This window comes from Ochotona princeps, chromosome 13 (assembly GCF_030435755.1).
Source record: "Ochotona princeps isolate mOchPri1 chromosome 13, mOchPri1.hap1, whole genome shotgun sequence".
In the NCBI taxonomy this organism is placed as follows: Eukaryota; Metazoa; Chordata; class Mammalia; order Lagomorpha; family Ochotonidae; genus Ochotona; species Ochotona princeps.
This window is the reverse complement of record NC_080844.1, coordinates 26,601,596-26,737,909: the sequence shown is the minus strand read 5'-3', so window position 1 is coordinate 26,737,909 and position 136,314 is coordinate 26,601,596. Positions and strand designations below refer to the sequence as shown.

The window sequence follows — 136,314 nt, the reverse complement described above, 5'->3', positions numbered from 1 at the left end:
TAGAAGGTTCTGGCATTTCTGGTAGGAACTCCTCCTTATCCTAGGTAAGGGGGCGAGAATTGCCCCCCAAATAACTACCTGGAGAGTGGGCTCCAGCTGTCCAGGCCAGCTGTCCTGGAGAGAAGTCAATCAGCAGCGCTAAGTCTGTTAACGTTAAAACACGGACTCCACCTGCACCTGGTTTCTGGCAGGACACCTTTTTCATCAGAGAAGGCTGTTCTGAGAAACTTTTACTTCTGACTGACCATGAAGCCTCAGCGACTCAGGCTTTTGCTTGTAGGTTTTCCATCTGCTTTGGGACACCCTTAGTCTACCTCCTATCTCCTAGACAAGCAACCAGGAGAAAAGTTACCCTTGTGAATTCTTGTCATCTGCGTAAACAGCCTTTTTTTTTTTTCTAGCTGTAAATACCTCAAGAATGTTCTTATTTGGGATTCTAATATTTTGACAAACGAATTCTCACATCAGAGCATTTAAAAGCCCAGCAGCTGGAATCGTATTTGATTTAAACCCTGGCTGTAGGGCCTGGGTAAAGCAAATAGATGTTTCTATTTGCCTGGCTGCCTCTCCCCTGAGATGAAGGTGTCCAGGACGCTGATGGGTTTGGCCTGAGGTGAAGACAGTGGGGTTGTTCCTGGCCTAGGCAGGCCCTGGTCAGATCAGCCACTATGGCTGCTATTTCATTTACTGTCATTATTTACTCAGTAAGAGAGGTGCCTTCATACCTGTGAAAATCGGAAAAGAGTGTTCATGTGGATCAGGGTAGACAGTTGTGCTGGGCTGTGGTTCTCTTGGAAAATAATATATTTCATTGAAGTTACCCTTCACTTACCTCAGAACCTATATTTAGCCCAGCAATCAATATGCTGATCATTATCTTTATAAAGTCCGAAAGGTAATATCATGAAGAGCTGGATCAACTTGGTCCTGCTGAGGAGCACAGGCAGGATAAGAGTTCTTCCTGGCTGGCTAAAGGAGGAACTGTCACCAGTGTGTGTTCCACTGAGGAAACCACTGGGATCAGGGTCCTGCCATTTCTGAGGCAGCGGCTTGTACTTTGGCCCTCAAGTTCCTTCTCCTGTTATGTGAGGGGATGAAGACTTTCCAGGGCCTTTTCTCCCATGAATAGTGCCATAAACATGATCAAGTGATTACAGAGAGATTGTTGTGTGCAGGGTTGAGCTGAGCTGTGAGAAATTCAACTCTGACCAGCATTTAGGATCTCAGGACTCTTGGGTCCGCAAGGGTCACTTGTGTACCGCTCAGAGCAGCCTTGCAAGTCAGCTGACAACTGAATAGAAATCCATGATGCAAACATCAGGCACTCTGAATCAGAAACCATAGCATCCGGACACCTGCAACCTATGCTTTCAGAAGCCTTCCACCATGACTGTGATGGATGCTAAAGTTTGAGAACCTCTGGTATACACAGTAGTTAACAGATTCTTTGCATGGTCATTATGTTCAGTGCTGAGCACTAACCTAAACAGTTGGCTATCGCATTTAATCTTTTTCCAAAAAAGATTTATTTTATTTTCATTGCAAAGTCACATATACGGAGAGGAGGAGAGACAGAGAGGAAGATCTCCCATCTGATGATTCACTCCCCAAGTGACCGCAATGGTCGGTGCTGCGCTGATCCGAAGTCAGGAGCCAGGAACTTCTTCCAGGTCTCCCACATGGGTGCAGGGTCCCAAGGCTTTGGGCCATCCTCGACTGCTTTCCCAGGCTACAAGCAGGAAGCTGGATGGGAAGTGGGGCCCCCAGGATTAGAACTGGCACCCATAAGGGATCCCAGTGCGTTCAAGGCACAGACTTTAACTATTAGGCCACTGCACTGAGCCCTATCTCATTTAATCTTTCAGCCAGATGTGACTGACTTGGTTTCAGCCATTGTGGCTTCCTTCTACCTAGGAGCCCAGGTTCTCCCATCAGTAGAGCTCCTCTACAGGGCAATTACCTACTAATCCTTCAGAGCTCAGCTCTGATTTCCCTTCCCCAGGGAAGGCATTCCTGACATGCCTGCCCTGGCTTAGCTCCCACTAGTCAAGTTGATCTCAACAGTGCCCAACCAGTACACATAGGAACCAGTGAGGGAATGGGTGAAACTGGTAGGGGAATGTGGAGGGCCCCCCTGTTGGAACACCTCACCCACTGGAGAACGTGAGTTGGGATGAGGGCAGACCAGACTAGGTAGCGCTACAACACCTGTGGGTCTCATGTGAGCCAGATCAGGGAAGATCCAGGCTTGGCTGACTGTCTCTACTGGTGCAAAAAAAAAAAAAAAAAAAATCAGAAGGGGTGAAGGTTGGTTGGGCTTTACTGCAGCATCAGCTGGCAGATGCTGGCACTGGGGCTAATTCTGTCAAGCTAAACTGCAGCACCACCTGGAATGTGCGTGATCCAGGAGTGGCCCCAGGAGGGAAATAGTGGGCATCTCCCTCTTGAGTTATCACTCCCACTGGACAGCATAAAAATCAGGACTGGGGCAGAACAACATCCGCCAGCATGTACGCGGGCTGGATAGTTGGCCCAGTTGGGTTGAACCAGGCTTCAATGCCCACTGACATGTAGAAGAGCTGAATGGGATGTGGGACCGACTGGATAAGTCTGCGGTACATACGGGCAAGCACGGGAACCAGGGCAGGGGGCAGGCCTGGCACAGATTATGGGGGTCGCTCCAACTAGTCTGCAGCTCCTGCTGGTTTATGTGAGGGCCAAGTGTGTGCTGGGCAGAATCAGACTGGACTGCAACACCCATTGGTTCCAGTGGAAGACAGGGCTGGAAACAGAACTGACCCAGCAATTGCAACCACCAGCTGACTGGGGGCGATGGACTATGCCGGATCCTGTACTGGCAAGTACACACAAGAATCTGGTCTGAGATCACTTCAGACAAAGTTTGTTTGGGGATCTCCCTAATCAAACTGCTGGACTCAGAATCCCAACCATGAAAAGAAGTGTAGGTTCCATGGTCTGTCATGGAGTGCAAGTGTCAAAGCTGAGCCTCCTCAGAGGCTCAGATAGAGACAGAGGAGAGCATAATCAGGTGCACATGGAGGATATGGTAGTCCATCAGAACCTGCAGAGGATACCTGGTACCACAACAGAGGACAGAGGACAGAACAAATCAATCAACTACCCCAGCCATGTACCCCAGCTCCCCCTGGTGTGCTGAAACATGAGCCAAAAAAGTGCATGGATAAATTTTCTACTTTGTGCTCTTCATTCCAGTACCTGGGCAAAAAAAAAAAAAAAAAAAAGTGCAAATCCAAGATCCCATACGTGCTAGCTTCACCTCCAATTAGCCATGTGTGTTGCAGTTTCAGCTGGACTACACTTCTGGTGATTCAGTGTCTTCTTCTGTAAAAGGCTAAAGCTAGAGGAGTCTGAGGACCCCTTTCCAGGGCTACATCCCAGCAGCCAGTGCAATTAGTGAACTGGTAATTCGCTTGGTGATGTGGATTGGGTTAGAGAGAGGAGAAACATCATGGGTAGCTCTGAAGAAGTTAAATTGTATCAGTGGGCAATTTGGCAAAAAACATTTAGATGTCATCTCTACTTACTTGCAATCAGCTGACCTGCAGTGAGCCTTTATTGTGTACAAGAGGTGTTCCAAGAGCTTTTCATACAGCATGCCACTGAATCCTCCAACAAAGATCAGATTCACTGGCATTCCTAGTCCTTCATGAGTAAACTGAGTCTTAGTGAAATAAACACATCATTTTTGTAGAGACAGTAAATAAAATAGCTAGAATTTGAGCCCAGTATACCTAAATTAAGAATCTTCCTGCTTCATCATTATTTCACTTACAATTCAGTGCTTAGGGAGGCCTCAAAAACTAATTTTGAACAGGCAATAAACCTGCTATGATGGAAAGCTCTCCATAACTCTTATTCACAAATTTTCGAGACCTTTCCTTTGTGGGTGATTTATAACATGGATAGAAATCTTTGAGACATAGTCCCTAAACAAATGGTTGTGAGAGAGCTATAAAGCATGTTGTTATGCAATACATATTCAGAAAAAAATATATGGTTAAAATATGAGAATTGTTAAATAGTGAAATTGAATTATGTAATTATGTGAAGAATGGATTATGAAACTGATGTTCTGTCAAAATAGAGCCTGTTTTCTAGAGCTCAAAATACATAGGCAATTTTATTCTGCTATTTTAGGTGAAATTTACATTTGTTTTTAGGAGCAAAGATGAAAAAGCAGAGAGAGAACTAAACTTGAAAATAATACACACACAGACTTTTCTCTTGTATATGAAGGAAACGTTATACTGATTAAACTCGGACCAACAACATAATGTGACCATTTTTTAGTGTTATACCCAAATGCCAACCATTGACTGATTAATCATCCTTTACTACCTATAGAGATATTTCATCTGAGTAAGAAGCTCCTCCCCCACACCCATCAGTACAGGACTGGTTTCCTAGGTTATGCTAAGAGATATATTTTACAGAATACATCAGAATACAACAGAATCACACTGCATCCTTCTGTGTCTGACTTTTGCTTACCACTATGCTAGTAAGATCTGTCTATATTTTTGTGCGGAGTTGTAGTTTGATCATGACATTATTATGGTATAGCATTTTATTATATATGCATATTCATTTTTTATGTACGTCCTACCGATGATGAGCAATTTGAAGTTTCAGATTACTGTGAAAAACTGAAATGAACATGTTAATGAAACAATAAATATATAGACAATGACCAGACCATACGCAAGATCAGAACTCTGACCAACAATATCTGTAGCATCAGTACAGGAACTTAAACAATGACCACTGTGGCAACTGGCCTCTGAGCGTCCAGAACTTGGTCATAACTATTACTTTCCCTAATTTTTTGCCCTAATTCCAATTCAGAACCAACCAGAGAAAACCAAATATGGTCCTTTGACCAATCATACAGGATGCTACTTCACCCATCTCCTGCTTTGCCAATTTTTTTTCATTGTGACATTTTTTTCACCTCTCCACCTGTAGTTCAGTCAATGTCAAATGCAAGTAAAGTGACTGCTCCCTGGCTACCAGAAGCTTTGATTAAACAGGCTTAGCTTGTCTCATTTGCACATTCTTCACTTATTTTGATACTATTATATGTCTACTGAGGAGAAGACATACAGATTTCAATGTTTACACTGAGGAATAAAGTAGCTGGGCCATAGACTTATGAGTATTTTTACTCTTAGTAGATACTGACTAATAGAATAGAAAAAAATATTATGCCAATCTATAAACTTACTAGAAATGTATAAGAATTCCAACTTCTGCACAACCTTTCTAGCTGTTGGAATTTCCTTTCTTTAATGTAGTACTCTGGTAGGTGAGCAGCAGTACCTCACTGGCATTTAGTTTGCATGTTCCTATTGACTAACGAGGCTGAAACACCTCTTCATATGTGTTTTAAATGTTTGGACATCCCCTTGTAAAGTATCTGCTTAAATTTTCTTCATTGTTCATTGTTCTTAGGTTATCTTATTGCATGTATTCTGTATTAAGTCTGTTGTTATTTACACAGGAGAGAATTTTTCCTCTATGTCTTAAGAATTCTTTAGATGGTCTAATGTCATGAAACTGTTGTCTTTCTAAATTCTCTTCTAAAAATTTCCTTGTTTTATTTTCCAGTTAGAGCTGCCATTCATTTGGAAATAATTTTTGAGCAGTTGTACAGGAGTAGGTCTAGATGTATTTTTTCCCAATAAATCCAACAAACTTAGTTTTATTAAATGAACATACCATTCCTTCACCTACTATTTTCCTCTGAAGATTTATTCATTCATGTATTTTTTTCTTTTTAAAAAATTTTTGATGTTTTACTATTATTATTACCATCATTTAATGATACAGTTAAAGAGGCTCCTAGGATTTCCCTTATTCCCTCCCCAATTCCTACCCCTCATACCAAGTTTCCCTATATCATTACTAAAGCATAGTTCTTCAAACACAGTCATATTTCCACAATTGTGGGCATAGACAATGGCAGAGAGTCCAGCATCCTATAGTCATATAGTAAACAGTTTCATTGGAGTCCATCTTTAGCCTGGAGATGCATACTGCATTGTATCCTCACATCTGGATATGTTAGTCTCCATTTCACAGTTACTGTACATCCCCTTAAGTGAAAGGCCACAATATAAAATCAACAATAGGAAGAAAAATAGAAATTTACAATGCCATAAAGTTAAATAACATGTTACTAGATATGCAGTCTCCTTACACAGTTACTATACATCCCCTTAAATGAAAAGCCACAAAACAAAATCAACATCACAAAGAAAAAAGAAATTAACAACACCATGAAGTTAAATAACATGCTCCTGAATGACTAATGTGTCACTGAAGAAATGTAAAAGAAAATCAAGAACCTTTTTGAAGAAAATGATGCTACTGTATGATCTATGAATCACTGAAGAATTTAATCAGAAAAAAGTGTTAGGAAGAGATGAAACTAACAACAAAAAAATCAAAATATATGAGATATAATTTCTGCTGATTTTTGTTGGTCATCTGCAGGCAACAAATAGATGGTTTTTTTTTAATCCAGTCTACTAATCTATGACATTTGATTGGGCTTAAGCCATTTACAATCAGGGTTAATACGTATGGGTGGTAATTTGGTCCTGTAATTTTAGCAATGGGTTGTTCATTGATTTAGTTTTCTGTTGTCATTTTCTGGGATGTTCTTCACATTTGCCTTTGGTTTTGTTGGGTGCTATTTCTCTTCTCTGACAAGAGAACATCTTGAAGTATCCTTTGTACAGCAGGTTTGGAAGAGGCAAATTCTTTTAACTTTTCTTTACTATGGAAGAATTTTATTTCATTTTCAAAGACTAAAGAAAGCTTTACTGGAAAAGTTATCCTGGGCCAACAATTTTTTTTCTGTTAGAATCTGGAACATGTCGCTCCATTCTCTTTTGCCTGTAGAGTTTCTTTTGAGAGGTCTCCTGTGAGTTTAACTGGTATTCTTTCATATGTCAATTGATTTTTTCCACACTTAAGGATCTTTTCCTTATGTTCGATTGAAGAGATCTTGATTATGTGTCATGATGAAGATCACTTTTGATCAACCCTGTTGAGAGTTCTGTGCCCCTCCTGGATGTTGCTTCCCAATTCTTTCTCTAGATTAGAGAAATTTTCCCTTAATATTTCACTGACACCTTTAATCCCAGTTTCTCTTTCTGCACCTGCCGGGACTTCCATAACTCTTATGGAAGGCCTCTTAACAGTGTCTTTCAATTCTTGAATACTTTTTTTGGCCTGATCCAGCTCTGCTTTCAGCTTTTTGTTTGTTTCCCCGTGGTGACAGGAAATATCTTCCAATTCTGAAATTCCTTCTTCTGCCTCATTCATTCTATTTTGCAGATCCTCCACTACACTTTTAATTTGCTCCACTGTATTCTTTATTTCTGTATGTATCAGGTTTCATTTGATTCATTTGCAATGTGATATATTCCTTAAATTCCTTGAATGCCTGCTTTGTGTGCTTCTTGTTGTTGATAAGAAGCTTTATAACAAGTGTTTTGAATTCTGTATCTCCCATTTTCTCAATGTCTTCCTCAGTTAACTCTGAGGTTGGCATAGAGTTTTGTTCCTTTGCTGGGGAGTCTTCAGTAATATTCATTTTGCCTTTGTCTCTTCTTTTGCTCTTGGTCACTGTACTTCCTGTTAGCAGAGTCTTCTCCTTGGGGCACGTTTCTAAGCTGTGTCACTCACAGGTCTACAGTTTGATTTTACTTATTATAGTTGGTACACAGCTCTTTGTTTGCAGCCAATTGTGCTACTCCCTCCAGCAAGTTCCAGGGCTGGGTTCTTATGTTAGATTTCCACCATGGTCTCCACAGCCCCAGCTCCTGTCTCACCACTCTCCACCTCCCGTGATTCCATGCTGAGGCTGCATTGTTGTCTCTACAATCTTTTTCCCACTTCTTGTTTGAGTGAGTTCTCAGTGAGTTCTTGCGAGCTCAACACATGCGCAGCTCACTATTGTCCTCTGCAGTCTTAAATCCTTTGCCACACTATACAAAATGGCACCTAATGTGACACTACTAGAGTTCTTGATCTGCTGGCCATCAGGTCTGAGGGTTACTCAGACCTGTCTTGGGTTGAACCTGTAGGAAGCCACGTTGTTGCAGTTCACTGAGTCAGAAATGAGTTCACTCCTAGTTCAGCGTATGCTCAGTCCTTTCCTTTGCCTTTTCCTCCTTAAACAAAATGGCGCCCAATTCGAGTCTAGGGGGGCAGACTGGGCTGTGAAATCCACCCTGTTCCTGCACTGCCTTTCTGGGATCTGCTGCTCTGTCTCTGCTCCTGGTCAAATCAAACAGACCAGCAGGACAGGCAGTTCTTTGTCTGGGTTCACCTCCTGAGCTACCAGTGAAAGTCTTGGTGGAGTTCTAGTTGCCAGTGGAGTTCAGACTGTCGTTTGCTGAATGCCGCTGGAGTATCAGTCACTGCAACACCACACAGTTGTTTTCACTGCTTTCCTTTGGTTGTCAGTCTCCAGGTACCCCTCAGGTGTTGTTCTCTCCTATTTCCTGAAATGTGCTCTCTCTGCTTCATACTGTTTAATGTTTCTCCGTCTGTTTAAATGTGTCCTTACCCTATTCCACCATCTTGATTCTCCCCATTTATGTATTTTTAAAGATTTATTTTTTTATTGAAAAATCAGATTTACAGAGAGGACAGATAGAGAGAAATATCTTCAGTCTGCTGGTTCACTCCCCTAGTAACCACAATGGGCAGAGCTGAGCTGAGTTGAGATGATCTGAAGCTAGAAGCCAGGAACTTCCTCAAGGTCTCCCATGCAGGTTCAGGGTCCCAAGACTTTGGTCCATCCTCCCACAAGCAGTGAGCTGCATGGGAAATAGAGCATCCAGGACACAATGGTGCTCATATGGGATCTTGGTTCATGCAATGTGAGGATTTAGTCACTAGGCTACCATGTTGGGCCCTATTCATTTATTTTGAAAATCAGAGTTACAGAGAAAGAGTTTTATTTTCTTGAGTCTTATTTTCTCTCCATCCTCTATCTTGCCCCAGCCCACCATGGCCACATCATCCAACACTAGGCCAGGACAAAACCATGAACTAGGAACTTCATCTGCATCTCTTCTCACATGGTGACAGGGGCCCAAACCCTGGGGCCATATTCCACTGATTTCACAGACCAGTGGCAGGGAGATGAACTGGAAGCTTGGCAGCGACTGCAACATGGAAAGATACCCATTTGTGATGTAGGCAAAATAGAAGTAGCTTTGCCCCTGTGCCACAATTCCAGCCCCTCACCTATTATTTAATTGCCTTTGTCATGAATCAATTGGCTATTTTCACATGGGCTTGCTAATTGATCAGTTTATCTATCCTTGTGCCAATACTAGGGTGTCTTTATTGTTACAGCTATATGATGGATTTTATTCTCAGAGCAAATAAGTCTTCTAAATTGGTCTTCAATTGCCTTGGATATATTTGATCCTTTGCATTTTCTTATGAATTTAGAATCCATCTATCGACTTCTGAAAAGATTCTGATAGGATTTTGATTGGAGTGGTATTGTATTTATAAACTAATTTGTCAATAATGGACACCTTTACAGCTTTGGATTTTATTAACTTTAAAAAATCTACATCTATGGTTTTAAAAGATGTTTATAACTATCAATATTGGAATGTGGCCAATCTTTTGTTAGATTTACTTCTATTTAGTTTATATTTTTATATAATAAATGGTGTGTTTTAAAATGTAAATTTCTATCTATGGGTGATATATAGAAATAGAACTCATTTTTAAATAATGTCTTGTATCAAGCAATGTGAAAGATTCAGTTATTTACACAATTATTTTATAGAGTCTTTTAGAATCCCTTGGAATAAAATCATGATATCTACAAACAATGGCAGCTTTATTACTTTCTTTCCAATCTTAGTGTCTCCTTAAAAATATTTCAGAGGCATAGAAAGTGATAGACTCCAGCAACCTATTGTCAAGATATACTTAATGGTTTCATTGGGAGTCCTTCTTTTATTCAGTAGTAGAGACGCATACTCAACATATCTTCATTTCTTGGTATGCTAATATCCATTATAGAGTTCCTCTGGGTGAATATATGTATATACAAGTTTTGCCTATTTATCTATTGATCTTATTTTGCATGAAGGCCGCCTTGCATCCAAAAGAACATAGGATGTTTGTCCTTTTGGGGTTGGCTTATTTCACTGAACATAATGGTCTCTACTTAGGATCATTTGTCATGATGTATTCGAATAGCAGAAGGACTATACTATTATATCAGTGTGGTGGGGGGAAGTGGGGAGAAGGGGAAATAAGGAAGATGAAAGGGAAAAATCCCTGAGCCTATGAAACTGTATCATGAAAAAAATAATAAGTAAATGAATAAATAAATAAATATACATACACATGTATATATATATGTATATATATATGTATGTATGTATTTCAGACTTTGAGTAAAATACTGAATATAGATAGTAATACCTAGTAGCCTCATCTCAGACAGTCTTGGATAGTTTTCAGCAAGGCACAACTGAGTAAGATGGTTACTGCTTTTTTTTGTAATATTCCTTGTTTTTTCTTAAAGTTTCCCTTTATTACTAGTTTGCCAAGAGTTTGTTTTTAAAAGAATACATAATAAACAGAGGCAGGGAGCAGGAAGACAACTTTTATTATTATTTCCCTGGATCTATCAAAATGTTCATATAAACTTTTTATGTTAATGGGCTTGTGTTAATTTTTGTTACTCATCTTGAATTCTTAGAATAAACTGACTTTATATGTAGTTAGATTCAATGGTCTAGAATTTATTAAAGATCTTCATATCTAGATGCTCATGAAAGATTGGTCTTTAAATCTTTCTTATAATATCCCTGTTAGGTTTAGCAACCATGGTTATACTAGGCACATAAAATGAGCATGAGAAAGACAATTGTTTATTTTCTGAAAGTTTATGCAAATCAGTGTTTTTACTTCCCTGAATTTTGGAAAGATTTTGTAGTAAAGTCATATGAATCAAGAATCTTCTTTGGGATAGATATGTATTAAATATGTTTAATCTGTCATTTAAACATCTATTTTATTTATCAAAGAAAATAGAGTAGCTGTATATATATATTTAAAGATTTATTTTATTTTTTAATATTAAAGGCAGATATATATATGTAGAGAAGGAGGGGCAGAAGAATATCCCATGCACTGGTTCACTCCCCAAGTGGCTGCAACAGCTGAAGCTGAGCTCATCTGAAGCCAGGAGCCAGGAGCTTCTTCTGCATCTCCCTCATGGGTACAAGATCCCAAGACTTTGGATTCCACAAAAAGTGTTTAAATTTACATTTTAGTTTCTTTCTTTATGATTTAGTTAAAAGTTTATCATTTAATCACTAAGTAGTTGACATTGTTTTCACTATAATATCATTTTTTGTTTGTGTTGTGGAAGGACAGCACACTGAATCATTCCAATGTTTTCAGATTTATTGAGCATGGTCTATGACTTTGGTGAGAGATCTACTCGTACATTAAAAGATGGCAAATTCTGTTATTTTGGGATGTAGCACTCTGTGTGGATCAGATAAAGTTATTCAACTGAGTTATAATTTTAGGGAGATTTTACCAGACTATCTTATGAACTATTAAATGAAATATGCTGAAGTTTTCCACCATAGGTATGAATTTGTCATTTTTTCTTTCAATTCTGTTAAGTTTTACTTCTGTATCTATCTTAGTCAGTTTGGACTGCTGTTATAAAATATTACAATTGCAGAAGCTTATGTATAACAGAAACTTATTTCTCACAGTTGTGAAGTGTAACAAGTCCAAGGTCAAGATGTCAGGGAATCTGGTGTCTGGTTGGAGCTAACTTCCCCAAAAACTTCACCTTGCTACATTTTCACATGATAGATAAGGCAATGGCAGCTCTCTGGGGCCTGTCTACGAAGGACATTAACCTCATGACCCAGTCAACTCCCAAAGATCCTACCACCTATCTTCAGACCATTTATGATTATGTCTCAACATATACATATTGGCTGGGAGGAAAAGACACAAACATTCAGATTCTAGCAAAATTTTAATTTTTTAAATCAGTCCATACAAATTCAGGATATAGTGACTTCTGTTGGGGTGGCCCTTTTATGATTGTGAAATTTCAGGCTTTATGGTACTTCTGTTTGTATTACATTTACTTTGTCTGATTTTAGTATAGAAAGTACGGATTTTCCCTTAGATAGTGCTTGCCTGGCATATTTTTCTTCTTTCATGGTCAACTTTCTGTAATTTTACAGTTGAATGCAATTCTTACGAACAAAATGTAGTTGTTCTTGTTGTTGGATATAGTCTATCATAACCCTTTTATTGTTATTTTATTGATTGTATAATTAATATAATTACCAATGTAGTTGGGTATATATATATATAATATTGCTCTTCAAGCTCTCTTAGGACCCTCTTTTTTTACGTTACTTTATTATACTTTTAAGAGTTTTCTATGAGAGAGAGAAAGGGATCTTAGATCTGTTGGTTCATTCCCCAAATGACCACAATGGCTGGGGCTGAGCCAGGCTGACAGAACTCCATCAGGATCTTCCACTTGAGTGTGGGAGCCCAAGGCCTTGGACTGTTTTCTACTGCTGTCCCAGACACATTAGCAGGTAATTGGGTCAAAAGTGGAGCAATCAAGACAGATCAGCACTCACATGGGATGGCTGTGTCACAAGCACCAACTTAACCTTCTGTGCTACAATGCTGGCCCCAGACCTTCTGTTTTATACTCCATTTGCTAGTTCTCTCTCTTTTTTACTAAGATTATTATTTCATTTGTCTCCTTAATGCCTTATAATTAGGTATCATTAACTATTCAAACAGCAGTTTTCCTAAAGATGCAGCACAAATATCTTGGCTTGTAATACACTAATACAAATTATTGCTTTTACTCTATTTTACTCTTTTGCATTATTGTTCTACATTTAATTTAAACCTCAGAAGACATATGACATGTTTTGTATCATTAATATAAAAATATTTATCAATCTAGTTTCTTTTTCTGGTTCCCTATTCTTTCCTGCATTTTTTAAAATGTGTGTTTCTATTTGGGTTCTTTTCCCCTATGTTGGAAGATACATATTCTCTCCCATTTTATTTGTTTGAAAGGCAAAGAGATATGGTGACCTCCTTTTTATTGGTTCAAACTACGTATCTGTAGAAGGCAAGACTGGGCCCAGCCAGTTCCATCCAGGTTACTATGTGGGTGTGAAGCCAACCTATGTTGGCTCTTTCAGTATGTGGTAACAGGAAGCTAGGATTGAAGCACAGGCGGAAACTGGAAGCAGGCACTCCAATATGAGATGTGGGAATACTGAGGTGTGTCTGTACCACCACTCTAGACACCTGGCCCAGCTAGTAAAAACCCTTTATAGGAAAAAGAAAAAAACCTCTTAATTTTATTTATCTGTAAATGTGCTTATTTCACTGTCTTTTGTTATAAGATATTCTCAAGTGGAAACTAAGATATTCTCAAGTGGAAACTACTTCATGCTCGCTTTCTGAAGAGTTCATCAATTATCTTCCAGCTGTCATACTGTAAGGGCTGGTGTGGTCTACCACCAAGACTCCCCTTTGGACCCAGTGACCTCAGCACTAACTCTCCTTTTGCCAAGAAGAGTGGGTATGGAAAGCTCAAGACTTGAATCTGCTCTCAGAATCATATTGGATGAAACAGTGCCTTGCTGAAAATTATGGTACCTCTCTAAGGAGCATCCACAACCAGTGACTGCTTGGTGAATGTATGAATTCTGTCCCCAATTCAAACACTCCTACAAGACTTCTGCAGCTGAGGCCTCTACCGACCTGTGTCACACTTCAACTTTCCCTCTACCCATGTTGCTTTCTTTTTTCCCTCCCAGGTGTTATGTCTCCTGAAAAGTCAAAAGCAATGTCTTCTGTACAAATGTCTGTGCTCAACATCTCCAGGATTGCCCCCATGGGTGCCCATTCCTTAGCATGTGTGATTTTGCACAGTGCCTTCCACATGGAATAAGAAAGGATCTGTGTAGGAATAGACTGCTATAGACATAGTGGTGTAGAGCTTATGAAACTAGATTCTAACAATGTTGTCACTTTTCTTTTTCTCTTGAGTTTCTCACCATGAGAGCAGACTACTCAGATACTGAGGACACTCAGATTGTTCAACTTTGAGAGTTTGTAAGGGAACCTTTCAAAGTAGATCTCCAACCCCGAACAACCTGACCAACAGCTGAGTACTGTCCTAGCCAGTTGACTACAACCTAGGAGACAGACAGGATCAGAATGTATCAATCAAGCTGTCAGTAATTCCTGAGCAAAGTATTTTTGTTGTTTTAATCCAGCAGGCATCTGCTGATTATTTATTTGTTTGTTTGTTTGTTTATTTATTTATTTCACAGTGGTAAACAAACACAGATTGTATTAACTCATACTAAGGTGCCACCATTAAAAAAAAAAAAACTAAAACTAAAAGTTAGAAATAAAGTATAAGTTTTTGTGCAAACGAATAAAAAAATTGAAAATAACTTCAGGAGGTTTTTCATGAGACCTACATGCCATTTGAGACAGTAGTAAATAGAAGTTGGATAGTGCTCATTAAGGATATGAGGTGAGCAAGTAAAATGAAGAGAAGGCTATAGAAAACTGTAAAAAAAGTATACATCATAGGGTGATGAGAACCTTATCAATATTGTTGCCTGAGACAGTGTGGAAAATTTTAAATATGCCTAATAAGCTGGAAGAAATCTGAAATTTTAAAAGTGTTAAATTATTGCCTGGCTGCTACTTGCTGCTCACAGTAAAATACAAGAGCGTTGAACTAAGTTAAAGGAAGAACTGTGAAGGATTAAAAATTCAAGATGTGCTAGGTTTGGAATTAAAATCATTTCTCATTTCAACACTTCACAGATGGCCAACAATGCTAAAATTAAGAAAAAGCTCCCAGGCATGTATCAATCTAGGGCATTCTTGGGGGGAAAAACATAATTTAAAGATGTAGCAGATGGTGTAACTAAAATTCTTTGTTAAGAGTTCATAAAAATCTTAAGCAAAGCCACTGACTTTTCAGTGAGAGGAAAAAGCTCTGTAAGAATTCAAACAATGTGGGCCCGGCGGCTAAAGTCCTCACCTTGAAAGCCCCGGGATCCCATATGGGCACCGGTTCTAATCCCAGCAGCTCCACTTCCCATCCAGCTCCCTGCTTGTGGCCTGGGAAGGCAGTCGAGGACCGCCCAAAGCTTTGGGACCCTGCACCAGTGTGGGAGACCCGGAAGAGGTTCCTGGTTCCCGGCTTTGGATTGGCGCGCATTGGCCTGTTGCGGCCACTTGGGGAGTGAAACATTGGATGGAAGATCTTCCTCTCTGTCTCTCCTCCTCTCTGTATATCCGGCTTTCCAATAACAATAAAATCTTAAAAAAAAAAAAAAAGAATTCAAACAACGTGCTTCATAGACCCTCTCTGTTCATTGATGATGTTTTTATGTACAATGGAGTTGGCAGATCTCAATAGTCTTAGAACAATCCTGTGGTTTCCACAGAAACTATATAAATGATTGTTGTCAACTTTAGCCATTAAATTTTGGAGTGGTTTATTATGAAGCAATGATAACAAATACAGTGTCTCAGATACACCATTTGCAATCACAATTATTTTCCTTCTTTCTTCTTGGCTTGCTTCAGTTTAAATAATGCCCATTGGTCTGTCTTCAGATCACCATCCTCAAGTTTTACATGTTCAACCTGCTACTAAGTTTATCCATTTACTTATATCTAATGCATTTTTTTAAATCTAGTGTAGGCAATTTCTTTTGCAAGTTTCAATTATGTTTCAGGTTTCTATATTTTTCTCTATATTTTCTTTCATTGTTTTTCTTTTGACATGATTATTACAGCTTGTACTTTTAAAGCTCCTGCCTACTAACTGCAAGCTAGGAAACATTTGTGACTTCGCATTTATAATTCTTTGACCTGATTATTAGACACATTCCTTTCTACTTCTTTTAATAACTAGTGGTATTTCTTGTTTGTCAGGCATGTATGCAAAAGAACTAGAGAGAAGAAAAAGGGATCCAGTGCGGTAGCCTAAAAAAAGATATTTTCTCAAAAAACAAAGTCTCCTCTGTGAGGCAGAGTTTGCAGCAGTGTCAAGTTTGAGCAACGTCAATCCCTCTGATTTAAGCATGATTCTTGGTTGTGAGTCTATTTGACAAGCGTCAGGCCCTGTGGCCTTTAACAACTGTGGCAAGGGAACTTCTGCTTCTGGCCACGACAAAGAAACTGGACAAAATACAGGAAATCATTGTTTCCAGATTTTGCAAACAAGCTGTTCAGGGCCGTGACCTGTGAGAGAAAATTAAGTAATCTCTAAAATTTTCCAGATTTCTGCCTGGAGTACTTTTCAAACAGCAAATAAAAGAAGAGGAACCCAAATAAAATGTGTCATTTTCACTGAGTTGAGGATACAAGAAATTAGATTTCAGGGAAACTGAGCTTGATAGAATGTGCAGAACAGAGTTTCAGAGAGGAAATAACAAAACCCCCCAAAAGTATAAAATTATCTGCCGTTTCCTAAAAGACTTAAGGTCAATATTAACCTAAATATATATTGAGTTGAACTCCCTCAAATTAGGTAAACTTATTTGTTGGAAACAGAATGATCCTCAGAGCTCAAATAAGATTTGAAGATATTTCATGCCAATGGTGCAAATTGCAAAAGCCAATCGAACATCCAAGGAAATCATTGGAGACTTCAGGATGTTCATAAATGTGTGACAGGCTTAAACTAGCCCCAGAACAAAGCCTACTTTATGTACCAAAATGACCAAACTGATCTACAAATAATTCAACCAACTGCCCACAAGAAACACAATGCTTTTTAAGAAGAGAAGAAAATCCAGACACTTGATAATTTAGTATCACACTGTCCAACACTCATTGAATAATTACTACATATAACAAAGGAACAGAAAAAACGTGTATAACCAAGAGAATATTTAACCAGTAAAAACATACTTGGAAATACGGAGATGGTGAAAGATCTTTTAAAAAGCTTGAAAATATATACTCAAGAACCTAAAGCATGAGCAAAATGGTGAGGGAAATCCCTGGACCCGGTGCCATACATTCTTCCTCACAGCTCATGAAGTTCGCGCCGGTCCAGCCGTCCACCAATCAGATGTAAACCTGGCATTCCACCTGAATCCCACCCCAATCTTCCAGCCCCCTCCCCAACCCCGCCCACTCGCCAATCATCCCTAGGCATTCACCTGAAGGTGCCAATCCCCTGGGGGCCTGGCCTCAATCCCTCCCAATCCCTGCCCTCTACACCTGGCAGACAAAAGCTCCCCCCCACCAGGTGCGGCTCGCCCTCTGGTCTCTCTTATCCCTCCCTCTCTGGTCTCTCTCTCTCTGGTCTCTCTCTCTCTGGTCTCTCTCTCTCTCTCTCTCTGGTCTCTCCTCCTCTCTCTCTCTTCTCTCTCTTTCTTCTCTCTTGCCCTTCTTTCCTGATCTTCATCACCTCTACCCTGTTCCTGCCCCGTTGGAATAAACCTCCTAAGATTAAAAAAAAAAAAAAAAATGGTGAGGGAAAGAAAAGTTACAAAAATGAACAAAATTTAACTTTTATACATGAAAAATATTTTATGTGAAATTAAAACTCACTAAATAAACTCATTTGCTGTTAGATACTGAAGTGAGAGAGATGAATGAACTTGAAAACATATCAATAGAAAACATGCAAGCATAGAGAGAGGGGAAATGGGAAAAAGAATCAACAGACTCTCAAAGACCTGTATGAAAATATCAACCAAGCAGACATGTATATAATTGTAGAGTCTCAGAAAGAAAAAAACAAACAAAAAACTTGAAAAAGTAATGGTCAGGATTTTTCCAAATTTGATCAAAGCTATAAATTGCAGATCTGTTTCCTGGGTGACCTCTGAGTCTGATCAGATAAAAACAATTAGTCCAGATAGGAAAAACACAAAGAAAATAAAATTGCAGCATATTATAATTATACAAGTTATCAATTTAGTGCTTCTCAAAAACAAATGTGCCTTCAGCATGTACTCTGTAACAATGGGCAGAACTCTTTATAAGATTTTACCTAGACTACCAGCAAAATGTTAAACTTCAGCAGTAGCCAGAGCAGGAAGAGATCTCAGGTTAAAAAAGAAATTGGCGAGGAGTAACTTCTCTTCTTGGTCTAGGTTACAGTTGTTGTTGTTGTTGCTGTTTTAGTGGCTATTGGGTTCTTTCTGATGCTGCACAGCTCATCTACCGAATACATGTCACATGTGTGGGAACATCTGAGTGGAGCTCTGGCCCAGCTGTGGATGAGAGTGAATGGTCCCTCAGTGGTCTTGCAGCTCTGACAGGGCTCTAGTGATCATTACAGTGGGGGTCCTTCAGTGTACACAATACATTTATGATTCAGATTGGAAGTAGTACCCTGACTCCCTCTGCATGTCCAGCCATAAGCACATTTTCATTTGAATCCCAGAGAGCTGACTGAGATTGCCCAGGGACTGTGGATCAACTCTGGTCCAGACAGCTCAACCAATTCAAACAGCCAAATGACAGAATTCCCCACCCAAATACATTCTTCATTGGGTATTCCTCCTCATTTCTATGTTATCCTTTGGTTTTGTTGCATGATGAGTCATGTTTTTCTTGTTGCTTTTAAGATACATTCTCTTCTGAAGGATTGACTATGATATGTCTAAGTGGAGAATCAGTGAATTAATCCTACTTGGAATACACTGAGCTTCTGGTATGTGTTGACAAATTTTCATCATTATCTTGGAGAGTTTTTCTCCTATCAGTTCTTCAAATATTCTTTCTTCCATTCCCCTTGCCTGAGCTTCTTACTATGTGAGTGCGGGTTGGTGTGTTTGATGGTGCCCCCTCTTTTCTGAGGCTCGGTTCATTTCCTTAGATCGTTTTATTTTGCTAGCTTCCCAGCCTGTAATTTTAATTGACCTATCTTCAAGTTTGCCAGTTCTTCTGACAGCTCAAACTTCTTGAGTCTGCTTGGAAAATTTCTCAAATTTTAGTTACGGCTATTTTCAATTTCAGAATTTCTATTTAGTTTTTTTTTTTTTAAATGTAATGTTCACCTCTTCTTTAATATTAAGTTTGGAGAGACATCATCTTCCTATTTCTCTTCATTCTATAGTTGCTATTTTGCTTATTTCTTTGGTCATATTTATAACAGAAAATTTAAGCCTTTGTTTAGTAAATCACTCTCCGAGTTCTGCAGGGATAGTTTCTCAACTGCTTTTTAATCTGCAAACTTTCTTTTTTCTCTGCATTTGTTACAATTTTTGTATGAAAACTAGATTCTCTTTAACCCCACGTGACCATTGCTGCTATGTCTGTGGTTGGTATCATTGCTGTTTCCTTGCTTAATGAGTTTCCTGTACTGATTCTGTAGTCTGTATGTTTTTTTTTTTTTAGCAACCTCTGATTTTTTGACGAGTTATCAGAGATTTCTTTAAATGCCTAAGCCAATAAGGCTGCCTGCCTTTGCTGATATACTCTGCTTGTTGGCTTATGCTTTCCACGCTCTGGCAGGCAGTTTACAACTCTGTCTTAACTTTCACTTCCGACTAATTCAGAATGACAAGATCAGTCAGAGGTAAACACTTAGAGCCTTCTAAGGTAGTCACTGGCTTGAATATGCTGCAAGCCTATGCATATGAATACTAGATTTCAAACTGATTTTCAAGTACTCTCATAGACATCTCATTTCTTACTTTAATCTAAGTTTTTGTTCAGTCTGTTAGCCTCAACTGTCAAGTCTATCTCAAGTAATCTTGATGTTTTTTAAAAAAGCCACTGTTTACAAGAAATGGTCTGTGATAGGGGTGTTTACAGAGCTCTGAACTGGATCAAATAAAGACAGGTACGGAAATGTTTTTAAAAATTTAGCAAAGTTTTGTACAGTTCAAATAGAAAATAAACTGGAGATGGTGTCTGAAGGGGTCCCAAACTTTGTACTGTTCTTGTAGTGGCTGACACCGTAGCTGTGAAACTGTTGGCCTTTATTTTCCTTAACTTTATTTATTTATAGTTGCTGAGATCAGAGAAAGAAGGAGAGACAGAGATATCTCTCATCTGCTGGTTTATTTTATTTTTTTTAAAAGAGTGGTATAAGTTGTCTTTGAACAGAGAAAACTTTTAATATTTTTTTTTATATGAAAGGAGAGCGAGAGATCCTCCATGTATTGGTACACTCCCCACATTGCTGCAAAACCTGAGCTGAGCCAATCCAACACCAAGAGCCAGAAACTTTATCCAGGTCTCAATGTGGATTCAGAGGCTCAAGAACTCAAATCATCCTTCCCAGGCCACAAGCAGAGAGCTGGATGAGAAATGGAGCAGCTGGGACACAAAATGGTACAAACACGGGAGGCTGGTACTACAGGTGGAGGTCTAGCCCATTATGCAGTAGTGCTGGCCACCCTTATGTGCTGGCGTTTTTTACTCCCTCAAACACACACAGTGGCCAGAGCTTGGTGAGACTGAAACTGGGAGCAGAGGTCAGTTTGCATCTCCCATGTGTGTGGCAGGGTCCAGCATCTGCTGCCTCCCAGGGTACACATCAGCAGGAAGCTGCAATCAGGAGTAGAGCAAGGATTTGAGCTAGGCACTCCGATGGTTGCCAAATATTCATCCTAAGCTGTTGATTTTTAAAACAATCACAGAGCTCTGGGGAAAATGATGGGATTACGGCAAGTTACAATGCCAGATCCTTGGTGAAATTCCCCTGCTTTCTTCACAGACTCCTCAGAGCTGCAAGCTTTCCTAGAATCCTTAGAAGTTAATTTTGACAATTTTGGCCTGTGTGTTCTTAATGCTCCTTTGGAGCAACAAATTTTAAGAGTTCTTTACCCTGTCCCTTTAAAACACAGATTATGAACATAGATTATCTTTAAAAAGATGATTTATTTACTTGAAAGAGTTAGAGAGACAGAGTGATACACAGGAAATAGAGAGATGGAGAGCTAGGGAGAGAGAATCTCCTATATGCCAGTTCACCAGAGCCCACTGCAACACAACTTCAAACTTGACTCTAGTTTTGAGTCCTAAGTGGCCACAATGGCCAGAGCTAAACCAGAGAAAAGCCAGGGCCAGGAGCTTCATCTGGATCTCACATGGGGGTGCAGAGGACAAAGGGCTTGGGCCATTGCAGATGGCAGTTTTATCTACTATGCCACAATGCCAGGCAATTGTGATCTTTTTTTTTTTTTAATTACCACAACAGTAGCCACAAGATACATAAATTCTTTACAATGAATTAAACAAATGTTACCAATGCCTACGAAAAGAATGAAAAGTAAACTTGCATTGCTGAATGAAATTAAGAAAGGTCTAAATAAATGCCATGTTCATAAATTAGAATAATTAATATTGTCAAAATTTTAGATGGAATGTGCAGATTGATTTGCACATTCCATATAAAATCGAGAGGATTATTGAAAAACTCATGTGAAAATGCAACGAGCCTGGACTATTTAAGTAACTTGGAAAAGTAACTCAGTGTGAAAAGTAGCTCAGTGGAAAGACTTAAACTGCTTGATTTTAAGATTTTTCTATAAAGTTATACATGGTAGGGCCCGGCGGCGTGGCCTAGCGGCTAAAGTCCTCACCTTGAACGTCCCGGGACCCCATATGGGCGCCAGTTCTAATCCCGGCAGCTCCACTTCCCATCCAGCTCCCTGCTTGTGGCCTGGGAAAGCAGTTGAGGACCGCCCAATGCATTGGGACCCTGCACCCGTGTGGGAGACCCAGAAGAGGTTCCAGGTTCCCGGCTTCAGATTGGCACAGCACCAGCAGTTGCGGCTCACTTGGGGAGTGAATCATCGGATGGAGGATCTTCCTCTCTGTCTCTCCTCCTCTCTGTATATCTGACTTTGTGATAAAATAAATAAATGTTTAAAAAAAAGTTATACATGGTATATACTGCAATAAAGATTAATACCCTATAAATTTCAAAACTAGATCATATATAAAATAGATTGTCAAAAAAAGTGGCAAAGAATTTTTTTTTAGGCAAGGGCATTTTTGTCCGGAAATGGTGCTTTAACAACTGCATTCCTATATTTTAAAGACTGAAATTTGACGCACTTCATGTCATACACAGGAACAAAATCATAACGGATCAGAAGGGATCCCTCCTGCCTGACTGCCTTTGAACAAGAACACCTTTTTACTCTTGTCTTCACACTCAAGCTAAAGCATCAGCTCTTCTTGCAGCTCAAGTCTTCTGGAACTAGGCCATTGGCTCTCCTGAGTCCCCAGTTTGTCGGCTTCAGATCTTGGGGCTCATTAGCCTTCAAAAACATAACAATAACTTCTGTGTAATTAATCTCATTATATACACACATACACACCATTGATAGACATAAGTTATAGACAGATGCACACATGTGTCTCATGAAGCCAGATATATGTAATATGAGTCTGTGTGCCTGTGTGTGTTGGGGAGTGCTGTTAGTGGGTTTTGATTCTCTTTATTCAGACAGCCTTTTTGAACACAGCCATACACAATGAGGTACTGTCATAAACATCTTTGTAACAGAATGAAGCATTCAACAATGTACAATAAAAATGACTGATTGTTAAAAAATGGTGACAAAATGGTTTATGGAGGAAACGATACATTACCCCCTCAAGAAACGGTGCTATAACAATTGCATTCGTGCATAAAAAATTAAATTTGATACCCATCTCATATTATACATAAAAAATTAACTTAAATATATCATAGACTAAATATAAAATCTACAACTATAAATCTTCCAAGGAAGAAAATATTCACAACCTTAGGGTAGGAGCACTACCATTAAAACCTGATAAATTATGTTTCATCAAAATTCTAAACTTCAAATTTTTGAAAGATAGCCTTAAGAAGATATAAAAGCAAAAGACACAAAAAGAGAATGTACTAGCAGTGTACATATAGATACATGATTGACTAATACAATCACAAAATGATCATCTTTTTTCAACAAATAAATGCGATGTTTAATCATTGGATAATGCCACCACACATTTACTAGAATAGCTAAATATTAGAGTAAAGTTACCATGTGGTGGAGAATATGTGGAAAAATTGGAACTCTTAGAGTTGCTGTTGGGTGTACCAAGAATACGATCACTTTATATAATTCTAATTACGTAATACAACCACTGAACATAATCTATTTTTTATAATGTTAAAATATACTCAGCATATAACACAGCAGTTTCACTTCTTGGTAGTCACCCAAGAGAAATGAAAACTTAGGTCCGTAAAACACTTTTACATAAATGTTCCAAACAGCTCTATTCATTATGGTCAAAAACTGGAAGCACTCCAAATATTCATCAACAGGAAAATACATAAACAAGCTGGCAATTTCACAAAATGAAATATTATCCATCAATAAAAGGAACAAATAACTTTTGCATATATGAATCTCAAAAGCTTTATGCTGAGTGGAAGGCACCAGACAGGAAAGAGTATTTGCTTTATGAAATTTCATTTATATGAAATTCCAGAAACAGCAAAGCCAATTTGTAGCGACAGAAAACAGATCAGTCATTTCCTGGGTCTAGGGGTAGGTAGCAAAGCAGTGATTGCAAAAATGACACAAGAGAATTGTGGCAGGTGATGGAAAGATTTTATATCGTAGTTGTAGTGGTAGTTGCCTGTGGGTTTATATTTGTCAAAACGCATTGCTTGAACTGTATGCCTAAAATGATTCTGGTTCATTACATGTAAATTATACCTTAATAAAATTCTTTTAAGAGGAAAACGTCTGTGGGAAATGGAACTCTGCCATTCTCTCTGTGCACACCAGAGCCCACTGCAACACAACTTCAAACTTGACTCATGTTTTGATGTAAAGCCGAGCCATGTGCCTGAGACAGGATCCCTCCCTAGTTGTCCTTGTTCCCTAAGAGTGTGAGAGTGCGGGGCCTTTCACCCTGCTGTTGTAGAAGCCCACATAGAGCTCCAGCATTCATTGTGCTTTTGAGGTTCCTTGAGTCCCTAAGTGGTTCCTTAAGCTACACAACCACCAGAAGTTAATTAGTTTCTCTTTTTCTCCAGCAGAGGCCCCTTCAGCATTGGCTAAGTCAGATCCTCATTGTATACCCAAGAATGCCAAATGCTTCTAAGGCAAGCACAGTAGTTGACAGCCTACTACTGGAAAAAGCGCTTTACTCTTCGTTTGCTTCGTCTTTGTTATTGGACTGAATGTGTCTATTCACTCAAAACTCATATATTGAAGTTCTAACTTCCAACGTGATGGTTTTTGGAGGTGGGGGTCTTGGAAAGTAATTAGATTTAGGTCAAATCATGAGGGTGTGGCTGCTGTGATGGGATTAGTGCATAATAGGGAAGACACAAGGGGGCCTGGTGCAATAGCCTAGTGGCTAAATCCTCAAATTGCATCTACCATGATCCCATACCAGCACCAATTCGTGTCCTGGTTGTTCCATTTCCCATCAAGCTCCCTGCTGGTGGCCTGGGAAAGCAGCAGAGGATGGCCCAAAGCCTTGGGACCCTGCACCTGCACGGGAGACTTGCAGGAGGTTTTTGGCTCCTGGCTTTGAATCAGCTCAGCTCCAACAGTTGCTGCTACTTGGAGAGTGAACCAACAGACAAAAGATCTTTCTCGCTGTATCTCCGTCTCTCTGTATATCTGCCTTTCCAAAAGAAAAATAAAAGGCACTACATGAGCCCCCAGTGAGTAAGTGGCAGTTTGCAGGCTAAGGGAACCGTCACCAGGAAGTCTGTCTCGGACTTCTCAGCCACTCGATCTGTGAGAAGTTAAATTTATGTTCCATAAGGTACCTTGTCTATGATATCTTTTTATGGCATCCTGAGCCTACCAGGACCATCTATATTGTTTTCTGATGCATTTAAAAACATGACTTTTTGTTTTAGGAACATAGGCTCATCATGACCTAATTTGTGGACACTTTGAAACCAGAGTTTTATTTTTCTCCCAATATAAATATTATTAATTAGGTGCCCTAAATCTTACTGTTACCCCTCAATATCTACTGACACCTTTTTCAAAATAAAAAAAAAATCAACCCAGGCAGGTGTTGAAGTACAACAGGTTAAGCTGCTACTTGGTATTCTTACATCCCATACTGGATTGTTAGCCCCAGGCTGGGATGTTCTGTTCCTGATCCAGCTTCACGCAAACCGCTGGAACAAAGCTGATGCTGGCTACTTACCTGGGATCCTGCCACCCACATGGGCGACTAGGATAGGGTTCCTGGATCCTGGATTCGGCCAGGCCTATTCCCAATTCTTGTGGGCCTATATGTAGAGTGAACTGGCAGATGGATGAGCTCCCTGTCTGTTTCTGTCTCTGTCTCTTCCCCTACCCTCAGCCACCCTATCTTTTAAATAAGTAGATAAAATCTTACAAAGCTATTAGCTGTGCACATGGCAGCCCGCAATGAACTCTGTATTCTCCAGTGTCTTTTACAGGCAGGTGTGGCTATTTTAGTCCTGCTGGGGAATTAGTGTACAATTGACTGGCCACATCTTCAAAGGTAAGGGATCTGTACCTCTCTCCCATCTCCTTTGTTCTCCTGGTTGGGATTCTGGGTGATAGGGCACCATCTGATTCTATGCAGACCAAGGCAACTCCTTAAGAAAAGGATAGTGAAGAGCAACAAAGAGATGTGACAGTCACTACACTGTAACATCAATCAGTGCCATTGTTTTTTTTTATAAGATTTATTTATTTTTATTACAAAGTCAGATAGACAGAGAGGAGGAGAGACAGAGAGGAAGATCTTCCATCCGATGTTTCACTCCCCAAGTGAGCCGCAACGGCTGGTGCTGCACCGATCCGAAGCCGGGAACCTGGAACCTCTTCCGGGTCTCCCACACGGGTGCAGTGTCCCAAAGCATTGGGCCGTCCTCGACTGCTTTCCCAGGCCACAAGCAGGGAGCTGGATGGGAAGTGGAGTGGCCGAGATTAGAACCGGCACCCATATGGGATCCTGGGACGTTCAAGGCAAGGATTTTAGCTGCTAGGCCATGCCGCCGGGCCCAGCCATCTGTTTTTATAAATAAAATTTTCATGGGAACACAGTCAAGCCCCCTGTGTTGACATATTGATCATGTCTGCTTTCACGCCACTGTTGCAGTGTTGAGTAATCGCAACTGAGATTGTATGGTTCCCTGAATAGTTTCCCCTGGCTACTGTAACAAATTACAATGAACCGGGCATCCAAAACAACAAACATTGATCATCAGTTTTGGGACAGAAATCCAAAATCAAGGTATTTACAGGATCATATTTCCTTTAGATCTTCAGGGAAGAACTCATTGTTTTACTGGACCCGATTTCTGCATGCTGAAGACATGACCTAATTAATGTCTGCTTCTCTCAACTCTCTCCCTCTGTGGTCACACTGCTTCCCTCTCCTCCATTTTCTGTGTGTCTTATATGGACACTTAGTATTGAATTTAGGTCAGGCCCAGGTTGTTCAGGATGATTCCTCATCTTGGAACTTTAATGGCATCTTCTGGGACTGTTTTTACAATGAGGTAGTAGTCACAGCTTCCTGGCATTTAGTTGTGAACACATCTTTCAAAGAGCTATCACTGGTTTGCTATACAATCAAATCCTGAAACATTTAGTATTTATCTCTTTATAGAAAAGCTCCCCAACACCATACTATCATGTAGTCTAAAGAAGGCATTTAACTAATATTGATGAAGTTGAAGGTCAAGAACAATATTTCTGACGAAAAGTGACATTTTAGCTTAGTATTGCTGATTGAGTAAAATGTGGCTAGTTTGGAGAATTATGATGGAAATGTGAATGTAGAAGTAAAGGGGCAACATTCTTTAGACAGGAACTAGTAGAATGTGCAAAAATGGTTGGTAGATAGATAAATGCAATGAACTGCATTAGGTACTTATGGAAAGCAGGCAAACGCTGAATCATGAAGAACTGTAGGGAGAAAACTGAAAATCTTGAACTTAATCCAAAACACCACAAGATACAACAATGACTTTTAAACTGGAAAGAAAGACAAGATCTACTTTTTATAGCAATACACAGCAAATCAATTGGAAAGAGTAAGAGTTGAGTCAGGAGAAAATTAATAAGCTATAACAGGATCTGGCAAGTTGTGATGGAATCCTGAAGCAGTGGTAACAGAAGGGGAGACGATGTTGGGTTTAAGCGCGTTTTACGAAGTAAGATCAATGGCACATACAGATGTGTCTGTTATGGATGTGGCAGGAACTGCACGGATACGACGACTGCCCGCTTACTGACTTGGAAGAGTGGATGGATGTGTGCTGAAAATGGAAGCAGGAAATAGAGAAGGATGGATTTGCCAGGAAGGACAGAAAGCCTCGTGCTAGAGTCTGGGGTAAAGATGTCTGATATCTGATCAGGTTAGAGTTGTGGATATCCATCTCAACCTGTGGGACAGATTGGGAAAAATACACAGTCTAGAGAAATAGTTATTTTAAATTATCTCTTGACGATCCTATTTGGTCATTTACTCTTATCTGCTCAGAATCTTTCCTCCTTGGTTGAGGGAAAGATTCATTTTCATTAACTTGGCAGGATGAAGACACTTGACGAACATACTTCACAACAGTATTGTGGTATGTTTATTACTATCAGGTGATGAAAATCAACCACCACTTCACTCTTGTTTCTCCTCCTACTTTACAAACACTAATTAGTATTCAAATCACTCAAGAAGGCTGAATAAGACTGTCACAGACATTATTTGCATACTTCCTGGTTGCTGGAGGGCGCATCTATATACATAGTACATTAGGCACACAGGAAGTGACTAACCCATGTAAATTGCATGATAAAAATAAGCAAAGCAAGTTGAAAACTTACAAGTGAGAAAAAAATTATTCTCCACTTGGAATAAGTTTTCAGATGTCATCTAGAGTTAAATTATCCAGTCTGCAATTTATCTGATACACTTTTGATTTTTCCCCTTACTCCTAATTTGTGATTCTTTGCAAAGAAACACATATTGTGTGAGGTCATTTCTTACTCCAGGCATGGTATTACCCTACATCAAGTAGATCTCTTTGCTTATTAAATACTAGGAAAAAAACCTGAGTTTGCTCCTGCTTTAATACACTATTATTTCTTTTTTGTCTCAAGAACATTAAAAATCATAGGATAAGATAGTTGGTGAGTTTCTTTTGTTGTTGATGTCTTTAGCTTTATCCCATTGTGGCTGGAGAAAATAATTTGTACAATTTCAGTCTTTTTAAATTTACTGAGCCTTGTAGCCTAATATATTGTAGCCTAACATATTGAAGAATGGTATATGTTCAGTAGAAAAGACAGTGTATTTTGCTATTGTTGAAACCAATACTTTTTAAAAGATTTATTTTATTTTTATTGCAAAGTCACATATACAGAGAGGAGGAGAGTCAGAGAGGAAGATATTCTGTCCGATGATTCACTCCCCAAGTGGCTACAATGGCCGGTGCTGCACCAATTCGAACACAGGAGCCTGGAGCCTCCTCCGGGTCTCCCATGGGGGTGCAAAGTCCCAAGGCTTTGCGTCATCCTTGACTGCTTTCCCAGGCCACAAGCATGGAGCTGGATGGGAAGCAGGGCTGCTGGGATTAGAACTGGCGCCCGTATGGGACCCTGGCGTGTTCAAGGCGAGGACTTTAGCCACCAGGCCATGGTGTGCCGCCCTTCCTATCTGTGTATTAAGTGTAACTACTTTATACTGGTTTTCAAATTCCTTATTTCTACACTCACATTGTCTAGTTATTTTACTTACAATAAAAAGTTAGATATTTGTTGTAAATATCACTGTACTTGGACCAGTCAAAAGTTACTTGTCTTCAACTGCTGTTTACCAATGCTGCCTAGTTACACAAATATATTTCACCAAAATGTACATTTAAAAACATGCTCCTTAACAACAATAGGTTAAAGATGAAATCACAGGGGGAAATTAGAAGATATTTCAAGAAAGTGAGAAAGAACACTACCTCATATAAGTGCTAATCACATCAAGGAGACAGTCCCTTATATTCCAGGTCACCACTTTCATTATTTCCACCCTTCTCTTAAAAGAAATCATTTTATTGGCTTCTACTTTTGACAGAGTTCAACTTCCCAAGACTTCTGTTATGATTAGTGTGTGCTGTGTCTACTTTAAGAAATACCACTCAGATTTATTAAAGTGTCCCTTCATGTTACTATATTCCAGATGGTTCCCGTTTTAACTCCTTCACCTCATAAATTACGTAAATATATCTGCTCAATCTCCAAACAGTTGGAGTATTTTTATTACAAATTTCTCATTTAAGCCAATTGTGATCAAAGGGCATACTCTTAACGTTTTTAATGCTGTCAAATTTGTAGATTTACTTCACAATCCTCTAAACAGCCATTAAGGTTTCTACACAAAATAAAAAGAGAGAGATTAAAGTGTTCTTTGTATGTCTGTTGATTCAATTGATGCTATTATATTTTCTATGATTTCAATAGTGTTTCACTTCTTGTTTTATCACTTAGTGAAAAAAGCATTTCAATTCTCCTATTATCATCATAGACATGGTTATTCATCTTAGGTCTGCAGTATTGTTTTACATATTTGAAACATAGAGCCAAACACAGTGAGTAGATTTTGTTTGGCCTCAACTTATTGGTTGAATATTGATATTCCATAGAATTTGTTCATAAATTAAGAATACTAAGAAACATATATTTAAAGACTTCTATAAAAAATACCTTTTCTTTTTCACAAAGGTAATCTGATAAATAAATCAAGCTCATTGGCTTCATATGGAAAGCTGGTCTGGTTTTTGTCAGAAGCCTTAGTCAAATAACAACTCCATCTAAAAAAACTTTTTTTTTTTATCATTAACAGATGATTTCTATCTCTGTACTTGAGCCATCAAATATTACGAGACAAAATAATCTATTATAGTACATTCAGTTGTGAATGGGTAGGGATATTTTTAGAATGAAATCATAAATCTTACAAGAAAAATAGTATTCAAATATTTCTATGTTTTTTAAACCATAGTCTGACCAAGGGGAGACTTTTGATCCAAGTAAATTTGCTAGGCTGTAAACTGTATTACCACCCAGGGAGAGGGTCCGCAGTCTTCAATACAGAACTCAACCAAAAAAACAACATGGATAGACAGAAGAGAATACTGTCAGAATGGCAGTCACCTACAATTGCTTTTTGTAGGGAAGTTCATAGAAATTGATATTTTTCCCTGTATTCCGTTAGTTTGAAATTGCTCCCATATATGGCCTTAGGAAATATGTGCAGTAATATTAAAAATATCAGTTGCCAATTTCCTGAGTTCAAATCTTTATAGCCATTACAATGGGCACTAATTTTTTTCCTGTTTACAAATACAGAAGATCAAGAAGAGAGTTGTTGAGACTTTCCCAAATGCATACAGCTTGTACAAAACACCATGATAGCAGCAATTCTTTATTAAGTATCTGGTATGCATCAGATAAAAAAACCAAGTCTTTTTTTTTTTTTTTTTTTTTTTTTTGCCAACAAAATGATCCTGACAATGAGCCTGTAAGGAAGGAATGACTATTTCGACAGATGTGAAAACTGCATTTCAAAAAAATCTTAAATGACCTGGACAAATCTGGAAGTATTGTGCAGCTGGAGTTTAATTCTAGATCTGTGTGGCTCCAAACTGTATATTCTTTCTTATGCGTTATAGCCATTGATTGACACCTGTGTCAACTCAAAATGATTATGGGATTGTTTTAGAAGATACCACACTTAGATGTTTTTTCCTTTTCTTTGCCAAATGTTTTCTTTATTTTTAATCTTTTTTAAATCACAAAATAATGCTTACTTGTGTGTGTGTGTTTAAAAAGGTCAAACACTAAGATCTAGCTGAAACTTCACTGATCCCATCTTATCCACTTGCAGAGATGACTGCTAGTCATTAGTAAACTTATATAATTAAGAGGGGGTTAAAAAAGAGAATTTTGAAAGAAAATGATTTTTCACTCCTCCAATCTCACTTTCTTAACCACAACACTAACTCTGGCTCCTTGATGATATGGAAGTTTTCATTTATGACTATATATTACTATGTATAAAACTGTAATGTAAAATATTACCTTCTGTTAAATATATTAGTTATACAGATGCAGTAGATGATGATAAAAAAGAGGATTAGATAAAATATATGGGTCCTTCAACAAGCTTATGGAAAATTAAATGAAGTGATTAGTTTATTTTGCTATTAAAAACTTTAAAACGCATGATAAGTCCAGGCTTCTGTTTTCAAGATATATTTAACGGTTTTGTTGGGAGTCCATTTTTTATTCTGGAATAGAGATGTACACTAAAGTGTATCTTTACTTCTCACTGTGCTAGTCTCTAGTATACTGTTCCTCTAGATGAATAGATGTATATACATGTTTACCTATATATCCTGTGTTTTGCATGAAGGTTGTCTTATATAAGAGAACATATGATATTTGTCCTTTTGGGATTGGTTTATTTCACTGCCATCGTCGATACCTACAATGTCATGTTACACATTTAACATGTTAAATAACAGAATGATGGACTTATGACTGTTGTTGAAGGACTATACTATTGTGACAATAAAAGGAAAAACAGTGGGGGAGTGGGGAATGGAGAGGGTAGGATGGAAAAATCCCTGAACCTATGGAACCGTATCATGGAAAATGAAGATTTTTTTAAAATCCATGCATGGTTTTTCCATATTATGCATTTCCCACGAACATTTGAAGATCCCTTCATCCTGCACAAAGTTCAAATATTTTTCTGTGGAAACAAACTGACCTTTTAAGTACTGTCACAGAAAATTGCAGCAACCTTCACAGTTGACTGCCAAAAACCCAGTCCCTTCCCACATAAACAAGCTGCTTCACAGATCAAGCAGTGAAGACTCTTGTCCCTTCGTTTGACTCCAGTTGACTTTGTGACTTGGCTGTGGCCTACAGAATGTGATGGGGGTGATTCCACCCCAGTTTTAGATCCAGCACTCAAGAAATCCAGCAGCTTCTACTTTTACTTGCTTATGGAGTAGAATCAACATGACAGAGAGTCCCCAGGTACCAGTTCAAGCTAAGCTCCCACAAAATTACTGTCACCTGAGGAATCCTAGCTGTTAGCGTGTGAGAACAAAGGACACAAAATGAGACCAGGAAATGAATAGAAAAATAAAAAATTAAATAGACAACTAAGGTCAGGGTAACAATACCTAAACACTAAGGTGGGGGGGTCCAAAATAATGCTCAAAGATAAAGTCATATGAAATGCAAAACAAAAACAATAATTATGAAAAGGAGGGCATTCCATGGGGATGGATGGGAGAGGATATTCATCCTTCCATAGGAGTCAATAGCTGGGACCAATGTTACAGTCTTATGTTCCCAACAGAAATTTGGATGGAAATGTTCATTTATGGCAACTAAACACTTGGAATATAGCTAGCATGTTTATGGGGCAGGATTTTTAATTTAACTCAAGTTTATTTACTTAATTTACATTTAAATAAAAGATGTGGCAGTGATAACCATATTGGAAAGCACAACGACATGTTTGAATTTTTGCTGATGAAGAGGCAAGATTCTCCAACAACTCAGGCCCAATTTCTACCTTTTCCATGTGTACCGCCTACAGAAGCCTGAGCAATGCCATATTACCTAGATTTTGATTGGGTTGAGTCCCAGAGAACTACATAAGAATTACTATATAATGTCTCAAAAATTCCATACACAGAATCAAGAATCACACAGAGGATTAACCCCTGGTTGTGGATTTTCAGTAAACAGAGATGGGGTTGGGTAAAACAACACTTAAAATTACCTCCATCTCTTATTCTATACATAAGTCTTGAAGTAAAAGCACCTATTGTATGGAAAATTCTAGGAACTTTAATTATGGTAATATTTGAGGTTCAATCCAAATAGAGAGGTGTTTTGTCTATGTCACCTCTATTAACCTCTTGCAACAGCAATAGGACACATTTTGGGAATGCTGTTTTAGAAAATTGCAGAAAATTTTTTATTAAATTGGGATAAATGTCATCATGAAATATTGAACACTTCAACCATGAATACTACATAACTTTCCAAAATCAATTCCATTTCCTTAATTAGAAAATTAATCATTTGAGAGTATTAAACAAATACGAGGTGAGATGAAAATGATAATTTTCATTTCCTATAGGTTAATTTTTAAATATTTAACAAAAATAGAATAATACTCTTTTCAGAAAAGACAAGGCTGTAGCCAAGATTCAATTTAATTATATGGTAGCTGGGCTCCAAAATGTTCACATACTGCTTTTAATGTTTCTACCTCCTGAAGGCAATATTGACATTTACATGAATAAAATCATCATTTTCTATATCCACCTGGCAACAAGCCATGATTTTCTGAATAGTAGAGGACAAATAACTATTTGAAGTACTCCTTTGCTTTCCTGGGAGAATAGAATTTATTTTGCTTCACTGTTTAATGCCACTGAAATGGAAAATCTGTTATTGCTACTTTCTACGAGTTCTCCAAATACTCCTCAAGTTTCCACATTTTGTTCCAATCAGATCATCACATTAAGGTAAACCAGCAAATTATCCCAGCCACTTCAAAAGTTTGGCTAAATATGAGATGTATCTTCTCCCAAATTCCTCCTTTTGGTATTTTATTGTTGATTATGGTCCTCAAAGTTCATCTTCCTAGAAAGCTCTCATCTTTAAACCCTGGTCAGGGGTGGATGGGAAGGGGTCACTTTGAAATGCAGATTCCTGGGCATCATGTCAGTCTAATTCTGTGGCGGAATAGGAAGGCAAGCACAGATGTCTTCAAAGCCACTCGTGAATGGCGGCGGCACTGTTTGGCCTGCTCCTTTTACATGTGTGGGAACTGACAGCCAGTTGGCTAAATGATCTATTGCCCTTTGATTTCTTTGTGAAATCAACAGTCCTGGTGCAGTCTGAACTCCAAAAGTCTGTGCATCTCCGGGGCGCCCAAGGGGTGGAGTAAGATGAAGTCAGTGTGGCAGTCAAGGTACCTTGGGCCCACACCTCTCCATTTTTGGTGTGAGGTTTTTCATATGTTGTTTGAAAAGAGGCTTTCACTGCCAGGGATGGAAACCACACCTCTAAAAATGTGAACATGGTATGAAAATACCCACGTCTGAGAGGGCTATCAAAAAAATCTCAAGAGCTAGACACCAGTGCAAATATTAATGAAATGGAAAAACATTTAGCAGAACAGAGAAGTGCTTATTCTTAAGTAATATGTTTTGTCTAAGTGTTTGATAAGCTCTGAGGAGATTTAGGAACTTAAATATTTACACTCGTAAAAAATATGTGCAGTAGGTAAGAATCCCAGGTCTCAAGTACAAATTTTTTTAATTAAATTTTTTTGTACAAATGACAATTTCTGTTAAATTGCTTAATCTCTAAGATTAAAGGATACCCTGCCACTGGCTGTGCCTAAATTTGGGGGATTTTTGCTAATGGTTTTTTAAAACACATATTTATTTATTTGAAAGGCAAAGTGTGAGGGGGGAGGGGGAAAGAAAGCTAAATTACAGTGATCTTCCATCTGCTGGTTTCACTCCCCAGATATCCACAATGGCCTGGGTTGGGTCAGGCTGAGGCCAAGAGCTCAGAGCTTCTTTCAGGTCTCCCACATGAGTGTGAGGGGCCCAGATACTTGGGCCATATTCTTCTGCTTCCCAGGCCATGGCAGAGAGCTAGATTGGTAGTGGAATAGCCGGGAAGTGAAGCAGCACCCATATGGGATGCCAGTGTCATAGGTGGTAGTTTTATCCACTCTGTCACAACATCAGCTCCAATTTTGATTTGTAGACCTCATGGAAGAACTCTGGCCTTTACTGCTTGTCTGTCCCGGCTGGCATGCAGTGAGAAAGGCTCCCCCCATGGTACCCAGGGTAAGAAGACAGGCAGGTCTCTTGCATTCCTGACCATGAAGCCTCTCAGGTACAGTTTCCTATCAAGGGACTTCGGCCACATTTCTGTCCCAGGCAAGCATTCTGTTGCTCCCTCAGACCTCCTGCATGCCAGAAGCCATGAGAGGGGTCTCAGTCTCCTCAGTTTAAACACTTTGCCAATTCAACTCTGTTGTCCCTTCCCACTGCCAAAAGGGACCATGTAAAGCTTTCTGCAGGATACTCTCTTGCAGTGCCTATCAAGGCACAGGGCCCTCCCTAAGAAATACCACTGTCTAGGTGTCACTCCAATGGTTCTTAAGGAGTCTCCTTCTTAAAGAGACTGTCAGCCAGAGCTGGGAAAAACTGTTGTAAACAGAGAACATTTTTTTTTTCAAAACCATTACTTTGTCCTGAAGTCTTCAGCATCCAGGCTCTTATAATTCAGAACACTGCTTTCTCAACACAATTGGTGATGAAGCCCTAATATTTTAAAATTTAAGGGTAAAGAATGTCCAACTGGCTCTTTCTGTCTCGCATCAGCTCTTCCCAGAAGCTACCCAGTAGAGGTAATAATCAGCAGGCGTTCAGGTGGAAAGATAGCAGTGAATACATCAATGGTGTAGCTTTCTACACATCTCTACCGGCCAGACTATGGTCAATCAACCCCTTTCATGTTTCATCACTGTTTCACTCCTTTCTCTTTATTCCACATCTCTAACTGGGCCCAGCTACCCGACAGCAGGGTAAAAAAATCCCCCTCACACCAGTGTAGAGAGGGGAACTTGAAATCCTGCTGGCCATCTCTTCTGCAACTGATCTTGATCTTCAATATTTACTTATTAATGTAAGTGTCAGAGAGAAAGACCCTGTCTTCTGGATCAATCCTAAATCCCTAAAACTCATGATTCCAGGTTCCTGCTACTACTACCCTTGGGAGGCAGGAACAATGGCTCACGTAATTTGGTTCTTGCCACACAAGTGCCCATATTAGATGCTGGAACAGGAGGCAGTGGCTTAACTCGCAATGCTGCTCCCACCTTGAATCTTTACAATTCTGTCCACTTTTTACCAAAAAAAAAATGACTGATGAACAGAGAGGTTAAAAGACTAACACTTGGGCCTGGCGGCGTGGCCTAGCGGCTAAAGTCCTCGCCTTGAACGCGCCCAGGATCCCATATGGGCGCCGGTTCTAATCCCGGCAGCTCCACTTCCCATCCAGCTCCCTGCTTGTGGCCTGGGAAAGCAGTTGAGGACGGCCCAATGCATTGGGACCCTGCACTCGCGTGGGAGACCTGGAAGAGGTTCCAGGTTCCCAGCTTCGGATCGGCGTGCATTGGCCCGTTGCGGCTCACTTGGGGAGTGAATCATCGGATGGAGGATCTTCCTCTCTGTCTCTCCTCCTCTGTGTATATCTGGCTGTAATAAAATGAATAAATCTTTAAAAAAAAAAAAGACTAACACTTTAGGACTAAGTCTTTTTTCTACCCTAAGAGTGTTGGGTGGACCCCTCAGGTCTTATCCTCACTCCTGCTTTGCTTCCAGGAGATGATCCCTGGGTCTCCAGCACTGCTCTGGTGGCACCTTCCTAAGTCTGCACTCCTGGATCCAGCCATAGCTGTCTTCTCTGGGCCACAGACTCTGCCCTCACCCCTTTGCCTCACAGATGGCAAGCCACTGGATTACAGCACTGAGCTCTAAAACTCTTGCTGACCATTATTAATTATTACCTCTCTGAGGAATACCAAAACCTGATATTTACCTAATTATCTAAATTCAAACTATGGGCTTCACCTGTTCTGGTGGTTTTAAGGAAGATTTTCTTGTGGTTATTACTTCAATGACTGAAGTCTTTCTTGGTATAGGGTAGCTCTGTGTAAGACACTTGAAAAATAATCCATCATATTTAGGTTGTGAGAAAAGTTCTATAGCAGTTCTCCACCAAACTAATCTCATTCCTGATGTTGCTTTCCCTTGTGTGCCTTTAAAAATCCTAAGCTATATATTGCACACTAGGAGAGGAATTCTCCAGGCAATCTGTGGAATTAGCAGCAGCACAAAAGAAAATCATTTTGGGTGGTAGAATAAGGTTCTTTCATCTGTGGAGAACAAACCAGGCCAGGTCCATTTATCATTATCAAAACCAATATGTAATTTAACCTCCTAACCACTTTCAATTTCTCTTTCCACATAATAGTACATTTTTTAAAAAAGAGTCGGCTGTGTCCAAAAGTGCATTCAATATATTTCCCCAGACAACAAACATTTCAGAATCTTAACTTATTTGTTTCTGGTAGAACTAGGAGGCAAGAAAAAAAATTCCAAATAGTTCTAGCTTCATAACAAAACCTACATACCAGGATCTGTTAGATTCACAATTCCAGATGCAGCCTCCAAATATGTATGCTTTGTTTCCATTATCCAAACAGTGCTTGTGTGTTTTGGTATGTCCTTGCTAGACAAGCTTTCTTTATACTGAATGTTGCTGATGGCAAAGAATTCTGCCCAAAGCATTCTGCTGCATGGATATGAGGCTTGCCTGACACATGGAACTCAAGGGACCCTGTAGTCACTTGGTTCACACTGAAATTTACATTTAATCTCAAAATAAATATTTCCCTTGCAGTATCCTCTATCTGTGATAATAAAGAGAAATGTATTACTCTTACAGATTTTCCTTGGTTTGGGCAGTAATTGGACAAATACTACAGAATAGCCTAACTGTGAAAATCTTAAAATATAACTGAAAATTCTTTGGTTTATACACATGAACAAGATGCTAGAGAGAGGTAAGTTTATTTGTCCAAGCGGTCCTTACGGAACCTGTCTCAGAAGTCAGTCTCTACACAAGATCCTGGAGATGTGGCCCTGAGCTTGGGCGGCACGGCCATAGCTCCATCAGGTTCTAACTCAACAGGGAATCATGACCTGCCAACAGCTCCTTCTGCAATCATAGAATTTCTTGTCTGTCCCCATCCTATTTCTAACAACAACTAGCAAGTGAGACAATGTTAAAAGTCAAACCACTTAGTCTCTTGCTGAGGACAGAAGCTAAGTAATAACAATGTAAATAATTTAGTTCCAATTAAGCAGACTAGAGCCATTCTTACAGAAGTCTCAGACAATAGTTTTATTTTGCTATAAAACTACTATAATGAATTTTAAAGATGTTTACCCACTTCCTTGTGTTTCTTCAATTTTGTTTGAGAATATCACCTCAGTTACTTTGGAAAAAATGTCAAGTATCACATTTTTCACTTAGCATTTTATGTAGCATTTTGTATAAAAATCTGACTAAATATCAGTAGGCATGAGAGAACAGCTCTGAAAAAGAAATAGGACAAAGGGAAGGGCAGGTGGATGTGGGTGATTTCTGATTGTGAATGGGTAGAGAAGTAGCAAATCAAAATATCTCATCAATTCAGTCATAAAAATTCAATCCCTTCAGGCAAGGCAATTGTAGAACTTGTGAACCAAATAACTCTTAATGACTGAGTTAGCACAGTGGAGTCTTTATTTTTAAAGGTGCAAAAGGGGTATTTTAAACTTTCTATTTTCATTTTAATTTAAATAGATAAAAGCTCTGCTTCACTCGAGAAGTTCCAGCCTTAGGAATAATATTATCAACTCATTCCTTTCTTTAAAAGACTCAGATTTTGGCAAAATCACCTCTAATTTATCCAAACACTTTTTTCCATTTCATGATCCATAATTTAAAGCGAAAGTGTTTTTCTTTTTTAATAATGTTCATTTGTCTGGCACTGTCATTATGGAACAGTGTGCAATGGTAACTGAAGTTCCAGGGTTTTCATTTTTATTAAATATGAATTACTGATTTTTAGCATCTATAATATACAAACCAAAAGTCTCACAGAAGTGTATATTAATAATTGTTTAATTTTTGCTGCTTCAAGTGTCACAATAGCACCACTACTACATTTATTCTCATTATCTGCAAAACGAGATATATGTGATGACAAATATTATGTTGGATCTCTTCTAATACAAAAACAAAATGTTGCATTTGCTTTGAAAATCAATTATTTATATGAGGTTTTTTTATTCCCATCTATCTAACAATATATCCTGAAAAGACAAAGATGAAATCTTACCATAAACACTGAGTTGCATGGTGCTATATATTTATCTATCTCCTTTAATGAGAGATGAATTCTGCGTGGCTACAGCCTAAAGCTTTATATCTTGAAGTCTTATATATCAAGCTCCTCGCACAGGAGCCTAGCTCAAAGACAGTACTCAATAAATGTTCATGGAAAGAATAGATAAGTAGTATTTTACAGATTTCACTTAAAACTGGATTGTTTTTCCTTTTCATACCGATCTTGTGACTGAAGAAAGCTATCTTCAAAAACAAGAAAACAAGGTGGAAGTTGAGAAATATACTTGTAGGGCCAGCACGATGGCTCAATTGTCTAATCCTCCACCTCTAAGTGCTAGGATCCCGTATGAACACTGCTCCACTTTCCATCCAGTTTCCTGCTTGTGGCCTGGGAAGAGTAGAAGATGGTCCAAAGCCTTGAGACTCTGTACCAACATGGGAGCCCCAGAGGAGGCTCCTGGGTTCAGATCAGCTCACCTCTGGCTATTGTGGCCACTTGGGGAGTGAATCAACAGGTAGAAGATTTTGCCCTCTGTTTCTCCTTCTCTCTGTAAATCTTTCTATTAAATTAAATATATCACTCTACAGCCGTAATATTATCATATGGTGGTACTAGATTTTGACTATCCTGATCTATCCTGTCTTCTTTTCTCTTGTGAGTTCTCTCCCTCACCTTGCAGAAGGAGAAAATGAAAGCTTGTAAGATATGTTTTGTTATTCTGACAAAATGAATGTGTACTACAAGTGTAGCTGATTTACTCACTGGCGTTTTCATTTGCTCCAATGCTCATTACAGTGTGTGTTTACACATGTATGTGTATATCTGTTTGCTATCTGTCTTGAAGTCCACAAAGGTCATGCTTCAGTCAGATTTTCATCACTATAGTGAAATATCTGACATAACCAACTTTACAAAATGATTTCTTTAGCTCACAGTTTGGAAAGTTCAAGTCCATGATCAGGTGGTTCTGTTAGCTTGACTCCCCACAAGGACAGTGAATGAAGAAGCCAATAAGCAGACTGGTGGGACCCAACTCAGGTTCCTATGGCAATGTTCACTGGAGAGAACTACTTTCCGAGGGCATTCTGCCAATGCCTGAGTATATTCCATAGGCCCACCTATTAATAGCACCACCATGGGACCATGTCTTAGTGTGTGCATTAGGACACTCAATGCCTAGACTAATGTCCAAGCCATAACAGACAAGGAGTAGTTCAGTTTCTCTGCCAATGAATACCATCTAGAGATCAACACAGCATTCCTAATCAGTGGGCTTTCAACAAACATTTTCAGAGTATTCATCGAACATTACAGAATTTTTCCCATTCTGTCTCTGCTTTCTAAGCCATGTTAATGTCAGGAAGCTTCACCTTAAGAAAAGGTGTCGCTGCATCAATAGCATAGCTAACCCCTAGAACAGGTACCAGGATGCCACCCCTGTGTACTGACCATAGCCTCCAATCCATGTAGCTGACATTTAGTCTCAAATATTAGCTTTGTATTCCATTTAGATGCTGTTGCCAGAAAAATCTGACATTTTCTTCCAAAGTTCACTCTTTTTCCCAAGGGAAAAATAAAGTTTAGTTCAGAAATCCCTATTACTTGGTAATGCTTCCTTCTATTGCTTGCTTTACTGTTTGAAAACTTTGGAAGGTAAAACATTTATGTGATTCAAAACTGAAACAATACATGAAGTGTAGCTCTTCCCCAAACGTGGCCATATTATCAAAGGCAGGTTCCTTTCAGTTCTTACATATCCTTTTGGAACAGAGGTTTTTCATTTACTGCTGTCTCTGTGCATGCATACACATGTTTGTATGTCTGCGTGTGTTTTAAGGTGAATGTTGTAAATATGAAATAAAAATGAGATAGAAATATTTTTAATGTCATTTTTCAGAAATACAGCTACAAAAGAGCGAGAAATCTAAGAAGCTCTAATTAGGAACTACCTTCAAGTTTTTCCTTCGGTGATTTTAAGAAAGAGAACTCCACGACTCTGCACAACAAAATTAAAGCTTTACTGTCTGAAGATCAAAAACCCTGAAAAGCATTACAAAACATATCTTTGTTTTATTCTGCAATTGTATTTCCTTCATTTCATTATTTTTCCCTCCAAAATAGTCACAAATGTAAAAGTATGGGATGTTGGAGGGGAAAGTGAAGGTGGAGATGTGAAAGCTGGCCCCATACCAGATTGAAAAACAGCTCCACAAAAAATTAGGATGGAATCTCTGGCCTCCATATCTCATGAGATGTTGTGGAAATAAAATCAGAAAACAATATTTGAACTCAAAACATATAATATGCATTCAGTAAATTTCTGAGACCTGTTTATGCACTTGTATTAGTAATATCACTATAATGAAATGTTTGAGGGAGCCCAACCTTATAAAGGGAAATAGTTTTTTTTTTGTTTGTTTGTTTGGCTCATCGTCCTGGAGGTTGACAATGCAATATCAGATTGCCACATGGGCTCAGTCTCTGATGTTGGTGTTCTTATCAGCAGTACCCTGAGGTAGCACAGGGTATCACCTGAGAGGGAGGAAGTGTTTATCGTTCTAGGTGGTCTCTTTTAAAACCAGCAGGACTTAATCGTTAGGGCTGCTGTCTAATGACTCGGTTTAATTCAATCACTCCCAAATGTCTCACCCCAAATGCCATAATTGTATTAAGTTTCCATTCTTCTAATTCCATTAAGATAAGAATTTAAAAACCAGCAGAGATCATGGTTCTAGTATTTATATCATGTAAATGCTGGTAACTTTAACAAGATGTCATTTAGGAAAGATTCAGCCAAATTGTTTCATAGTGGACACACTTTTTGGTAAAATGTGTATCCTTAAAACTACATGCAGTCATCCAATTTTATTGGGGATCATCAATTACAGTGTAACTTCTAGGATTCTGGGAAATGACTGTCCTAATCAATCATTAAATAAGAAAATGTTTAGATGAGAAAAAAAAAATTGTGCAGCAACATCTTTAAGTAGGGGGGTGTTACAGTTTATTATTCAGAACAAGACATCTCTGAAGATAAAAGAAGGTAGTATCGGGCCCGGCGCGGTGGCCTAGTGGCTAAAGTCCTCGTTCTGAATGCACTGGGATCCCATATGGGCTAGGCAGTAGATTGGTCCGATTTAAGCCAAAGCTGAATAGTCAAGAACAAAGGTCACAGTAATAGTTTTTCTGGGACACTTCAAAGCATTTTGTTATTGATTTTCTAGAAAGCCAAGGAATAATAACATCTACTTAATCTCAGGGCATTTTGAGAATGTCATACAAAGCTTTAACCCAAAAAACACTTCAGAAAGTTCCCCAGAGTTCTCCAACATGACTACTGCCTGCTTCTTCCCATCATTAATCAATAGTAATTTTATGACAATTTTGGTGATAAATTGTTAGGCATCCACTTTATAACCCTAATTTGGCTTCTTCTGACCTTAAAGACATCTCTAAAGGGACTCCAGTCTTCCTCAGTTAATAATATAAAAAGCCTCCATGAACATGGCTAAAAACCAGGCCTCTCAGTTCCTAAAGAATAGACTAAATGGTTGGCATCATCAATAACACAAATGTCTTGAATTTGAGAGAGCTTATATTAAGAAATTATAGATATACACACACACACATATATACATATATACTTTTTAATTTCATTTTGTAAAAACTTATCCTGAGGGCCCGGCGGCATGGCCTAGCGGCTAAAGTCCTCGCCTTGAACGCCCCGGGATCCCATATGGGCGCCGGTTCTTATCCCGGCAGCTCCACTTCCCATCCAGCTCCCTGCTTGTGGCCTGGGAAAGCAGTTGAGGACGGCCCAAAGCTTTGGGACCCTGCACCCGCGTGGGAGACCTGGAAGAGGTTCCTGGTTCCCGGCTTCGGATCGGCACGTACCGGCCCGTTGCGGCTCACTTGGGGAGTGAAACATCGGATGGAAGATCTTCCTCTCTGTCTCTCCTCCTCTCTGTATATCCGGCTTTCCAATAACAATAAAAAATCTTTAAAAAAAAAAAAAAACTTATCCTGAAGTATTTAGTTATTGCTTATCTCTTCTCCCAAGGATATTAAGCCTTTTGAGGGCAGAAACAGCACCTGTTTTCTTCACCGGCTCCTGGGCTGAGAGGTATGCCTGGAATGTAGCAGGTGCTGAATGAACAATCACTGAATGAATGAACAAATGAACAGCACCAGCTTAATGTCTCCTTACTCATCCTTGGTCTTGATCAGGGATCTCCCCTCTGCAGCTCATCAAGAGTGACCTTCAGCAGGGAAGAAGACGACTGGCTGCTGAGCAGATAGCAGGGAGTGTCTGCAAAGTTGGTTCTTACATGTAAAATTCAAATCCTGAAAACCTTACATCCAATTGGTTACATACAATCTAAAAAGAATAAAACCAGAAATTACGGTATCTAAAAACCTCTCTTGCCACCAACCTTGTTGCCTATTTTTCATGTTTGTCTCACCCTCTTGACAGGGCTGGGCACCCTTCTCCTCTTCCCCACTAAGTTATATGACTTGCCCAAGTACATTCACTTTTTACATGTCAGCCTGCTTTCCAGAGCCACCTTATGGGCAGCTCCTTAGCAATCCTCCTGCTGTGGAAAATGGCACTGAAACACATGTCCTGTGCATCTTAACCATAAATTCCTAAGAAGCAAACTGTTAATAAGACCTATGACTACATCAGTTCCTTGAAACAAAACATATTAAAAGACACACATAAGAAAAGATTTGAGTAGTTCAATATAACTTCAAAATTAAGCACAATTCTCAAAAGACAAATTCTCACCCTATTTACTTGGTGGTTACAATCGAGATTTTAGCCCTTAGTCGGCAATTGCCGTTGGAACTGTAATTAGATTAAAAATAACATTCTAAATTTGTCTTTCAACCCTCACAAGTTCTTTCAGCTTCTAAATTTTATCCCTCACTGCCTTCCTCCTCCCCAGTTGTCGCAAATTTATATGAGGACTTCACCTCTTCTATTAATCTGAAATTGTGTTTTATCTTTGTTTCAGTTTTCAAAAAAATTACTAATCAAGTGTCAGGAGGTTGGTAGACTTCTGCCTGTTTTTGTTTTGTGTTGCATAATTTGCAAAGTAGATATATCCACAATGTGGAGAACTGTCTGTGGGTTGTAGATGAGAGGCAAGAGAAAGAACAGTTCCTTTCTTGCCAGCATGCATGGGACATCTGTTCCTTTACATTAATGGGAAATCAGTCTCACCATAGCATAGAAAAACAAGTTCTCAGTTATAATTGGGTACTAAGAATTCAAAACAAATGGCATGCTCTGCAAAAAACAAACTATTTTCTCTTGGCAAGTAGGATATTGCCTTTGAGTTTTTATATAAGATAAATAATCTCTTGCCACAATTTCAGAACAAATCTCAAAACAAATCTACAAGTGTTTTATGCTCATCTGATCTCAAGATAACAAACAGGCAAAAGGCTCTCTACTCTCCATACTCCTGCAATGTTTGCTGGGTGTATGTATGTATGAATTGACATATAGACTGTGTACACAAGTTCCTGACACATGTAAGAGTTCAGCACCTCTTACAAACGTGGTCATTGTGGATGAAGATGATGGTGTATAAGACCAGCAGGACCCCTGCTTTTAGGAAGCTTGTATTCTGGTTAGAAACAATAATAAATGACCACCACACAATACACAAATAAGATAAAAGCACCAGATATAAATGAGTACTGTATCACCTATCAGAATATTCAAACAGGTTGATTTCACAGCGACTTTACACTGGCTGGTCAAGGAAACCATCTCTAAGCAGAGGTAGTTTCAGACAAGAACTAAATGACAAGAAGTAACCAGTCACAGAAAAATCAGAGAATTCATTTCTTTTTCAAGATGGCACACCTAGATCAAAGCTTCTAAGAAAGAACATAGCACGGGCTTGAAGAACAGACAATTGGCTAACACAGAATGAAAGCAGGTGATGGTGCTGAAGAAGTGAGCAGGGCCAGGGTTTGGCATCCTTGGTAAGCAGTCTGGACTTGACTTACCTCCATATAGGATTCACTTTAGGAATATCCTGTCATTTTATTTTTTCAATTTCATTGTAGATGGGTGCACAGTTGGTTCCACTACTGCAATGATGGAGGTGCATGTACACCTCCCTAAAGACTCTCAATCTCTTCTATTATTTATTTATTATTTATTTATTTGAAAGGCAGAGTTATAGAGAAAGAAAGAGAGAATATCTTCCTTTTGCTGGTTCACTCCCCAAACGACTGCAACCACCAAAGCCAGACCACTGGCTGGTCAAGGAAACCATCTCTAAGCAGAGGTAGTTTCAGACAAGAACTAAATGACAAGAAGTAACCTGCTGTTCCACAGGGTTTCCCGCTTTGGTTCATAGGTCCAAGCATTCAGGCCATCTGCTGCTGCTTTACCAGGTGCTGGTTAAAAATAGCTGGAACTTGGACTGGTAACTATTTTTAATGTCAGCATTGTAAGTTGTGACTCAACCTTCTGTACCACCCAGCCAGCAGTGTATCATCTCCTAATTCTAACAAATACTGTGTTTAGATATTAAGAATATATGCACAAAATTTGATAACACAGTTTTTCCATTTTAAAAATATTGCATGTTGGGGCCAGTGTTGTGTTACAGTAGTAGGTAAAGGCAGCAACTACTACACCGCCATTCCGTATGGCTGCTGGTTCGGTTCTGGCTGCTCCACTTTTAATCCAGCTCCCTGTAATGTACCTGGAAAAGCAGTGGAAGTTGGCCAATGAGCTTGGGCCCTTGTCATGCATGCAGAATGCCTAGATGATGCTCTTGGCTTCTGGCTTCATCCAACTCTGGCTTCTGTGGTCATCTGGGGACTGAAGCAGCAGGTAAAAGAGTCTCTCTGGCTCTTCTCTGTGACTCTGTCTTTCAAATTAATAAAATAAATGTCTGAAAACAAAGAGGAAACATTATGAAGTACTTCTGAAAAAGAAGTATTCATGCCCTTTGTTGAAATTTGGAGAAAAAAATATAAAGAAAAATATTGGGGCCAGTGCCCTGGCATAATAAACTAAATCTCCGCCTTCTGGGCTGGCATCCCACATGGCTGAAGGTTTGTGTTCTGGCTGCTCCAGTTACCATCAAGCGTATTGCTGATGGCCTGGGAAAGCAATAGTGGACGGTGTAAAGCCTTGGGATCCTGCCCCCTTGTGGGAGATCCTGAAGAGGCTCCTGGCTTCAGATTTATTCAGTTCCAGCTATAGTGACCATTTGGGGAGTGAACCAACAGATGGAAGACCTCTTCCTCTGTTTCTCCTTCTCTCTGTAACTTTGCCTTTCAAATAAAAATAAAATAACCTCAAAAAAGAATCATTATCATTCATAATAATCTTGTCACCATGGGGTTATTGGATGCCTCTCAATTCCTCTGAAATCTGCTCTTCTCCCATTCTGCTTTGTGCCCTGGGAGCCTGATCTGCCTCAGCTCCTTTAACCAGCTCCCTTGCCTTGTGCTCTGGGGAGATGAGGGGGCAAAGAGACAGTAAAAGCTGGAGGAATGGAAGAGGATGTTGGTGTACTTATTCTCCCTGTTCACTTTCTGTTGTACCCCTCTGTCCCTGTCACACAGCGCTCTCCATTCAGCCACCTTTTCTGGGTGACCTCTCTGGTTAACAACTCTTCAAATCCCTCCCACACCTTTGTAAATAGTCCCTTTTTCAAAATGCTCCTCAAAGCAGCTTGTCTGAGCATGCTAACCAAACCCTGTTGGGAAACTGATAGGCTAGAAATATCTCGTGTGTTAATTTCCTATGTATTTCTAACAACATAAACTTATAGCTTGGATCATACTTTGATCACTTAACATTATACCGTAAGCATTTCACTATATTATTTTTGACTATTTGAAAATATTAATCAAATTTTGCCCACATTTTTACCTGAAGACTTGTTATTCTATTTTAAGTTTTAAGATTTTTTTGAAAAAAAATTATTTATTCAAAAGGCAGAATGACAGAGAGAGTGGGACAGACAAAGAGAAAAATATTATCCATCTTGTGGGCTAGGCTGAAGCCAGAACGGAACTCTAATCTGGTCTCCCAAATAGGTGGTCTGGACCAAAGTACTTAGGCCACCATCCACTACCCTCGCAGGCACACTAGCAGTAAGTTGGATCAGTAGCAGAGCAGCAGGGACTGGAACTGGCATTCCACATGGGTTAGCAGCATTGCAAGTAGTGTCTTAAGTCTGCTGTACCATGATGTTAGCCCCAAACCTTCTTGATATACACTGAATACAGGTCTCCTTCTGTAAAGATATATGAACTGACCATATGCTATTCTATTCTGTCACTTGTCTCTTCGTGCTGTTAGGCATCCTGCCCAGAGAAAAAGTTTCATTTGGATGAAGATAATTTAGATTTTTTCTTTATGAATCAGGCATTTGGTGTTATCTCTATAGGTGTTTGCCTAATCCCAGGTCACTACTATTTTTGCTTATATCTTCTTCTAAAAGTTTTGTACTGTATGTTTTACACTTATGTAAAACGTAGTAAGTGATCCACTTGGAACTAATTTTTAAATGGCTATGAGGTTTACATCAGAGTATTTTTCTCTGTTTTCTTACGGATGTCCAAACGCTCCAGCTTCTTTTATGAAAATCCTACTTTTTTCATTTGTACATTTCTTTTACATTTTTGTCAAAAATTGTATATGTATCTATATATCCATCATCCACATTAAATTATGATGTTACTAAAATACAATGTTGTGGCGTCATTAGAAGTAAAGGAAGAGGAGGAAAGGAGCAAGAGGAAGGGAAGGACAAGTGGGAAAAGAATATGAAGGAGAAATACGTGCAGTTATTCACACAGAAAATACCTGTGAAATAACAAGTTTTCTTTGAGGAATGAGCGGGAGGAATATTTTTCTCTGCCTGATTCTCAAAGTCTTATGAATTTTGAATCACGTGAAAATTGTTATTACTTGTAAAAGTAGTTTAAAAATGTTACAGTGGCCTTAATTTTATCACCACAATCTATGGAAGCCTGTCCACGGTTAATGTCTTGTATATCTTGCTTTCTTTATTCTCAGAGCGATATGATAATTGGACATGGCTAGAGCTGTGGTATCATGAGTGAAGCTACCATCTCCAGTGCTGATATTCTCTGGGGACACTGGTTCTATTTCCCACTGCTCCACTTCTGATCAAGCTCCCTGCTTACGGTCTGCAAAACAATAGAGGATGGGCCAAGTGCTTGACCCTCTGTGTCCACATGGAGGATCCAAAAGAGTCTCCTGGCTCCTGGTTACAGCTTGGCACAACCCTGATCTTTACTGGCATTTGGAGTATGAACCAGAAGATGGAAGATCTCACACTCTCTCTCTTACTCTCTTTCTCATTCTCTGTCTCTCTCCATCTCTTTCTGTCTCTTTCTATACCTTTGTGTCTCTGGAGCTCTGTCTTTCAAATCATTAATAACAAATCTTCAATAAAAAAAGAAAATAGCGGGTTTGGTCTTTAAGACAGGAGATAATTTTTCAATTTTTGCTTTTCTCTTAAAAACAGAAAGTGAGGGGATGGCAGGGGCCTGGAAGAGGGATGGAATTTTGATCCATCCTAGAGAGAATTCTGTCTAAGATGACTGCAGCCATGGTTAGGGTCAGAGCTCCAGCCGTCCCCCAGGTCTTGGAGGACAGCGGTAGCTGAGGTGGTTGCAGGGCAAGCAGAGGGAGCCTACAGGCTAAGAGTCCCTCCTAAAGACCTTTGCTTCCAGTGCAGCCAAACCTCACCAACAGCAAGTAGCTGCAACCGAGGCAATGTGTGAAGACAAGATTGGACCTGTGCGGCCTGGGTTTTACGGAATGACAGACAATCCTTAACCAAATAGATGTTAACAGTGTAAACTTCAGAGAAGAGGTTCTTTGTTCGGAGTGATAGATTAAGGTGGGTCCTTTATTTGAATATGAGTCTATTTTTAGAATGTTTGTTTTTTAAAAAAGATTTTTTTATTGGAAATGCAGATTTACAGAGAGAAGGAGAGACAGATGGAGATATTCTATCCGCTGGTTCACTTCCCAAGTGGCTACAATAACCAGAGCTAAGCTGATCCAAAGCCAGGAGCTTCTGAGTATCCCACATGGGTACAGGGTCCCAAGGCTTTGGGCCATCCTCCCCTGCTCTTCTAGGCTACAGGTAGGGAGCTAGATGAAAAGTGGAGCAGCCGGGATACAAACTGATGCCTATGTGGGATGCCAGCACTTGAAGGTGGAGGATTAGCTTGTTGAACTACCACGCTGGCCCCCAGGATTTCTTTTTATCCTGTCCTTGGGGTTCTACTTCACTGAATACAGTAAGCTGAATAATGCAGTGCAACCTAAGAATATTCTATCCTCTCAAATAATTGCATGGGATCAACTATAATAGGTTGAAACTTTCCAACATAACAAATACAAAGGCACACATTAAATAAGCTATGTGTGTCCTCACATGATTTCCCATTACTCCTCTAAATGAGTTTTCCAATCATTTAAACAAATATTCTGTTCCTCTCATTACTTGTCATAATGAATATTTTCAAATTAATGTCTCACACAGTTAATATGCATGACATTGCTGTTTTCTTATAAATTTGTTGTCAAATTTTGAAATAAACAGGCCCACAGTGGCAGAATCAATCTATGTAGCTTCAAATATTTTTAAAGCTCATTCTGTTCCTTCCATTCCAATTTCTGGAAGAATAACAGAAGTGTAATAAATGCTTCCATTCTTGAGTATAATTTGTTGAATCTGATGAGAAATGCAGAAAACAAAAAATGCTAAGCCACAAAACTGAAATTTTTCTATGTTTATCCAACAAATATAGCTGCTTCTTATGTTCAAATGTTGACTTAAATAGACTTTGAATATTCCATAGTTGTTGATGTTGTTTTAGAGTGAAGAAAAGCTTCAAAATTTTTTTTATTTTTGTATAGAGAAAGATGTTTTTCATAAGGAAATCAAGAAAATGGCTATTAGGATTGGCCTAATTCAGAATAACCTGGACATTGTGGACGAATTTTAAAACCATGTAAACTTTTAAAAGGGAGGAGGTTAATTTGCAAAGGTTCTTTGATAGCATAACCAAAATCAAAAGCCAAGATCAGAACCAAATCATACTTTACTGAACAAAACATCTTAAGGGAACATGTAGTGCATTCCATTTTTTATTTTAGTTGAAAGAGAGAGAGAGAAAGAAACAAATCTGAGAGAATCTTGTATTTTCTGATTTACTCCCCAAATGGCCACAAATGACCAGAGCTGGGTCAGTCTGAACCTAGAAGTCAGGAACTTTCTCCAGTTCTCACATGTGGGTGCAAGGTCCCAAGGTCTTGGGCCATCTTCTGCTGCTTTCCCAGGTCCACAGCAGGGAAGTGGAACAGCTGGGACTTGAACCAGTGCCTATATGATGGGATGCCACTGCTGCCAGTGTAGTCACTGCACCTGCATCTGTACGTCCCTTTTTGGGAAAAAAATGAAGAATAAACAGGTGCCACATTTAGGATAAATGATAAACCACCTAACATAGTCTCTCACCTCAGGATCCATCCAAGGAAAAATGTTCTCTCGTTATCTTTAACCTCCCTGGATTATTCCTGGATCCTCACTTCCTCCTTTTCACTTTCTGAACTGTATGGGACTGTAAACTGGGCTGCACTTTGGACTGAGTAATTACTATTGTTACAATAGTTACAGTGTGTGAGTGAACCTATGAATCCTTACAGTCTGAAACACCAAAGCCTAAAGGAAAGCAAGGATAATTTTATCTTTACAAAGATGTGAGTGTTATCAAAATATATCTCAGCAAACAGAAGGACTCAGGAAGTACCAGCTGGATTTTTAATAGCAATGCTTCCTGGTGAACTTATTGAGAGGAAAATGGTAAAATATTATCGCTAGAAGATGAGATGTTACTCTTAGAGAACATTACCCAAACATTATGACTTTGATCAGGGGCTGAATTTTTTTCCTGATAATAATTAGAAAAACAAGTTGTGAGTCATCAATTTCATGATTGACCAATTGGAAACACTTTGTCACATCAATTGAAGATGTTTGTACAAAATGTTGTGATGGCATAGCAATATTCTGAATCTATAAATGTGGGCAGACATTCATCTTAGTAGTTAAGATACTTATTAGAATGCTCATGGTTCACATTGGAGTACTTGGATTTGATACCCAGTCCCCACTCTTGACTTCAGCTTTCTGCTGATGTAGAACCTGGGAGGCAACAATAATGGCCCACATCATTGGGTTCCTTCCACCCACATAAAAGACACAGATTGAATTCTCAGCTTTTGGTTTCTGCTGGCCCAGCTTTGACTGTGGTGGATATTTGGGGGGAATGAATCAGTGAATGGGAATTTCTGTTGTTGTTACTGCTGAAATACAAACACATTAATTTTTATGTTTCTCTGAATTAATATTAATATATAAAGAACACTGAAAAGGATTTATTTCAACTTTTCTTCAAAGACAGAAAGAGAGACATGAGAGAAATGTTCCACCTACTAGTGAACTCCCCTAAATGGCTGCAACAACCAGGACTGGGTCAAGCTGAAAACAGGAAGCCAAAACTCAATCTGGGTATCCCAGATTGGCAGAAGTGACCCGAGCACTTGAGCCATCACCTGCTGCCTCCAAGGCAATTTGATGAGAAGTAGAAGTAACATTTGAAACTGGCATCTTGGATGGGATGTAAGCATCACACGTGGCATATTAATCACTGCACGAAATACCCACCCCTTGGAAAGCATTCAAAAATCCTATCCTCCCACACTCCCTACTTTCAAACCTGCCCTCTATTTATTTTTTAAGGACAAAACAGGCTAGAAAACTTGTCAAGTTTTGAACTAACCTAGAATTAGCCAAATGCACCAAGAGTTCACCAATCCCTCTGATTTTGTTCATAATGTTTTCATCATCTCTATTTTTTTTAAAAAGCAATATTAGAAGGTTTTGTGGAAACTTCCTCTGACTCTAGATCGAATTAGTCCTCCATCTTTTGACTTTCCTTTGCATAATCACGACACATGGTACACATGCTTTTATCAGCTGTGCTGTAATCATTGATTTCCTCCTCCTCTCCTTAAACTAGAGGAGGTGGAGTGTGTGTGTGTGTGTGTGTGTGTGTGCGTGTGCATGTGTATGTGTGAGGCTTAATTTCTCTATCCTTAGCACCTATGCAACATTTGGAATATAATATAAGCCTAATGATTGCTATGGTTAGAAGAGTCAGGAAAGGAAAACAAAGTCTTCCTACTTCCAAGTTTCTGTTTCCCCCTTATAAATCCTATACTTAGGTCACCAACATTTATTCATTTTATATTATTGCACTGACCACCAGGACTTTTTGTTTACTTAATTTCTTTTTTCACACAGTATCTACTGGTTTTTTTTCATTTAATTGTATTGGGAACTTGTTCCACTTATGCTTTAGTCTTGATAGAGAGGACTTAAGCCCTAGTTCTGGGGATGGTCAGATTTGATCATGATGTTCTTGTCCTTGGCCATAGGGATAGGATCAGCAAAGGGTATAGAATTCAGATTAGATGAAGTGACTAAATCCTAGGACTGCATTCTTTCAACTGAAACTAGCTTCAGTAAATAGGATATTAATTTTGACCTGCTTGCGGTTACTACCCAGAATCTGTTGGGAAAGCCAACACCAAGCCAACACCAACAGCCAGCCATGACTCAATGCTATCAGTTAGAACACTTCTGATCAGACACAACAACAACAACAACAACAACAACAACAACAACAACAAATCCAATAATGGTAGGCATTTATTTTCCTCATATAATAGAGTCCAAGAATAGGCAGTTTTAATACTGATTCAGTAGAACAAATCAGAGCTCTCAGCCCACACCCTTCTCCAGCCAGTGCAATATCAAAGCTCCATGTTTTGGCTTTTTCTTTCTTTTTGAGGCAGAGCTAGAGAGACAGAGAGACAGAGAGAGAAAAATAGACAGAGATGGAGGGAGGGATAGAGAGAAAAAAAATCTTCTACCCATTGGTTTACTTTCCAGATGGCCAGAGCTGAGCTAGTCTAAAAGCCAAGAGTGAAGAGTAGGATCTTCATCTGGGTCTCCCAAGTGGGTACAGGGGCCAAGCACTTGAGTAATCCTCCAGTGCTTCCCAGGCACACTAGCAGGGAGCTGGATAGGCAGTGGAACAGCCAGCACATGAACTAGCACCCTTATGGGATGCTGGCACAGCAGAAAATGGCTTCATCCTCTATGCCACAACACTAGACCCATCAGCATTTGCCACAGTGACATCCATGGATTTAAATAATTAATTAATGTCCTATTGCCAAAAAACTAGAAACATTTATTCATTTTAACAATATGAATTTAATTTACATATAGAGTGAACCAAACATGCACACATGTTAAGTGGGGTCACATGTGCAAATGTGGAGATAATGACTGAGCTATTAATTCACAAACAGAGCTTTGATACAATGTCAACACAAAATCAATTAATATTTTATGGAATTATCTACCTTTATCTGGTTTTCTTTTACTTTTAAAAATGTATTCATTTATTTGAAGGCAGAACAGCAGAGAGAGGGAGATACTGTGTGTCAACTGGTTCACTCCCTAAATAGTTGCAACAAGCAAGTGTATGGGTCAGGCCAAAGCCAGGAGCCAGGAACCAGGAACTTTATCCCAGTTTTCCATGTGGGGATCCGGAGCCCAAGGACCTGGGCCATCACCCTGCCTTCCCAGGCGCATTAGTAGCAAACTGTATCCAAAGTGTTGCAGTTGGCACTCCAATAGGCACTCTGATAGGAGTGCCCGTATCACTTGCATAAGCAGCTGCTTAACCACTAGAGCAGAGTATCCCTTTATCTGGTTTTCAATCTTTGAGATGAAAATAGTTTTGGAGTTCAAGATGAATATGTTTTTTTATGTACTCTGCATTCTCTAAATGCAAATCATTCCATAGTTCACTGTAATTTTTAAAAGATGATTTAAAGAGGAAGAACATAAAAGCAAAAACTGTATTTGTTATATTGCAGATGGGGAACCCAGACATTTTCTTCTGTTTAAGGTAACAACAACAACGACTAAAAGAAAAAGGGAAAGAAAAACAAAAACTAGATTTTCCATAGTTGAAAAAAATTACTTCTTTAGTGCATTTTAATGACTTTTAAAGACTTGAATCATTGTAATTTATTCTTTCCTTTTTTCCCTAGATAATGTTGCTTAATTCTTTTCAAAATCCAGGACAGATGGCTTTTTATTTTCAAATTTAATTATACTTGTACATATGAGAAATGTACTTCTTATTGCCTTTGGCATGAGTTTGCTAAAATTTTGCAGATAATTTTATAAAAGCTACATTTTCTCAACTTTGTAATAGGCTCAGAAAATAGATACCAACAGGGAAGTTGGACAAGTACGGAACGAGTGTTACAAAAATGAGCCTAGTACCCCATGTGGAATTATTTTGCAAAACTTTCTGAATGTAAATATAGTTTAGTGAATAAAACCATAATCTGATTAGGGAATTGAGGTGAATGTTAATCCTAATTGTAGTCTTGCGCTTTCTTTAAAGTCATGGAAATTTTTTTTAAATATATTTTTATTTTGAATTTTGAATTATGTGGTACAATTTTGTATAGGCTGGGATTCCCCCACCCCCCGCCAAACTGCCACCCCCCGTCAGATTTTCCCCATTATACTACAATGGTGTCTGACATTGACTGTACCAGCAATGTCGGGGTACACTTAAATAAGAGACTGATAGAATTATGATTCCATATGATGGAAATGTTTTTAACCTATGCTATCTCTACAATCATATGTTAGAAATAATTAAAATTAATTGTAAGCAATGTTTGCTTAAAATGTGAAGAAGATAAAGATATTTAGACCACCTGGCAAATGTTGGGGGAGGGAAAATCAAAACTCAGTTTGACTATGCCTCTAGGGTTTTTCAGCTTTGGAACTACTGAACTTTGAACCTTACAGTTCCTGTTGTGGAGTCCATCCTGTGCATTGTATGATGCTTAGCAGCCTCCTTCTTTTCTTTTCTTTCTTTTTTTTTTTTTTTTTTGTGAGAAATTGATAGCACCTCCCTCCACTGTGGCTACTAAAAATATCTCCAATCACTGACAAATCTCCCTGGTGAGCAAAATTGCCCCCATGTTAGAATACCAAATTTAGGTTCAACCACAAATGTAAAAAAAAAAAAAATTAGATGTCAAAGGAACTAGAGATAAAATCAACAAAATAGGGTCCTGTGTTAGGCTCAAAGACTAAATTTTCACCTTGCAAGTGCCAGCATCCCATATGGGTGTAGGTTTGTGTCCTGGCTGCTCCACTTCTGATCAAGCTCCCTGCTTATGGCCTTGGAAAACAGCAGAAAAATGGCCCAAAGCAGGGACCCATGTGTGAGACCCAGAAGAAGCTCCTGATTCCTGGCTTTGCATTGGTTCAGCTCTGGACACTGCGTTCATTTGGGTAGTGAACCAGCAGATGAAAGATCTAAAAAGTTTTTTTAAAAAAGGGAACAACTACTGATAAAATAGTCTTTTTTTCCTTGCAAGTAAGTCACGAAAAAAAGGGAAAAAAAAACCAACCAAAAGAGACTTATGAGGCATATTAACAAACTACAATGTGTGAAACATATTTTGACCTGGTTTTATATATACCAAGTATACAAATTTACACAATAAGAGGACACACTTGAATGGGAGACTGATGGAATTATGATTCCTTGTGAAGGACTACACTATTGTGACAAAATGGGAAAAATCTGACGGGGGGTGGGAGTTTGGAGGGCGGAATCCCAGTCTATACAAAATTGTACCACAATTCAAAATTCAAAATAAAAATATATTTTAAAAAAAGAGGACAAATAAAATATCCGATATTTGATGGTGGCAAGAGATTCAAATTATGATACTGTGTTTATGTTACTTTAATTTTTTTTTAGCTTCTAGGGTACCTACTGAAATACTTTCACAAGTAATAACTCACTACTTGAGATTTGCTTCAAACTGATCCAGAGCTGGGACTGTGAGGAAGGGAGCAAGTTAGGTCAACAAGCTGGGGCATGAGCTGATAGAGCTGACGCTAGATCATGACTATGTGAGGCTTCATGGAATTGCTCTATTTTCCATCATGCTTAATAACTGTCATAATGGAGATTAAAAAAAAATCTTGAGGTGTATTTTTCCTGATAATTTTAGATTCACAGAATGCACCATATTCAAACTTATTTTTTAAATTTCATGTTGTTGTATACTTACTTTTACCCAATGTAAAATATGCACATTATGTAATATTCAGATTGGGTAAATGTATTTATTTCCTCAAGCATCTGCATTTATCAATTCTTTGTGGTGCTAGTGCTCAAAAATCTTTTTTTCTAGCTCTTCCTTTTTAGAAAAAAATATTCAGCACAGTATGACATCTGTATGCATCCTAGATCTAACAGAACACCAGAATTTCTTCCTCCTATCTAACTATAACTTACAACCCCTTAATCAACCTTTCTCATCTCCCTAATTCCCTGCTCTCCTCATTCTTTGGTAACCTCCATTCTTTCTATAATCTCTGTTATATCAACTTCCTTAGACTCCACAGACGAATATGACTGTGCAGTACTTGTTTTTTTTCTTTTTGTGCCTGATTTATTTCACTTAACATGATGACCTCTGCGTCCATACATTTAGCAATTAACTTTTTAGAAAGAAAGTTAATTATTAAGTTATTTATACAGAAGAAAACTATTTATGCATTTGCTTTAATATAAATTGTCTGGCTCTATCAATTTATGGAAGTATTACTAAATCTCTATCATGATGCCCACTGTGGTGATTTTCAAATAGTGCTACTGCCAACATAGGATATGTTGGCACAGCAGGTGGCAGCCTTTCTTGCTGTGCCACAACTCTGGTCACCAAAATGTTTGCAATTTCACTCAATTTCCCTAAAACTATAGAGCAAAGTTACTTTTGCTTTTTATTCAGTTTTCAACTCAATAAAGAATATCCAGAAATTGCTTGACAAATGGCTCAAAAGCATTGCCTTTTCCACTATTAGTTTATGTGAACTCAAATTTTCTCAACATTTATTTTCTTTCAACATGAATGTTTTCAGAGTGTTTAATAATCACAACATGCAAGAATAAAGACCATTGTTATCTTTGATTAAAATAACTACAATTACTTGAATGTTAGTATCATTCCAAACTTTGTATATTGGAACCTCACATTCCATGTCATGGAATGAAGAGGTTGAGCCCTCTGGGAAACAATGAAATCACTAGGGCTCCACTCTTTTGAATGGAATTAGTGCCCTTATAAAAGAACCTGGCGGGAGCTTCCTTGCCCATTCTGCAATATCAGACACAAAACATGCCTTCTATGGAAAACAGGCTCCTAACAGATGTCACATTGGCTAGTACCCTGATCTTGGACTTACAGTCTCCCCAGCTATTAACATTACCCATTCCAAAGTATTATATTACTGAAGCCTGAATGGATTGTGATAGATAGTGGTACCAAGAAGTGGGGTGTTGCTATAACAAATATCTAGAAGTGTGAAAGTCATTTTGGAAAAGAGTAAATGAGTAGAGGCTAGAAGAGTTTGCAGGAACATCCTGAAAATGTCTATATTGCTACGAACAGATCTTTTAGGGTAATGCTGATAAGGATCAAAGAAAAAGCAAGCTATAGAGAAAACCTCAGAGATGTCCTATGTAATCGTGAACAGACATAAAGGCGGTAACTGCCATTCTGCTGATGTCTCAATGGAATTGGGGAACATGTCATTGGAAACAGAGGATGGGCTGCCTGTGTTATAAAACAGCAAAAAAAAACTTTGCTGAATTATTGGCTACCACTTTGTGGAAGGCGAAACTTGCTAGTGATGAGATAGGATATTTGGCAAAGGAATCTATTTTATTCTATTTGAAAAAGTAGTGCAGTAAACTCTAGAATCTAATAGATTTTGGTTAAGTCCCAGTCAGATTGGTCACTTGCAGCTGTGTGAATTGAGCAACTATTTTATCCTTTGAGTTTCTGTAGATTCCTTTTTCCTATTGTCTGTCTCAGCACTGTGAGGATTAAATGAGATGGAACATGTAAAGCAGAAAGCACCATGGCAGCAAAACAAAAATAACGCCTTTGCATTATTACAGTGCAAAAAGAGCAACTGGAAAGACTAAATTATCACCTAAGCAAACTCTCATTCCATCTTTAAAATGCAGGGAATATTTAAAAGATGAACAGAATACTAAAAAAGATGGTATGCTCTTAGTTTAGATATACTAAGGTCCACAGAAATAATTTAAGAGTAAGTGCATATGCTTTCAAATAAAATTAGTGAAAGAATACAACTTCTCAGTAGTGTCAATCAAATAAGAATTGGCCTCAATTAAGTTAAATGATAAACATCACATTAAGAATAATTGGTTGGTAGAATTTTCAGAACTAAATCATGTTTTAGGATAATGATTCTGCTTATCTTTGTTCTGCAGTAATTTTTGCTTTTTTCTCATTTTCACATTCACATATAACTTAAACAATTGCTAAATAAAGTCGTAAATTCTACCAATACATAAAAGGAATGACCTTTCTTAAGCACAGTAGCCACAGAAGAAGCTTAGCTGGCTGGCAACAACTCAGCATCTTATCACCACTCCAAACATTCACAGGCTTAATTCTTACTTGACATTTCAAACCTATATTTTTTACTGTAACTTACTAGAAAATATAGTTCTTGCTAATACAGTCTCTGCTAAAGAAAAATCAAGGAGTTTGACTCTTAATCTCTTGGACTGTAACTTCAATTGAGAGATTTATACCTTATATATTGTGTCACAAAAATTGAAATTAGGGAGTAAAAATAATAAGAAAATGTATTGATGTCTTGTTATTATTAGCTAAATATTTTAAAATGAGTTTCCTCTAATCAACAGTATGATGAAAGGGCTTTTGTACTATAAAGTCAAATATGATTAATTTTAGAATAAATCTACTTTTTGCAAAATGTTTTAGAAGTAGAACTAACAAAAACTACTGTCGCACTGTCATATAAGTATACAATAATGAAAGAGAAAATGAGCAGATCAACTTTGAGATGAAAACATGATTGATAACATCCACAGGATGAATAATTTGCAAGAGAATAACTAGTTTCTTTAAGTGACTTTAGTTTGTTAAAAAAAAAATAGGTGTAAGAAATGATTAGGATTCAGTTCATATTAAGCCATTTCAGAAAAAAAGCAAGCTGATTATTTCAAAAACAAATGAGAACCAAGAGGAATATAATCTATCCTAATTGATCATTAATTAATTTTGACTGGTTTTTCTTGCTAGATATTTGTATGAGATTATTAATATTGAAAGTACTTCAATAATTTAGCCAAGTATTTGACATAAGTTATTTTAATGATACATGAAAGACATCTTGTTAGCATTCTGCAATGAATGACTTTATTCATACAGGCATAAATATGATGATCATAATAACAGATTCAGAGCTGTGCTCTCATTTTTAAAATTGATTATGATAGCATCAGACATTTTCTCTGGTGTTGTATAATCTTTCATATTAATCTTCCTAATATGAAAGCCTGCAAAGCAATCGTAGAAATAAATAATAGTGGCCCTGAAAATTATTTAACAGATAGCTTTAAACTTCACACAGTGAATACATTCGTTACCACATACCCCCCACAGATGTGTATAACTAAAGTGCAGAAATAAAATGCAAAAAACAAACAAAAATATAGATTTTTACAAAAGATGTGGAAACTGGGAACGGCAAGGTTTTTACTGCACTTTTTAACTAAAAAATTAAAGACTCAAAATTCAGCAGATACAATCCTATTCTTTATATATGTCTATGTTTTTAATGATAACTTTTCTGCAGTCTGGGCTGTAAATGAATTCAACAGTTGATTAATGAAACTTATGCTAAATTATGACAATTGGGAATGGGGGGAGGAGAACACGGGCACAGCAGGATCTTCAGTACTGGGCATCTTCTCTGTCACTCTTTCTTCCTTTAACCGTCTAAGCTGCCATCAGCACTTTAGGCAGTTACAGCAGGAGCCTCCCATCTATTGCCATCATAGCTGAGAGATGAATGCACCAAGCTGGCCTGAAGGACAATAATGTATGTGGGTGAAGCTTTTGACAGTAAGTACTGTAACCTGTCATTTTCAGCTGAAGGAAAAAGAGTATGATAGCCACTATTAGCAGCCAATTAACGTCTTTTAGTAAATGTTGTCACTGAAAAGGCCACATCAGAAAATCTCCCTGAGAGATGCTCTTTTACCATATTCAAAGATTGTACTTCAGGATGCCATATTTACAAATACTTAAATGAATACATATTAACTGAAAGCTTATGATTTATGATTTATCCCTATGAAGGGACTACCAATACATCTTGGTAGTACATTAAAGGTACTCAAGAAGTGGTAAATTTTTTGTTATTATATTACCTTTTTTAGAGAGATCTATTTATTTTTAATGAAAAGGCAGATTTACTCCTCCCTCGGTAAATCTGCTTTTAAAATAAATATTAAAAAAAACTATGCAGGAAAACAAAATATTGAACATTGGGAAGAGAAATTATTTTAGCAGAGAGAGTCTGCTAGCATTTTTTTCCAGGCATAACAACGATTTAAAAGCATGTTTTGGTTCAAGGCTTTTCAACCATGAGTCAAGTGTATTATTAGTATACAGAGATCTTCAGACCTTTTAGAGGTACACATTAAGAAACACACATTAAACCTGCAGGTAAAACCTAGCCTTTTATTTAAACTACACTAAGGGAAAAAGGGTGACATTGGTACACCAATTGTCACAAAGCAAAGACATGGAATGCCAAAAACTGAAGACATTGTTAGAACACAAAAAATAAAAGTATATATCTGATGACTGTATTCTCTAACCTTCAAAAAGTCAAAGTTCCATTTCTCAACTTACAAATGACAAAAAGTTTCCTGTTGATATTATATGCTATTTTATACTTGCTCCAACTAAAGAATTTGGCACTTATTCTCTAAATGAATGGCTACTTTTCTATAACAGAGAAGCAATTTAGAGAAATGCAATTGTATTCATGCCAAAGTTAAGAGAGAGAAAGAAATAAGAACAGAGATTAAGAAAAAGTGAGTTTTCAATCATCATTAAAAACTATTTAACACCTACTAATTTGAGCATAACCAACTGGCAAAGCCTACATGGCTCAACATGAAACTTGAATGTTTTCATACTTCTCAATGCAAAGCCAGAAAGGACAGAGAAGATAAGTAATCCATTCCAGATGTCTAATAAGAGCAGGAACTCAGAGCTTCATGTATAATTACTCACACATCATCATCATCATTACCTTGAAAGTATAAGTCAACGTAGAACTTCATAGAATTTCCATATGCCCTGCCTGTACCTGTCCCAACATTCCTAACATAGCAAATGACAAGGTAAGAACAACAGTTGTGTAGGACCCAGAGTTCTTTCTCAATGACAACTTAACGGATCAGTTTACATTCCTTATTAACAAGCCTGTAAGACTAGCAGAAAAGCTCATGCTCTCTGGCCAGTGGCACAGGATGCGTTCTTGCTATGTAAATGGCAAATCACAAAACTCTCAATTTATTCATTGTTCACTGGAAGACAAGAGTGAGCCCCAGGGTCTCAGAATTCAAAGGTGAGAGAAAAGCAGATGGAATTTGAAAACAAGGCAGTTTAATAAGGTTTGACCCTAATTTGGGGCAAGTAAACCAAGTCAATGTTTACTTTAATATCATAAGAAATAATAACATAGGGGCTGGCATTTTGGCATGATAAGTAAGCCTGTATGTACCTGCAAATGCCAGCTTCCTATACAGACAACAGTTTCAGATCCAGGTGCTCCACTTTTAATCTGGTTTCCTGCTAATGTGCTTGGGGAGAGCAGGAGAAGATGGCTCAAGTACTTTGGCCCTTGAACCACAGGGAGACCTGGAAGCAGCTCTATAATCATGGTTTACGCTTGGCCCAGCCCCAGCTGTTGTGATCATTTGGGGAATGAAGCAACAGAAAAAAGATCTCTCTTTCTTTTATCCTCTCTCTCTGTATCTCAAATAAATAGATAAATCTTTTTTTTTTTTAATAAAAACACAATATTTTAAAGGTCAAATTAGAGATTTTTGTTTTTCCTTCTGAGATTAGCTTTGGCTTTATTTTTGTTACAACTCTTATCTATGGAGGAATTTTAAAAACATTGAAGGCTCCTTAAAGAGGTTTATGAAAAAACGTGCAGTATTTCTACTTCATGCTGAAATTGTCAAGGCTTCCATTCCATTGCCATGATCAAAATCTCAAGTTTTCCTCTTGAGATTAGCATTACAGACATAGGAATAAACCTATTTGATGCTGCTAATGATACTACGGGAACACATTTCCACATGTTTTACATTTTTCAAACAATTTCGTTTACCTTGGATACCCAAAACAAGCTTGAGAAACAGTCAGGAGAATTGTTAGTTCCACATTTCAGAATAGGAAAATCAGGTTTAGTAATGTCAAGAGGCTTGTCAAATGGCAATTAGGTGGGGCAGCCTAATGTTGCCATTGAAATCCTCTGCGCTTCAGGTAGGTGCCTGTGTCACTCAGGCAGGCTAGACCATGCTCTTGCATCAAGCAGTCCCAGACACAAAGGCTCAGGAAACCAAAGACTGGTTTCTTTCTCAACATTGCTGGGGGCTGCCTTTAGTTCTTCTGTTCTGTCACTGGGACAGAGGGAAAGAACATGACAGTAAATCAGGCATGGATCTCCAAACTGCTGAACCCCCCTCCCCCGCTCACGCTTTGTCACCCAAAGCAAGTCTCACAGTTCAGGCTCCCTTCAAATGAGAAAACCTAAGAAGTGAACTAAAACAGAAATATTTTGTAAATTTTACTGATTATAATAGTTTATCTAGGCACAAAATGTTTAATCCATTTCCTTCCTGTCAGCAATAGGGACTCAAGTTTTCACTGAAGGAAAAAACAAAAAGTTTCACCCACTGGGCAAATACAGCACTAAGTACAGGATCTTAGTAAAACACTGTAGTTATGAAATCAAAGAGATAGGTACTTCATGTCTGCTGGCGGATCCTCTTTGAAAACAACAAAATCCTAGGAACTAAAACAGCAATTGTACGTGCAATATGCACTGGGGCTGCATGTCTGGAATAATCTGAAGAACTACTCCAATTTAGAAAAGAATGAGAGACACACAGAAAGGGCTTGTGTCTACCAGCTGTGGCATCTCAGGGAGCATATATTATAACATTCCATTATCCCAGGGGGAGAAAAATGTTCCTTGATTAGACCCTGGAGGGAACTCTGCCATCTGTTATTCTTCAGGGCACTTTTCCCTGTCTTCTGAGAAGTTCTTCCCTTTGCATGTCTTCAATGAGAACTTTACTAAGAATGAGCCTGTTATGGAACTAGGTAGCTTTTCAGATGGCCTTATCTGTGACAGAACAAAGCCGAAAAGAGTGCAGACGTTTCCCTTGAAATCAAATGTGTGCAGCTGCAGAGACTGTTTTTTTTTTTTTAATTTTTGTGTTATATGTATTTCTTGTAAGTGTTGTAGTTAAATGTTATTTCCTGTGGGCTTCTGTACTGGCAGTACGGCAGACTTCACAAAAAAGGGTCATTTTACTAATGGACAATTTTGCATGGCATGTACTTCTGCATAAAATATTACTCCTTTCACAGCATTTCTGGGATCTCAGGAAAGAATAAAAAACTTCTGAGCAAATGAAGATTAAAAAAAAAAAAAACCCAGCTATATAAAAATACCCTGAGTTGAAACCGTGGCTAAAAGCTACAACTGTACACAGCCATGTGTACACACATGAATGGCTTTGCTCTGTTTGTGGCAAGGGGCAGTACTTGTACTTAAGATTCTTATATTAAGCCTGGTGATCTTAGCTTACTAACCTGGACTTAGAACTGGCCCTAGGCACCTAGAGAGCTGTATGGCTTTCCTCAGAAACATATGCAAATCCTCTGTGCAAGAAAATCTAAGTTGGTGAAATATGAAGACACAGGCAAGGACTATACACCACAGGAAACAAATCACTGTGAATAAATGTCAGTGGAAGAAAAATTAAATTAATATTCTCCAGAACCATGGATATTAGAAAGATAAAAGAGAATCATAGAAATGAAGAAGGAATAAGAAATTATTCAAATTGACAGGGGAATTTTTTTTATTTTTAAAACTTATTTATTATAATTTCATTTGAAATCAGAGAATCAGAGACAAAGAGAGATCTTCCACTCCCTGATGTTGATCGCAGCAAATACTGATCCAGATCAAAGCTTGGAGCTTGAAAATCAACTGGATTTCCCATGTAGATGGCAGGGGCTTAGGTACTTGAACAAAGTACTTCCTGCCTCCCAGGGTGTGCATTAGCCGGGACCAGAAACAGCTAGACTTGAAGCACAGACTCTGAACCACTGCAACCAATGGTTAGAAGATTCTAAAAACTAAAATATATCTGTTACACTTGAAAAATGTAATTATAGAAATAAAGAACACTCAGTCAGTAGACTGAGGAGGAAATGCGATACAAATAAAGAAAGGATAAGAAAATAGGAAGATAGGAAAAAGTATCCAGAATTAAGCACAAAGAGGCTTGAAAGTAGAGAATATAAAAGAAACATAGTGAGATAAAGACAACAGAAAAAGACGTAAACTATGTTTAATTGTAGTTCCATAAAGAAACATAATGAAGAGGGACAATTTCCAAGGAGTTATTGCTTAAGAATGAAGGACATAAATCCAAGCTACAAGCAGTAAGTAAAGTGAAAAGAACTACCAGATTAGAATGTCATTATTCACATTTGGTTATCTACATAGAAAACCACCAGAGGCATGGTGGCACTTGAAATGCTGTCATTCCTTCTGGAGTGCTGGTTCAAGTCCCAGCTGCTCCACTTCCAATCCAGCTCCCAGCTAACATGCCAGGGAAGACCCTGTCACACTTATGGGCAACTTAGCTGGAGTTTCTGACTCCTGGATTCGGCCTGGCCATTGTAGCTATTTGAGAGAATGAACCACCTGATGGAAGATATTCATTTTCCCTCTCTCCCTTTCTTCCTCTCTCCTCCCTCACTCTCTTTCTGCAACTCTGCTTTTCAAATAAATATGTAAACCTTAGAAAGAAACTCCAAAACCCACAACTTACTAGAAATAATGAGTGAATTTAGAAAAATGCTTGAATAGGACCACTAGATAAAAATAAATTTTACTTCTATGCATAAGCCACAAACAAAAGATTTATTTTTAGAGTATGATTTATAATAGCAAAAGGAGATAAAAAGAATCCAAGAATACACGAATTAAAATACACACACACACCCCCTCTAGAGATTCAAAACTATAAAATTTATTTGGAAGACACTTGAAGATCAAAATTTCTAACAGATAATATATATAGGTAGGAATCTCCAATATCCAAAATATGTTATTTTCTTATAAATTCAATACAATTTTGATAAAAATTCCAACAGGCTTCTGTTTTGTTCCCCCAGAGCTTGAGAAGCTGGGTCAAAATTTTATATAAAAGAGCAACAGCCCAATGATAGCTGCAATTCTTTTGAGGAGAAGCAGCAGCCAGTGAGTATCTACAAAAAGGACATTTCCACAACCACAGCAGGAAAAGTGGAATCTGTCTTAGCTTAACTCATAATATTAATGAATCCCCTCCCCCATCAACAAAAGGAAACGAGCCCAGGCAGTCCTGGAAACCAGGAGGACTTGAGGAAAACAGATGCTACAGAATAGAGAGGCATAACTCTGAGTGTAGCTCCTGGGATACCAGGATACATCCAGATACTATAGTGTGCTGCATAAGATACTCAAATCAGAAGGTTTCTAAAACTTTTAACATCTTTCGTATTTTTATAGTGATATATATCATGTGTTAGCATATATTTAAATGGTTACAAAGAATGTCATTGCTAACATTAAAAATAATTTGAATTGAAAACAGTGGGGTAGGCACTGTGGCTCAGCGGGTTAAGTCCCACTTGGAACACCAAATCCCATATCAGAGTGCTAGTTTAGTCCTGGCAACTTCATTTTTGATCTAGCATCTTGCTATTATGTCTGGAAAGACAGCAGATGATGGTCCAGCTATTTGGGTTCCTACATCCCAGCTGAAAAACCTGGATGTAATTCTTGGCTCCTGACTTTGGCCTGGCTTAGTTCGGTCTGGCTGTTGTGGCCATTTAATCAGCAAAAGAGAAAAGCTCTCTTTACTTCTCTCTCCCTCACTCTGACAAAGGATCTTTAAAAATTTTAAAATATTACATTTGTTAAGCATTCTCAAGGGAATCCAGTTTTAAACAGCTGATGTACTGCTACGTTTTAGAAAATAAATGAACATAGAGCAGGGGGGGACCCCAGAGTGGAGCAGGTGGACAGGAGGAGACTTGTATCCCAACCCTGAAGACTCCCGGATCCTCACCAAGGACTATCGGTACGGGCACCAAGGACTACAACCCAACAGCCAAGGAGAACACAGGGAATTGGAGTGCCTTCGGAGGCTGAGAACTCCGAGGTCACTCAGCCCCGTTGGGATCTACCACCTGGGATGGAGGAAGCCCAAATCCTTCCTTGCAGGATCCAAGGCCATCTGAACAACAGCCAGGAGCCCTGAGTGGTATGCAGAAACAGAAGAACAGTAAACTTCCTTCGGGACTAGGGAGAGGAGCTTTTTCTGGTCCTTACTTAGTTCCAACTTTGGATCCCTACCCTCTCTTGCAATGACCATCAGGATTGCTCTGGAAACCCCTCAAAACAAACAAACAAACAATCAGAATAGATGGACAGAGAACAACAAGGAAAGCTTAGAATCAGACAGGAAATGGTTAGCATAGACTCACACATACCTTACTAGGTAGGACACAAATATTAATTACTCCTGACTAAGGTATTGAAGATTTCTCTGCACACCACTCCTGGTTTGGTTCTAGCACCTGAACAGTTGACAAATGCCTTCTTAGAGTTATAAGTCAGTTTAGACTACCCGAAAAAAAGCCAAGTTCAGCAAAATTATGCATCAACACAATAAACTGCGAAATACTAAAATGAAAAAAGACGTGAGACAGCTGAAAAGTGCCCTATAGCCACTTTAAGGTGTATAGCAGCCAGTTCTGTGTACAAACAAAAATTGAAATGTCAATGAAGTAGTCACAGGATGTGGATAAGAACTTGCATTGTTTTAACATATTGATTACTCAATACTATGTCAATTAATTCCATAATGCTGTAAATTGTTGCTGATGCTGTGCTGGGGCTTCTAATTGATCGGGGTGATATTCTGCCAGCTCTGCCTTCAGACCAGAGATGGTCTCCCCAAGAAACTGTTGAATTTATCTGGACAGTAAGACGCTAGACTCTATGCTTGGTATATGTTTGCAACGAAAGAATCTTGACTTAATTTGAACTATAATACTACAACAAGGCGGAGGAATCCACCGTGGGGGGAGGGCACGGGGAGGGGTTGGGGAAATCCCAGAGCCTATGAAAATGTGCCACATAATGCAATGTAATAAAAAAAAGAAAATAAATGAACAGCACTACTTCTTAGCTAGAAATTTCAAACTGTTCCTTTTGCCCCATCAACCTGTATTTTTATTCTACTTCTATCACAGAATTTATGCTAATACATAATTTATTCATGTATAAAAGGTCTTTATTAGTTACTTTATCCTATTTCTTTGCAACAAACATATGCATGTAAATTGAAATTTTACATATTCTCACATTTCATGGAATGGAAGAGCCCTTTTTCTTCCAAGTGCTTCATGTATCCATGAGTGACTATTACTTACCGCTAAAATGAAATCAGGTTTGATATCAATTCTACATCTGGTTTTCATTTGTATAAGCATAAGCACTAAGTCTCTGGTTCACTGCTAGTAACAACAGCAACACAAGTAATTTTAATTTAGATGGTTTCTAAACTTGGAGCCAGGTAATTAGGATGAATACAAGTATTGCTTTCTTTTGTTGAATAAATTGTGGCGACTATTAACAACGAACCCATGTGAGACCTAAACGTGGGGCAAGTTGTCAGGCAGATCAGTTCCTGGAAGGGGAACATAAGCTGCAGTCTTGACAGTGGATTATTTAAACCTCTCCTGGCCAAGGGGACGTCAAAGCATTGTGGTGTACAGGTAAAGCAACCGTGACACTGGCATCCCACATGTCCTGGCTGTTGCTCTTCTGATCCAGTTCCCTGCTATGGCCTAGATTTCACACAGTAAGAATGGACTAGGAATGGATCATATGTCAAGTTAAATTTTCTAAGTCAAAGACTGCATTATTACTTTTTCCAAGTAAGGTGTTTTTTTTTTCCTAAAAAATACTGTAATGATCACTTTTATTGAACTTTCACAAAGATATTTCATATGATTAAAATGATTTCATGAGATGTTTGATGAATACAAAGCAATATATGTGATAAACATGTAAACTACCAGGTGAATTTTAAAGTGAAAATCTGTGAAGACATCACTCAACAATTGCAATATGACCATTAAGTAGTGTTCTCTCTGCAGGTTCTGTCTCTCTTCAACCCCCCTGCCTTCCTATCATACCCTCCCTTGTTAAGTATAAACTTATTTTCATCTGTATTATCCCCAAGAGAGGTAAAGTTTAGATTCTCTTGTTATGAGATTTTTAGAAATTATATGTTTTTCGTATTCTGCAACTAAGTTTCTTCGCTCATTTACCTGAAATGTTTTTACATATGATATATTCATTTTTTAAAGATATATGATGAGTACAATGCCACAGTTTATTGATTCATGCTCCTGAAATGAATGCTCAAATATTCTTGCTAATACAATCAACAGCAAATTTGCACAAGTTTATTAAAGGTTATACACCCATGAGTGGAACTACTATAGATACACACAATTATCCTCACTAAATAGCTTTAGAAGTCTTTTCCAAAGTGAATAGACAGATCTATAATCCTTCAGAAGTATAATGTCCTTTGAACTAAAATCCTTACCAATCCTTAGTAGTAAGACTTCCTAATATGCATCAATATAGCTACTATGAAATAGTATTACACTGTAGTTTTAATCTACACCTCACAAAATAATAAGGTTGAGCAATCTTCTATATTTTCTACTTGAGTTTTTATTCTGTAACATGCCTACCAAGCTTTCTGACCCATGTTCCAACAGGAGTTTTGTTGATTGGTATGAGTTCTTTATATATTACCTATATATTCTATGCTAGTAGTGATATCTATTGAGTATGCCTACTTTGCTAAGCTTTTCTGACTCAGTTCTGAGTTCTGCAGCTCTAGTTATGACTTCCTTTTGGTACCACTGTGTTCTTTCCTGGCTCATGTTTTGGGGATAACCATTTCACAGAGCACTCTTATCTGATTCTACCAATGACTTTTAAAACACAGGATGGGTATTATTATTTTTGTTTTATAGATAAGGAAACTGAATGGCTTGCCTAAGATCATAGCGCTCATCAGTCCTCGGACTTCTCATTCCATTTCCTTCTGATTATATGATGATTCTGCTGATTATAACTTATTCACTGCAGAAAGTGTTGCCCCTTTGCTTAGCACCCCATCCATCTCTTTGTGTTGTATATATAATTGGAAATACAGCTCTAGCCTATGAAACTCATTTTAATTCATTATCTATAAGATGAACAGTTGAGTGAGGATGCATCAGGAAAATTTCTATGGCATTTTTTGAGAGGCTAGGAGGATACCAGAAGTCAGCAGAATTACATGTTCAGTAGCAAACCACACTTTTGAGTGCATTATTTCAAGTTAAGTATTTTTCTTTCACCTCTGAGGTCTGAAAAGTAAACAGAATAAAGCAAAGAAAAATATACTTCAACATTTACTATTATTGTCTAAACTGGCTGTTATATGTTGAATACTTTCAACTTTATTATTAAATACTGTCTATATTAACATTATCATTATAATTAACACTGCAGTTTCTTATCAGAAGGAATATTGGTGGGGCAGTAGTTCCGTCACTTACCCTCCCACTGAAGGCAGTACTTTTGGCAGCTGGGTGGGTATCTACTTTCTGTGAAAGCCCAAGGTGGGTTCAGTAATGTTCAAATGTTTTTTCAACTCTTTGAGATACAGAAAGGTAGTAACTTCTTAGCTTTCGGAGAGCTGCAAAATAGATGAGAGGGAGAAGTAGAAGAAGGGGAAAAGAGCAAGATTGAGATGTTCAAGCTAATCAAAGTACTGCAAGTGAACTCTCTTCAACCCTTTGTTTCTATGGATGATTGTTTTTGTGCATACATTACTTACACTAGAGAAAATTACATTTGATGAAACTAATAGAAACAAGAAAGGACGTAGGGATAAAGAAGAAAACAGAAGGCCTACTCTGAGGCGTTTTAATCACTGAATAATAGTTAAGCATTTCCTGGTACACCCCTTGATGAATAACAGATAGGACCACATCGTATCTTCTCTAAAGAGAAAGGTCTTTAATCACAACTGTCTGTGTTCTACAGATAATTACTAAACATCGCCTTGTTTAGGCTGCATTCTTCAAGTACTGTAAATAAATACACCTGCAGCTCTGTACCTAAAATTCTCTGGTCAAACATTCCTTCACCAGGACCCAATTTTAAATTGTTTACCCTGCTTGTTTTCCTGGATTGCTGCCTTTGATATGTATTTTCATGTGAGCCTGAGAGCTGTGTGTTATATGGTAAGTACTGTCTGTCTGATGATGAGCCATCTGTATTTCTTTAATGAGTCAGGTACTATACGAGGCTCATGCGAGTCAAGTTGAGTAGGGAATAATTACACCACAAAGAGAGAAGCATAGAAGAGAGGCGTGTGCTGGCCTAAGTGGTACATAATGACCATGGAGTCCAGATTTGTGTTTGGAGAGAAGAGGGGAGCTCTCTGTTGGTAATTCTGAGCTCTACATGTTTTAGTTGTGTGTGAAGACACAGGTCATTAGGAATGACCTATACGTTCCTAACAGAAGGGGAGAGTCATTCCTAACTGGGCAGCTGGTCGCATCACCTACTTAAAAGGATCCCAGAGATGCAAATTACCACTTGAGAGGAAGATCACCTGCATGAATCAGCTTTTTATCACTATCACAAAGTACCCCAGAGAAGCCACTTAGTAAAGGAGGTTTATTTGGGCTTATGGTCTGGGAGGGACGTAGTCCAAGATTTGGCAGACCCCACTGGTTTGGTCCTCTGGCAACAGAGACAGTGGTGGCGCCACTGTGGAGCAAGGATAACAGGGTACTCCTGGAGGCAGAAGGAAATGCTGGAGCCCTCTGTGACAGCTGCCACTGACAGCACATGGCCAAGAGCCTAGAGGACCCACAGAAGGGCCCACCTCTCTCCAAGTACCACCATGGGACTGTGTCCACCTTCTTACTACCCTCAGCTTTGACCCTGAGTTGAACACCCACAGAAGCTCAGGAACCAAATCTTATTCAAATCACAGAAGCATCCATCATACTTCCATCTTCATCTTCAACTGCTTAAAAGTGGGCTTTGTAAATAAGATGATCACGTCTAATTTAAACTCCACTTAGGGTGCCTGGTGCGATAGCTCAGTGGCTAAATCCTCACCTTGTAAGCTCTGGGATCCCATATGCACACTGGTTTGTATCCTGGCTGTTCTGCTTCCTATCCAGCTCCCTGCTTGTGGCCTGGCAAAGCTTGCATCCACGTCGGAGACCCAGAGTAGGTTGTTGGCTCCTGGTTTCAGATCTGTTCAGCTCCAGTCATTGCAGTCAACTGAGAGTGTCTTTTTGTTCATATCTGTCTTTCCAACAAAAATAACCAATTCTTAAAAAAGAAAATCCACGTTGGGAAAGCCACAAGATGGAGTTAGGTATCAGGACAACAGACACCCAAAATAAATAAAACACACCCTTACTTCACTCTGCGGGTGGACACAAAAGCGCCCAAGGTCTTCCTGGGAGGTGAAGGTGGGCTGACCTGGTAGACTCCCTGAGAGGAAGAACGTCCTTGGATCATTTTGGGGGAAGGAACTCCACTTAAGAGTGGAAGGAAAGGGGTCCTTGGAGCGAAAGGACAGAGTTCTCGGGTGGACGACCCTGAAGAGATGCTGGAGGCAACAGGCCAAGGTTGGTGCCTCTTGAGCCTGACCAATAGGATTCCGGGCTGGGCGGGACCCTGGGCGACAAGGCGTTCCACTTTTGACAGAGATGTCACTCAGACCAGGAATCACACCTTGGGCTTCCCAGCGTTTTCGGAGCCGGGTCCAGGAACCGCGGCCTCGAGTCCGTGCGCCTCAGTCACGTCAGGAGACCGTGGACAGGTGGGCTCCGCAGGGCAAAGCCGTGACCCCGAAAACCATACTTTCAGCCCACGCTTTCCTCGAGGCCACGCCCGCTCCCGACCCAGGCCTGCCCACAACCCCACCTGGGATTTAAGTCCTCGCTCCACAGCCCGCAACCCAAAACTCGGGGTCTCCACAAACTTCCGGCAGCTGGCACCTCCGGACGCGGGAATTGCCCACTGCGCGTGCGCTCGCGCTCCCGGCGTCTCCACCCTCTCCCTCGCTCCCCTCCCCAGCCCTGCGCCCCTTCCCCCTGCAGCCGGCACTTGGTACGGCCGGGCGGTTGGCGTCCTCCGCGGCCGCGGCCAGGGGCGGGATTTTCAAATCTGCGGTTTGGAGGAGTGGAGCCGGCCCCGGCTCTGGTGCTGGAGATGGAGGAGCAGACACGAGTCGGTGTGGCGGGGCTCGGCGCCCCTCAGGTGAGTGAGGAAGGGGCCCAGCTGCGGGCTGAGGAGGGGGCCGTGGCTGCTTTGTTTCCTCGTCCGGGAAGACGGCGCTCGGCCACTCGAAATCAGCCGCGGCCACAAACAAGGAGAGGGACTAGGAGGCTGCATCGTGGGTCCCCGAAAGGCAGGGGCAACTGAACCCCAGGTTAGGGAGCAAGCCGAGGGCGGGAAAGGTGTGGAGCGCCGCGCAGCCAGCGTTTCGTGGCGCACCTGTCCGCAGCCTTCACCTCAGACACCCTTGTGTCTGCAAGCATCGGGAGATTCAGGAGTATGGATGCCCTGGGGACTTCCCAGAAGATATTCGGATTATCACTGGATTTAACGGAAAATTGGAAAGCTCGATTATTGGAGCGATATCTACACCCAGCAGAAGCGGTGGATAGCGGAGTGCGGAAGCGACTGCAACCTCTGAACTTTAGAAGACATAGGAGGTTTGATAGTGGGTTATTTTGCAAACACTTGAAAGGGAAAGGAGGGGCACTTTAAATAGTGTAGACGTTTGTAGTTCAGCTGATAAAATTGTGTTAGAAATCCTTCTACTGAATGTAGACCTACATTATGTCTTAGCAGCATCAGCTATTAGAATTTTATATTGCACTTCCCAATCTTAACCTTGGTTGGGGGGGGGGTTCTTAATAGAAACTTCTGATGTCTTTAAGCTGGATCTCCTTTAAGCCGGAACTTCTGCTTCAATCACGTGCTAATTTTAACTTTAATTTATATACAGCTTGCCAATTTTGCATGTCAAAACCGGCAGAGTATTTGCAGTTTGTTTTGGTTCAGCGTAATATTTTTGTTTAGCAGTCTGGAATTTCCATAGCAGATCCAAAATTGTTAAGAAATTTTCAATGATACTGTGAAAAATAAAGAATTAGGAATGATTATGTAAATTAACTCTACTATTATGATTTATGCCAGCATTTCTAAAAATTTCAAAGGTTTTGCTGTAAAGGCGTCTTCTATATCCTCTCTTACATACTTTGGCTAGCCTGACTGATGGTTAAAAAAAAAATTCTGAATCATTTGGGATTCTTGCCATCTGAGTAAGCCATCTGAGTTTCCTGAGCTCTGTGCTGCAGGAATGGTTTTTTTTCTTATATCTTTTTTTTCACATTTTTTTTTTATTAATTACATTGCATTATGTGACACAGTTTCATAGGTACTGGGATTCCCTCCCCCCATGGTGGGTTCCTCCACCTTGTTGCATTACCACAGTTCAAGTTCACATGAGATTCTTTCATTGCAAGCATATACCCAAGCATAGAGTCCAGCATCTTATTGTCCAGAGAAGTTCAATTGCTTCTTGGGGAGACCATCTCTGGTCTGAAGGTAGAGCCGGCACAGTATCATCCCGATCAATTAAAAGCCCCAACATAACATCAGCAACAATTTATAATGTTATGGAATCAATTGACATAGTATTGAGTAACCAACATGTTGAAAAAAAAAATGCAAGTTCTTTACCACATCCTGTGACTTTCATTGACATTTCAATTTTTGCTTATATACAACCGGGTTCTATACACCTTAAAATGGCTATAGATTGCTATTCAGCTGTCTCGTGTCTATTTTCATTATAGTATTTAGCATTTTATAGCATTGAAGCATAATTTTGCTGAACTTGGCTTTTTTTTGGGTAGTCTAGACTGGCTTATAACTCTAACAAGACATATGTCAACAGTTGAAGTACAGAACAGTTTTAGGAGGGGTGTGCAGAGAAATCTTCCGATACCCTAGTGAGGAGTAACTAATCTTTGTGTCCCACCTAGTAAGGTATAAGTGAATCCACGCCGACCGTTTCCTGTCTGATTCTAAGCTTTCCTTGTTCTCTATCTATTCTAGATTTTTGTTTGTTTGTTTGTTTTGAGGGGTTTCCAGAGCAATCCTGATGGTCATTGCAAGAGAGGGTGGGGACCCAAAGTTGGAACCAAGTGAGGACCAGAGAAAGCTCCTCTCCCTAGTCCGGAAGGAAGTTTACTGCTCTTCTGTTTCCTGTTCTTCTGTTTCCTGTTCTTCTGCTGGGGAGGGATGTTTAGGAATAGTACAAAGAGACAAGAGGGCAAAGTCGTGAAAACAATTTAACAGCCTGGGATGAAAATGTTAAATATGCATAAAGACTTGGTTTCTTAGAGATGAATTGGTCCAGTGCTTACCGATCCCTTAGGCACAGTGAAATCAAAATAGCTGAAATGTTGAATTACTGCTTTTGTTTGGGGGAAAATTGCTCAAATCTAGTGAGAGTCTTCAATCTCATAGGAATACTGAAGGTCGGGAAGGGAATTTTATAGTTGATTAGCACTGAATATTTGGGTTGTTTTCTTGGCTATGAAGGAAGCTACTCTCTAGTAGGGGTTCAAACAGAAGATTTTGGGGTGGTCACCCTCTAGACAAACATCTTGCTGAATTCTTAGGGTCCTCTGCAAACCCCTTACATCACATTATATTGAGGCAGGGGTCAGATTTGAGTTCAGTTCAGCTGTGCGTGGTGTGCAGTCTTTAGTAAGTTATCTGTCTCACCCATGTTCTGCTTTCCCCAGTTGTGGAATGGGTGTGGGGATTTGACAACCTCAATAGAGTATTTAGCACAGCACCTAGACTCAGGACACCCTGGAGAGGCTGCTCACTTCTTCTTTTAGTTTTAGTCTCATTCCTCTGAGCGGTGGAGGCAGTCACCTATCTTTTTATGTAAATGTTTGGGCTTCTGAAATCTTAATAAAAATTGAAAGCTAATATTTCTCCATTGCGGAGAAGTCAATATACATAGAGGTGTGAGAATTTAAGAATTGTTTCTGCAGTTCCACTCCCCCGAGTGGTTCACTGTTCGCATTCTCCAGAGCGGTTGTGTACATCAATAATTCTTGAAGTGCGTGAGGTTTTTTTCAGAGACATGACATCATAGGAGTCCTGGGGCTGCTTTTCTGTAGTCTTGTCTTCCTCCACCTGCATGTTGCTCTTCCTGCTAACGTAGCTGGTCTACATCCATGAGGTAAATGATAGCATGTCCTACCAACAGCCCATCTTCAAGGTTTTCTAACCAGTTCTTAGTAGCAACACCAAGACCACTGCATTGGTTAGGGTTCTCTAGAGATACAGAATTGATAAAGCTACACATACAAGGAGAGGAAGGAGAATCCATTAGGGAGGAGGCTGGCTTGCCTAGTTGTAGCAGCTGCGAAGCCCCGGGACAGATGGTCTGCAGGCCAGAGAGCCTGTGCTGATAGTGTAGCTTGGTCTAACCCAGCCGCCTAGGAAGCAGAGAAGCCCTGGGCAGGCTTCTCAGTTCAGTACTGAAAAGCCTGGCTGCCGGCAAGAGGGCGGAGGGTGCGCATTTCCCAGTTTGTTTGTTTGTTTTCCAGGCAGGTGGAAGTTTGTTTTCCAGGCAGGTGGAAGTCGCCTTCCCCTTTGGTCCCTCCAGATGCCTAGGCTGTCAGTGATGCCCACCCTGGTCAGGTCCCAGTCCTCCCTGATCCACTCAGATGCACACTCCGCATAGGCTGAGCCCTATTCTCCTCTCCAGCAGCCCTTAGTGTCCTTTGGTCACTGCACTCCATCAAGCCCTTTCTTTACTAGAGGTAACATTGCTCGAACAAAGTTTACTTCTGCATGTAAAGTGTAGCTGTTTACTAAAAGAAATTTTGTGGAGAATACACAACTGGCTAAAAGAAGAGTCTGTATCAAAAACCAAAAACTCCATGCGTTCAAAACCATGCGTGACACCAGTTCATTCTGCTTGTATCAGCTCTCACACACCAATTTAACTTGTCTTAACCCTGAGGTTAGCCTCTGCAAGGGAGGTAGCTGTAGTTTCATTGGGCAGGGCCAAGGCTCAATAGATGACTTCTGTAAAGGGCTAGGTAGTAAGTATTGTCAGCCTTGCAGGCCACAAACTAATTTGGATTACTCAGCTCTGCCGTTATGGGTTGAGAATACAAATGGATGTGGCAAGCACTCCAGTGTAACTTTAGTTCCAGAAACAGGTGCTTGCCGCTGCTCTCAAGAATAGGATTCTAAAGGTGTCATCTGCTTCCATAGGGAGCAGCAACTTCGTCTTCTACATAAGTTTTTCAGGAACTCTGACCGGAATGATGTGAAATCTGCAGTGCCCGGATAGAAGCCCTAGAAGTTGATTCCCCTGATGTGGCTGTGGCCACCTGCTGGCTGCTTATGGTTGTTGCAACTTTGAAAATGTTAGAATTTCAAACAGCCCAACAGTGGTTCTGGACATTAAATCATGAGAGAAACTTTAAACACACACACACACACACACACAACCTGGGGCTCTACCTTGGGGTAGGTTGTAGGTTTAGGTACCTTATTTTATTTGTAAAGATTTATTTATTTTTATTGGAATGTCAGACTTTAGAAAGAGAAGGAGAGAGAAAGAACTTCCACCCGCTGGTTCTCTCCCCAAGTGTCCACAATGGCTGGAGCTGAGCTGATCTGAAGTCAGGAGCTAGGCACTTCTTCTGCCTCTCCCATACAGGGTGCAGGGTCTCAAGGCTTTGTGCCATCCTGCCACAAGCAGGGAGCTGGATAGGAAGTGGAGCGGCTGGAACACGGACCAGCACCCATAGGGGATCCTTTATGCATGCAAGACGAGGACTTTAACTACTGTGTCAGGCGCTAGAAACTTTTATTTTTATAGGGACCATCCTCTACCTCAACTGATTCTGATGGCAGCTGCTTTTAAGGACCCCAGTACTGGTTTAAATGCTGCTTTATTAGAAAATACAATTGAATTTAGCGTCATCAGATGGTATCTGTATTTGAGTTGCAGGGTAAGGCTATTCATCCTAGCATCAAATTGTTTCCACCATATACCCTCCAACATTGATGTAAGATTCGCCGACCACCAGGGAAGGAACACATTGGCCGTGGCTAGAAAAAAATTTAGATGGCCTTTATTCCAGGGAACTTCGATCTCGGGCTTCCCTTCCCTGTGTAGCAGAAAGACAGACGTGAAGCAGGGAGCTACAGAGGAAGAAGAAAAGCTGGGAAGAAACGTGCAAGGGAGGTTTAACGCCCCCTTAACACAGAAGCTGAAGCAGGAGTTGCTTCCTCCCTACTTGTTGGGGAATATTGGTTTGTGTCCATCATTGGTGCTGTGGTGACCCCATTGCCTGGGGGGCGCGCCAGAAGTCTGTTCATCTGGGTGTAAGTCTGAGGTTAGAGCGACTGACCGGGCACAAAGCAAGCTCCACCCTCCTCTGGTCACTGTAAGAAGTATTAATTAAGTTGTCTGCCAGAGTTTCTGTGGACACACGGATCATAATGATAATTCTTATAATTAATTGCTAATTACATTAAAATAATTTATATGGGGATCTGCAAGTCATAAAAAAATGGAATGGAGTTGAAACTCAGTCATGTGTGGAAAAGGAAAACCGGCAAATGTCTATGTGTGTGTTGTACACAGATTTTTTTAAAAAGATTTATTTATTTTTATTGGAAAGTCAGATATACAGAGAGGAAGATCCGCCGTCTACTGATTCGCTTCCCAAGCAGCCACAATGGCCAGAGCTACACTGATCTGAAACCAGGAACCCAGAACCTCTCCCAGGTCTCCCATGCAGGTGCAGGGTCCCAAGGCTTTGGGCCATCCTTGACTGCTTTCCCAGGCCACAAGTAGGGAGCTGGATGGGAAGTGGGGTTGCTAGGACACAAACCAGTGCCTATATGGGAACCTGTTGTGTGCAAGGCAAGGACTTTAGTTGCTAGGCTACTGTGCTGGACCTTGTACTCTAGTTTTGAGTGGCAAAACTACACGAGAAGGTTTTTATGTGGTGATCATATGATGTAATTGCAGACAGTAGCTAAGTTGTTTTCCACTTGTGAATGCTTCAGTGGATTGGCTTGGATCATCTATGAATCATCATAAACTATTCACTCTCCCAGTAGTCACCTTATTTTTTGCAAAGGTAATCTTTTTAATATGTAGTAATTTTATGAGTAGAATCCCTTCTCATGTTGTAGTGATTTTTTTTTTAAAGAAAGAGTGACAGAGGGAGTAGGTGAGAGACGAAGATCTTCCATCTAGCTGTTCATTCCCCAGATGCCTGAAACATCTGGGATTGGGTTAAGCCAAAGCCAGGAAGTTGGACCACTCTGGTTTCCGATGTGGGATGGCAGGGGTACGAGCACTTGGGCCATGCTCCGTGGCCTTTCCAGGCGCATTAGCATGGGATTGGCTCTGAAACAGAGTAGGCCATACTCAAACAGACCGATGTGGGATGTTGACATCAATATCAGCAGCCTAACTCATCACATGCAGTGCTGGCCCCCAGCACAATTTTTTTCACTTATGCATTGATACAAGTGGAAGGTAAACTGCAGTGCTCTTTTTTTTTTTTTCTTAAACTGCATAAGCTGAAATATCCACTTTGCCGTCAAAAAGAATCGTAACAGAATCATCAGTGCATGTGCGTAGCAAAGAATATCTTATGATTTACAGTGTTCACCAAGTCTCAGAGTTAAATCAGAACTGTACATTCAGCTTGCAGAATTTTAATGCTACATGAAAGATGTATATAGAATCAGGCCAGTGCAGGTTCATTGTATGGGATAATAAAACTTTCAGAACTGAAATTATGTAGTAGTTTTGTAGTGACTGTGAAACATGAAGTCTGCCCAGAGCTGTGTTCTGCATTCCTGGTCCGTGTAGCTTGTTTTCTGTCATCTTCTAGGCACAGTGCTTTCATTCTGGCTTTTGAGGTCTCCTTGTTCTGCTTATCGTGACAAACAGCCAGTTACCTCCTCGCTGCTGGGCCCTGGTTCCTTCCTGTAGCCCTGTTCTTTTTCACAAAAAGTTTCCCTCAATCAGTTAATTGTCGATCACATCCTGCCATGCCATAATACAGTTTATATAATACTATCTATGGAACAGTCATCACACTGGTTACTGTATGTTTCTTTTTAAGTTTTTTTCTTCTTTTGTTTTTAAATTTAACAAGCAGACAGAGAGAGGGAGAATGAGAGGGAAAAAGAGGAAACTTAATATCTATCATGTTTCTCGTTTTCCACCTGTTAAGGGTAAAAAGAAGTGTAACCTTGGATTTTCACTACCTTTTGAAAATGTTTTTCTCATTTTTCTTTTTTTAATTTTAGGACTGCAGCATTCAAGAAAAGATAGACTTAGAGATCCGAATGCGAGAAGGAATACTGAAACTCCTTTCCCTGAGCACTCAGAAGGATCAGCTTTTACTCGCCGTTAAGAACCTCATGGTGTGCAATGCCCGGATATTGGCTTACACCTCAGAGCTGCAGAAACTGGAAGAGCAGAGTGCAAAAGGAACTGGAAGGTGGTTGGTAGCACAGTTTACCTCTAGCTTTTAGTGTACTTTAAAGCTTTACCAATAAATGATACTGCATTTTTTTTTAAATTCAAAGAATAAATATCAAATCGCCAAACTGTAAAGCACGCGCACACCGAGGCGTAGCTGACGTCGTAAGCGTTTTGATGGTAGAACTCAGAGGGAACCCGGCACCAGGCAGTGACTTCACTGGGTTCATTTGTTATGTCCCCTATGTGAAACAGAAAGCAGAAAACAGAAAACCTAGGGAAGATCTTAAGAAAGGATCACGACCAGCAGTCCAGTATAGGGAGATGTAGATTTGAACTCATTGAAGGACAACTGCTTGCTTAGAGATGTGTAATAAAATGGCCCTAGCTGAGAGTAATAGAATGTAGATGCTATGCTATGTTGAAATGAATGAGTAGCAAGGTACATAAAAATAAAGATACATGTCCTTATGGATGGAAAGGAACTTCAAATCTGCAAATATCCCGGCATGTGCTGAACAAAAATCCTGGAGAGGCAAGTGTTTTGCCTAAGGGTAGGGGACTGTCTAGTGACGGAAGCTAATGAGAGAGAGGTGTGCTCCATAACTTCTGGCCACGTGTTCTCTTTGTCACTACCAGCTACCCTTTCAGATTAGATGTGTGATTTGCAAGTGAAATTATATTCTGCCTGAAGAATTGACTGTATTTAGAGGCTAGTATTTGGTGTCATCTTCCTGATTATATATTCATTGTGGTTTAATAAGTCTTGACAACTCTAGCCCAAGTGAGAAATTTCTTCTCAGACATTAATAGCCCCTGGGCTGGTAACAGCGTACATGCTTCAAAATCTTGTTGTGGGGTTGAGGGGGGGAGAAAAATACAGATTAGAAAAAGATTTTATATGAATAAAATCTCGATGAGGTTGTGATGTCACAGAGCTCTTAATGCAGAGAAGTCAGGCTTAGCTGTGGGGCCATGAGATACCCTTTCATCTCTTTGAACTCATCTTTCTTTAATGCTTATTTTTATTTTTATTTGAAAGACATAGTTACATAGTGAGAAGGGGAGACAGAGAGCGCGTGCGAGCGAGCAAATGAGCTTCCATCTGCTGGTTCACTCCCCAAATGGCTGCAGTGGTTGGACCTAAGCCGATCTGGAGCCAGGAGCTTCTTCTGGGTTTCCCCTGTGTGTGCAGAGGCCAAGGGCCTGAGCCGTCCTCCACTGCTTTCCCAGGTCCTTAAGGAGGGATTTGAACTGGAAGTGGAGAAGCTGGGGCAGGAACTAGTGCCCACAAATGATGGCTGCCTTCAAAAGGCAAAAGCTCAGCCTATTACTCCACAGCTCCGGCCCCTCCCCGATCCTTTTTAAGGTTACTTTATCAAGCATGTTGTTTCAGGGATAAATTTGGGAAGTGCTGGTTTAAGGGAGTGTGGGACTAAGCATTCAATATTATTTTATCTGTCATAGTGTTTGGAATGATATTCTGGGACCATCTCCTCTGTATTTAATGTTCTTTAAGTAATTTTTTAGTGAATTATGAAATGGGCCATTTTCTCAATTTGTCAGTATGCTATTTTTGAAGTTACTGATTTATAGAAATGTTAAGTGAGTCTAATCCCTTGTAGATTATATAGCAAAGCTAGGGAAAAATACCTAGGACTGTTAACTGAAAATGTGTGATTTCAGTATTTTATTGATTATCTTTGGGAGATGAAAGTATTTTTGTTGCTCTACACACACACACACACACACACACACGTACCATTCATACGCAATCATTTATTCCATTAAGCATTGAATTATTTTTGGAACTTAAAAACATCTTGAATATTCTGAATAGATTCTTTTGTTTATAACTTCATTTTATTTGCATAGATATACACTGAGGTTATTGATAGCATGTAATGAGAAATAATTATACTTGCTTCCTTTATAAAATTTCCTTTATACATTTTATGACTAATTTTATTTGAGAGGCAGAAAGACAGAGACAGATTGAGTACATATCTGCTGGTTCACTCTCCAGGTACCTGTAACATCTGGGTTTGCGGCAGGCTGGACTCAATCCACGCCTCCTTCCTGGGTAGCGAGAACCCAAGTACATGCGTCATCACCAGTGCCTCCCAGGGTCTATGCTATCCAGAAGCTAGAATCAGGAATCACATACTAAACCCATGATATTATGGGACATGAGGGATTTAACTAGCATATTAATTGCCACACCAAATGTATACTGTGCTCACTTTCTTATGACTAAAAATGATTTGCAGATTAACGGGAGTTTTAACAGTAGTTTTTCAATTTCTTGTAAGAAGCTCATCTAAGTTACACCATTTGGTTGGTCAATCAGATCTTTATTGACTATCTGCTAGTTGCAGAATAGTTATTAAGTACTGTACTGGTCCGTGCTAACAGAATTTATCAGAACATGGGAATATATGTATACTTAGTGAATAATTTGCATTTAAAAGCTCAGGTGTCTTTCTCTCCTTGGTTGGTTAGCCTTTAAGGTAGAAAACTGCTGTATTTGTGTGTTCCTGTGGAATTAAAATGAATAGCGCCTTTTTTTGTCTTTTTTGTTTTTCTTTATTTTTGACAATCTTTACATAGTTAATTAGGGCAAAAGGTTCAAGGGCTACAAGAAAGTGGATAAGACTATTATTTCCACATTGTTTTTTTCCTGTATCTGGGGTAAAAGGGGAGATAAAGGGAGAAGCCCCACCCAGTCTCCCACCCATCCCAGGTCCCTGATGTGGGGCATGTTCTGAGGGTCTTGCTCAAGTGGTCTTGGTAGTTCAACAGTTATGAATTAATAGCACCTTTTTAAAAAGATTTTATTTGTTTTAATTGGAAAGTCAGATCTACAGAGAGGAGGGTCAGAGGAAAGATCTTCTGTCCACTGATTCACTCCCCAAGTGGCCACAATGGTTGGTGCTAAACCGATCTGAAGCCAGGAGACAGGAGCTTCTTTAATGAATAACATTTTAATGGGAAGAACATTAGCCTTCATTTTATGAATATTTATGATGTCAAAAAGTTAATAAATTTCAAATTTTAAAAAAGATTGATTTACTTGTTTAAGAAATGCAGAGAGAAGGCTCAACGCTTTAGCCTAGCGCTAAATTAGTCCTCACCTTGCACACACCCGGGATCTCATATGGGTGCTGGTTCTAATCCCAGCAGCCCTGCTCCCATCCAGCTCCCTGCTTGTGGCCTGGGAAAGCAGTCGAGGACGGCCCAAAGGCTTGGGACCCTGCACCTTCATGGGAGACCCGAAGAAGCTCCTGGCTTCACATTGGCTCAGCTCCGGCCGTTGCAGCCACTTGGGGAGTGAACCAGTGGACGGAAGATCTTTCTATCTCTATTTCTCCTCCTCTCTGTATATCTGACTTTCTAATTTAAAAAAAAAATTGCAGGGAGAGGATGAGCTCTTCCATATGCTAGTTGCTGTCCAAATGATTGTAAGACAGAAGTCTTGCAGAACTTCATTGAGCTCTTCCGCTTGGATAGGAGGGCTTGAGTACACTGGACCATCAGGGAGGGAAGGCGGATTGGAAGCTAAATAGCTAGATCTTAAACTGGTACTCATTTGGGCAGCTGCAAATATAGGCAGCAGCTTAACCCACTGTACTGCAATGCTGGCCTCAAGCTACTTTTTTTTTTTTTAAGGTTCATTTATTTTTATTGGAAAGTCAGATATACAGAGAAGGAGATACAGAGAGAAAGATCTTCTGTCTGTTAATTCACTCCCCAAGTGGCTGCAACAACTGCATGGGAGCCCGGAGCCTCCTCCAGGTCTCTCACACAGATAGATGCAGGTTCCCAAGGCTTTGTGCTATCCTCTACCACTTTCCCAGGCCACAAGCAGAGAGCAGGAAGGGAAGTGGAGCAGCCAGAACACGAACTGGTACCCATATGGAATCCGGCGCATGCAAGGCGAGGACTTTAGCTGCTAGGCTATAGCACTAGGCCCCAGCTGCTTGTTTTTAAAGTAGTTGTTTCAGATTTCCTGTGGAAGAATTTCTCCAGTATGAACAACTCTGCCATCACAAGAAGAGGAATTGATTTAGTTACATCTCGATCAAGTCATGTCTGCTTTATGGAATACCTTGAAGTTTTCTTTATGACTCAATAAGGTCCTTTTTCAGGACTGTTCCATTGGCTTTGAAGCTACATTTCTTTTTATTGGAATATAAAGTTTGCTGCACGTGTTCGGAAGACATTTTTATGACTTAAAGTTTCTCTATAGCCTGCTTGTTTTTTGATCATTTGAATTGTGTTGACAGAAACAGTTATGATTTTTTGTTTCTGCTGTCCTTATCTTTGTCTCTCCCATACCTTCTGTTATATGAGGATGCTGAGTAACATTTAGTGCATTAGGTCCTTCTTCTATATCCATTGCCAACTGCAGCAGTTAGTATTAGAAAGTTTCCTTTGGTTGTTACTGCTGGGACATCTAACGCTTTGGACCTGAATTCGACCCTGCCTGAAAAGATCACGTGCCCTGTTCTCTTACTGTTTACAGGTGTCTGTTGAATCTTTGTCTATGTCTCTATTTTTGACCCTTCCTAAGTCTTCTCTGAAATTGTTTCTTGAATTCATTTTAGAGTATAAAATTATCTCTTTCCGAGTAAGCCCCTCAGCTGGCAGACCCCTATACATTAGTTTTCTTCACATCCTTTTGTGTCTGAAGTGTTCTTGAGTGTTGCTGTTGAAAGGGTACCCGATTAGCTGGAAAATCCTCGGCCAACACTTTTCCTTGACTGTTGTTGTTATTTACAAATCTACTGTTTAATTTTCTCTTGTGTATGATGTAATCTCTTTGGCTGGAGATTGAAAGTAGTTTTCTTCATCTTCAAGGCCGATCCTTTTCCTGGGAAATGTATGCGGTTGACTGTTTGCCTCATTTAGGACCCTTTGGTATGAAGAATTCTTTCTTTTATGATCTGAAAGTTTTCCTGGATTCTAGAATAAAATATTCTATCTCATTTTATTTTTCTGATAACTGCATTTACTTCTAGGTTAGATTTTCTTGGGCTCTGTCTGTCACTTTCTGAGCCTTTAACATTTTTCAGTTTGGGTTTTGATTCTTTAGATTGCCATCCATGATGTATGTCCCCTAGAATATTTGTCTCTGGTATCTTCTATTTTAATGTTCATTTCAGAATCATGTTTTTCTTTAGTCTGTTTAAATGGCTGCCTGACTATTGTTCCATAGCTTGAGACTTTAGATTTTAGGTTCTTGGTTTCTTTCATATTTGCAATAACTTTTTAAAAAAAAAGATTGATTTTTTTTTTTTTTTTTTTTTTTTTTTGGAAAGAGAGAAAGATCTTTGGTCTGCTGGCTCACTCCCCAAGCGGTTGCAACAGCAAGAGCTGAACCGATCTGAAGGCAGGAGCCAGGAGCTTCTGGATCTCCCACATGGGTGCAGGGTCACAAAGCTTTGGGCCATCCTTCACTGCTTTTCCAGGCCGCAGGCAGGGAGCTGGATGTGAAGTGGGGCCTCTAGGTCACGAACCAGCGTCCATATGGGATCCCCAGGTGTGCAAGGAGTGGACTTTAGCCACTAGTCTACTGTGCTGGGTCCTTGCAATAACTTTGTAATTGCACCTGATTCCTTTGATTGTACTGTATTACATTATTTTGTTAGTTTATGTATATTTTTTAAAGATTTTATTATTATTGGAAAGCTGGATATACAGAGAGGAGGAGAGACAGAGAGGAAAACTTCCGTCCAATGTTTCACTCCCCAAGTGAGCCGCAATGGGCCGGTGCGCGCCGATCCGATGCCAGAAACCAGCAACCTCTTCCAGGTCTCCCACGCGGATGCAGTGTCCCAAAGCCTTGGGCCGTCCTCGACTGCTTTCCCAGGCCACAGGCAGGGAGCTGGATGGGAAGTGGAGCTGCCGGGATTAGAACCGGCGCCCATATGGGATCCCGGGGCTTTCAAGGCGAGGACTTTAGCCGCTAGGCCACGCCGCTGGGCCCTTTGTTTATTTATTTATTAGGAAGGAAGAGAGGTAGAGCAAGAGTAGAGCGGGGGTGGGGCAGGGAGAGAAAGAGAAAGAGAGAAGGAAGGAAGGAAGGAAGGAAGGGAGGAAGAAAGAAAGAAAGAAAGAGTGAATACCTTCCATTCTTTGGTGTATTTTCCAAATGGTGAAGCCAGGAATCTGGAACTCCATTCAGGTCTGCCACATGGGTAGCAGCGGCCCATGTACTTGAGTCGCCTTCTACTGCTTTTCTTGTTGGCACTGAAATGATCTGGAGCAGAAGCAGAGCAGTCAGAACTCAGCTGGTGCTCCACTCTGTGGTGCCCATGCTGCAAGCATTAATTGAATTTGCTGCACCACAGTGCCAGCAGCGGCCAGTGCTATTGTTTTAGAGATGGGGTTGATAGCATTTTTAATTGCTGAAGGATTTTGATTCTTTTATTTTTAGAAGCTTTCTATGGATACCAGGTTCCTTTTTTTTTTGTTTGTTTTTTGACTGTAATGAAATACATAGGATTTCTGTAGGCTAAGTGACCGGGGGTTTCAGTGGGAGATTGCTAGAGGAGCTTCCTTGGTTTTAAGCTTGTTTTCTGTTTTTGAAACTATGAAGGGCCCGTACCCTAAATACATGATGCTATCTTGTTTCTTAGGGGTTTTGACTTCAACAATGTCATTCTTTTTTTTTTTTTTTTCATGCCAAATCTCCGTAGACAAGCTGTTCCTCCCTCCCCCACAGCCTTCTTACCCCACTGTGTTCTCCTTTCTACAAGACCGATGATGTCTGGGCCAGAGGACTTTTGGAGCACTTCCGTTCAAGTCCTTAGCAACTTGGTGCTGTGGTCTGCACCAAATCTTAGGTCTAGCCTTTTCCTCTGCCATGGGGGGATTCTTGGTATTTCCTGCGTTGTACAGTGCTCACTTGAGTTTGCATTTCAGTAACAACCCCAGGAGCTGGTTGTCATAGTTTCAAATATTAGCTTCTCCTTTTTGTGTAAATTGATGTTTGTAGTAGTTTTTGGTGACGGGGCAGGGAAAAGGAAGTTTTGGGGTGAAGGCGATGGTCATGCTGTAGGGATGGGTTACAGGTGATTTTATTGGCTTTCCTGGTTGAACGAAAGGGAGTTTTCCAGGAAATATTGAGGCAGTCTGTGGAGGACATTCATTTATTTTACTAGAGCTGGGAAGTTGTTCTGTGATGATGTGAACAAGAGATTTAGTGCTTCTTCTACACCAACCCCACACTAAGTACCTAGACCAAGAATGGAAACATTGCTAAAGTAACCTTTGTATTTGTGTGGCCTTTTAAGGGATGAGGGAGAATGCATTTACTTATTAATTCAGGAGCCCTGTGAAATAGGTAAATGTCCTCCCCATTCTGCAGTTAGAGTGTTAGATCAACAGCAACTCAATAATATCTGATTACTTCAGTGTAAAACCCAACCTAAAACAGGAAATTCCACATCTATTGTGTGCCCTGTCAAAATCAGCACATCTTCCCTTTGGCATCTTTCATCCATCCCTTAGAGCGTCAGAAAGTACTGAGTTGTATACCAGGCAGTATCAGTACAGCTATGAGCAAAATAGATGGATGCCAATAAAAACAACAACAACAACAAAAGCATTCTCAGAGGACTTACATTTTGGTAACTGCTCTGCAACTCAAGCCTCACCCTGCTCCTCACCATTTCATCTCCTTCCTTCCTCCCTCCCTCCCTCCCTCCCTCCATTGCATTTATTTATTTTTGTTGGAAAGGCAGATTTACAGAGAAAAGAGTGAGACTGAGAGAAAGATCTCCGTTTGCTGGTTTACTCCCCAAATTGCCACAATGGCTGGAGCTGAACCCATCCAAAGCCAGGAGCTTCTTTCTGGTCTCCCACGAAGGTGCAGGGTCCCAAGGCATTGGGCCGTCCTCGACTGCTTTCCCAGGCCACAAGCAGGGAGCTGGATGGGAAGTGGAGCTGCTGGGATTAGAACCGGCGCCCATATGGGATCCCGGCGCATTCAAGGTGAGGACCTTAACCGCTACACTATCACGCCGGGCCCCCCATTTCATTTCTTGACTTCACTTCTGAAACGCTCTATTTGACTTTGTAAAAATAAGATTAATAATTTATTACTTAAGATGTAATTGTATGTCCTTCAACATAGTTGTGATTTTAACAGTATTGAAGTAAGTAGCTTTAACCTGAATTCATAAAGTAGTTTCTTATGCTCAAGTGTCCTCCTTTATTATTTTATGTTCTATAATGTAAAAGAAAAAACTGTAGGTTGAAAGTAAAATTGTTTATTCAGCAGTTTGTAATAAAAGATGTATTTAAAGACATCATTTTATTTTGAGACTGTAGTGTGATGTCTTTGAAAAAGGTCATGTCGTGTTTGGAGTGAAAAGCTTGTCTTCCCTGGTTAATGTATTTATGAAGCTATTAATTTTATACCATGTAGTCTTAGGATGACTTAAAATTTCATGTTAAGCATTTCTCAGTATTATCGTTTTCACTTATTTGTATAAGAGGTGAAAGGTTTTACAAACTACTTTCAAATAGTAGAATCCCATTTAAAATGACTATTTCCCTAATAAAATGTGAAGTGTTTCCATGGTTGCTCTAGTTCTCTTTTTGGCTTGTTAATCTTGGCAAAGAATGCTGTTCTACATTTCCATACACAACGGTGTAATGTAGGATGATCTGTATTTACTCACATCAATTGTCGTAGTTTTGAGCAGCAACATGGGAAATTGGCACCCTCTGTTGGTCATTTCATTTACCTACATGCACAGACCTACGTAATGAAGTGACGACTTTGTTGTTCCCAGGAGTGTCTGTTAAATTAGCACTGAGGAAACCTCACCAAAATAATGGTGTACTCCCACGCAGGGTCCCTTTGTCAGGTGCTCCTTTGTTTAGCTGTGCTTTGTTTTGTTAATTTTGTGCTTATTTGCCTCTTTCTGGGGCTGGCCCTCTAATTGTAGCATGCAGAACTGGCATTCACATTGCAGATTTCCAAACAAGCATTTATTTGACTCCAGCAAAACTATTAGCTACAGTAGCACATTATTAAACAGATAGTGTTTAACAATTTTATTCTCAATTTGGATCAATTAGAAAAACATCATATTTTAGCACCCTAAGTAACTGTTTTGGGAATTATTTAAATTGAAAATAATTCCAGCTTTAGAAAATGGAGGCTAACTACTTCAGTTCTCTATTTTTTTTTCCAAAGGCAGACTTAATTAATTTGTCGGATTGTGTGGTTAATTGTATTTATATTGTGGATAAAGTCACAGATTTGCTGCTGGCCCTGGAAATGCCCAAGCAAGTGATTTATAAGTGCAGGGAAGAAAGCCGTTATCTGCCAGGTGGCTGCATAGTTTGAAGAGAGGACACACTTGGGAGTAGGGAGAGGTCAATATTCAGCATTATTTTGCATGATTCTCATATTTTAGATTTTCACTTGTATGCCAGAAGTTCAAATTTAATCCAAATTTAGTAATACTTAGTGCATCTCAACTTTACACAACCTATGACTATTCCATAATTCTTACATTTTTCATTAGAGCTTTTTTACTAAAAAAGTTTTAGACATTGCATATAAAGACAATTTTTGAAAAATATTACTACAAATACAAGCCAAATAGATTTATTCAGTATTTCTTATGCAAATTTAAATAAATTGATATTTGTGTTTGATTTCTACTTGTCCTTTCAGTATATATTTAACCAAAATATATAATACTGAACTTTTCATCTGGGATGAGCAAGTAATCAAATAATGTTCTCCAACATGACAACTAAATTTGAATGTTTCTTTGACATTTTAAAATTTCTGATTCAATGAGACTTGAAATAATCAAGGAGTATGTATGTTTTTTTAGTGAATGAATGGCCTTGGAATATGCTGGATGTGAACATCATTGGATAGGGTTCTCATTTTTTAATTATTATACACCATTATTGGGTTACTGTGCAATGCTTTGACATCACATTATGTGATATCCAAGTCAGGATGAGTGTATCTCTTGACTGACCGTTTCAGACGGTGAAGCATTCCTGTTGCTTTCTTCTGGGTTGTCTTAAGGAACATGAACAGGTGTGTGATCGTTATCTGTGCTTACCCTTCAGCGCAGTGCCACACTGGAGCTCTGTACTTCCCGTTCCTAACTAGTGGCAGCCTCCCGATGACTCAGCCTTTCCCTTCCTCCCCCTCCTCTGCCCGGTCTGTGGGAACCACCACCACGCTGTCAGCTTGTGTGAGATTGTGTTATAGGACTCCACATGGGAGTGAGAGCACCCTGCTTGTCACGACGGAAGGCTGGGGATGTGCCACTTTCAGTGTGCTCCGGTACTTGCCTATGTGTGTCTCTCTGTGTATGCTGATAAGTGATTCTAGAAATACCATATAAAAGCTCCATATAAACTTAACAACTTAAGTGTGTCAGCTATTTTATCTCATTTGGAATATGCTTCACCAGTAAGGAAGTAAAAAACGTAAGATGTATTTTGTTTTGATATCTGCATGCATGATAATGAATATTTAGGCAGTCTTTTTAATAAGCCTGCTTGAAGCAAGAATTTGGTATCATTTTTTTCCCTAACAATTAGTTGGATGACTTCCCTCTCTAAACTCCCACCCAGTCTTTCTCCAAAAGGCCTGTTAGACTCAAACAGTATTTAGATGGAAAATTCCCATCTTATTGCATGTTTGAAGTGCCTAATTAAATTATCTGGCAGTTAATTAGCCAGCCAGATTGAATAGGAACAGAAAAATTACTGAGAATATTCCTAGAAATACTGCCATGGAGATGCAGTCTAATCTGTAAACATAGGTGATTAGGGAAAAGAGGGGGGGGCACTGAGGGACCGAACTGGCTCTCTCTAGTAAGAGAGAACTGTTTCGAGAGGTTTTTATGTATTTTTTTTTTTTCTCTTGTGGTAGTAGGTTAGAAAGTCAGTTTGGGAAAGGTCTTACATTCCCAGAGTTTGTTTTGAAGCTTTTTTCTGTTTCATTTCCTACCGGCATCATTTCCGCCCTTTTCCATCTTAGCTTTTTCATTGTTTGCCTTAGTATATATTTACTTCTTTGGAATTTTGTGGAAATGAAATATTAGTAATAGTAGATGCCTAAAAATATATATCAGAATGTAATTTTTGGATATTTGACAGGTTTGATAAAGATAAGGTACTCCTGCGTAGCAAATTGCATGGCTGCAAAGTAGATGAAGTTTTTCAGGCTGCTAAATTTAGTCAGCTAGAAATGTTACTTACGAAATATTGAGCCAAGGTATTATCCTTCCAGACAGCTGGCCAAATATTTTACATCTTCTTTAAAGATGTAAGTAATTGCAAAAGATTTTCATTGTAGAGTAACCAGAATACAGTCATTACGGAATATACAATTGATATGGAAAAACCAAAGAGAACAGCTTTATGTATTTTCTCTTAAAGCCAGCTAGCTGTTGACTAAACATTTTAAAGGTTGTGTCAAATTGTTTACAATAGCTGCAAGTCATTATTATTCATAGGCATGTGTCTGTTTTTAATATTTGGGCCTTAGCAAAAGACTTAAAATCATCACGCATGAGTGAAGACGTCTTTTTCATAAGATTGTTTCTTTTGACAGGGATGCCAATTCTCAAAATAAAGAACGAACAGCGTGTAAAGGGAAGATCGCCATTTCAGGTATGACACGTGTGGACCGACCATGTTACGTTGCTGAAAAAAAAAATCTGATGAGGCGACCAGCGTTGACTGGCCTTGTTTTCTTTGTGCTGCGGTTCTGTTCCTCTGACTGTGCCTCAGTCAGTGTTTGTTCTGAGCGGTGTAGGATGAACCTTGCAGTTGGAGGGAACTGCCCGGTGCAGCGCCTCCGTCACTCGGTCTCCTGCCGAAGCCTGTAGAGTCATTTTCTACAGACTCAGGGATTGGGTGATTTGGATGTCCGTGATGGAGCTGGGCTGGAACTCATCTCATTACCCTTTTTTTTTTCCTACTCAGAATTTTTAATAGCGTTTTTAACGTTTAGCTAGGCCCAAAGTTCCATGGAAATTGAAACCATGTTTATTGTGTTCAACGCTGTATACCCAGAAGCTTGCCCGGAGCATGTAGTAATTGTTCCTTGATTATTTACTGGTTGGGTCTCTGTTCTTTGTTGCCTGTGGGGTAAAGACCAAGCTCTTGACTCTTCCTGGGCCCTGCCCCGGAGTTTTACTTTGCAACTCTGTTTTTCTGGCCACCTCTTCCATTACTACTACCCGTAAGCCATTTGCTTTATGTAGGCATTTCTCTCCACGTCTCGACAATGTGCCTCATGCTTCCTGACACCCAGTTAACTCATAAAAGAACTATGTTTTCTTTAAGATCTGTTTGCTCATCTGTGAAACCTTTCTGGTTATTACAGCTAGAGATGACGTTTCCTTTCTCCGAGTCCCTAATAGTTAGGAACCTTTTACCACTAGATGGCGCTTATGCCGTGTAGTCTCAGTTTCTCCAAAGTAAGGCTGCTAAGACAATGGCTCGGAGATGCCACAGATTGCGGTGAATACATGGCTGACTCATGTGCTCAACATTTAGATAGTGCACTTTTGCAAAATATTATCTCATCGGTTCATTTTGGAAACAACGATGTATACCTCCCTCAGTGCTTGAGTAAGGTCTAGTTTATTTCATTGGCCTTCATTTAGGGAGCCTGCTGCTACGTTTCAGGCCCTCTCATCACCAGCGAGCTGTTTTCAGTAATGTCTTTTATGGGCAAAGGAAGATTAGCCTACAAGGACAGTGCTAGGTTTTACATAGGACGTCATTTGGCTTAAATCAGAGAAGCTGGCCTCAGCCAAGGCAAAAATTCTTTAGAAAAATAATAGAACCTTGTAGAATGATGTTGCTTGTTTTTATTTATAATTTATTTTTTAATCTTCCCAATTATAAGACTGACATAAAACCTCCTCGTGTGCCTTTGCTGAAAACAGCACTTTTACACAGCAGTTGCTTACATCTTAATGTAAATAAAATATTAAAAGATCTTTAAAGGGGGTTTTCTAAGAATAACTTCGTTCTCCATTTCTTCCTTCTAAAATGGTGCCACTTGGTAAACAAATGAGCTGTGCTAAATTGCTGTCAAAGACTCAAATGTTATATTAGAGTCAACATCTATTGTCACTTCATAATGGTTTATATGCCGTAGCAATTTATGCTATTAGAATAAACTGTACATTTATAAGGAGGCTTGAGTAAAAGCACTTAAAAGAAAAACAAAATTCTGACCACAAATTTTTACATGTAAAGCTTGAGCTTGTTGCTGCTTGTATTCTTCCCTTCCAAAAGATAATTTTAAATTGAATTAAGCAAATGAAACTCTCAGAAGATGAGATACATATGTAATTTCTTTTCATCTTTGCCTAGATTTAATTATATCTTGTCAGTATATTTGCTAAAACAAAGAGAATAAAGCAAATTCACTTTGATAAATCCATTTTCATACTACACTGGAATGAAAATGACTTTAGTTTGGCCAAAATGAGTATTTGCAACAAAGTTTCAAATGTTTCCAAGTTTGCATTGAGGGCCTGAAGATAACTGAATTTTCATGTCCAGTTTTATCACTTAATTCCTAAATCTTTTTTTTTTTTTAATAAGAGTAGCAGATTTGTCCTAGTTATTTCTGCTGAACACTGAATAGTTACATCATGGTAACTGTCTCAGCTTTTTTGCTGACTACTAATCCCCTAATTGAAACAAAGCAGTTCATTTAGTGCCTGCTTTAATTTTTGAAAATGATAAATGTTGAGTACCTGATAGGTTAGGTTGGCCATCTTGTTACAGTTCTGTTAGTTTACCTTTAAAATATCAACGAAGACGTTGGGAAAAAGACAAAAGATGAGCCTGGTACAAACAAACTGAACCAACCTTTTGCAGGAATATGGAAGATGCTTCTACCCCTGAAGCAGCAAGCAGGTCGTTGATGGATTACCCATCTTTTGCTGTCTGCTAAGTACACATCCACCTGGGAAATGGCGAGTTACCACCTTCTTGCTCTTGGTGAATTGACCTAGTCAGGCACGGGGAAGGGAAGACTTCTACACAGGCCAAGTTTCTAGCAAAGAAAGTCAGGGTCTGGGTTCCTCCCGTGCCAGGGTGAACAGTTAATGCCACCCTTACGGAGCGGGAACAGCTGGGCACAAGAACAGCTGGGGACTATAGTGAGTCAGCAGCTGTGGTCAAGCAAGAAGTGGCCTCTCAGGCTGGGTGTCAACCATGTCATAAAACAAGGCAGGCATTCCCATTAGAGAGCAAAAATAATGTCGATTATGTCAATATAATTTAACACTTTAGAAATGTTAGCTAAAGTAGGAATTAAGAATAAAAGCTTATTGAAATAGACAAATTGAATACTGTTTGAAGATAACGGGTTACAGACACGTAAAACCTAAGGGTATTTACTGGAACAGTATATGAATTAATCAAGATTTTAGTAACAAAAAAAAAGTGGCTGGATTTAAGATAAATATACAAAATGTAGTCATTTGTTCAAAAACCAGCAATGACTAGCTAGAAATTATAATGGCAAAGCAGGAACCTTATACAGGAACAAAACAAAAGAGATCTTTACTGGAAAAAAAAAGCTATTAAATATCTAAGAGTGACTTTCATAAGAACATAAGGGTAAATACAATAAATACATTTTGCTAGTCTCCATAAAGACATAAGTTGTAAGTCCCAAATAAACTTAAGTAATACAATAATAAGAATCTGGGAAGTGGGAAAATGGATTTTGAAACAGCATCTAAAAATAATTTAAAGAAATTTCAAGGTTAAAATGAGATGCTTTTAAGAGCAAATATTTCTACCAAATATTTAAGTATATGTAATAGTTATAATAGTATGATGTTGGTGTTAAAATAGACATTCGTTGATAAATTATTTGCTTACATCCATAAAATGTATGGCCAGAATGATGTATATAACAAAGGTGGCGTCACAAATCAATAAAGGCAGGGCATGTACATGACACTAGGACAGTTATTTTTAGAATATATCTTTTCTTCACATGCTATAACATTTCACCTGAAAAACTACTGGGGGGTTGGGGAGGAAGGGCTTGCTTTTTTTTTTTAATTTCCTTTAAAAAAATCATTTATGTAAAGTCAACAGATTTCACATATATCACAATATGAAATTAGGAGTTGTTTTTTTTTTTAGTAGAAACCGGGGCTAGCTTTGAGGCTCAGTGGGATCAACCACTGCCTGGAATGCAGTCACCCCTCCATCAGTGTCAGTTCAAGTCTGGCTGCTCTGTTTCGGATCCAGCTTCCTGCTAATGTACTTGAGAAAGCCAGGGAGCAAGGCCCTGGGGCTTGGGCCCCTGCCATCTGCTTGGCAGACCTAGATGGATTTCCTGGCTCCTGCCTTCGACCCGGCACAGCCCTGAACCATCAGCTAGATCTCCGTCTCTTCCTCTGTGTAATTCCACCCTTCAAATAACTAAGTACAGACAGTAAACCACTAGAAAATATACTGGTAAATAATTTTTTGACTTTTGATAGTCATAGTTCAATATAGAATGATGATGTTCATGTCATTAGGACTGTTAGAAATTGCCAAAATTATTATTACTTGTTATTTTTCCATTTTTTATAGATATTCGAATACCACTAATGTGGAAAGACTCTGATCACTTCAGCAATAAAGAAGGTATGTAGGATTTTAATTTGTAGTTGAAATGTTTCCTTTAGTGTATAGTAAATTTGAGAAGAGATTGCTTCCACAATGGAATAAATTAATCATTTGATAGAATTACTGAACTGTTGGTTGATTTTTTTGTGTGTCTAAATATGTTGCTATCCCTTTGTTGAATGGAGATACTGCCTATCTAATTATGTCTAGTTATTGATAGGATCCTGTGCAAAGACAGAAAGAAGCAGGTTCAGGATGGGGAGGAGGTGGGGAGGAAAGAACGGAACAAAAGAACATGTTTGTGTGGGACGCTAAAGGCAGCATTTTTTCCTTTGACCCATATCTTGGATGCCTTGTTTTGTTACTTAAGGTTTTTTTTTTTTTTTTTTTTTTTTTTTTAAACAGGAAACATTTTTAGCTTGATCTGACTTTTTTTTCTTCAGCATTTTATGGTCTTATGTAGTCTTCATAAATCCCTGTATTGCTTAGCTCATGAAAATTAACCTCAAATGATTTCTCGCTGTTAGAGGAAAAGCAGAAAAGATAGGATAATCCTGTATCCTCCTTGTCCATTATGATAGCTTTGTTCCTCATGCTTTAAAAACGGAATCATATTGAGCGTAATGAGTTTTATATGAAGAATTTAAAATCAGGTTAGTGTTTGTTATTCAATTAGGAAATATGATTTACTTTTCAAAGGAATGCATATGGGAATTAAGTAAATCTTTCTGATTACTAGAGAGAATAAGTTTTTCTGAAGAGCTACATTTTCTCAATAATGAAGATTTATCCCTTTAATCACCTAATACTTTTTAAAACATCACCAAATTAAAAGCCCAGCAGCTATGTGTCTTTGTGTTCTCATGTCTACTCTCTATTGTTTTTTTTTTTTTTTTTTTGTGGTTTCCTCCCTTGCTTTTAGTTTGGTGGAAAATGTTTTGCTGTTGTTAATGTGTGTACGCTTAACCTCTTCTAACACAAAACATCTTTTTTTCTTAAATAGACTTAGACATCAAAATGACAGAGGTAGTAGTATATAAATGACAATAAATTTGCTGTTCATTAAACCTTCAAGTTTTTCTAGGAGTAAAATTTATGAATCTGGGTTGCTGAGAGGCCTGTGTATTTAAATCTTTTGTTTTTTTTTTTTTTTTTTGATGGTGTGGTTTATTTGTTATGTTCTGTTTGGCCATGGCATTACTATATGCTTACAGAACAGGTCACTATAAAACATCAAAGGTTCAACATACAATATACAGAACAGGTACTCCAAACAGGTAAGGGTTGCATTATACAATGTATGAAAATATTACCTATCAACAGTTTCTTAAGCCGATAATGCTAATTTTTCAAGTTGATGTGAGTGGAGTGCAGGCATGGTTTTATCACATAAATTCCTCCTCACAGTGCTGCTTTTCTTCTCCAGGATCACAGCGATATGCCATTTTTTGTTTGTTTAAAATGGGAGCTGAAGTTTTTGATACGGACATGGTGATGGTGGATAAAACAATTACAGATATATGTTTTGAAAATGTAACCATTTTGTAAGTAATTTTTTTTATTCAGAGAATGAAAATAATCTTAAAAACCCTGCCTTTATTTTTAATATAATTTAATCATTAAATCTTTTGATCCTTTTTGAAGTATTAAGATCTTTAAACTGTTTCAAATAATTTTGAAAATTACTTTTGTGTTCAAAGAAAAAGCTCATTTCTGCATTGACAGTGGTCTGATGTAAAATAAAATGGAAATATTATAATGAATAATAGCAGTAAATATTTATAACTCATGGGATATGTTAAGTTTGTGTATTTTGCATAAATGTTTATAGTTCTATTATTAACTAAGCTTTGCATGCGGTCGAATGTTATTTAGCATGATTTGATGTAGAGTGAATTTGGAGACTCAGTTACAGAAGTCCTAAAATGGTATAACAACTTTATGTGTAAGATAGTCCTGAGTGGTGCCATAGGAAAAGCAATGTGCTAAGATTCAGGCTGTACTTTTTCTTATGGTGTACTTCCTTCATGTACTTCAAAACAATAAAAAAAAATGGGTGATTCTCAGGGCTGCTTTTATTGCGCCTGCTCTTTTACAAGCTCAATTTATAGTGGTCATAATACAGAACCAGAGAGAACTCCTCAGGCAGTCACAGGAATCATTTTTAACTAACATAAGTTTTACCTGGCCTCTTTCAAAGGTTCTGTTGATTTAAATCAGTGTGAGGTCTGGATTTCTCTCAGACTTTCCAAGATGCCATCTTCATATGTAAATGTTAGCAGCTAGTGAACTGTTAGGATAATACCAAGGTCCATATTTTTCTGTGCCATTTTTAGCTATTAACCTATAAGTTGAAATTTCAGAGGGCTAGTTTTACCACTCACATCATTAAAAAAAAAAAAAAGGCAAACTGTATTTTTGTGGCTTCTAGTCCAGTGTCCCATAGTAATTGTACAGTGTGGAAAAGTAAAGTGCATTCTTCAGAGTTATTAGCAATAATGTGGGCCTTCTTGCAAGCTGCAATGAAACATAGGAATTCGTTTAAGGCCCCCAAGATCTCCCTAGATGTTTACGTGTTGAGCTTAAAGCCTTTTCCCCCTGAATACATTTCTTTCCATTGTCAGCTTTTGCTAGTAAAATTTTTCTTTTTTATGCTTAAATTATTCTCTTTAATGGGCTGCTTGCTTCATATAACTCTCATCAGTATTATTTATTTTTGCCCACAAAGACAGAAAAATCAGCCTTTCCCCGCCCTCCCCCCCCCAAAGAAAAGAATAATACAAGTTACTTGGGAAGGCAGCACATAATTTCTAATTTTCATTTGCATTCTGTAAATCTTTTAAATTTGTTCTAAAAATAACTGCTGACAAATGTTCTAAATGTTTAAAAATGTGCTTTTTGTTATGGTGATTGTTTTTAATAAGTGTTCAATATTTATGAATCTCTGATTTTGCTCTAAATATTGACATTTGTTAGTCATTGCCAGGAATATTGTGTGTTTAACAGTTGCCAAATAATAAACTATACAAATATCTGGAAGTTATTCCTTGGATGTCCAAACTATAGATTGACCAGTTGAGTCTTAACTTTTTTCTGCTACGTTTAAAAAAACCTCTGAGCCTGAAAGATCTGTCCGCAGGCACATGTGCACTGTCTGAGATGTATTTTGTTGTTAGAAGCACCACCACAATCCTTGAGGCTTCAGGTACTTTACTGAGTCTGAAAAAGAATATAGTCCTCTTAGCATTTACTGTAACAGCAAAATCCTGTGTACTAGTTCAGTAAATAATATATCGAGTGCCTTCCACATTCTAGACACAGTGCTACGTTGAGAATAGTCCAGGGATCACCACGATAGCAGCCTTCTTCAGGCGGTTCATGCTCAGAAGTAGGTCCTTTAATATTCCTTTTGTAGTTCATTTGTTATTGGTGAATACACTGCAAGTGAATGTTTATGTAATATGCTCATGTATTTTGGTTGAGCTTTGGTTTAATATTACCCTAGTTCTTCAGAAGCTGATACTCTGAAAGCTGCAGCGACTCAGGACATTCAAGTTCTGGATAATAAATAGAGAGGTTCCATGATATCCACGTGTGTTAGCACAAGTCTATTGAAAATGCTCATGGTCAATGCAGTGAAATCATCAAAGGATGTCATCATTCTATTTTCTACAGGGTTACAAATCTAATGTTCTGATTTCTCTGTATTTTCAGCAATGAGGCAGGGCCAGACTTTCAGATAAAGGTGCAAGTGTATAGCTGCTGTGCAGAAGACTCTTCCATCGCCAACACACCTAGGAAGCTAGCCAAGAAACTGAAGACATCCATAAGCAAAGCTACAGGGAAGAAAATCAGCTCAGTGCTCCAAGAGGATGATCCTGAAAAGTGCTTGCTCTTCAGCTCTGCTGTCTCGTAAGTTTCCCAATATCATGTTCATGGTGACTTAATCAGACATTTGTGCATTATGAAGCAGTGCGTGTAGAGTATATGTTTACATTTTAAATGGGAAAGCTCCCTGAAGCAGAAACAACACTGGGTCATCTGACATTAACCCAGCTGATGTCCTGGATATCTTTCTTTGAAGATAGAAAGTATGGTGACAGTGTTTTTAGTAATTTGGAATTCCAGTTTCTACCAGAAAGATGAAATGCTTTTCTGGACAATGGGCTGTGGAAATGGCAAAGTACTTGCTATGTGTTGCTCTGCTAATTGGATTTCTGTACATCTGTTATGCATTATTTTCATAGCTTTTAAAAAAACATTTAATCTCTATTTTTAAAAAACCATTGTTATCACACCTGACAAAATATAAAAAAATAATGCATTGATATCATCTATTCTACATACCATAATGAGAGTTCCTCAGTTCTGAAATAGTTCATTTCCGATTCATTGGTTCAAATCAGAATCCAAACAAGGTCTATAGTATTATATTTAAGTGGGACTTTTAAGTAGCTATTGATTTATTGCAGTTTTTTCTTACCATCATTTATTAAAGAAACCCAATCTTATATACTTTCCCATATTTTGAATTCAACTGACTGCATCTTTGTCATGTCATAACCATCCTTTCCTGGTCCGTGTCTCCCATAGCCTGGTACTTGGATCTAGAGAACTGGTTAGATACAGGTTCTTTCTTAGGACAGTAGCACCTGCCATTGTTGAATTTCTTTCTTGCTATCTCCTATTTGGAGGCCTTGCCTCACTTTTAGTAAAGTTAAAATTGATGAATTCAGGAGTTACGATCCTGATTTATCCATTATGAATTTTCCTGTCAAGCTTTTACCTTTTTTAATAGCTGTTGTTGATCATTTTTTTCTTTCATTAGGAGTTATAACTTGGTGACTTTCTGAATTTGTCCTGTATGTTTCTTCTGAACTAGAATTCTTGAAAAAAACTTAACCTCACTAATCCTCTGGATACAACCAGGATATGTTTGTGTTTCAGTCTGTCAGTTCCTCCCTTTGATGGCCAAATTGTCCAATCCGTGATCAGGGGTTAGCTTTAATCTAACATGTACTTTTTGTTTGGCCCAATCTGCTCTTTGATAGTGCCTTTGCTGTTTCACACAGTAAGTTGTTCTCTGCTCATCTTGTGTTTGTTTTTCTGGCCCGATTAGAATTACTATTTCTCCAGGAAGCCCTGGTTTCTCCCAGATGCTTTTTCCAAACGTTTTGTTTGTTTCTTCACAAATAGTTTATATGTATGTTTCTTCAGAAGACCCTTGATCAGACGGCTTTCCTAGAATTTCTGTACATTTCAGGAGTGCTAGCTTTTCAGCATGTCATTACTATAATTATAAAAAGGAAAATATTTGAGATAGAGATCCAGGAAATGTCAGTCATGAAAATGCCATTAACTTTCCACGTCAGATCCATTATTTGTGAAATACATGTTGACACTCCAACGCAGCGGCTTTCCGTCTTGTTTTGATTGAGACTCATGCTAGGAATTATGCTTGACACCACGGTGAGTGCACGGCTACGTGAGCGGATAGCTTTCATCAGGCAACACTTAACCCTTGCTATCTATAGCATAATTGGTTTTTGCTTTTCATTCTTTAAAGCGATTGTTTGGAAATCATTTCATTGATTTTAGGACTTATGAATAGATCTCAAGCTACAGTCTAAAAGATAGCCATGAAAGATATGACTTCCCAAAATATTAGTAAATGTCATTTAAATGGAAGTACGGAACCTTTCATTTTTCCCCCATTGGATATGAGACCATGTGAAAAACCACTGTCCATGCAAGGTATGGGAAAGATTTACTGAAAGGTCGTTTCATTAAACCAAAAGGTAGTGTAGCCTTTTGTTTTTAGTATTTAAATAAACTATTCTGTTTCCAGGTTGAAACATAACTCTGTGACTCTGTTGCTATAGTTGGAATTTGAAAATAATACTAGAACACATGCATAAGAGTATCAATTTCATCTTTAATAATGAGAAGGTGGTTTTGTACAGCATTGAGTCTTCGGTCAAAATAGGCATATATAAAACAATACACATGTTCTCCAGTAATAAGACCTTTTTGACAAGACTGCATTTTTTTCAGACGTAACTCTTTAACTAGTTTTTTTTTTTTTTTTAAGATTTGTTTATTTTATTGGAAAGGCAGATATACAGAGAGGAGAAGAGACAGAGAGGAAGATCTTCCATCCAATGGTTCACTCTCCAAGTGGCCACAACGGCTGGAGCTGAGCCATTCTGAAGCCAGTAGCCAGGAGTTTCCTCCAGGTCTCCCACGTGGGTGCAGGGGGTCCCAAGACATTGGGCCGTCCTCAGCTGCTTTCCCAGGCCACAAGGAGAGAGCTGGATGGGAAGCAGGGCACCCAGGATTACAACCGGTGACCATATGGGATCCCAGCACGTGCAAGGCGAGGACTTTAACCACTACATATTGGGCCAGGCCCTAACTAGTCACTTATTTTCATAAATTTTTACCACCAATACCTCCAAAATGTTGTAACAATTAGCCTATTTGATAGAGGAATGTAGCTGACTAAACATTGGGGAACTCAATATTAAGGTTGGCTAAAAGGAATGAGTGTAATGTTTTAGAAAGAAAATGTTACCCTGACAAGAATGTTTTACAAGTGAGGTCATTGTTGCTTTTGGAAGCTTTGGCATTGTAATTAGTCATGGTTTAAAAATGAAGTAACTTGACATATCATAAAGTATTGTTGGATCTGAGAGAAGACAGTGAACATTTTTGGTAATATTTCGAGTACTTTTTGATGTGATTCATTTTATTTGTGGCAGTCAGCCTACTGAAATTCCTTTGGCTGGAATTTGCCTGTGCCTCTAAGCTGATTTTATGCTCCTTGATAACTGTGTAGTATGTTATTCTTTGTTGTGTAAATAAACATGATTTTAAACAATCAACTCATAAAAACTGGCAAAATTGAGAGTGATTATATACTAAAAAAAGGATGTATTTTAAAAAAAAACCATACTACATTTTATATTGGATTGCAATTGTAAATCATGTGTCCTAACACTTAACGCAGAATAGATTGTTTATGTTTTGTTTAAGATTTGTTTTTTTATTTTTATTGGAAAGTCAGATATACAGAGAGGAGAAGAGAGAGAGGAAGATTTTCCGTCTGTTGATTCAGTCCACAAGTGGCTGCAATGGCCAGAGCTATGCCAATCCAAAACCAGGAGCCCAGGGCCTTTTCTGGGTCTCCCACGTGGGTGCAGGGTCCCAAGACTTTGGGCTGTCCTGGACTGCTTTCCCAGGCCACAAGCAGGGAGCTGGATGGGAAGTGCGGCCACTGGGATTAGAACCGGCGCTCATAGGAGATCCAGGCACATGAAGGCGAGGACTTTAGCAGCAAGGCTATCGTGCTGGGCCATGATGGTTTATGTTTTTAACAGCAGTACTGTGAAAGTTAGGAGGTCTGGTGCCCATATGTCCAACCCTGTGTTGCACTGGGCTTCCTGTTTGCTTACTGTGTACCAACCACACCGTTGTCTTCTATCCTTCCCTTTGTATGCACTGCCACTCTGCTTGCAGTGTGTGCCCGTGTTCTTGGCTTGACTGCGTTGCTGGGTGACTGCACACCTGTTACTCCTTAGAGAGTTTCCCCAGTTCATCTATCTCATTTTTCTTACTCCCTTTGATTTTTTTCTTAAAAGTTGTATTTTAACTTATAAACAACAATACTTGTGTTTATTCCTCTTATCTTTTTCCCCTCTTGACTGCATCTGAATTTTGTGTTGAATCTTGTTTAGTATTGAGTAAAACAAAGATCTGAACTTTGAGTAGGAACCTGATCTTTAGCAGGTTACCGGAAGCTGGGGTCCAGGTCTGGAATTAAATGTAGGCCCTCAGGAGTGGAGCATGATCAACTTTACTGATAGGCTAAGTACTTCCTCCCCTTTGTCCAGTTTTTATTGGTTTGCTGCTTCAATACAACACACTTTTATCTGCATCTAAAATGCTCAAACCCTTTGCCTAACTTTTAAGTGTTGTTGAACCCCTAAGTGTTTTATGTAATGGAAAACATGAAAATACTCAAAACTTGTCTTCTCCCTAGTGGCACAAAGTACAATTTGCTAGCCCATACTACTCTAACGTTGGAAAGCGCAGAGCACAGCTTCAAGACTCATAATCTGTCTATTAATGGGAACGGTAAGTACATTATCTCTTTTACTAATTATATGTGTTATGTCTGTATGTATAATACAATAGAATTTCTAATGGACTATAGTCTCCCGCAGTGTATATTGGCTTTAATAATATAGAAATGAAATGATTTTGGAGGTTCTTCTGATGGTCTGTTCCCTTTCCTAAAAGCAGAGGACTTCACTTGGCATTCTCTCTGCTTTGTTGTGTGTGTGAAGTTAGCTGACTGAGAGCAGGAAGGTTTCCAGGATGCTGACTCCTTATCTTTGACTTGAAATTGATGACTTCCCCACTCTTGTAACTGGAAATCAAAGGCTTGTCTTCTTTTCAAATTTGAAATCTAGGACATGGGGCCTACTGTTGGTAGAAACAGAGGGAAATTAATCTTTACCCTTTCCTACCTGGATGGTATTGATGTGTTTAACAAAAAATAATGAAATGTATAATCACCTCCTTGTCAAGATCTAGCACATTACCAACACTACTTTCTCACATTTATCCTACATTGTAAATGTTTCTCAGTTTCTTGGTGCTGGTTTCATTGCTTTTCTTTATGATTTTATATTTAGGGAAGTATAAAGATACTTCCCTAAATAATGTGATTTTGTTTTGCCTGGTTTAAACTTACATGGATGGAATCATAGCATGTCTTCTTACGAATGTGTGTCTTATTCATTTATTAATATGAGTGCATTCCACTGCTTATGTTATTTTGGTTATCACCAAAACCCAAATACAATAGCTGTACAATTCAGTAACAATAACAATACAATAACTGTGTATTGGCTTGTTATACTGATTCAACTATTGTTTTAACAGTTTTAGAGTTCTTCAGTTTTTCTGTTCTTGAGTCAATTTCAGTTATAAGTTCACAGACATATATCCATTTGATCTGAAATTTGAAGTAAGCAAGCATTAGATTCTGTGAAGTAGCTCATCTCTATTGATTTTCTGTGGCTTTGCTCCCATCTTTCCTTTACTGGTATTGGCTTTTGGTGTCTTCTAGTCTTCTTTTTGCAATAGATTTTAACATTGACTAGTATGTTCTGTATGTCACTAATACTCTACATATTCCATAGTAGTGTAAGAGGTTTAATAAAATGCTCTGCTATGATTGTGGATTGTTCTAGTTCTCATAGTTATGTCTGCATTTGCTGTACAAGATTGGAGCCTTTGTTATTGAAGCATATAGTTTTTAAATTATGCCTCCCTTTCTACCTTTACCTCAAAATGTCCTTTTTTATGTTAGAGGCATTCTTTTTCAATCAGCATTATATTGGGTAATAATTTTTATCTAATTTTGGCTCCTAAGTATTTTTTTTCACTTCACCTTATGATCCTTATGTATATAATATCAAATAACTGTACATTTTGGTTCAAATTTACTGTGATACCTATTTTTTCTGTCTTTCTACCTATTCCATGATTAGTGGTTAATTTAATTTTTCACTATCCTAATTTAACTTTGACATTCTTGGGGTCAGTGTTGTGGCATAAGTGCGTTAAGCTGACACCTGCAAGAACAGTATTCCTGATGGGTGCCCCTTTGCTGGCCCAGCTGTACCCCTCCTGATCTAGCTCCTTGCTGATGTGTCTTGAAAAGCAGCTGTGGATGGCACAGTGCTTGGGCCCCTGCATCCACAAGGGAGACCCAAAAGAGTCTTTGAATGCACAGTCCAAGCCATTGATAGTGTTTGGGAAGCCACCATAGAAGACATCCCTTTGTCTGTCTGTCTTTTTGTCTCTCTCTCCCTCTCTCTTTCACTTTCAAATAAATAAAATAAATTTTTTTTTCAAAAACTACATGTTCTTTTTCTCATCTTTTGGAAATTATCTCTAAAAATTTCATTAGTCATACCCACCAAAGTCTACAATTAAATGATGGTTTAATCTTTTCTCAAAGGATCCAAGGCCGTCAGGACAGTAATTCTCCCTGTCCCTGACCTATGTGCTGTCATTCTCAGTGTTTTCTGATTCCACAAGATAAGTGCATCTTTAGATGTTTCTGTGCAATACTTGCATCTTACAATTTATATCAAATGATTTTCTTCTAGCTAGGAGTATAAAACCCCTAGAATTTCTGTTAGTATATTTTACTGGTATCAAATTTCTTGGTCCTTTTTGTTTGTCTAGAGGTAAGTTTACTTTGCTTTATTTTTCAAAGGTATTTTAAAAATAGGATTCAGGTTTTATTTTTTTCTTTATTTCTGAATATTGAATCCCAATGTCTTTTGGCTTCTATTTTTGATGATTGAGAATTCTTTGTCAGTGTGTCACCTGTGCTAAAGTCTTCTGTTTATTTTCTTTTTGTCTGTGATATGTTTGTTTCACTATAATGTAATAGGAATAGAATTTACTTATAGTGCTTGGGACTCTGAGCTTTTTGAAATTGCTGTTGATGTGTTTCAGGAAGGACAGATTCTTTTCGGAAACTGTCCTCCCCATTTTCTTGTTTCTTCTAGCATGCGTAGTACTCCTCTGTGCGTTTTTCACCTCTGTGTTCTAACACTTACGATGTACTTTCTGTCCTTTGTTCTGTCTTTGGTACTTTTCTGTGTGTTGTTATCACCTGTTTTCCATTTTCTCTATTCTCTCTCCAAAGTCTGCGTAACATGCTACTAAACCTGCCTGCTGGCGTTCTTCATGTCAGTACTGTGCTTCTTATTTTATGTGGTTCTATTTCATATTTTTTTTTCAGTTTGTGTAGCACTTTCTATTAGATGCATATATTGTTAATATTGTCTATTTTTTTGCAAGAGTAAACAAAATTGTTTTTAGTCTGAATATAATAATTCAGGTATCTGAAATTTCTAGTTCTTAAACTAGGCCTCACTCATAGTGTCTTGGTTTCTTGCATTTCTAGTTTTTTTCTGTCTCTGTTAGTGTAATTGGAATTTTACGTGGAGGGATATGTTGATGTGCAGTATCTCTGTTTGCTCCTGGCAGGGACCTGGAAGGCTGTCAGTCCAGGCCTGTTGCTTGGGCCGCTTCGCCACCTACCCTCAGGCTGGACAATCTAGTGACAGCGTTGGTTTTCTTATTCATCCCTACGCTGTGCTATGGCTGGCCTCTTCAGGATGTCAAATTAATAGGAAGGCTGTCCAGCTAAACCACTCTCTTTGTGTGGTTTAATTTTCTGGGTTTCAAATTCTCTCCTGCTTCCCTCTTCTTGAAGGTTTAACAAATATAAACTCAGACTTGTTGATGTTGGTAAATACTCTTGGGACAAACACAGCTCCTGTGCTCATTTAACCTGCTGCTGCTCACTTCTCCTCAGGTTCGTCCTGAGAATTTTTGGTGTTTTTTTTTTTTTTTATTAAGAATTTTTTTGTTGGAAACAAAGATTTACAGAGAGAAGGAGAGAGAGAAAGAACTTCCATCCACTGGTTGACTCCCCAAATGGTCACAATAATTGGAGCTGAACTAATGTGAAGCCAGGAACCAGGAGCTTCTTCTAAGTCTCCCAGACAGGTGCAGGGTCCTCAGGCCTTTAGCCATCCCCCACTACTTTCCCAGGTCACAAGCAGGTTGCTGAATGGGAAATGGAGAAGCCTGGACATGAATCGGTGCCCGTGTGGGATGCCGGTTCTTGAAGGTGGAGGATTAGTCTGTTATGCTGCTGTGCCAGCTCCTACCCTGGTCATTTCTTTTTAGAGGTGTTACTTCTGATTTTTGGTGAAAAATTTTACAATATATCTTATTCATGGTGTTTTATAATTTTTCAGTCAGAGGATTACACTGAACAGTCTAGCCTGCGGTCACCCAAATCCTGAAGTCTTCAACAGTATTTGCATTATCAGTTTTATCAAGAAACCTGGTAACGTTTGTTACTATTCCCTTTGTGTGCATTCTCTGGAATTACTAATGATCTCCACTATTTCTGCATGCCTGAGATGTGTCAGGAACTGTCCTAAACACTCTTAAAGTAGTTTTCACTACTAATCTCTCTGAGATGTACTCGTAAGGAAGGATCAGGTGATCACTAGTGGAGACTCTGGAATCATCAGTCTTGTATTCACACTGTAGCCCTTACACCGGCGGGCTCTGTGATACTTACAAGTTCCTCATTTCATTATGCTTCATATTTTATGGATGGTAAGTAACCTGCCAGATCAAGTAGCTAGCAGGTGGTCTAGCGAGACTTCAAACAATGCAGACAGACTGTAGTCTGTGTGCTGTACTTCCACTATCAAGCATGATTACCGTTAAAATACCCAAAGCCAAAAACTACACTGTGTGAAGAGAAAGGGCTTGAGGAGCGGCCACACTGTGTTTTGACCACTCAGGTGAGAAATGGTAGGAAGCAATACAATTGCCTAAGGAAGCGTCAGTGTGACCACAGATCCCTCAGTCATCCTCAGTGTCCCATGAGATGTTGCTGGTCTCTCCTTCAGCTCAACACTCTGAGAGTACAGCTCGCTCTCTGTGAGAGAGGCACAGTACATAGGTATCAACATCGGGAAAGGACCTGTGCTTAGGACAGTAACAGCCTAAAACTTGGCATTGGAACATGTAGATTCCACGGAACAAATTTAGGAACTAGGAAAATACTTACCTCTTGTAGATAATATTATATTCCTAGAAATCTTCATACATTTAAGTGTTTAAGTTTGAAAAAGAACTCTTTAAGAAAATTTTATGTAGAAAAGTTATCCTCTAATTCAGTCATTAACATGTTAATACAATTAATGCATATAGTAATATAATTTTTCTGAGTAAAGTTATGCCAGTATCCTATAAATTAAGAGACACTACCAGATTTCTCAAAATTGTAACAATTTGGGTTTTTTGCTAATTGAAGGAAATAACAAAAACAGTATCTTAGGTTTATATTTATCACCAAGACATTCTTACACTTCTTAGAAGATAGTCAAATGACGTGAGGATTGACTTGAGCGGAACTGAGATGTTATCTGTGTTCTTCCTCTAGCCCGTGTTTTGCTTTCTGCTGTCGTTTTTCAGCTTTTTTGTTCCCCCATTTGAAACTATGGATGAGTTATATGAAATCTTTAAGTGTAATGAAAAAACAAACTGCTGTTTCATTTCCTGTTTCATTTCATCTTGTCCTAACACTTCCCTTGGCTAGAAAGGAATGAAATATTTTTGATTACTGTACAAGCACTGAGAGGCAGTGGTGAGAAATGGGGGTGTTTGTTTTGGGGAGTGAAACTGCCTTGGGTAGGAAGTTAGGAGAGGCTCTCTGGCCAGACACAAGGGAAGCTGTTCTAATAGTCGCTTACCTAAGAGAGGTTCTGTTTTTTTAAACCTGGGTGACTGGTACTTGGGTTAAATAACCGGCCTAGATGGCATATTTCTTCTCTGGAGTATAGATAAGCTGTAACTCTGTTGTATTGCACAGTGGTCCCAGGCTGGAAAGAAACCTGGATTAGAGGCAGCTGGTGATTGTAGGGTATGTGGCAAGGAATTCTGCATTCACTGTCCCTCTTCAAGGACTGTAGTCACAAAGGAATTTTGTTTTTCTTTGGCATGCGATGTAATCCAAACTCTTTCACCAGAGAGGCACAATTAGATGTGATGTCTAGGTCCCAGACACACTACTGGCTACTGGATTGTACAATATGTACTGTCTGAGAATCCAAACACTGTATGATTCTGTTTCTTTAAGAAATGCATTCCAACTTAAAAAGCAACTAATTTACAGATATTTAAAATATAAGCCATTCATCAATCTGGAATGACCTACATAAAGAAATTTGATTTCCAGCTTTACATTCATAATCCACCAAGGGCATTTCTTGCATCTTTGTTTATTTGTATTTTTGCATCTGGAATCATTGGGTGCCTTGAATTTATGCCTTTATTTCTGTCAGCTCAACCCTTTTATTTCTAAAAGAGATTTAGTGGGGTATTTATTTTTATAGATTTATTTATTTGAAAGGCAGAATTACAGAAAGAGAGATATTAGAGAGATCTTCCATCTGTTGGTTTATTTCCTAAATGCCTCCAAGAGCTGGTCTGGGCCAGGATGAAGACAAGAGCCTGAAGTTCCATCCAGGTCTCCCACGTGGATGGCTAGGGCCCAAGTGCTTGGTCCATCTTTCACTGCTTTCCCAGGCACGTTAGCAGGGAGCTGGAGCAGAGGTGGAATAGCTGGGACCCTAACCACTATGCAGTAATGCTAGCTTCAACATGATATTAATTTAAGAGATGGAAATACCCCCAGGAAATTTGTTATGTAGTGTCCTATAGTAGAATTTGGTGCTACGGTGTTTACAACCAAACTACACCCCTTGTTTTTGTTTGCGCTCTTCATTTAGCCTGTTCTTTTTCCTTCGACTGCGGTGCCAGTCCTTGGCTACAGTTTATGTTCATCATGTTCATACTAAAATAATTTTTTTCTAAGCAAAACAGTATTTCTTCCAGAGTTACTAAAGCTTTTAAATAAGCAATTATTACAGTCATTGGGTAGCCATTAGGCACTACTAAGAGGGGTAAAGTGACTTTAATATTTTTCTGATTCATGAATTTTACTATACCCTGGTACATATACTTTCTTTCCATGCAAATGTGGAGTTAATACCTACTTACATGGAATTTATATACATTACACTAAAGGGGTATCTCAGTGTTTTTTGCAAGAATTTTTAAAAGCCATCTGTTTGTAGAAGAGTTGCAAGTTAAATGACAAGGCCCACCCCCCCACACACTGTACTCCAAAAAAAAAAAAAATGCATGTGAACAGGTTATTTACATGGTCCTTGTTTAACCTCAGATGTGTTCATGTGTGTTTTGGCTGTATCACTGCACAATCCATGTTAGGAAATGGCTATAAATGTGATACTACCATCTGGGCCTCCAACTCCATTCATATGTCATCCATGGTCCCAATGATGTTCTGCGGCTGAAGGACCCACAGTCGAATCTTATTTTGCTTATCATTGTGTGTCTTAGTTTCCTTCTGCTCAGACCAGTTCCTGTGTCTGTCTTTTGACTTGAATGAACTTCACATTGTTAACGATTATACTTGATGGTTTCGTCTAAAAGTCCCTTATTTCAGACTGGTTGGATGTTTTCTCCGAGCGAGATTCGGAGTACTTGTTTCTGGCAGAGATCCCGCACAAGTGGTGCCGCATCCTCAGGGTGTCCTTTCATGTAGCATAGAGTTTAGTTGTCCCAATCCTAGTGATGTTCACTTTGATCACTTGATTAAGATGCTGTTTGCTCACACTTCTCTGCTGTACAGTTGTCCCTTCTATTCTTTGTTTTTGTAGTTGATACTTATTTCTGGGGATTGGGAGTCAACTTTAAAAGTGCAAGTATGCTGTTTTTCACTGGATGTTCAGTCTGTTGCCTGATCTGTTTACATCAGTGTGGACTCCGGCAGTCCTCTTACTCGGTGTATAGTCATCTATGAATATTATTGCTTGTTTTGAGGTTCAGTTTCTCCCCATCCTGGCCAGTGGGAACCCGTTTGAGATGACGTTTTGACATTGTTCTTTGAGTGCTTGTTTGATGGGTAGCCTGTCAGGACATTTCAGCTCATGGACTCTGCCATTCTTGCCTGGAAGCCTGGATTCCATTCCTAATCTTGGGCTCGAATACCCTGCTGAGTTGCCTCCTGTGTGGACAGCTTCCTGAGCGCTCACCTTCCTGGGGCTGTAATACCCAGCGCTGAAGCTGCCCTACCCACACGCCATCCTCGTCACAACTGCCCAGGACAGACGCCCCAAGCTCAGCTGTGCCTCTGCCAGATGTCCTCCAGGACCACTCTTACCTCTCCTTGTCCTGTCTGGCCTCAGCAGCTGCCCACCACAGCATGATTCTCTCCCTAACTCTGTACAGATGTACATTTTGGGGATTACACCTGGGGCTTAAGGGTGAATTCTTCAGAAAGGTGAGGTGAACAAGAAAGATGAAAAAATTTGCTTATAATCTGAAGTTTTCTGAAATAATGTATTATTCAGAGGATTACCTTGCTAAGTATTATAGTGAAGGGCAAGATATAAAATATGACAGACATAAATCATTTTATTAGAATGCTTTAGTGTTAATTAAGGTTACTTATATTTTCTGAACTATCTCCACTGGGTAATTACTTTTAAGATCAAGTAAGATCAAGACACTAGAAGGTCCATGTTTATTCCGGGTGATAGCATGCTATAAACTATCAGTTTAATATCATGTTGTTGTCACTGCTCTCTCATTTGATTTTGTCATTAAATATGATACCGGAAGATTTATGTACAAATTTTAAAGTATATTCATGCATAAATGAACATATTGTAAAAGGGATGCACAATGTGTGGTGACCTTACATAAACATGTGTTTGTAAGTGATTTTTCTCTCTCCTTTCCATAGAGGAGTCCTCATTCTGGCTTCCCCTCTATGGCAACATGTGCTGCCGATTAGTCGCCCAGCCAGCTTGTATGGCTCAAGATGCCTTTGCAGGATTTCTTAATCAGCAGGTTAGAGACTGCCACTACCCTACAACAACTGTAGTTCTGCTTTCAGTCTTAACTCAGTAGCACTTGTTTGACCTTCTCATATTGAAAAGTAGTTTTGTGAAGTCCTTTTCTAAATGTCATTTTCCTGACTGTTATCTGACATAAGCTGAGGCAGAGGTTGCAGGGGCGGGAAGGATGGCAAGGGAAGGAGTCGAATGCCACGTCTTGCCCTGGAACTACCTCTTGGTTAATAGCAGGAAGAGGAAGATCAGCAGCAGGGAGGCTCCTTGTAGAACCGACGAGGGCTCCCCAGCACCTCTCATGTCAAGATCCTCCTGCCAGAACTTCTCCTGGCACAGCTTAGGCCTCTGGGCTTGCAAAGCTGCCTCTGTGCCACCTCTTCCTGACTTATTTATAACCCAAGTTATTTATATTCAGTAAATAATTAATTGTGGCTTCAATGAATCAATAGCTTTTTCTAAAAGATTCCATTAGGAGGAAAGAAAAATTTGCATTCTTACACTTGTCAACAGTTTCTAATGTTCTGAGAACAGTAAAGGAAAAATTGTATTTTGAACATGCAGTGTTATTTTTATAGTTTTTCTGAGTCATTTGATAAATTGCTGCAGTATTCTAAGCACTAATTTTTAACAGGCTAGCTTTTTTTAAAAACTGCATTGATTTATGATTGTATGTGTGTAAGAGTTATGTGGTAATCATTACCTTCGTTCTGCTTAATGCTTTTTAGAATTCCAAACTTCTGATATTAACTTCCTCTTGGATTTGGGACAGTTAGAATTATTGTACAACAAATTCATATGTAATTCTGTTGCATTTTAGAGGTTCTAAAAGTCTAGTTTAATTTTTATAACCTAAGTGTCTTGGTGAATTTAAAGTCAGGGAAATGATGATTGGAAGTTGAAATGTCTGTCTGTTTTCCAGCAAGTGGTGGAAGGTCTGCCTAGTTGGAGAAGGTTATATTGTGTTTTGAGAGGTGGAAAGCTGCGTTGCTTTTACAGTCCAGAAGAAATCGAAGCTAAAGTGGAACCAACTTTGATAGTGCCTATTAACAAGGTAAATAAGTTGCTATTTTGAAAGGAAGTTTGTCATTTTATAACATTTATTCCTAGTCACACAATTCATATTGTTGTCCTGTCATTAAAAAAAAAATGGGAAAGACTGCTTAAAAGAAGTATGAAAGACAATTTAATCTGTCTTTATTTGATCTGTTAGAGCTTGCCCATTAAGGAAAAGCCTGTGTATTTCCTAAGGAGACATTAGAATGGAAATCTATATCAGTAAATAAAATTTAAAGCAAGGGATGTCACTACATTAACAGGACATTTAAATTTCTCATGAATATACTGATTTAAAAGATTTTATACACATCAGTCGTTAGCTCACGTTACACTGATGCTCTTTCTAGTTAATATTCAAATGAACCACAAACAGACTTTCCTGTTTATTCTTTCTGGTTTCTTTTGGTGTTTATGGGCCGTTGTCCAATCATCTGTCAGGAGAGAAAAGCCTGACTGGTTAGAGTGGTTGAGTACTTGTGCTGCATGAACAGAGTAATCTTACACCTCTGAGAATCTGCCATATACCTGGGGATTTATATACTGGTTTGATTCAAAAGCGATTGTTCCCATTTAGTTACAATTTTTCATCTAAACTTCTATAGAAAATAAGGCAGACATGGCTTATTTTATCCAACTGTCTTTAAATTCTCTTCAACTGTTACCAAAATCAAGTGTTTATTAGAATTTTTATGGCATTCTAGAATTTATAATTAGAAAATTAGTATTGCCCTTAAATAATGTACAAATAATGCTTTAATATTATTGCAGAGTGAATTTATTTTGGTTTAGAAAATTAGGTTTATGAAATTTATCACTTTGTTAAAAACTAACATACTTTTTTCATTACTTTTATAACATTGCAAAAACTCTAAAAACTAGCTTAGCTTTGTTAATTACTGTTTTAAGTATCTTCTTTTATATTCTGCTTATGCAGTGTTATCCTTCCCCTTTTCCACAGCTCAAGCAGTCATTGTAAAAATCTTAAAAGCACAAAAGAGTTGGAGTAGAATAGTAAATATTACGTCCCCTTCATCCAGGCTCACACATTGTTATTAACACCGTGTCTCATTTGCTTTCTTTTTCCTCAGAACATTCTCTTTCTAAACCATTTGAAAATCAGTTTCACACAGCAGAACATTTCTTCTCTGAATAGTTCAGCATGTTTTTCTTAAAACCAATAGCATTCTTATTTATAACCATGTTGTTCATACACTCAAATTTATTGTTGCTCTAATAATGTTAAGAGTAGGTTGCCCTAACAATTCCCAACATGTTCTGATTTTTATTTATTGTTTGATCCAAGATATCATCAAGTTCCAGAATGGTACTTGGTCATTGTAAGTTTTGTTTGCTTTCACCACAATGTGCCCTTTAACTTCTGCCCCTTTTTTTTTTCTTTTGGCCTTTCATTTCATTGACAGTTGTGAGAAGTTCAGACCAGTTCCCTTCTTAGACGGATCTGAAATCTGTATGAATAATTCTCATTAGCTTGAGGATAAATATGTTTGACGAGAGCTCCAAATAGAAGATTTTGTCTAATGTATATTTTACTACATAGCTAGAATGGGACTCTATCAATTATTTTTCCTTAAATGTCACAGCATAAAATATGGATAATCATAAACAATTAAAATGCAATTCAAGCAAGTGATATTTTAAACATCATCATTTCTTTTGCTTGAAGACAATCCTGGAGATGCTCTCACTTTATCTCTTAACCTTTAAGGTAGGCAAGACAGATGTCACAGCCCTGTTTTGTAAGTATACGCTTTCTGTTCTATATGTGAAGAAATGGCTCAGCAATCAGGTACAACTTGCCAGACTAGAAAGGAAAATTGTATGGTTTCATAACTGCTCTAAGTACATTTTGAATGTAAGAAATGAAATAAAAAGCTCTGACTGACTTCTTGAATTTGAAGCCAGAGTAGACCTGTAGGTGATAGTAAATGCTGACTCTTTACTATGGAAATTCCAGAGGTTTGTCTGTTGATTTGAAAGGCAGAGCTTCAGAGAGACAGAGGGAGAAGGAGACAGAGATCTTTCATCTGCTAATTCAAGCCTGAAACTGCCATCAGAATCTGACCTGAGGCAAGCCTGTGTTAGGAGCCAGGAGGTCCACCCAGGTCTCCCGTGTGGGTGGCAGGAGTCTGAGTACTTGCATCATGTTCCACTGCCTTTCCAGGAGCAATAGCAGGGAGCCATAGCAGAGGTGGAACAATCCTGTGCTCCAGTACAGCATGCTGGCATCACTAGCAGCAGCTTAGCTCAGGGAGCCACAACACTGCCTCCAGAGGATGATCATGATTAGTTGGTTCTGTCCTGCTAGCCAGTGCACCTGTGTTTCCTGTGCGATGACAAGGATCCTCTTCTAGACAATTGACAACAGTGTTTCCATGACCTGAGTTGCCTGTTTTGATTGATTTATTTTCCTGGTGGTCATAAAGGCTGGCTGGGAGGCAGCAGTTGAATTTTGTAGGAAGTCGGTGCCATCATTCAGATGTCTCAACCAGCACCTATAGGAAGTCCAGCCAGTTGTTCCATCACTGAGCAGTATATGTGCACAGGAAAATTTCCAATCTTGCTATTCATATAGACTTGGGAACACTGTGGGTTATGTTTGCCCTAAGGATTGATGACTTAAATATCTCTTCTGTTACATATGACTTTCGCTTGAAGTACAAGGAAGAATTTTAAAGTTAATCAATACAATTTAGATGTTAATTTCAGAGTTGGAACTTTTGCCATCTTAATTTTCTCCACCACTAATTCCTCTGTCCTTTTCCTTGTAGAAATTTTTTCTTTCCTATCTATACCTCATGTTCCCTTTGAACACTTCTCTTCTTCTGAAAACATCCGGCTTATTAGTAAATGTCACTAATCTGATTCATATATGCCAGATGCTACTGCAAAAAAGAAATACTATTTGAATGATGAAGTTACAGAGAGACCTTCCATTCACTTACTTACTCTTCAGCTGGCCACCGTGGCTGAGACTGGCACAGATAGAAAACCATGAAGGAACCAGGAACTCCATCTGGGTCTGCTACCTGAGTGGGAAAACCCAAGCACAGGGCCATCTTCCAGCTGCTCTCCTAGGCCATTAGCAGGGAGCTGGATTGGAAGCGGAGCAGCCAGGACTCAAATGCACGTTTGTGTGGGTTGCTGGTATTGCTAGTGCAACTGAGCCTGCTGTGCCATAATGCAAGTCTCTGTTATTTTTTAAAGCATTGGCATGCTGCAATTATTTCTCCAGTTATAATATTTTTGGCTGAATTTATAAAATAATTCAGAGCATAGAAAAAAATGTTATGTGATTACTCATACCTTCTAAATCCAAGAATTAGCTTTTTGTCATGTTTGCTTTACTTTGTCATCTTAACTTGTCTAAATTTTTTTACTTAATCATTTCAACGTAAGACTCCAAATTATGTCATTTCACTCACAAATACTTTAGCATATTAACTCTAACAAAAGTGAAATCATATATTTTATATTTACGTAATGTGTATACACAATTCTATTATTATCACAACTAAGAACATTTGCTGTAATTCCCCTCTGTCATCTAATATCCAAACTACTTTCAAATTTCCCCATTCTCTAAATTTTCTTTTAGTTGTGTTTTCAATTTAAAGTTATTCAGGATGATGTATCTTCTATTGTTGCTCTGAACTGTGAGTGAGATCTGAAGATTTGGTAAAATTTATTTTAAATACATTGTGCTAGGATACTTCAGGAATTATGACAGTTACCACATAGAGCCTCCTATTAGGAGGCACATAACATTGGATTGTTGGGTTGTTGATGTTGCATGCAAGCTCTTACCTTCAGTTAGCCATGGTCAGTGAAGCGATAACCTTTCCACTATGTGTGTATTTTTAAAGTCTAGCAATCTTTTACATAAATGTTTTAGCAAACTTTGATTCTCCTCACATGCATTGATAATGAAATTGAAGGTTCCACATGACTTTTTTTTCTGCTTGCTATTGTCCTTTTTTATCCATATACTGTCCGGGGTTCATTTTTAAAGGAACACTTTCTTATTGGCTGAAGATGAATTACATAAGCCCCTCCTGAAAAAAAAAATAGAGCAAATGCTTAATTTCTTAATTACAAGTTTTTCAAATTAAAAAAAATTGAGGTTAAGAACCAGTATTCAGTAATGTATTGGTATTGGAGTTGGTGTTACCCTCTCCCTCTCTTCCCTTCCCAGACTTTCATTCATTTCGTGGTAAAATCATAGGCTTTTGAATACCTCTTCAAGGTCAGTGCCTTTACTGTAGTGGTAAGATGTGCCTTGGGGTACCTGCATCCTGGATCAGAATGTCTGGGTTTGAGTCTCAGCTCTGCTTTCAGTTGTAGCTTCCTGCCGTTGCACAGGAAGCTGCAGTGATGGCTCAAGTAACTGGGTTCCTGCCACCTGTGTGGGAGACCCACACTTGAGTTCCAGGCTTTTGACTTAGGTCTGATCTGACCCAACCTTGGATGTTATCAGCCTTTGTAAGTTAACCAGGAGAAGGAAGATCTTTCTTTGTGTCCCTAGCTTTCAAATAAAATTATATTAAATAAGTAAAACGAGTTAACATCTCTTTTATGTTTCAAATTGGCTTTTGAATAGAAGCTGGATTGCTTTGTAACTTTCAGAAGGACACCTTCTATTATTATGTTCTTTACATAGATAAAGAGTTTTTCATGAACACTAGTTTGGAATCTTGTAATAACAGCAAGCAATACCAAGTAAAACTTTAAAGAATAGTGCTTTTCATTTTTATATCCAATGCTAGGTCTCTAAGATATGTTTAAGCTCAGTAATGTCAAACATTAAATAGAAATCAGAGTTCCTCTTCTTTTGATTGTCTCTTGTCTCTCCTGACCTAGAAAAATAATAATTTTGTTTCACCTTTGCTAGGGTCTATAAATAAACTGTTATTTTGATCATGGGATCTGTTCCCTGATATAATTCATGTCCTTCTAAGTGGCATTTCCTGGAAGGCTAAGTCAGTTCATTAATTTTCAGAGGGAGCCATCTGTGGAAGTAGTCACATTAAGGGAAGAAAAGCCTAAAAGCTATTGCCCTCCCCTTTTCAATCCAAATTTGAAAGGGTAATTTACTTCAAAGTGATTGCTTCAACTTCAAAAAACTTCACTATGATTGTTGTTGAGCAACACATTCTCAATAAGGGCTACTTAGAAGAATATCCTATACATTGTTGAAGGCAATTTGCTAGCCAAAACTTTATATATTGACAGTTCAGAGAGGGAGAGAAAGAAAAGAAATGGGAGTTTTTAAGATCAATAGTAGTCTTTTCTTGGTTTAGACACACTCTATTATTTTAATAATAAAATCTATACTAAGCAAGTCAACACACTGTACTTGGTGTGTCAAACCTTTGTTAAATTATCTCAAAGTTACTTTTGACCATTATTTATCATGGACCATAGCAAACAAAACTATTATGAAGCACAAATAATTTTTTCTGATTATGTTAAACTTTTTAAAACAGATTTTTTTTCTTTTGGAGTTTAGATCTGACATTCATTGATATAAATGGAAAATAATTATAGCAAACTGATACTAATCATGCCTGATGCCTGGCCTAATTTGTGAGTATGCATTATACATTTCAAACATCCTATACCATGTATTGTGAGAGCTTGCGTTCTTTTCTCTGCTTGTGGCCTGGGAACGCCATAAAAAAGCCTATTTTTAACAGCAGCTGTTGAACAAGGGTTTTTCCACAAACTCACTTAACTCTTTTTTTTTTAAAGTTTCTTTATTTGAAAGAGAGAAAATGCTCCCATCCTGGTCCAATACAAATACCAGCCATAGACAGAACTGAACTGGACCGAAACAAAGAGTCTGAAACTCAGTTCAGGTCTGCATAACAAGGGATGCAGTTATTTTAGCATCATCGGGAAGCTGGGGTCAGGAACCACAGGCAGGTGTCCACCCCAGTGAGGTGATGGAGATTATGGTATCTGCTAGCCATTAGGCTAAAGCCCTGCCTCAGAACTCATTCATTTTTACATTGTGATTATGAAGAATGTATAAATAAACAATCTGTGTTACAGATAAGAAAGAGGTAGTCATAGTCTTTTTTTTTTTATTGTTTGTATTTACATGTAGTTTGGGAGGAAATTTTCAGGATGATTTATGCAGACAATAGTATGAACCTGTTTCTATCCTCACATACTGCTTCCACCCTATAATTATTTTGAAGGAAATCCTAGAGATCATTTTCACTTCACTTGTAAATATTTCAGTTGTCACATAAGAAAATTTCTAATTTTACTTATTTGTAGTTGTATGCAATGAGTAGATCATCATAAATCCAAGCATAAGTATTCTGTCCCAAGAGAACTATTTTCCGCACATTTTTTGAAGACACTATGTATGCCTGCATTTCAAAATATTTTGCACCAAAATAAACTGTCTTTAATTTCGAGTTGTTGTTTTTTTTTTTTAATACCTTTGTTTGGTTATGTGCTTGTCTGTATTTACCCATTTTTTCAGGAACATATAGCTCTACTTCCTGTTTGTATATCTATAATACTATCTGCAGGTTCTACTCTGTGACTATGTTCTCTGTCTTCCCTCTGTACTCAATGAAGAATTCTCCTGCTGTTAACCAGCTTTCTGCTAGCCAAAATATTTGTACACTACAGTGACCACTAGCTCCTAGTAGCTACTAAGAACTTAAAATGTAGCTCATCTAAAATGACATGTGCTTTAGTAGAAAACATAAATGGAAATTTCAAGACCTAATCTGAAAAAAAGAATATAAAATATCTCAATTTTTTACATCAATGATGTGCTAAAGTGATGTCTTGGTTATGTTGGTTTACATAGAACACATTATTAAAATTAATTGCACCAGTTTCTTTTTTACATTCTGAAATGTGGTTTCTGAAAAATTGTAAATTACATGTGTGGCTCAAATTGTATTTCTACTGAGCAGTAGTGCTTAAAAATAATGTGAAACTAATCATTATACAGACAGCCAAATCCCTATCTTTGTATAATAGTTCTATTCGAGCCACTATTTGAACTTGAGCCTGAATTTCTTGGTCTAAAAAACATGTAGTTGCTAGCTTGCCACGTAGCATGGTAGGACCTGTGTGTGACTTCTGGTTTTTGTTCTACATGCAGACACAATGGGTGTCATCAGGTATTACACCCACAACCACTCGGAAAAACGGTTAGATTGTCAGTATAAATGGCATCGTTGCCTTGGCTGTACAGTGCTGCGTTCAGCATTTAAAATGAAATAATTTTGACATTGTGAGGGTTATATTACTTTATGGATCTTTAGCTACGAGCTTTGTAAATGAATATAGCATGTGAAATAAATGTTAATGAGGAAAAGCTAACTGTTTTACTGCAGTAAACACTAACTTACAGTTTTACTGTGTTAGCTGAGAACACCATATAGTATGCATGAATATTGGAGTAAGAAACACTTTACTGATTCTCCTGTTATATTACTCTTCAAAATACAGCTAACATACGATCAACATTATGGTTATGATATGCCATACTTATTTTATTGCAAATTTTAAGATGCTTATAAAAGATAGCAAACTCGCTTAAACTGAGATAAATCAAAACAGGTTATGTTTTAATCTCCTGTAATTTAGTGTAAGTACTAAATGTTACATGCTTTGAAATATTATTTGTCTTTTAATATATGCCTTTCACTTTTTAAAAATACCTATGCTTGGGTTTGAATATTGAAAAATTCTCAAAATTGGATCTTTTAAATTTTCACATGATCAGGGATAACATTTGGTATAAAACTAGTAGCTAGGCAAAAAGAAATTGCTGGATCATTATAGAAATAGCCTCTTGAAATGTACCAATTTTTTGTCTCACTTTTTAGGAAACCAGAATTCGAGTCATGGATAAAGATGCCAAGAAAAGAATGCATAGTTTCTCTGTGATCAACCCAGTTTCTGGACAAGCCGTCACTCAGATTTTTACAGTTGACGATAGAGAAGATCTTCAGAAGTGGATGGAAGCCTTCTGGCAGCATTTCTTTGACTTTAGTAAGCAGATATTTAGATCTTTTCATTGTGTCTTCACATAACCTGAAAGGTGGCACACAATACTACAGTATCAAACCTGTAATCTTCCAGATTATAGCAGCAATTTTTATATGCTTGAGAAAATGGTTGTGAACCATCAGTGCCCGATGCTTTGTTCTCTCACCCTTCCCGCTGCCTGTCCTATAGTGTGCCTTTGAATTCCCAGCTTCCCTTTCTCATGCTCTTAAGTTCCATTCATCCCTAAAACAATCAGACCTCATTCTTTCAAAATAATAGATTTTTGGCTGCTTCAGGCAGTGTCTTTGATTGAAGGGATATGAAGCCATTTGAGGAACAAAAAACTTCTAGGATAATGATGTTCCAGAAATACTGAATTATTCAAAAGGAGTCTCATTTTTATTTAGCCTTCTGTTAACTTCATATTTGTTATAAAATCAACTTACACATCGTCCAAAGAGGTGTTTTTGTTTTTGTTTTTAAATACACATATGATTTTACTGTTTCAATAATACTGTCCAATGATGTGGATTCTGAAAACAGTTTGATAGTAATTCAGTTTGATTCCAGTGTGTAAAATATAGGATTCTAATATTTAATTCTCAATTTAAAGAATTTAATCAGCCTGAAAAATACAAAAATTGTAGCAGTTTTTTTTTTTGCTTCATTGGTAGTAAATTTACACTGTATTTACTATCTGCAGTTTTACGATGGAGAAGTTTGATGAAGGACATTTCTGATCAAAGTAGGCCTACTGTCACATTTAGCCTGTATCTTCTCTCTGTAAAATGCCAATGTGTAGAATTGTAGTAGTGCCGTTTCTAAACAATGGAAAGTTATTTTTGCATCTCCTACTAATAATCCTAGAAAATATTTTAAGAATGCTGTTTCCTGGAACACCATGAAGAATTAATGCCCACAGTGCTCGGGCTAATTTTTACAGCCCTGCTCAGATCCAGGTGTCCTCAAGGATTACAGTCAAAGTCAGAAAGGAGGTAAAAAGGGAGCCAAGTTTATTGATTGCTTCTCCTGTGCCAGAGGTTGATTCCTGGTAACATCCCTTGAGGTAGAAGTTACTTTCTTCTGCTCTACAGATGAGAAAACTGGGACTTGAAGACATTCTGGTTTATGGCATTAAACTAGACGATTCCTCTTGTGATCCTCTGGGATTTTTTTGTTTGTTTGTTTTAAGAACTTGTTTTCCTTAACTGCCATCTCCACACACTCAATACATGTTTAAATCTCTGCCCCATGATTATCAGCATGCGTTGTAGTTCTTTTGTTTGAACTTTCAGTGGAGGTCACTTATTGATGCAGAGGGTTAAGCTGTCACTCCATCCACATCCCGTACTCTGGAGCATGGTGGATCATCCAACTGCTCTGCTTCCAATCCAGCTTCCTGTTGATGTGCCTGGGAGGCAGCAGTCATGTCCCAAGCACCCATATGGGAAATGCAAATGGAATCTCTGGTTATGGGCAGCATTGAAGAATGAACCAGCAAGTGGAGGATCTGCCATTCATTCTGGTTGTCTCTGTCTCTTCTGTCACTATGCCTTTCAAATAAACAAATAAATCCTGAAAACTAAATAAAATTTCAACAGATCTTAGGTGTGTAACTTAAAAGGCAACAATTGTCGCTGTCCTGCAGCGATGGACTTGGTGCACGGAGCCAATAATAACACGCATGGCCTCTGACTGATGGTCAAAAGCCGAAGTTTATTAGTGGCATTAGACTTTATACACTGAGGGTCATATAGGATGAGGGAGGAGGTATTGAGCTTATCAACAAAACCAGTCAACTCTTTCTATACTTTTGTTTGGAACTCATTTGTTTTGTGTATCCCACCAAGTGTTCTCATTCACATGCTGTCCACTCAGCTGTTCTCATACAAATGATATACACTCAGTTGTTTTCACACAAACATTATCCTATCAATCAATAATTTACATGCAGTTTCCCTTTTCTTGATGTTTAACTGCATTCCTAAATGCTATGGTTTGATTCCTGCTTACAACAGACTGTGTTTAAGACTGATTTATTTGAAAAGCGGAGTTAAAGTAAGAGAAAGGAAGAGACAGCAAGAGAGGGATCTTCCATCCACTGGTTCATTCTCCATAATGGCTGCATCAGCTAGGGCTACACTGGGCTGAAGACAGGAGCCTGGAACTCCATCTAGGTCTGTCATGTGGCTCTAGGGGCACGGGCCCTTGGATCAACTTCTGCTGCTCTCCCAGTCCATTATATTAACAGGAAGCTGGATCAAAGCGGAGCAGCCCGGATTCAAGCTGGTACTCATAGGGGTTACAAGTACCTCAAGCAGCGACTAAACAACCCGCAGCACAATACCAGCTTCCAAGAGACTTCTAATTTTTAGAAATTATTTTGGTATTTTATAATTCTTATGTGTTTAAAAATAAGAAGAGGTCAATGAGATAATAATGGTAGAACCTTATAATGTGTGTATCAACTACTATTAGATGCTATTGTGTCTTCATTTTTTAGATTGTGTGAAATGATGTTACAGAGTTATAGTGAGGAATTGAAGGATGATAATATAATTTATTTATTTTCAAACAGAGAAGAAAGGGATGGCAATATGGTTCTCCAGTCTGACTTCTTGATCTTTAATACTCTTTTGCATATAGAGAATAGCAGTTCATATTAGTTCATGTAAGCATATTGGGCACCACGTGTATCATTTATTCAGTGGCAAAATAGATGTCCCAATTATAAAATCTTGACCAGTGAACATACCTCGTTTGTACTTCTGCCTTTAGTAACTCACAGGATACTGTGACACTGTATTTCAGTTTTCAACATGATTAGAATTCCGCTGTTCATTTAACAAGCAACTATTTTCATCCATCAATTTAGGGAAAATATTGTACTCCATAGCAATTTGTCTGAGAATATGCCAGGGAAAAGTTTGCCATTTTTAAGTGTTTCATTATTTTTCCAGTCAACAAGGATTGTTTTATTTTCAGCCCCCAAGGGGTGAGGTTGCAGTGGGGGGAACTTACTATTATACATTTATCTTAAAAAAGAAGGATAAGTTATCTAATGTCAGATCCTTCTAGATGTATAAGCTGGAGAGTAGCCTTTGAAGCCTTGTGCTTGGGAATTCATTCCACTTAATGAGCTGTCATGTGGATTAGTTTGAAATGTTTATTGTATTTTGTGTAGCAGCATACTAAAACATACCAAAAGGTATGTGTGTTCCTCAACCATTTAAAGTGATACATTTAAAAGGTATGCATACATTGCTATTTTACAATGATATTACTTTCTATTAGAAATAGTAATAATGAATGATAATTTGACTAAATATGAAATATAGGGGTTTTTTTTGCCATGAAAAACAACCAAGTTGGATTTTGAATGTGGGTACTGAGAATGTAAGAAAGCTAAATGTGGATCATAAAGCAACCATGAAAGACACAAAGGTGTACGACAGTTACTTTTCTGCTGATGTGAGATGGGATGTTACAACTGATGAACCTCCATAACTTACATTTATAATATTAATTTATTGACTCAGTGTCTAGCACAGCAGACATGCTGGTGAACAATAAATATGGAAGGATGAAATTTTTTGAAACTACACTGGAGGAACAGGGCTGAAAACTTTATTTTAATATTAAAGTAGTAAAATTAAAAGTTCTTACTTTTAGGTTTTAACGACATTTGCAGCAATTTATTTGAGACTATCTTTTGTCTTATACCAAGTGAGTAATGGCTTTAAAGTTTCTTTCCTGAAACAAATTAAACTCTGCATGTTGAGTGATGTGTCTTTATGGTTACTGACCTTTCTGCTTTTAACTTATAATGAGTGTTTTTTCTAGAATTTGATGATTTTGAAAGGCATGGAATTGTTAAATAAACAGTCCTTGATTTCCCAAATAAAACTTTTAGAGTTAAAGCCATTTTCAAGAAACACCTTTCCGTATATGGCTTCTGCTACCTTCTAGGTAACTAAATTTGAGATCAGTTTTACTTTTCACTGTCTTGAATACTGAATATTTCATTTAATGTTTAAAAGAAGAGAACCTCTATAAATTTCTTCCATGTTACAAATTTTCAAGTACTACATTATCATTTATTGAACTAACGTAGTATGTAGTAGCCTAGAAGTCTTAACTTAGAAGCTGTATATAGACTTCATTTTTTAAATAGGTTGGCTTTATGTCCAGAATTAGACTCTGGGTAGTACTAGGTTTTTGTGCAAGCTTCCTCTAGGCAGTGCTTTAATTCACTGTGATTTTTTTCAAAGAGAAGAAATGTGTTGATAGCTGTTGAAAATCAAATATATCTTTATATTTTATGTTTTAAGCCAGGCAGGCTTTTTTTCTGTCTTACTTAGGCCAGTGGAAGCACTGTTGTGAAGAACTTATGAAAATTGAGATTATGTCACCACGGAAACCACCTTTGTTCTTGACAAAAGAGGCGACCTCAGTCTACTATGATATGAGTAAGTGGGGCTTGTGTTTTCTAAGCTGCAGGGTAACAAAAACAACATTGTCCGTGCTCAAGCAGCTTATTCTGCTGGCATTAAAATGCTAAAATTTTCAGAGCCTAATCAAAATGAATGAAAATAGACTATGATTATAGACTACAAAATTCATGCTTAATAGATGAAATAATACAAATTTATGAATATGCATATTTCATAGTTTCAATGTTCAAGCTCAAATGATTTTAAGGCTTAGCATGAAATAAAAGTATGCTGAAAATAAATATTAGGTGAGTAGCTGATGAAACTTTTGAAAAAACAAGCCTACAGATTCTAAAATGTAATTGTGTTTAGTAATTTTTCTGTGTTTTATTGACTTTACTTTTAAGCAGTGTTGCTTAGATGAATATCAGTGAGTGGAAGTCTTCTAAGGTTTCACTTCATTTCCCAGGATTTTTGGTTTGTTTTTCCCCTTCCCCTCTTACCCTCCTCCTTTTAACGCAGACTTTGCTGGGCTGAGGAAAAGAATTCTGATCCCATTACAGATACCCTGATTTGTGTATCAAAGCTTGTTGAAAAGAATCTTACCTAAAAGTTAAATGGTCTCTAGTTTTTAACCCATAGAATTTTTATAAGTGTTCATGTAGCATCATTTTACTTAGAAATCTCTGTATGTGTGTCTGTTATACACAGGTATATGGTTTGTATTTTTACAATATCTATAATATATGTATCTTGGATATGTATAATAGCTTATGTATTGTGTCTGTGTATGTGCGCACGTGTGCATAACCTGTAGTGTGGAGAATGATCCTGGTTTTTGGATCAGTTAGTATGGCTGTTTTTATAAGTAGGTATTGCTTGCTGAAATCTTAAGTTTTCGATAAGTTTGGAAAATAGCAACTTATGTGTATTGTTTTGGAATTTTTTCCCTATGTATTTTTTTCTAAAAATTATTACAGGCATTGATTCACCCATGAAAATTGAAAGTTTAACTGATATAATACAAAAAAAAATTGAGGAGACAAATGGACAATTCCTTATTGGTCAACATGTAGAAACCGCCCCACCTCCTTGGGCCACACTTTTTGATGGTAACCACAAAATGGTCATCGAGAAAAAGATACTGTCTCCTGCAAGCGAACAGCCACCTGATGGGAAAAGGAAAAAGAGACGGGCTCCTCTTCCTCCTTCTGATAAACCTCCATTCAGCTTAAAAGCACAGAGCAATTCAGAGCAACAACCAGTGGAGAACAACTGGGGAAAAACAGATGTATCTCGGACTTCACCTTCAGATGCCAAACTGTCAACCCCGATGCACCACATACAGAAACCCATGGCTGCACCTCGAAAACTACTTCCTGCCAGGAGAAACAGCCTTACTGATAGTGAGCACACAGACACTCAGACCGGCTGTGAAGCCAAGCCAGTGCCAGCCCCACGGCAGAAATCCATCAAAGACATTTTGGACCCCAGATCGTGGTTGCCAGTATAGAAAACCTTTAATGCACGTAGCGTCTAAAAACATCTCTAACTGTGAGGTTTAATTCCGGGATGTCACAAACGTAGTATTGTGTGAAGGTAGAGGTAAATATGATAGTGGTTCACATAAATAATTAATAAGCTCTTAGGTGTTGAAAGGCATTTTATATTGAAGAAAAGGCTTTTTCTTTTCTTCTGATTTCAGAATATGAGTGATTTTCCCTGCAGAGGGCAAGAGGCAGTTTGTAGACAATAATCTAATTGTTGGAAGGGTTAATTTATTCCTAAATTAGTACCAGGCAGTGAATAAGCACTAGGCAGAAGAAAGCATTAAAATTTCTTTGGGGGAGAGATTGTCTAGTAATTTAAAATGTGTTAAATGTGAGCCATATTCTCATTGTGAGAATTTTAATACTAATGGAATGTTTCAAAGGTTTTATTCAAACCACAAATTATAGAATCCGCCCAAGAAAATTTTCTTCTTAGCATTCTGGAATTGTCGTCTCATGGTTCACTGGCTCTGTTCTATTGTTTAACTCACTAGTTTATAGGCCCGACCTTTTAAATTCTTGGGATAAATTTTGGAATATTAAATTCTTCATCTTTAAAGGGAACTTGTAATGTGCTATTCATAGTTGTTCCCTTGATGAGCCCTGAAATCCTATTGACATGAACTCTCATAAGTGAAGCATAACATCCATTAGTTTAGGCAAACGGTACTGAAATGGCCTTAACATCTAATTTTCAGTATGTGGCGCTAATCTTCACTATGACTTTGGAATTCCGGGAAGTGAGTAGCTCATTAACACTTTAAAATTTATCTAAGATTTATTTAAAAAGCAGATGGCAGATTCAAAAATATCAGGAAAATTTGCCCCTGTAAAAATATTCAGAATTAATCCTTTTAGAAATTTTAATCAGTTTTCCTTTTTCTAGTAATAAGAGTTGATGATGTCTTCTATTGACATTCCTCATAAAAAGTTATATTTTTACAATAATGACATTGGAATCATTTCCATAAGAGGTAATTTCTATACAGTTAATCATAGTGACCCAAATAGAATTATGAAATCAAGTACAAAATGAGTTAGTTTCTTAAACAAAAAAAGATCAATTTTTAAAAAATAATTATGCTTCTTATAAACAAGAACAGAAAAGGTGAATTTTCAGATAAAACAGTAAGACAGTTTCCATAAGGTGTCAGTAATAGCACTAAAAATCTCCAATCACAGTGTACCCTATTGCAAGAAATAAAAATATAAGAATTAAATTGCTATCCAGTCTCTAATCTCCAGAGATCTTTTTAAAAGCTAGCGAGAACTCTACTTGGATCAGAACTACGTTATTACAAAATAAAATGAACACTTGACCGACAAAAAAAAAAAAACAAAAAAAACACATTCATTTAAATGGAGGCTTTGTTATTTCTAGATAGCAGAGTCTTTTTTCATTTATGGAGAGTGATGTAACTGCCAGGTTACTTTTGTGTTTGCCCAGTGCTCCTAGGAAGAAGTGGAGCTCTAGGGAGTAATGATACAAAAGGTCTCCTGTGACTGGCCACACCAGGACAGACATAGTGTTTGGTAAAAAGAAAACACTATATGCTTGCCTGATGGAATTTAGAAGCAGTCCCATGTACAAAAACCTGAACACCAAAGCAAAACAAACCAAAATAAGATTGATTTTTTTTTCCTAAACAGATTTCTGTCAGGCTTGCCATTTCAGTATATGAATATACAAAAAAATCTAAAGGCTACTTTTGAGTTATTTATTTTTTTAATTCCCACTGTTATCTTTAACATTTGTGATGTCTTTGCCACTAAATTATGGAGGCAGATGATGCTGCAGGCCAGATTGTTCCTGAAACTGGAATTTAAGCATTCTTCCCCACCAGCCCCTAAATTGATGCCTTCCTTTATGACAAAGCAGTATTAGCATCTCCAAATTGTATTTTTGTCATTTCTGTTCATGAAAGTTGTAGCAGGAAGGATTTAAGATGTACAAGAAAGAGAATATATTCACGGAGATGCTGCCTAACAGCTGTGCCCTCAGAGGGAGACTTTGAAGAGGAATGAAAGCTTCTTGCTGCAGCCCTTAGGGGAGGCCTTCGGGTGCACCACCCCATCTTCCCGCACTGTTGCCCTGACTTCCAGAGGCCTGTCGCAGTGTGTGTTATGGAACCCCTCAAGTCCACCTGGGGTCCTCAGCTGTGCTTCCTGGGACCCTGTGGTTCATTCTGGGCTTGACCGGCCACAATCCCCCAAAGAGAGACATAAGCATTGTTTTTTTTTTTCTTCAGTCCCTTTCTACCTTCCCTCTCTCTGTCTTCTACATTCCTTCCATCACAGTTGAAAAAATAATCTAAGAATACCAATCTAAACATCGTCAAAGAGTTCATCAAAGGAAGTGTTTTCTCGGTTCCTAACCCGGAAGTTTGCAATACAGAAATAAGCCTTGTGATGTAAAAGGCATTTCAGCTCATCATGAGCTGGTTTTTCACATTTTCCTTTTGTCCCTTTTGTTTTCTTGTGTATTAAGACACTAAAACTTGAGGAATTAACTGTCAGATCTTCATAATGATCACTGGAATACATAGCATAAAAGTCTAGATATCTTATCATTTTTGATGAGCTAAAGATAATATTGAAAGACAATTGCAGTTACACGTCAAACTCTGGGATATAAATTAGTTATAACAGCACTATGATAATAGTATTTGTAATGGCTACAAAATGGTCTTTTTATGGTAGAAGGGCAGAGAGGCATTTCTTTCATTACAAATGTGTACCTCTCAAAGTAAATAGTCTTCCACAAGTATCTATCAGACATGCCAGCTCTTGCTGAGTTTTGTTAAATCCACCTTTGTGTCTACAGTGCCCCAACTTCTTTTTAAATGGATGTGAATGTACATGGGAAACTGAATCCATTTATTATAAATGCCCTATCTTCACCCTTTAGGATCCTCGTACATTTATTTTACCTTGTCCTATTATTAGAAATGGAAGCTGCCCTGACTTAGAGACAGCTCATATAAGATAGGCTAAGCAGTCAAGTGTTTCTTTAGGCTCATATTCACTACCTCAGCCACCTACTGAGAAGTTAATTAATTCAGTCCAGAACCAAGTTATAAGGCAGTTTGGTGCAATTCATGTTAAATGCCATTTGAATGTAATCACCTGTGTTACTCAAAATGAAGAACAACCATGCTAGAGAGAGACTACGCTGTGTTATGAACAGAAGAGAAAGCTTTCGCTGGAAAAATATCTGTCCCTCGGGTCAGAATTTATCAAAACTTGTTGCCTTTGAAAGCTAAATTATTGAACACGAATTAAACTTTGAGGACTGTTTATAATCTGCTGGTTATCTTCACTGACCATTGAGTCTTAAGCTATAACATAGATTGAGGTGACTTTACAGACCTACAATTCAGAAGCATTGCTGTTTTTAAATGTTTGCTTGTTCACATAACCCTGGTTCATTGCTAGTGATTGTCGTGAGAACTGTTTTCTCTAAATCAGGTAGTTTCTTAGTTAACTCCAGGAAAGATATAACCTTTTAGTTTTTAAAAACACCGGATTTCACCTGAAAAATATAGTAGAGTGTATTACTTTCTTGGATGTGCTTATATAATTGGAATTATTTGTAATTTTATTTTTGGTTAAATATGGGTCAAAACTCTGGATTAGAAAGTATTATTTTATGCAGACACATTTTTTAAGGTATCAAGGATATTTTCTAAGGAAACTCAGGTCATGTGATTAAAACTTCTTTATTAAAAGATGTGATTCCTAAAGACATTGTCTGATATTTTTCTTAGTTCCTATTCCTCCCTGCATTAGTTGAATGAGTTGTCAGAGGAGCTTGAATCAGAGAAAGACATAACTAGTACTCAGTATAAGTAAGACCAATATTCTGATTGCCTTGATTTATTTAGCATTTACTAAAATGTTTTCATACAATACTACTTCTTGAAGTGTATATAGATGCTCTCTAGAAAAAAAATCATTGATGTAACTTTATGTTTAGTTGAGTGATCCAGAATTTCCCTGGAGTTTAATTTGCTCTGATGATAAATCAGGTACCTAGGATATTCAGTGTTAGCCACAAGGAGACTTCTGATTTTAATTCATCTCCTCTGGTACTTCCTTTATTCCCATGGAACACCTTGGGGGAGGGGAAAGGAACAGTTCTGCCTCCAGTATGCCTATTATTTCAGTATTTTATTTCTAAATCTACAATATAACCAGAAGTACTTAATGTTTCTTTTGAGGAAGAGATGTCTCCTCTCTGAGAGGTCTACTAATCAATTTTCTGAGATAATCGAAGGTTCTTATGGTTTAATTAATGATATAGCAAAAAAATTATTGCAGGCCTATTAATAAGCATTTTTTTATCCAAGTATCGGACTGAATACAAATCCTGACATGTTTGATAATAAGGCAGGATCACTTCAAATCGTACTGCAAGTTAGGTTTTATGTTGCAACCATTTGCTTTTGAGAGATATGGGAATCTTTTGATGTGAAGGAGAGGATGGCTTGAAAAGATCCTGCATACGCACAATTACGCTACCTCACAAGCATGCTTTAGGACATTGCCATTCATTGTTGTGCTGGCGATGGGTGTTTGCTCGCCATTTTTTCTTGCTGTGCTCCCTATACCTCAAGTGCCTTTCCTCCCTAACTGCACTTCCTGCTTTTAACCACAGGCAGCCAGCTCTGGTTGGCTTCTTAGTAGCAGCATCTCTGAGTTAACCAAGACCTCAACCCTTCCCCACGTAGGCACAGCACATTCCATCTTTTGCACTTTCTGTATATATCTCTTTTAATATCCTCAGCCTTTGTATTTTTAGATTCCCTTATATATTAATTTTGTGAGTTTGTCCCTTTCCCCACAAATCACAATGACTTCTGCAACTTAAAACTGTGCCTTTGTTCATCATCACACATTTCATCAGATAAGAAGTCTGAGCAGGCTTAGTTGAGTTTGCTGCTGAGGATTCTGGCTGTTGGCAGAAGCTGGTGTCTTCTGCTCATAGGGCTAACTGTTGGCTAATGGTCATATTCTAACTTCTAGGGATTGCACTTCAAGGCCTTGTCTGTGTTCTCCCCTCCAGTCTGCAGAGCCAACAGTAGTGCATCAAAACTCTGGGCTGCAAATCTGCTTTTTCTCTCTGGTACCTGTTGTTTTGCTTTTATAGGGCTCATGAGATTAGATGAGGGATGCCCCACTATAATCTTCATTTCAATTGATTTGGAGGTCCATTGATTTCTAGCCTTAATTGCATGTGAAAAAAAAAACTTTTGTATTCAGTGTAATCACAGATGTACTATCCCATCATATTTGTACAGCAGGAAAGGTTGGTGTGCCAGATTTTTCAAGGACAGGAAGCTTATATGGTGACTTTTGAACCCTGTCGCAGTATATGGTAATAAGAATGAATACAGATCCTTGGATATATAATATATATATAATATATTGTGTCACATGTTATGTGAATTATTTAATCATTGTCATACCTTCTGATTAGGCCCATTTAACTTTTGTAGAGAAGTAGAAGGCATGCTTGGTGTCATGCTGTATTATAATTGAGGATGGTTTCTGTAATTAGATCTGAATTAAATTCTGTCTCTGCCATGAGTTGGGGCTGGCATTATGAATTTTTTTAAACCTCACATCCTTTGTTTTTGTTTTTGATTTTTTGTAGTTTTTTGTCTGTTGTTTTTTTAACCTGTAAAATAGAAATGGTACTTACATAATAGAATAGTTATGATTATTAAATAAGATAAGGCATGTAACACCTTTGTTCCAGGGCCTGGCACTTAATTCTTGTCTTATCTTTATAATATGTCATGTGTGAAAAAGGGGAGAGAATATTTCTATTCTTGTGATTAATTATGGTAACTTAAGATCACTTACAACTCCTTCCCCATTTTTTTTTTTCAGTGTAAACATATTGGGTTTACAGTGCATATAAAGCTAGAAAATATCTAGAGTGTGTCCAAATATTTCTTGTCCTTTCTGTCTAGTACCCCATATTTGACCCTTCTGGGGCTTAGAAATCAAAAGAATGCCCGCTCTTTTTTATCCTAATATTCCTTTTATCGTGTATTACAAGTGATACTGAATAATGGGTTCTAGCTTGCCGAAGATTTATTTTTACCACTCTCTATAAAAGAATGCCTGTTCTTGAGAAGCTCATATTCAAATGGGTAGGATCATCCATGTTAGAAAATGTTAAAATGAGTTACTGCTTGACCTGCCCAAGTTTGTCTGGAGACAGACTTTTAAAATGATCACCACCACTAGGAAATTCAAGTTGTAAAGACAAGAATATATAAAATAATGTTGAGTAATGTAAAGGAGTCCACTCAACACAAGCATCTAACTTAAGTGCTATGAAAGATCAGTGAGAAATATGGGAACTCTTACAAAGCAATGTTTCCACACTGGAGAGCATGGGCTGGGATGGGGACAGACCAGACTAAGCAGGGCTACAATACCTGTGCACCGCATGTGGACTAGATCAGGGAAAAGCCAGGCTGGGCTGATTGTTCCTACTGGTGTAAGCATAAATTAGAGTGGGTGAGGGTTGTTAGGGCTTAGCCACATTATCAGATGGCAGAAGCTGGCACTGGGAACTAATTCTGTCAAGTCAAACCACAGAACCACCCAAAGAGTGCATCAACCGGGATTGAGAGAGACCCGGGAGGGAAACAGTGGGTTCCCGCCTCTTGGGTTACTACTCCCACGGGAGGGCATGAAAACTAGGATGAGGTCTGGGATGGTTAGACAGAGAGGCACTCAACAACATCCGTGAGGGCTGGATGGTTGAGTTGGTTAGATGGAACTAAGCTTTAATACCATTGACAAGTACAAGAGCCAAAGGGGATGGGGGACAGACTGGTCTACTGCTACACATACTAGCAAGCCAGGGTAGGGGGTGGGCCTGGTGGGGGTTATTGTGGGTCGCCCCGACTAGGCTGCAGATCCCACTGATTGAAGAGCTGAGTTTTTGCTGGGCAGAACCAGACTGGACTGCAACACCCATTGGTTCCGGTGCAACTCGGGACTGAAAACAGAAACAACCCAGCAATTGAAACCACCAGCTGATCGGCGTGATGGACTGTGCCGGGCCCTGTGCTTGCTAGAACATATAAGAATCTGGTCTGGGAATATCTCAAAGTTTCTTTGGAGATCTCCCCAATCGAACTGCTGGACTCAGAACTCTAACCCTATCCAAGAAAAGACAGAAGACAGAACAGGTCAATCATTCATCTCAGCTATATGTTGGCAGCGAAATATAGGGCAAATGGAGACTTATGATGGACCATATCAATCAGTGGACGACCTCATCGAGCGAAACTGGCAGCGATTCATAACTGGAGAACTATTAAAACCACTTGAGCAAATATCTCAGAGCATGCCCCACATCCGGGACTTGGGGTGGGCGGGAAACCGGGTGGGGCTTCTACCTCAATATCCCCGTTTACCTCAGATACATGATGGAAACAATATGGACATAATAGTATTACCCACTTCCCTATACCCCCTGATCCTTTTTTTGTTAACCATAATTAACTATGTAAAGATTGTCAACAACTATACAATAAAATAAATTTAAAAAAAAAACAAAGCAATGTTTCCATAAATACAAAAGGCCTTTGTACCTTTTCAAGAAAGCTAAGCATTACAATATTGTGTATTATAATTGCCTTGCAAAGATGTAAGGACTAATTATAATAGGATTTTTCAAATCTAAGAAGGAAAACTGAATTGGACAATTTATCCGGTCAAGTTCCTAGAGGAGTTTAACTTTGCAGAAGTTAAAGGGAGATGAGTAGTCATGGAAGCTGCGGGAGGAAATGGCTTGGATAGGACAGTTGGCTAAGCAGGAATGGGGTGAGCTTATTGGATTGGTGAGGATTAACACTGGAGGCAAAACAGATTATCAGGACAGCAAACATGGGGAAAGGAGAGAGGACCACTTTCAGGACTTGGAATGCCAGCCTGTGAAAGTAAGGGTAGGGCAAGTTGGAATAGTTGTCCTCAGAGCTAGAGTTGGCAGAGTTAGTGGAAAGAGCACTTGGTTGATGAATTGGGGTGGCTGGATTCAAGCCCCTGGATACCATGATTTAGTTTTGTTGGTTTGGACAACTTCCTTTATCAGTAGCTTAACGTCATCTAGAGAACTCTCTGCTCTTGGATAGATACACTTAAAGGAGGCACCCAATAGTGATGCTAAGTGGGTGGGCCTTCAGTCTCCTTGTTTTGCTAAAGTAGTTCTGAGTTCATCTACTTTATGTTTTATTATAGCATGACTACAACAATCCTCATTTTACAGGTAAGCAACTTGAATCACAGAACAAACAAGTAACTTTCCCAGTGATCACAGTAAGTGACAAAGACAAGATTTGAACCCATCCAGTCATTATCCAGAGTGAGTTCTGTCCTTCTCCATCAGATGTAACACCCTGTAATGGAGTGTGAAATGGCAGGGAAGCATTGAGGGAAGGTGTTGCCAGTGTTGAGTCTCATCTCTTTGTCTTTGATGCTGTGGTCATCCCTTTGCATTAAAGTTCTAAATGAGGTGGACATTGTGGCACAGCCTTTGCTTGGGACACCTGAGTTCCAGCTGTCCCACGTCCAATCTAGCTTCCTACTAATATGCATCGTGGGAGGCAGGAAATGATGGCTCATCCACTTGGGTCCCTGTCAACCATGCAACCATGTGGAAGACCTGAATAAAATTCTCACCCAGACCTGGCTGTTGTAGGCATTTGATATAAGAGTCTCTCTCTCTCTCTCTCTCTCTCTCTCTCTCTCTCTCTCTCA

General features: G+C 38.6%; 1 protein-coding gene across 1 annotated transcript; it reads left to right on the top strand.

Annotated features, from left to right (window-relative positions):
- The first annotated feature begins 72,412 nt into the window (after window positions 1-72,412).
- Window positions 72,413-129,165, top strand: RTKN2 (rhotekin 2). The gene is made up of 12 exons (XM_058671380.1): window positions 72,413-72,926; window positions 80,058-80,254; window positions 91,841-91,899; window positions 95,854-95,907; window positions 97,316-97,433; window positions 99,604-99,801; window positions 103,931-104,025; window positions 112,340-112,446; window positions 113,368-113,499; window positions 121,385-121,550; window positions 125,909-126,016; window positions 126,961-129,165. The coding sequence occupies exons 1-12, from the start codon at window positions 72,879-72,881 to the stop codon at window positions 127,491-127,493; spliced, it is 1,815 nt and encodes a 604-aa protein (XP_058527363.1). The 5' UTR covers window positions 72,413-72,878; the 3' UTR covers window positions 127,494-129,165.
- The last annotated feature ends 7,149 nt before the right edge of the window (window positions 129,166-136,314 follow it).

What these genes read in the sequence shown, in the direction of transcription:
- RTKN2 (XM_058671380.1), top strand. Translation starts at nt 72,879, where the DNA reads ATGGAGGAGCAGACACGAGTCGGTGTGGCGGGGCTCGGCGCCCCTCAG. An exon ending in GCAAAAGGAACTGGAAGGTG is followed by an intron (nt 80,255 to 91,840) that starts GTTGGTAGCACA and finishes TTCTTTTGACAG; the next exon opens with GGATGCCAATTCTCAAAATA. An exon ending in TTTGAAAATGTAACCATTTT is followed by an intron (nt 97,434 to 99,603) that starts GTAAGTAATTTT and finishes CTGTATTTTCAG; the next exon opens with CAATGAGGCAGGGCCAGACT.